Below are 144,179 nucleotides of genomic sequence, written 5' to 3' on the forward strand. Positions count from 1 at the left end.
AGCCTTTTTACTTCGGATTAAGAGGTTGACGTCACTGGTGTTCACGCGATACACCATGGCTCTCGGTCACATGCATCGGTAAGTAATTATAGTTGAGATTGATTCTCTGTTGGGGATTAACGCTAACATAACACTAGGGAAATTAAATGATTATGAATTTGGGAGAGTTAATTTTAATGAAATTATAAATAATCCGGTTGGTAAAGCCCCCAATATGAATTTCTCTGAAAATTTTGAGAATATTATTGATAATGTGTTTGTGAAGGAGCTGAGATTTTGGGACTCCGGAGCTCGGTGGGGTGATGCATTCCCGTTTGTGCATCTAAACGTTCAGGGCCTAAATTCCTCGTTTGATGATATCCAATGATTATGTAGGAATTCGTGCCCTGCAATTATCGGTCTCTATGAAACATTTTTGAGCGAAAAAAATCAGGTACTTTTGGATATTCCCGGTTATATGTCGATATTTCTTAACCCAAGACGGCCATAAAGGTGGACTCGGGTTTACATCGAATAATTTCAGGCTATTAAGACATGATTTATGTACAAATAATGAAAAGGAATTTGAGTCATTTTTTTATGGAAGTCCCAATCAACGCTAAGGAAAGGGTAATAATAGGCGAAGTATATGGTTCTCCAAGTGGGTCTATAACTCAATTTATGGAAACATTAGAAGATGTTCTTGGAAAATTTTTTGCTGAAAAATCGGAAGTTATATTGATGGGTGACTTTAACCTTGACCTTGCGGAACCGTCATCTAGACAGGCTTCTGATCTTTTGTCGTCACTAATTTCGTATGGATTAGCTCCTTGTATAAACATACCGACAAGGATTTCGAACCAGTCAGCAACATTAATTGACAATACTTTTTCATCACTACACTCTATTAAGAAAGAAGTACTACTTTCTGATACTTCCGACCATTTGTTAGTTGCAGCCTTGTTTCCAATCCTCCAAAATCCACAAAGATTAGTACCCAGGATGCACCGAGATTCTGTTGCTCACCAGTGGAGTTGGATAGACTGGAAAAAGATCTGAATACATCCTCATGGGACTTTTCATTACCAGAAAATATTAATTTGGGCAATTATAACGATATATTTTGCGAGTTTTATGACACTGTTAAGGAAAAATTCACGTCTTATTGTCTAAATGCTCCTTCAAGGAATCCTCGATCAAAAAGATAAACACCCATAGCTCCCTGGTTAACATCGGGAGTCCTCAAGTCAATAAATATGAAGCAGAACCTTTGGAAAGAGTGAAAAAACAGACCAAGTGATGCTAAATTAGAAGCATTTAAATTGTACCGTAATATGCTGAAATCAATTTTTCGGAGAGCTAAAACAGTTTATTTTACAAAGAGATTGGTTGATTGCGGTAAAAATATGGTTCTCTTCATATCTCACTGACAGATCTGTCGCCTTGGAAGATACAGACAAGGAAGTTTCAATTGAATACGGAGTACCCCAAGGTTCTATTCTTGGGCCAACCCTCTTCCTGATTTGTGTGAACTACCTCTACCGACTTCTGAACACCCCAATTACCAATGTTTGCTGTGCTATGTGTCACAAATGTTACTCTCAGACTATGTCGACGTCCACATCTGATAGTCGAGAACTGGTAGCATTTGCAGATGACACTACTCTAGGTGCTGGAGCTCCGAATGAGTCATCCCTTATTCTAAAGCTTCAAGCAATGACTGAGAAGATACTCAATTGGTTTGACATAAATCAACTAGCTTTAAATGTAAAAGAGTCGTACCTTCTTATTTCTTCCCGTACAGGTGTGAGCTGTCCCACAATTACTGAGCTTCCTACACCAAGACGATCCATAAGTCGTACCCCGGATCGATATGTTCGATTCCTGGGAGTTCTTTTGGATGAAAATTTATCGTTTAAGTGGCACGTTCAAGTAATAAGCGTAAAAATTTCCCGCGGACTTGGAATCATTCGTAAATTAGAGCGTTTATTTCCTTTTCCTATACTCCGTCTTTTATACTTCTCCCTCATTTTCCCTAATAAATGTTACTGTTTGTCTGTGTGGATATCTACATTTCCTTCTGTACTTGCTCCTGCTCATATTCTTAATGAGAAAGCGGTAAGAGTTCTCCAGTCGACTAAACACACTCTTGTTGATCACCTTAAGATTAAAGATATTTATGTTATATCTCTATCTTTGTTGGCATATCAATTCTTCCACGGAGATCTCCCATGTTGTTTTTCTGGACTACTTAAACTAGTAGGGGAAGTAAATTTGTATACAGTTCGAAACTGGCAGAATGTGATGATTCTGGCTACTCCCTTGGTTCGTTCAGACTTTGGTCTGGTCGTGACTGTGGGACGTGCTTGGAACTTGGTTCCTGCTGAGATTCGTCAGTCACGAACACTTGGCTCCTTTAAAAGGCATATGAAAAGTTTCTTATTAAAGAGAAATATAAAATAATTTTTAGTTGTTTTATGGCTTTTTTGGAGGGGGGGGGGCTGTTTTGCTTTATTGGCGTTGGATCCTCAATGATGTAGAGAATTTTATTTTGATATTTATTGTCGGGTGATAGGAGGGTCGCTGTTTCGTGTGGACTGTCGGTGAGTTGACTTCTTTTCCTTATAGATTGATAAATTAGACATTGTTTAGTATTGTTTATGCCAAGTTTTAATATTAGTCTTTTATTCTATGTCGTTTCCCAAATAACGGGCCATTGAGCCCTTTGGGATATTGTTTTTGTTATTCTTATTTATGGAAATAAATGGAACTTGAACTTGAACCATTATTTGGGAGTAGAATCTTATTAGTCATTTTTTCTGTATTTAAATCTAAGAAATGTTACCTAATAGCCTTGCATATTTAAATAGCCATATTCAGCCACATTCGTCATATCATAAACATGTTATTTTTCATTTATTTATAAAAAATACCGAATAAAAGTAGAAAAGAGGTTTGTAACACTTAAATGACTTTGATTAACTAAGTACTGGATCAGAATAGTGGAACATTCGGTCACTTTCACAGTCATTATGACTGTCTTCAACAGGATTTGCTTGCAAATCTAGATCCTCTCCTTTTGACTTAGATTCTGATGCAGGTGACCGTGCCTGTTCCGAAGCCCCTCCTCACAAAAGAAAGTCCTGGATACGGCCCTGAGGATTATATATAAATTTCTATCTCCGCCCTCCCATCATCTTTCCCTTAGAGCTAATTCTGCATTTATTTGAAGATTCTTTCAAAACAACTTCTGAAACACAAGGGCCATTAAGCTAGAATAAGAATTTTGTTTCGACACTGTAGTCAGTAACAACTCACTCGGTAGCAATTGGTTGAAAAGCAGGCTAAATATTAGAAAAGGGGACTGGAACATTCGATTTCCTATTGAGTGAGTCCCTTCCAAAGCTTATTCAACCACGCCTTCCACATGAAGGGTTGAAATTAAATGAAAAAGTATTAATAAATTGAACCCTTATGGGCCTTTACTATAAATAATGCAATAAATTGCCCCTAACAGGAGAGTAGAAATTTCAATTCTCCTTCTAATGAAAATCCGGAATTATCCAAATGGAAAATAGGAGGAATTTTCCACGGGGGAGGGGGAATATTCCGTGGGTGGTATTTTCCCGGGGGGGGGGGGCTCCAGCTCCAGAAAAAAAGACAGCATGAACAAAAGATTTCTCTGAGAGGGGAAATTTAAAAGAAAAAGGAGGATATTGATTCTGCTTTGGCCCTCCACATTGTTGAAAATCCAGGTCATGCAGTTCTTTTTGATGAGACAACTTTAATATTTGAAGCAAATGGCTTCCCATATTCTTTTAGGAAAGCATTTGAAATTTTTAAAAAATCTACAAATATTATATAAAATATATAAATCTATATAACCTTGCTTTAAATAGAGATACTGGAGATATTCCTATAAACCCAATGTACAACAACTTGAAATTAAAGGATTCAAATAACATTTTTCTTCAGTTTAGATTAAGGTCATCTGACCACAGTTTTAATGAAAATTAGTTCAGTAGACAAGCTAAATCAATCACTAATCAGAGAATTCTTGCCCAATCTAATTTGTGAATGTTTTTGATTTATTCTGGCTTGTTTTTTTTTGGTTTGTTTGATTCAGTTTTTCTTTTGCTCAGTTAGAGTTAATTCAAAAGGTTAGTTTTCCTTCTTTTTTTTTAGCACTGAAGACGGCTGGGCAGAAGTCCCTGATGAAATATCTGCTTCTATCATTTTCGCTTCTTTTTTTTCCGCTGGCTGACATTACCCTCATTTTCCTCGGCTGTTTAATTTTTTTTTCTTGTCATATCTCTATCCTGCTTGTAGCCCTTTCTGTCGTTGACAGTTCACAGAGCTAATGTAATTTTTTGTGTATTGATAATGAATAAAGCTTATTTTATCTTATTTCAGCAAATATTTCACTATTTCAAGATTATAATTACCTGTAATATATTACACTTTATCGTTCTGATAACAAGAGAGCTAAGTAGGACAGATATCCTTTTAAACCGGGGGACATAGCTATACGTGAAACAAAATCATATTCAATCCTTGAATATGAGCGCTTTTTCAGAGCGCTTTTGTGCTCTGAAAATTATAAGGCGTCGTAAAATATGTCAGTAAAATATGTAAGATACCGGTAAGATACGTAAAATACCGGTAAAATATGTAAATTGCGTAAAATAGGTAAAATACCAATTTTACAGTGGTCCGTAAAATTAAAGTAGAATACATAAAATTCCTAATTTTACCGCGACCAATTTTACCAGTTACAACACTATCGAACCTCATTCATAGCTACTCTTAGGCTTGTCTTGTCTTAAGATTGACAACAAACTTAGTTCCGGTATGGCAATTAATATTTATTTGGAATGGACTGACAAAGTATATTGTTAGTCCACATTTACCAGTTACAACACTATCAAACCTCATTCATAGCTACTATTAGGCTTGTCTTGTCTTAAGATTGACAACAAACTTAATTCCAGTATGGCAATTAATATTTATTTGGAATGGACTGACAAAGTATATTATCAGTCCATATTTACCAGTTACAACACTATCGAACCTCAGTCATAGCTACTCTTAGGCTTATCTTGTCTTAAGATTGACAACAAACTTAATTCCAGTATGGCAATTAATATTTATTTGGAATGGACTGACAAAGTATATTGTCAGTCCATATTTACCAGTTACAACACTATTGAACCTCATTCATAGCTACTCTTAGGCTTTTCTTGTCTTAAGATTGACAACAAACTTAATTCCAGTATGGTAATTAATATTTATTTGGAATGGATTGACAAAGTATATTGTCAGTCCATATTTACCTCATTCATAGCTACTCTTAGGCTTGTCTTGTCTTAAGATTGACAACAAACTTAATTCCAGTATGGTAATTAGTATTTATTTGGAATGGACTGACAAAGTATATTGTCAGTCCATATTTACCAGTTACAACACTATTGAACCTCATTCATAGCTACTCTTAGGCTTGTCTTGTCTTAAGATTGACAAAAAACTTAATTCCAGTATGACAATTAATATTTATTTGGAATGGACTTACAAAGTATATTGTCAGTACATATTTACCAGTTACAACACTATCGAACCTCATTCATAGCTACTCTTAGGCTTGTCATCTCAAACAACCCCACATCTCAATTAAACTGTAAATTGCCCCTTGGCATAATTCCAAATAATCTAAGGCCGAGAACGCAAAGGCCTGTGAAAACGATAAGAGTATAAAGAAATCAGCTAAAAGTTTGAGCGAATCACTAATCAGTTCACTCTGGGTTCCCTCCTCTGGGATAATCAAATGAATAATATTCGTTGATGCTAATTGAGGATAAAATTTACCAGTTACAACACTATCGAACCTCAGTCATAGCTACTCTTAGGCTTGTCTTGTCTTAAGATTGACAACAAACTTAATTCCAGTATGGCAATTAATATTTATTTGGAATGGACTGACAAAGTATATTGTCAGTCCATATTTACCAGTTACAACACTATTGAACCTCATTCATAGCTACTCTTAGGCTTGTCTTGTCTTAAGATTGACAAAAAACTTAATTCCAGTATGACAATTAATATTTATTCGGAATGGACTGACAAAGTATATTGTCAGTCCATATTTACCACTACAACACTATCGAACCTCATTCATTGCTAGTCTTAGGCTTGTCTTGTCTTAAGATTTACAACAAACTTAATTCCAGTATGGCAATTAATATTTATTTGGAATGGACTGACAAAGTATATTGTCAGTCCATATTTACCAGTTACAACACTATCTAACCTCATTCATAGCTACTCTTAGGCTTGTCTTATTGACTACAAACTTATTCGGATTTCTTAACATCGAAGCATCCCCCTATCTTCCCTATCTCATGACCATCTTATAGTTAACTGCAAGAACACTTTCTTCAAATGTGGACAGTGCTCTGGACAGCGCAGCAACTGACGAAAGACTTGTATGTAATAATCCTATGAAGTGCACCAACCATGGCAGTGACCACTTTTAGTGGTCAGTTATAGCTTTTAGTTTCCGCTTTCCAAAAAGACTAACCCGTGCTAAGCCCACAGCAGGTAGATCGGGTAAATGAACTTTTGTAAAATCTCTGTTTCTTCTTTCAATATAAATTGAACTAAGGATAAAGTCCTTAGCCTAGATGACTTATTGAAGAATTCCGATGTTTGTCCCTGATTTCTGGAATTACGTCTCTTGGGTACAAATGGTTGTCAGCAGGTGATTTGAATTGTGATATTTCCATACAAAAAAGCCAATCAGAAGCTGTTATAAATTCCCTTCTCCTTACTCACAATATACTAAATGAAAACGTGAACTATTCTTATATATATATTAATGGGACCGGTACGGATTTATAGCATGTGACTTTCTCGCCAACAATTGAAATTTCTGACGTTTGCGAAGAGATAGAAGAACGTGATTATTATCCCTACTGCTTAAATTTCAAATCAGGTCAAATTTTAGTTATTACCCAGTATTTGACTATACTTGGCTTGCTGTTGTCAAATATTTCTGTGCCTTTTTAGCTTCTTGGCACTGGTTATATTGGGAGTGAAACGCTTGAATTGTTATACACTTATTATAAAAAAATATTTTCCAGTACCAAGCTGTACCCATCATTCGACTGATGAAAAACATCCCGAAGTCCTTCAGGATATATCTTCTTAAGCTACAAACATTGAAGGATAAAGCCAAGTTCTGGTTAAGTATATGGGCTGCCTGTGGAAAGCTTCTAAGTTGGCAAGTTTTGACAAAGCAAGAACAAAAATAGAAAACAAGCGTTAATTTAAGTATCAATTCCGTGCTGTTTGGACTTTTGGGGATAAATATTCCTAAGAGTAAAAAACAGTAGCTGGAAATAAATAGTAAGTATTATACCGGTAGGCCACAATGCCACCAGTATTGGTGTTGTAAGGTACGGGTGTAACCACTGATTGTTGCGAAAATGGTGCTACACCACTTACTGGAGGGAAAAGCCCCCGGCAGTGCCAATTATTATAATGGGATCCCCGTGATTACCACAAAGGTTCTGAAAATATCGGGTTTGGTAATACCCAATTTACAGTATACCCTGCCCAAGGGTATGATAACGTGATCGAGCAATCAAATGGCCAAATTCTAAGGCCAAGTGTGTACCCAACCCGGGTCACCACTAAAAATCTCTAACTATCTCCTTGGAGGTAACGAACCCCCCGTCAATATAATTATGACGGTATCTCGTAACTCTGTTCCTACCCTGTCTGGGTTCCTGGAAAATTAGTACACAGTTGTAGAAAAGATCTTACTTGTAATCTTCCAAAGGTCACATATAACAAAAAGATTAGGCTTCCCCAAACGGGGTTTAAATGTAGACTAACTGAAAAATTCGTTCTGTACAGCGACTCTTCATAGGGTTGGACCTTCGCTTGGCCCAGCCAAACCTCTCAAACCCCATTCAAAATTCATTGTACTTTTTCTTAACTTTACTTTTCAATGGCTCAAACCAGGAAGTCCAAAATAGAAGTTAGTTCAAAGCTTACTTATTGCGAAAGAATCTAACTTAGCAACCAGAATTCAACTTAGGATAAAAATTATCTTATAGGCAAATATAATTACAGAAAAGAAAATGGGTCATTTATCTGAAAAGAAAAGAAACAGGGGCGAACCCCAACACCTCCCCCAGTAAGATAAATGACCACCCACGCGCCACGCTGGTCCACCCTTACAAATATACCACTTAATTCCAAAATCATCAAACTTGTTTATCGTCTGTTCTTCCTTCTTTTGTACATATCCACTGCAGCTAACCGTTGGCTTGTGGCTTCGCGACTATACCATCCCCTTAGCTTTTTTCCATTGCCATTCCGTATTTCTGTCCAACCAATCAAAGCTATTGTCTGTACAGCTCTATTCCTCAAGCTTAAGATTTCAAAGAATGAAGAATCCACGGGATTTGTGGAGCTTTATCTTGCGCAGCAAAATAAAAATTTCTTGCTCTCACGAAATTTGCATTTGAAAGGGGCAGAGAATCAGTTTCTGGCACATTTGATGATGCCAGCCATCCTGAAAAACTGGATGTACTAGTCTTTCAATTTCCATTTGTGAAAACAACCCCACATCTCAATTAAACTGTAAATTGCCCCTTGGCATAATTCCAAATAATCTAAGGCCGAGAACGCAAAGGCCTGTGAAAACGATAAGAGTATAGAGAAATCAGCTAAAAGTTTGAGCGAATCACTAATCAGTTCACTCTGGGTTCCCTCCCCTGGGATAATCAAATGAATAATATTCGTTGATGCTAATTGAGGATAAAATTTGAATACATCTCCCACTGAATACAATTTGCTGGAAATAATTGTCAGTTCCCATGAAGAGTAAAAACTATGAATAGGGTTACTAGACAAAGGTTTGGGTGAAATATGAAGTGACTGGGACAGCGTATCCCCCAAGGACTCGAGATCAGAGAGGCAAAACCTCGGTAAAGGAATCACAACTTGTCCGCCAGTTGTGCACTGAGGAAAAGGGCTATCTTTCACGACTTCCCGCAGGGGATCTTCCCCAGGGAATTCCTCCCCCTCATAAAGGATCGACATATCTTTTGAGTTGATAGTACTAATCTCAAGTTCCTTCCCAAGTTTTTCCAATCAGACTCGACATTCAATATCTCCCAACTTTTCCCCAACCCACTGTAGGTCGTTCGTCTCTATTTTGTAATCATCTTGTTTTGTTCCCCCCGGGTCTTGGACCTCTTTGGCCCCCCCCCCCTATTATTCATGTTATCAAGGCACAGCCCATTCAACACTTGTTTATTTTTCGCCACTGCAGGCTGAATCTCCAAATTTTGTCTCTTTTTTGCATTTATTTGTTCTTTTTCACTTTTCTCAATTTTTTCCATGGCGCAAAATAATAAATCATCATTAAATCTGATTTGGACTCCAGTGTCTACCATCTTTGAGTGCATTAATTTGGTGTAGCTCCGTTTAATATCCCTTTTCTCCCTCTTAGTTTTCTTTACTTTTACCACCGAAACAAATAGTTCGTTATCAAATGGGAACTGAATTTCGACATTTGGTTTTTCATATTGTACTAAAATTTCTCGAACTTTACGAGGAAAAGTGTGCACAATAAATTTCGTCTCCTTTTTCTCTGGTAAAATCAGTGTTTTATTTTTGGAAAAATTTTTCGATGTCTCACACTCGTTAAAAGTGTTCTCAAGTTTGCCGTTTTCTGAAAATTTCACCAAACATTAATTCTTGCGAGTCTTATTTTCACTATTATGTTTTCTTTTAACTTCTGCGTCCCGTTTCTGTCGATTATCAATATTTTGAACACGAGTATCAAGCATTTCATTTTTCAGACAGGGGGGTTCAGCCTCCTAATTTATTTTATGGGCCGGTCCACCGCCCCCCGTAGCTAAGGAAGTTGTATATTTTTCTAGGCTTCCAACCCATGCGGTTCTCTTATACGTTTGAAATTTTTTCCCTGCAATTATTTGCATTAATTCTCTTCTATCCTCTCTATCTGCCTCTTCCTTTCGTTCCCTAGCTATTCTATCAGCCTCTTCCTTTTGTCTCTGGCTATTCTAATATTCTCTCTTTCTTCTCTTTTCGTTCTCTATCTATTCTTTCTTCCTCCATGAAATTTAATATATATTGTGTCATTTCTGCATGACTACTTTTACGTGAGCCCCTGCTGGATCTCCATTCAACACTGCTCATTCTACTCGGACTACTTTGATTCTGTCTGTCATTATTTCTTCTTAATTCATTTTCTGAATATGTTCGTTCTCTATCCGTATTTTCGAATACGAAGAACGTGATTATTATCCCTACTGCTTAAACTTCAAATCAGGTCAAATTTTAGTTATTACCCAGTATCTGACTATACTTGGCTTGCTGTTGTCAAATATTTCTGTGCCTTTTTAGCTTCTTGGTACTGGTTATATTGGGAGTGAAACGCTTGAATTGTTATACACTTATTATAAGAAAATATTTTCCAGTACCAAGCTGTACCCATCATTCGACTGATGAAAAACATCCCGAAGTCCTTCAGGATATATATTCTTAAGCTAAAAACATTGAAGGATAAAGCCAAGTTCTGGTTAAGTATATGGGCTGCCTGTGGAAAGCTTCTAAGTTGGCATGTTTTGACAAAGCAAGAACAAAAATAGAAAACAAGCGATAATTTAACTATCAATTACGTGCTGTTTGGACTTTTGGGGATAAATATTCCTAAGACTAAAAAACAGTAGCTGAAAATAAATAGTAAGTATTATACCGGTAGGCCACAATGCCACCAGTATTGGTGTTGTAAGGTACGGGTGTAACCACTGATTGTTGCGAAAATGGTGCTACACCACTTACTGGAGGGAAAAGCCCCCGGCGGTGCCAATTATTATAATGGGATCCCCGTGATTACCACAAAGGTTCTGAAAATATCGGGTTTGGTAATACCCAATTTACAGTATACCCTGCCCAAGGGTATGATAACGTGATCGAGCGATCAAATGGCCAAATACTAAGGCCAAGTGTGTACCCAACCCGGGTCACCACTAAAAATCTCTAACTATCTCCTTGGAGGTAACGAACATATAAACGTTACCTTGGAGGTAACGTCAATATAATTATGACGGTATCTCGTAACTGTGTTCCTACCCTGTCTGGGTTTCTGGAAAATTAGTGCACAGTTGTAGAAAAGTTCTTACTTGTAATCTTCCAAAGGTCACATATAACAAAAAGAATAGGGTTCCCCAAACGGGGTTTAAATGTAAACTAACTGAAAAATTCGTTCTGTACAGCGACTCTTCATACGGTTGGACCTTCGCTTGGCCCAGCCAAACCTCTCAAACCCCATTCAAAATTCATTGTACTTTTTCTTAACTTTACCTTTCAATGGCTCAAACCAGGAAGTCCAAAATAGAATTTAGTTCAAAGCTTACTTATTGCGAAAGAATCTAACTTAGCAACCAGAATTCAACTTAGGATAAAAATTATCTTATAGGCAAATATAATTACAGAAAAGAAAATGGGTCATTTATCTGAAAATAAAAGAAACAGGGGCGGAACCCCAACACCACCCCCCGTAAGATAAATGACCACCCACGCGCCACGCTGGTCCACCCTTACAAATATACCACTTAATTCCAAAATCATCAAACTTGTTTATCGTCTGTTCTTCCTTCTTTTGTACATCTCCACTGCAGCTAACCGTTGGCTTATGGCTTCGCGACTATACCATCCCCTTGGCTTTGTTCCATTGCCATTCCGTATTTCTGTCCAACCAATCAAAGCTATTGTCTATATAGCTCTATTCATCAAGCTTAAGATTTCAAAGAATGAAGAACCAACGGGATTTGTGGAACTTTATCTTGCGCAGCAAAATAAAAAATTTCTTGCTCTCACGAAATTTGCACTTGAGAGGAGCAGAGAATCAGTTTCTGGCACATTCGATGATGCCAGTCATCCTGAAAAATTGGCTGTACTAGTCTTTCAATTTCCATTCGTGAAAACAACCCCACATCTCAATCAAACTGTAAATTGCCCCTTGGCATAATTCCAAATAATCTAAGGCCGAGAACGCAAAGGCCTGTGAAAACGATAAGAGTTTAGAGAAATCAGTTAAAAGTTTGAGCGAATCACTAATCACTTCACTCTGGGTTCCCTCCCCTGGGATAATCAAATGAATAATATTCGTTGATGCTAATTGAGCATAAAATTTGAATACATCTCCCACTGAATACAATTTGCCGGAAATAATTGTCGGTTCCATGAAGAGTAAAAACTATGAATAGGGTTACTAGACAAAGGTTTGGGTGAAATATGAAGTGACTGGGACAGCGTATCCCCCAAGAACTCGAGATCAGAGAGGCAAAACCTCGGTAAAGGGATCACAACTTGTCCGCCGGTTGTGCATTGAGGAAAAGGGCTATCCTTCACGACTTCCCGCGGGGGATCTTTCCCAAGGGATTCCTCCCCCTCATAAAGGATCGACATATCTTTTGAGTTGATAGTACTAATCTCACATTCCTTCCCAAGTTTTTCCAATCAGACTCGACATTCAATATCTCCCAACTTTTCCCCAACCCGCTGTAGGTCGTTCGTCTCTATTTTGTAATCATCTTGTTTTGTTCCCCACGGGTCTTGGACCTGTTTGCCCCCCCCCTATTATTCATGTTATCAAGGCACAGCCCATTCAACATTTTTGTTATTTTTCGCCACTGCAGGCTGAATCTCCAAATTTTGTCTCTTTTTTGCATTTATTTTTTATTTTTCACTTTTCTCAATTTTTTCCATGGCACAAAATAATAAATCATCATTAAATCTGATTTGGACTCCAGTGTCTACCATCTTTGACTGCATTAATTCATTGTAGCTCCATTTAATATCCCTTTTCTCCCTCTTAGTTTTCTTTACTTTTACCACCGAAACAAATAGTTCGTTATCAAATGGGAACTGAATTTCGACATTTGGTTTTTCATATTGTACTAAAATTTCTCGAACTTTACGAGGAAAAGCGTGCACAATGAATTTCGTCTCCTTTTTCTCTGGTACAATCAGCGCTTCATTTTGGCAAACATTTTTCGGTGTCTCACACTCGTTAAAAGTGTTCTGAAGTTTGCCATTTTCTGGAAATTTTACTGAAAAATCATTTACGCGTGTCTTATTTTCAATATTCTGTGGTGTTTTTGCTTCTGCCTTCCATTTTGTTGTTGATCAATCTTTCGAAAACGCGTGTCAAGCAATTCGTTTCTCCGACAGGGCGGCGCAACCTCCCAGTTTGTTTTATGAGCCGGTCCATCTCCTCCCGTAGCTAAGGAAGTTGTATATTTTTCCAGGCTTCCAACCCATGCGGTTCTCTTATACGTTTGAAATTTTTTCGCTGCAATTATTTGCATTAATTCTCTTCTATCCTCTCTATCTGCCTCTTCCTTTCGTTCCCTAGCTATTCTATCAGCCTCTTCCTTTTTTCTCTGGCTATTCTAATATTCTCTCTTTCTTCTCTTTTCGTTCTCTATCTATTCTTTCTTCCTCCATGAAATTTAATATATATTGTGTCATTTCTGCATGACTACTTTTACGTGAGCCCCTGCTGGATCTCCATTCAACACTGCTCATTCTACTCGGACTACTTTGATTCCGTCTGTCATTATTTCTTCTTAATTCATTTTCTGAATATGTTCGTTCTCTATCCGTATTTTCTCTTACCCGTAATTCCCCTTCATTTGGCAGAGCCTCTGAGGGGTGAGTTCTTCTTGTTTTTTTTCACATATTATTTATTCCTTGTTCATTTCGTACCCCTTCATTTTACCGCGTATACTCCTTTCCGATTATATTATCTCTTAATCAATTAGTCAATCTGGGCAAGCATAACAATTGGCACAAGCAAAAATTATGATACGCAATTACTATTGTTTATATCAGCTCCTTGTAATGAGATTCAGAAATTTTTCAAATAACCGGAATATCTAGACTTCATTAGGGAATAACGACTTCTTTCGCAGCAAGAAATTTTACACGAGTGAAATCAACTCCCAAAAACGAATTAGCAGGGGTTGGACGAGAAAGTAAACCGAAAAACCGCGCGAATGTTCAAATAGTGAATTAGCTGGACTAAAACTCAAACAGGAGAACGACCCTGTAAAACAAATCACGTATCCTCCCTATATACTCGTACTCCAAATATAATCTCCTCCTAGGCAGATTACTCAATAGGACAGGTGCCGCCCACCTTCTTTGTCAAATGTGTACATATACTGACAAATCCTCCTAATTTGCCGTCTTCAATACTCTTATAACCTTCGTCACTGAAGATTACATCTAAGTCCGCCAATTCACTCAAATAATAAACCAACTTTCAACGTTTTCTTATCTGTGCTTAAACCCTGTAATACGTTCCAATACGGAGATTCTCCCACTGTACACTCAAACTCAATTAATTTCACGTTATTTTTTTTATATTTGTCTAACAAGGCATAGCCCATTATAGACCTTCATAATTCTATTAATTGATTCTGTATTTTTTTTTCTCTTTATATGTAATCACAAAAGGCTACTCTGTAGGCTATATTAACTTGTCTCTTCGAAAACGCGGAATTCTTTTACTATCAGTGCTGTTGATAGCTCATTTTCTTGCTGCCACCAGTTTTGGTGTGGTAAGGTACGGGTGTCACCACTTATTGGTGCAAAAATGGTGCTACACCGCTTATTCGAGGGAAAAGCCCCCGGCGGCACCAAATATTATAATGGGATGCCCGCGCCTACAACACCGGTTTTTTAAATATCGGGTTCGGTAATACCCAATTTACAGTATATCCTGTCCCCAGGGTATGATAACGTGATCGAGCGGTCAAATGGCCACTTTAAGGCAAAGAGTGTACACAACCCGGGTCACCACTAAAAATCTCTAACGTTCTCCTTGGAGGTAACGACCCCCCTGTCAATATAATAATGACGGTATCTCGTAAATCTGTTCTTATCCTTTCTGGGTTCTTGAAAATTTTGTGCACAGTTGTAGAAAATTTCTTACTTGTAATCTTCCAAAGGTCACATATAACAAAAAGAATAGGCTTCCCCAAACAGGGTCTAAATGTAAACTAACTGAAAAATTCATTCTGTACAGCGACTCTTCATAGGGGTGGACCTTCGCTTGGCCCAGCCAATCCTCTCAAACCCCATTCAAAATCCATTTTATGTTTTCTTAACTTTACCTTTCAATGGCTCAAACCAGGAAGTCCAAAATAGAATTTAGTTCAAACCTTACTTATTCCGAAAGAATCTAACTTAGCAACGAGAATTCAACTTAGGATTAAAAATTATCTTATAGGCAAATATAATTACAGAAAAGAAAATGGGTCATTTATCTGAAAAGAAAAGAAACAGGGGGGAACCCCAACAGTAAGATTTTGAAAATGTCTAAACTTAAACGATCGTCATCTGTTTATATCGTTTCCCGTTCGTCTTGGATAGACTGATTATTCCCAGATTTCCGTGCTGTTTGGAATTCCGTGCTGTTTGGACTTTTGAGGGTAAATATTCCTAAGAGTCAAAACAGCAGCTGGAAACAAACAGTAAGATTTTGAAAATGTCTAAACTTAAACGATCGTCAACTGTTTATATCGTTTCCCGTTCGTCTTGGATAGACTGTTATTCCCAGATTTATTTTTAGAAATTATTTACGTGGCTCATAGTCGTTTTCCAGTTTTAGCTACAAGTAGAAAGGGGGGTACCAGCCCCATCCCTCACCCCTGCTGCCATCTACAATTTAGTTTAATGCTGACAGGACATAATTTATTCAATGATTATCGATCGAGTCTAATGGGGGGGTAAAGGTCAATTTATTTGCTGTTGTTTGGCCAGGTGTAATGACAGGAGGGGTGATTTACATAATCGATGGGGGACTTATTGGTTCACGAAGGGGGGAATTAAGAAACAAACATGGCTTCATTGTTGTTTGGCTAGCCTAACCTGAAAACTTGATTTACATAATTGCTAAGGGAAATTATTGATTCATGAAGGGGAAATTAAGAAACACTATGGCTTCTTTAATCTTAGGTCTGAGGGATAAACGTTCTTTAGGTCAGAGAGAAAAATTAATATTCTATTTTTAAATAGGGCTTCATTGATCTTTAGTGTCAGGAATTATAAATGACATCACTTGTTATCTTGGAATTATGTGGGAGTCTAAAGAGATAGAAATTCTATTTTTAAATACGGCCTCACTGAGCTTTAAGTCGGAGAGATAAATTGATATTCTAACGAAACCTTAATAGTTTAGCTAGGAAAATTTATGAGATGAAGAGATTAACGTAGGAAAGGGTTTCCTAGAAATTTGAAATGTGAAAGCACAGAGATACCAAACAAAAGGAGCACGCTGAAATTACTTTTAGGGATTATTTAGGCGAAACGGTTTTAGACAGCTTATGGAATTATTTCGGCGAAACAGTTAGAGACATTTTAAAAGATGATTTAAAAGATGGTTTTAGAAGAGGTTTTGAGTGTGGTCGTTATAATACACAAGTTCCATTTGAACAGTGTTGTGAGGTCCTCTACCCCAACCCCAAAGGGTTCCGATCGCCATACCCCAATCTCAAAGGGTTCCAATCCCTCTACCCAAATCCAGAAGGAACCCCCCGGTCCCCAAAGACCCCCGAGCCCCCAAAGACCCCCCCAAACCCCCAAAGGCCATCCCCGGGCCCCCAAAGGCCCATCGAGCTCCCAAAAGACCACCGGGGTCCCAAAGGCCTTCACCCGGTCTCCAAATGTCCCCCAGGCTCCCAACTGGCCCTCCAGGACCCCCCAAGGCCCTCCACCGGTCCCCAAAGGTCCCCCAGGCTCCCAAAGGGACCCCCTCCCCTCCCTCTCCATCCCTCTCCTCCCCCTCCTCACCGTCCCCTCCCCCTCCTCCCAATCCCCCTCCCCTCCCCTCCTCCCCTCCCCATTTTTTTAATATTTTTTATGCATTGAGACACAGAAGGGCACCCTCCCCCCGGTCCCCAAAGATTCACAGGGCTCCCACCCGGCCCCCCCCCCCAGACCCCCAAAGGCCCTCCCTGGGCCCCGTCTTTCGTTGATGTATGTTGTCTGAAACCTATAGTTTGGGATGAGTAGTTTGCTATTTTTGACTTTTCTGAGCTAGGTTTCTTAGCCTTTCATAGGTATGGGTTGTCTGAAACCTATGATTTAGGATAGGTGGTTTGCTATTTTTGACTTTTCTGAGCTGAATTTCTTAGCCTTTCATAGGTCAGTGTTGTCAGAAAATTGTGATTTGGGATGTGTAGTTTGCTATTTGGACTTTTCAGAGCTGGATTTCTTAGCCTTTCGTAAGTGTTTGTTGTCTGAAACTTGTAGTTTGGGATGAGTAGTTTGCTATTTCAGGCTTTTATGAGCTAGGCTTTCCTAGTATATTGTAGGTGAATGTTGTCAGAAAATTATGATTTGGGATACGTAAATTACTATTTCGGGCTTGTCTGAGCTAGTTTTCTTAGTCCATCATAGGTGTTTGGTGTCTGAAAAATATAGTTTGGGATGAGTAGTTTGCTATTTTTGACTTTTCTGAGCTAGGTTTTTTAGCCTTTCATAGGTGTGTGTTGTCAGAAAATTATGATTTGGGATATGTAAATTACTATTTTTGACTTTTCTGAGCTTGATTTCTTAGCCTTTCATAGGTGTTTGTTGTCTGAAACCTATAGTTTGGGATGAGTAGTTTGCTTTTGGACTTTTCAGAGCTGGATTTATTAGCCTTTCGTGGGTGTGTGTTGACTGAAACTTATGATTTGGGATATGTAAATTACTATTTCGGGCTTTTCTAAGCTAGATTTCTTAGTCATTTGTTTGTGTGTGTTGTCTGAAACCTATGATTTGGGATTTGTAGTTTTGCTTTTTTGAATTTTCAGAGCTAGGATTCTTAGTCCCTCATAGGTCTTTGTTTTCTGGAACCTTTAGTTTGGGATGAGTAGTTTGCCATTTCAGGCTTTTATGAGCTAAGGCTTCTTATATTTTCATAGGTGTGTGTTTTCTGAAACTTATGACTTGAGATGTCAAATTGGCTATTTCAGGCCTTTCTGAGCTAAGGTTTCATAGTATTTCGTAGGTGAATGGTGTCTGAAACTTATGATTTGGGATATGTAAATTACTATTTCGGGTTTTTCTAAGTTAAATTTCTTAGTTTTTCGTTGGTGTGTGTTGACTGAAACCTATGATTTGGGATATAAGGTTCTTAGTCTTTCGTTGGTGTGTGTTGTCTGAAACCTATGATTTGTGATTTGTAGTTTGCTTTTTGGACTTTTCAGAGCTAGGATTAATAGTCCCTCATAGGTTTTTGTTGTCTGAAACCTATGGTTTGGGATGAGTAGTTGGCTATTTCAGGCTTTTCTGAGCTAAGGTTTCCTAATATTACGTAGGTGTGCGTTGTCTGAAACTTATGATTTGAGGTGTGTAATTTGCTATTTCAGGCTTTTTTTAGCTAAGGATTCATAGTATTTCTTAGGTGAATGTTGTCTGAATCTTATGATTTGGGAGATGTAAATTACTATTTTGGGCTTTTCTAAGCTAGATTCCTTAGTCTTTCGTTGATGTGTGTTGTCTGAAACCAATGATTTGGGATGGGTGGGTTGTTATTTTAAACTTTTCTGAGATGGATGTCTTAGCCTTTCATACGTATTTGTTGTCTGAAACCTTTGATCTGGGATGGTTAATTTGCTACTTTGAGTTTTCTGAGCTAGGTTTCTTAGCCTTCCATAGGTGTGTGCTGTCAGAAAACTATGATTTGGGATTTGTAGTTTGCTTTTTAGACTTTTCAGAGCTAGGATTCTTAGTCCCTCATAGATGTTGGTTGTCTGAAACCTATAGTTTGGAATGAATATTTTGCTATTTAAAGATTTTATGAACTAAGGTTTCTTAGTTTTTCTTAGGTGTGTGTTGTCTGAAACTTGTGATTTGGGATATGCAATTTGCTATATCCGACTTTTCATAACCAGAGTTCTCATTCTTTCATAAGCGTGTGGGGTCTGAAACCTCTGATATGGGGTGGTGTGTGTCGCTATTTTTCTACGTTTCAGAGCTGGATTTTTTAGCCTTTCTTGGCTGTGTGTTGACTGATACCTATGATTTGGGAATGAAGGGCTTACTATTTTGACTTTTTTGAGCTAGATTTCTTAGCATTTCATAGGTGTGTGCTTTCAGAAAAATAGGATTTGGAGGGTGTAGTTTTCCACTTAAGTTCTTTATTTCACAAAGACATAAAGAAATTTAAAGTTCAATTCTAAATTTTTCGGTGGAAGATAGAAAAAGTAATGCCATACTTGTGAATATTTTCTTGAAGAGATGAAAAATTTAAAATACTGTTCCAAATTTTTCACAGAAGATACAAAAGTTCAATTTCTCTTCGGAATTTTACCAAAGAACATAATTCAATTCTAATTTCTCCAGAGAAAACAAAAATCTTCCACTTCAGTTCTTTATTTCACACAGACATAAAGAAATTTAGAGTTCAATTCTAAATTTTTCGCTGGAAGATAGAAAAAGTAATACCATACTTGTGAATATTTTCCCGGAAGATAAAAAGTTCTAGTTCAATTTAAAATTTTCTCAACGAAGTGAAGAAAAGTTCAAGTTCTCTTCTGAATTTTCTCTATGAAAAAGAAATTAGTCATTGATCATTTCTGTTTTTCCAAATAATATAAAAATTTTCCACTTTAGTTCAGATCTGTCTCGAAGAGATGAAAAATTTAAAATACTGTTCGAAATTTTTCAAAGAAGATAAAAAATTTCAAGTTCTCTTCGGAGTTTTACCAAAGAACATAATTCAATTCTAATTTCTTCAGAGAAAACAAAAATCTTCCACTTAAGTTCTTTATTTCAAAAAGACATAAATAAATTTAAAGTCCATTTCTAAATTTTTCGGAGGAGGATAGAAAAAGTAATGCCATAATTGTGAGTATTTTCCCGGAAGATAAAAAGTTTTAGTTCAATTTTAAATTTCCTCAACGAACTGAAGAAAAGTTCAAGTTCTCTACTTAATTTTATCAAAGAACACATTTCAATTCTAATTTGTCCAGAGAAAAAAAAAATCATCCATTTAAGTTCTTCTTTTCACAAAGAAATAAAAAAATTCAAATTTCAATTCTAAATTCTTCAGTGGAGGATAGAAAAAGTAATACCATACTTGTGGATATTTAAACGGACGAAAAAAAGTTCTGGTTCAATTTAAAATTTGCTCAACGAAGTGAAGAAGAATTCAAGTTCTCTTCTGAATTTTACCAAAGAACACAATTCATTTCTAATTTCACCAGAGAAAATAAAAATCATCCACTGAAGTTCTTTATTTCACAAAGACATAATGAGATTTAAAGTTCAATTATAAAGTTTTCGGTGGAAGATTGAAAAAGTAATACCATACTTGTGAATATTTTCTCGAAGAGATGAAAAATTTAAAATACTGTTCCAAATTTTTCACAGAAGATAAAAAGTTCAAGTTCTCTCGGAATTTACCAAGAACATAATTAATTCTAATTTCTCCAGTGAAAACAAAATCTTCCACTTCAGTTCTTTATTTCACAAAGACATAAAGAAATTTAGAGTTCAATTCTAAATTTTTCGGGAAGATGAAAGTAATACCATACTTGTGAATATTTTCCCAGGAAAAGTTCTAGTTCAATTTAAAATTTTCAACGAAGTGAAGAAAATTCAAGTCTCTTCTGAATTTTACCAAAGAACAATTCAATTCTAATTTCACCGAGAAAATCAAAATCTTCCACTTAAGTTCTTTATTTCACAAAGACATAAAGAAATTTAAAGTTCAATTCTAAATTTTTCGGTGGAAACAAGAAAAAGTAATACCATACGTGTGAATATTTTCCCGGAAGATAAAAAGTTCTAGTTCAATTTAAAATTTTCTCAACGAAGTGAAGAAAAACTCAAGTTCTCTTCTGAATTTTACGAAGGAGCACAATTCAATTCTAATTTCACAAGAAACAATAAAAATCTCCCGCTTCATTTCTATATGTCAGAAAGACACAAAGAAATTTAAAGCTCAATTCTAAATTTTTCGGCGGAAGATATAAAAAGTAATACCATACCTGTGAATATTTTCTTGAAGAGATGAAAAATTTCAAATATTGTTCCACATTTTTCACAGACGATAAAAAAATTCAATTTCTCTTCGGAATTTTACCAAAGAGCAAAATTCAATTCTAATTTATCCAGAGAAAATAAAAATCTTCCACTTCAGTTCTTTATTTCACAAATACATAAATAAACTTAAAGTTCAATTATAAATTTTTCTTTTGAATATAGAAAAAGTAATACAATAATTTTGAATATTTTCCATTAAGATAAAATTTTATATTTAAATTTAAAATTTCATCAACGAAGTTAATAAAAATTCAATTTCTCTTATTAATTTTACTAAAGAGTACAATTCAATTCTAATTTCACCAGAGAAAAGAAAAATCTTCCACTTCAGTTCTTTATTACATAAGGACATACTGAAATTTAAAGTTCACTTCTAAATTTTTCGGTGGAGGATAGAAAAAGTAATACCATACTTGTGAGTATTTTCAAGGAAGATAAAATGTTGTAGTTCAATTAAAAATTTACTCAACGAAGTAAAGAAAAGTTCAAGTTCGTTTATTAACTTTACCGAAGCACACACTTCAATTACAATTTCTCCAGGGAAAAAGAAAATCTTCGTCTTCAGTTTTGAGTTCCATAATAAAGTAAACAAATTTAAAGTTCCATTATAAATTTTTAGATGGAATAAAAAAAAAGTAATGCTATGAGTGTGATTATTATACCTGAAGATCAGAATTTTTACTTTATTTATAATTTTTCTTAAATTCAGTTCTGTTTTTTCTCAAACAAATGAAAAATTTAGGGTTCTGTTCCAAATTTTTCATAGAAGATAGAAAAAGTTATACATTAAGTGCGAATATTCAACCTGAAGATAAGAAACTCCACTTTACTTCAGAGCTTTCTCGAATAAGTGATAAATGTTCTATTTCTCTTTTGAATTTTCTAAAAGAAGAGAAAATAGTCTGCTTAATTCTGAATTTTACCAAAGAAAATGAAAAAACGTCCCAGTACAGTTAATAATTTCTCAAAAACAAGAAATTTAAATTTCAGTTCTAGATTTTTATGTAAAAGATAGCAAAAGCTATACTATGTTTGTGATTATTTTCCAGTGAAGATAAAAAGTTTCACTTGAATTCTAGTTTTCTTAAATTCATTTCCAATTTCTTGGAAAGAGATGAAAAATTTAAAGTTCTGTTCCAAATTTTTCATATATGATAGAAAAAGTTATATATTGATTTTGAATATTTGACAAGAAGATGAGATGCATCAATTTAAGTCCGAGCTTTCTCGAAGAAGTGCAAAATTTTCATGTTCTCTTCTAAATTTTTTGAAAGAAGTTAAAAAAATTAACTCAATTCTGATTTTGTCCAATGAAAATGAAAAAAGCTTCCACTTCAGTTCTTACTTTCTCAAAGACATAAAAAATTCAAAGTTCTCTTCTAATTTTTCCAAGAAAATAAAAAGGTTCCACATCAGCTCTGGTTTTTTCTCAAAGAGATGAAAAATCTAAAGTTCTTTTCTAATTTTAAATTAAATTTTAGCTCCTTTGTCTTATGGATTTACCCCTCAAATTTTTAAATTAAAAAAATGAGTGACTCGTTCTATTATTAAAGACAATCGTTCAAACTCGTTCATCTAACCTCCAAAACAATATGTTAGTTTATTTAAAAATAAATATAAATAAATAAAGATAAAAATCTATTCTCGTTTAATTTAGGTTAGGTTAAAAGATCCGTCGCGCTAAGGTTTGTATAAACTAACCGATATCGTCGGGTAGAGTTAGGTTAGGCTTGTCTCGTTTAAGTTAGGTTAGATTAGGTTAGGTTAAGTTAGGTTAGGTTAGCCTACGTACGCTTCACTTAGGTTAGCTTAGGTTAGGTGAGAGAGCTTAGGATGGTATTACTTTTTCTATCTTCCACCGAAAAATTTAGAATTGAACTTTAAATTTCTTTATGTCTTTGTGAACTAAAGTTAACTTACGTGGAAGCATTCTTATTTTCTACTAGGAGAAATTAGATCATTGAATTGTGTTCTGAATTGGTAAACTACTCATCCGACGAGAACTTGAACTTTTAGATCTTCTGTGAAACATTTGCGAACAGTGCTATGAAATTTTCCATCTCTTCGAGAAAGTATTCACATAGTATAGCTATCACATTCCAAACTATAGGTTTCAGACAACATACATCTATGAAAGGCTAAGAGGCCCGGGAGGGCCTCTGGGGAGTCTGGGGGGCGGTCGGGTGGGAGCCCTGTGAATCTTTGGGGGCCGGGGGGAGGGTGCCCTTCTGTGTCTCAATGCATAAAAAATATTAAAAAAATGGGGAGGGGAGGGGGAGGGGAGGGGAGGAGGTGAGGAGGGGAGGGGGAGAGGGGATTGGGAGGGAGGGGGAGGGGACGGTGAGGAGGGGGGAGGAGAGGGATGGAGAGGGAGGGTAGGGGGTCCCTTTGGGAGCCTGGGGGACCTTTGGGGACCGGTGGAGGGCCTTTGGGGGTCCTGGAGGGCCAGTTGGGAGCCTGGGGGACATTTGGAGACCGAGTGAAGGCCTTTGGGACCCCGGTGGTCTTTTGGGAGCTCGATGGGCCTTTGGGGGCCCGGGGATGGCCTTTGGGGGTTTGGTGGGGTCTTTGGGGGCTCTGGGGGTCTTTGGGGACCGGGGGTTCCTTCTGGATTGGGGTATGAGGGATTGGAACCCTTTGGTATTGGGGTATGGCGATCGGAACCCTTTGGGGTTGGGGTAGAGGACCTCACAACACTGTTCAAATGGAACTTGTGTATTATAACGACCACACTCAAAACCTCTTCTAAAACCATCTTTTAAATCATCTTTTAAAATGTCTCTAACTGTTTCGCCGAAATAATTCCATAAGCTGTATAAAACCGTTTCTCCCAAATAATCCCTAAAAGTAATTTCAGCGTGTTCCTTTTGTTTGGCATCTCTGTGCTTTCACATTTCAAATTTCTAGGAAACCCTTTCCTACGTTAATCTCTTCATCTCATAAATTTTCCTAGCTAAACTATTAAGGTTTCGTTAGAATATCAATTTATCTCTCTGACTTAAAGCTCGGTGAGGCCGTATTTAAAAATATAATTTCTATCTCTTTAGACTCCCGCATTATTCCAAGATAACAAGTGATGTCATTTATAATTCCTGACACTAAAGATCAATGAAGCCCTATTTCAAAATAGAATATTAATTTTTCTCTCTGACCTAAAGAACGTTTATCCCTCAGACCTAAGATTAAAGAAGCCATGTTTGTTTCTTAATTTCCCCTTCTTGAATCAATAATTTCCCCTAGCGATTATGTAAATCAAGTTCTCAGGTTAGACTAGCCAAACAACAATGAAGCCATGTTTGTTTCATAATTCCCCCCTTCGTGAACCAATAATTCCCCCATCGATTATGTAAATCACCCCTCATGTCATTACACGTGGCCAAACAACAGCAAATAAATCGACCTTTACCCCCATTAGACTCGATCGATAATCCTTGAATAAATTATGTCCCGTCAGCATTAAACTAAATTGTAGATGGCAGCAGGGGTGAGGGATGGGGCTGGTACCCCCCTTTCTACTGCTACAAACGTTTTGCCGTCAAAAATAAGTCAATAACATGTTACACCAGTTGATAGACATAACATTATTTAGTGTATTTATCGTCTTCAATCAAAATCAGTTGTTCTTAACGGTACTAGTTTGAAACACCTTAATATAAGTTCTCCCAAACTAATTCCCCCCCCCCTGCAGTTATTGTTTCGAATGACCATTGCTAAGCCTCTTGTCCCCGAATCTTTTAAGAGGTAGTGAGTAGTGAGGAATGTGTAGTTTTCTTCATCTATTTTAAAGAAAAGGAAACATCCGAATTCTTGCAATTCTTGCTGGCCTATTACTATTACTTTCTGGCCTATTACTATTAATTACGCTTAGTAGCCTTTTTGAGTATGCATTGCTTCCACACATTCCTGTGTTGATAAATTTGATAGTAATTAACTTGGTTTCTCAGAGAAACATAGGTGCCATATGCTCATTGGGTTTCTGTTCGTATTTTCAAGAAAACTAGTTAAAATCGTTATAGTCTCCATTTTTTTTACTTTAGATATTTCCAAAGCATTCAAAAGAGTTTACCATTCACCAGTTTGGTTTGCTTTACATCAACTTCTGTGATTCTCGCTTTGATGTTTCGCCATGTGGCTTAAGTCAGGCTGTGGAGAATTTTTTGGGCATATTACTTTAGGTCATAGGGTTAAGCAATAAGGTGTACTTCCGCCTCATATTTTTAGGGTCAGTATTGCCATTGTGCTGACCAGGAATCAAAGTAAATGTTAAACAAATTTTTCTGACTTATCGTAACTAGCCTATGCAGATGACTTACTCTTCGTTACTCGTTCTCAACCTGGCTGTCACGTTCAGTCAGATAGTGGCATCTTCTTTTTGATATATGGGGTTATTTCTCAATATAGATAAATGCGAATCTTGTATTTAATGATGCTACAGGATCTGATCCCTTGGATTGCAATCTTTTTTTTTTGTTCCACGAGTTGGTTCTTTTTGTTGGATAGGTCTAATTGTATGTAGGTCACTTAGCTCTTTCCTATGTCAATGGAGGACCCGGGGAGGGGGGGCTAGGGGGCCCTCCCCCTAAAGAAGTCTAAAGTAGTGTAGTTTACTTAATTAACGCAAGATTGCGTTAATTAAACTTGCTCCTAACGCAAGTTTATCGGATCAACCCATTTTGCCCCCCCCCATAAAAAATCCTGGATTCGTTTTCAAGAAAAAATGTATGCACGAATACATCCACAATTGCTCCTTCAAAGAGATAAGATGAACATGTGTTGAGGAAAACCACAAATATAATATACTGGAAAGGACAGAAATCTACTAACGTCATTTGTACTAGAAACATTTCCTGCTTGAAGATTAGCTCAGTTTCAAAGAAAGGGGGCAATTTGTGAGAAAAATTTATTAAATCCTTCCTAACTAGTCTATTTACTAACATTTTTTTTTAAATACCCTTAATTTCCGTTCTTAGTATTATTTGGTTTTCAGATTTGAATCAATAATGGCTGAAATTTTACAGTTTTACAGTTGACACATCTATACAGTTTGGCCAATAAAAATCCTGCAGGAACGTCTGCAGGAGCTTTTTCGGAGAGGGGGGTTTAATCCCGGAAATTTTCAAAGCCTGACATATGAGGGAAGATATTTAAAGAAAATTTTCGTTGTCTTTCCCTACTAATAACTTTTAATGTTTATCAGAAATTCACACAGAAAAAGATAAACAGAACTAAACATAAAATTAGATTTTACTTTAGTTAACTGTGTAATTTAGGGAGTCAATTATTCTGAAAAAAAAATATTCAATTCACGCTTGTATTTATATTATTAACTGACTATACGTATTTACCCATACGTTTGCAACTTAAAAGAAACCCCGATGTGCGATGTGTCTGATCATTCTGTTGGAAGTCTGGAACACCGTTTCTTTCCCAAGTTATTTTCTTGATAAAAATACGGCTAAATATATAATTCAAGCTCTTGTTTATAGTCTAGGGATATATCTCGCCTGATAAGTGGTAGAGTCTGGGATTCGATTACAAAATCAGTGATTATTAAATCTAGAGAGGACATAAAAAACTTGAAGAAACGCACCAAAGAATTGTTTGTATGCATTTTGTTACGTTTTTACGAGTCGGACAAAATTGTGGTGGGGTTCAAAGGGAGGTTTCGGAGGGGGGGGGTGTATTGATAAAGTAAATCCAAATTCAGCATATCAATGCTCAAGGTATCAGGTAAAACACGAGCATGCACATAAAATTTACCCACCAAAACCTGAACAACCAATAGTATATAGTACATTTTATAATACATATTATATATCTAGGCTAGGATAAATAGCATATTTATTTATTTCTTTCTATCTTATTTCTGTCCTAGGCTATACAGTATAAATGTACCCAAGAATTTACCTTTGTTGCCTGAAATGACTGAAAATTTGGCATATTTTCAGCAAGGCATATAGTGGGTTTTTTTTATTTACTTTATTTTAAACTTTTTTTGCTTTTATTAAATTTTGTCATTTAAAAGCAGTCTGTAGATTGGCTCATTTCCCATCAATTCTGTTTAAAAAAAAAACTAATTTACAATTGTCTTAGTTGCGCCTCAACGTCGAAACAAGGCATGCTTATATCTCAGTTCTACTAACCAAAAAAAAAATAATGAAAAAGGTATCACTTTTAGGGTTCTTTTAAGCTTCAAAATGCAATTTACACTTTACGCTTCAAAATACATTTTACAAAGGTATTGCATAGTATATTTAACTGGGGTAAAGTACCGGAAGGATTTACAGTTAATGTCGACGGTGTGTCGGTCGCTCTCAAGTCCGAAATGAGGTATTTTGGTCTCCCTAAAAACAATAAGAAGTCTACTAATCCGCCATTTCAACCGTCAAACAGCCAGTGCTTACGGTAGCATGGTAACCCGTAAATTGCGACTTAACCATCGACTGCTAAGCAAACTTTACAACGCATGCGCACTCCCAAATTCCCTGTATCTTACACCGTTCTGGCAAGCATTCACAGCTACAGATCGAAAGTAGTAGTTACGGAGTATTTATTTTCGATATTTAAAGTATCTGCTTGACTTGCCCCCCCCCCCCTGGGCAAGCAACTCATGGATTACTTGAAGGTATGGGATTATAGAGCCAACTGTCTCGATGAACTGAAGCGCACTGAAGCTTAAGTGTACTGAAGCTTATAACAGCAGAGTCAACCGACACCCCTGGAGTCCCATCCTAAAACAGTAGATCGGACTGTGAAAACGTTATGTAGGATAGCAGTTGATATTTTGTATATGTTTCATCTTGTCACGTAACAAGTGTCTCAGTTTTTACGTATTTTATGAATATTTGTCATTCTTTTTCTTTTTGCTACTTTTTTTCTCTTAACTCCGTTTATCAAGTGCATTACAACGGGTTATAAATAAATTCAATTCAATTCAATATTTGAATAAACGAACTTGGTTGAAATAAGGTTATTTCGGAAGCCCTTTTTTTTCTAAGTGTCAGTATTTGTTCGGGAATTAGGTTTAACATAAACTAGAGATTTTTTGTCTTTGTAAATTAGAGATTTTTTTACGGGATATAAAGGTATCCCGTTTTTTTTTATTTATCTATACTAACTAACGCATTAATTATTGCAATAACTTGTGTTATTTTTCGTGTTCATCGGCAATTACAATTCTTGAATCGCGGTTAATACCACGCTTACTGAAACCTACTAATTAATTATTAGCCTATTTTGCGTTGGAATTCATTAAGCTGCAAATAGTTCTTTTCCAGATAGAAAAGAGTTGGTATATTTATCTATCAGGATAAATTAAAAATCCTTCTGTTACAACCTTTTTTAAAACAAAAGAGAGCTGCACGATTTTAACTCAAATGGATTATTTTAAAGTTCCACTAAAATTCTTGGTATAATGGGGAAAACATAGGCGTACAGAGACTGAAGTTAGACCACCAAAATCAGACTATTTCTTCCAACTTTCAAATTATTCGCGTAGTGCTAATTTTGCTGTCAAAAAGGCACTGTATTCAATAGATACAGCATAAATACTACACTCAAGAACGTATACAGGGGAGGATAAGGTTTGTGCCCCCCTGGAAATTCTGCGCGACTCGTAAAAACGTAACAAGAATGCATATAAACAGATTTTGACGCGTTTTTTAATTTATACCACCACCACCACCCCACCCCCCCAGTACGCCCTTTATTAGGATTGTTCAAAATGAAACGGAGTTAATTACAATAAGTTATTTTGAACGTAAGAGATAGCCAGAACAAATTGGCATAGAAAAAATAGTCAAATTGGCTTAAAAAACTTTAATTCGATGACCCTCAAGAGTTTCCAAAGAATTTCTAAAAAAAAACTTTTTGTAATGAACATTTACAGTGAAGTCATATAATATATACATCTATTTAAAAGAAACTATTATTCGATGACTTTTACACGCTTCTAAGAAATTTATAAGAAAAAATCAACATTTATAGGGAAGTCATATAATATATGCAACTATTTAAAAAAAACTGTGATTTGATGACTCTCACAATCTTCTAAGAAATTTCTAAAAGAACACTTTTTGTAATGAAAATTTATAGCGAAGTCACATAATTTATACAACTACTAAAAAAAATTGTTATTCGATGACCCTCATAAGCTTCTAAGAAATTTCTAAAAAAGTCGCCTTTTGTAATGAACATTTATAAAGAAGTCATATAATATATGCAACTATTAAGAAATTGTTATTCGATGACCCTCATAAGCTACTAAGAAATTTCCAAAACAGTCGCCTTTTGTAATGAACATTTATAAAGAAGTCATACAATATATGCAACTATTAAAAATACCTGTTATTCACTGACCCTTATAAGTTTCTAAGAAATTTCTAAAAAACGCTTTTTGTTATGAACATTCATAGTGAAATCATAAAATATATGCAATTATTTACATTTGTTGCATTCACTTGAGCCGTCTTGTAAACACGCTGCCTAAGCAAAGAACGATGTTGGCACAATGTATTATTTTTTTTTTCTTTCCATACCAGGGCACTTCGTATCAAAAGAGTTGTCGTAGAAACTTGGAAAAGAGTTCATTCGATTGGAAATTGGAACGGCTAGTGCACTTTTTAATAATTGAAAGTGATTGGAAGAAAACTAATACCCTTCCACGTTCACTATTTCCCCAAACACGTGCAATCAAAATTTTGAGGTAGTCATTTTGTTCAGCGCAGTGGATTTCCAGATATAAATTATGTTTTTGAGGAGGACACTCCCCCACAGCCCTCAGGACAAGGGTTTTAAGTTATGCCCTGGGGGCATATAAGAACGATGTTGGCACAATGTATTATTTATTATTTTTTTCCTTTAGACCAGGGCACTTTGTATCGCAGAATTTGTCGCAGAACCTTCGAAAAGAGCTCATTCAATTGGAAATTGGAGTGGCTTGTGCCCTTTTTAATAGTCGAAAGTGATTGGAAGGTAACTAACACCCCTTTCAAGCCCACCATTTCCCGAAACAGATCCAATCAAAATTTCGACATAGCCATTTAGTTCAACATAGTTGAAAGTTCTGGAAATTAGGTCTTTGAGGATGACAACCCCCCCCCCACCACAGCCTTCAGGGCAAGGGTTGTAAGTTATGCCCTGGGGGCATGTAAGGTTTTTACACAAAGCTTTGTCATAGAAACTTCAAAAAGGGGTCATTTGATTGGAAATTGAAATGGGTAGTGCTCTTTTTAATAGTCGAAAGCCATTGGAAGGCAACTACCACACCTTCCACGCCCACCATTTCCCCAAACACAACCAATCAAAATTTTGAGATAGCCATTTTATTCAACGCAGTTGAAAGTTCTGGAAATTATACCTTTCAGCAGAACATTCCCTCACAGTCTTCAGGGCAAGGGTTATAAGTTATGCCCTGGGGGCATATAAAGTTTTTATTGAAATCTTCGTCGTAGAAACTTAAAAAAAGGCTCATTCGATTGGAAATTAAAAGGGTTAGTGCTTTTTTTAATAGTCGAAAGTGATTTAAGGGCAACTAACCCCCCTCTCACGCCCACCTTTTCCCAAAACACATCCAATCAAAACTTTTAGAAAGCCATTTTATTCAACGTAGTTAAAAGTTTTGGAAATTAGGTCTTTAAGGATGACAACCCCCCCCCAGCCCTCAGGGTAAGGATTGTAATCTATGCCCTGGGGGCATATAAGGTGTTTATAGAAAGCGTTGTCGTAGAAACTCAAAAAGGGCTCATTCGATTGGAAACTGAAAGGCCTAGTGTAATAGTAGTGTAAAAGGCCCTTTCTAATAGTCGAAAGTGATTGGAAGGCTTGATATTTTAATATTAAAGACCGATGTGGGTACAATGCATTTTTTTTTTTTTTTTTTTTTTTTTTAGACCAGGGCACATCGTGTCGAAGGAGCTATCGTAGGAACTTCTAAAAGAGCTCATTCGATTGAAAATATAAAGGGCTGATGCCCTTTTTGATAGTCAAAAGTGCTTGGAGGTAAACAAGTCCTTCTCCCATACCCATCCTTCCAATTGTCCATTATGTTTTGAAAATAATTGTTGCCTTTAAATTAGATCAAAGTGCATTTTCCTGATGCTAATTTTCAATAGAGGATCTCAGCAGTATCTCAAAAACAACTGAGGGCATTATGTTCAAATTTTCGGGGCTACTTCTGCTCTTAAAATTTAACCAAATCCAAATAGCGTAAGTGTATCCAAGCTATCAAAGAAAGTAAACAAATTTTTTTTTTGCGAATGGTATCAAGTTTTCCATTTCAGGGCAACTAGAGGAGGTATGAAACTAAATTAAACACTACTATTTGTGTCCAGATTTTTAAAAGGGTGTATGTTGTTAAAAATTGCTGAAAATTTTTCTCCAGTATACAAATAGCAGGCCAAACTATAAAGTCTTAAAAAAAAGAAAAGATTTTAAGTATTATTTTCTTTTTCCCTGAAAAGACTAAAATTTTCCTGTAAAAAGACTCTCTTTTTCCTGCAAAAATACAAATGAATGTGCATTGTCAGTTTAATACACATATACCGATTTTTAGTAATAAAAATGTTAATATTATTTGATTTATTAAAGTTATAAAAGTAAAAACATTTATATTTTTTCAGTAAAGTGCAAATTATGTTCCGGAATTGGAAAGGCAGAGGGGTTTTGAGCCCAACTCATGTTAATTTTTGCTCGTTTTGAGTTTGCCTACGGTTATTTGTTGTAATTTCTGTTCGTTTTGGTTTCATTTATTTATCGATGCTGAGTTGTGGTAGTTTCACGCTTGGTAGATTATTTTATTTAATGTTTGCTCCTTTTTGGTTTAATGGAGTTTTTTACTTTCCTTTGAAAAACTTATTTTGTGTAAATTTTTTTTTTAATTAATTAACACACAAAAAGAAGGGAGACAAACACTTTATTAACAATAAAACATATATAAAAAAACTTTCAGCTAATTGTGCAAGTATATCAGAACATCAATAAAAAAAACGCCTTCAAAGCTTTTTAATAATCATTTACAATGCTAATACAATTTGTGAAAAAAAAAAGAAACACAGTGCCATTGAAATGAAGAAATTCTCTTTTATTCTTTTCATATATCCATCTTTATTTAGACATTAAATGAGCGACAAACATACGAAATAAGTGCAAATAAACATATCTTACGTTATAGAGCGTTTTGAAACCTTTAGCACAATAAGACAGATATGATCATGTTCTTAAACTCTGACAATAAATAAAGCCGCCAAATCTTTTTGTCTTTTGAGCCTATAAACCGTCTCAAGCTCCAAAGACGTATCCAAAGAGTTTGGGTAACTTGTAAGAGTGGGAACTGGCGCTAGTATCGACGAAATAAATATCAACGGCATCTAGCGTTCAGCAACACTTGGTATTTTTTTTAGTATAACAATAAGAATAATTGATTTAATGATTGTAAATGGTAAAATTAGGGTAGTAAAAAGTATCTTATCTTAGTTCCTGACAGAAAAATGATTGTAGAGCTTGGAAAAATGCCAAGTGTCGCCAGTTTTTTTTTTCGACACTTGCACCAGTTCCCATTCTTATAAGTTACCCATACTCTCTGTGCGTATCTACACAAACACCAAGGCCGTATCCAGCGGGGATTAGGGGGTTTGAACCGCTCCCCCTCCCTCGCGAAATGTCTGTCCGACTCGTAAAAACGTAACAAATATGAATAAAGAAAAATGCGTTTTTGAGGTTGTTATGTAAACCCTCAACCCCCCCCCCCAAAAAAAAAAATTCCTTTTGTAAAATCCCTCCCTTAAAAAAAAATCCTTGATACGGCCCTGACAAACACAGACAAAAGAAAATTAATGGAAGTCTGAAGTCATTTATTGCATCTATTATTTTATATTTGTTAAAATTATTTGAGCCTTCTTGTTAATGAAACCCTGAATGTGACTGAAAAACGCTTTTTGTAATGAACGTTGACAATGACGCCATTTAATGCATCCATTTAACTTATGTTTGTTATATTTATTTGAACCAGTGAATGAAGCTACCAGCTGTAGTCAACTTGAAAAAGATGGATAATGTACCAGCAAACAGCTGTAAAAAGATGATTCTGGCTTTAAATGAAAGTATATCGACTTACAGTCTACTCAAAGAAAGAAATACATACAAAAAGTAAAGTGAGGACACTAGAGATTTAAAAAAGCTTACAGCTTCCATACAAACAATACCGTCTTTTTAATTGCTCCTTATCAGCCGGATAGATATCAACACTCCCAAAAACTGCAGAACTTTGGCAGTTAACTATGAAAAAAAGAAAATAAGAGTGTTTATATAAATGTGGCATGTTGGTAACATGTACTTTACCTTACGCAAATATAGGCTTAGTGGGACACTACGTACATGTACTACTGAAGTATTGAATAGTAGTAATAACACTGATATATAGTATTGAATTCACTTCAATACTATCATTAAACCTACACAGGAGGGAAGGGGGTCCCACTTGAGTTCAATCAAGAGATGCAGCTGCCATATAAATTTGACACCTAAAACGAGTCTTCGTCCGTCTCTCCTCTCTCATTTGGAAAAATCCGCCAATTTCCCCGTCCCCAAATTTTGGCTAGAGATAATTAGACTTTTAGACCCTCCGATTTTTTAAGGATGGCGGATTAAAATCCGAGGGATGTCGAATGGCGACCAGCGTTGCCAAAGCTTTGAGATAAATTGTACCAGTTTTCAGACTAAACTGTACCCAAGATTCTTTGTAGCATAATTATAGCCTTCTACGTCAGTTTCCATTCCACAGACAGAAATGCTAGAATAAACTGAAAGTCAAGCAAATTTTTATCTTCATCGTCTTATGGAAACCAAATTTGAGCGCTATTTCTTGGGTGGTGATTACTTTGAAATTTGTGGTGATTATATTGTGGAGATTATTTTTTGTGCCATGTCGAAGAGAATCTCTTTTGCTTTGAAATTTTCGAAGCGGTGACTCGATGGATTTTCAAAATTAAAGGACTGTCCCCGCAAATACAGCCCAAATGTGTTAAGAAGTACCAAGAGTTTTGCCATGAAATATTCGAATGTACTGCATTACACCAGGACCTCAAAATTCTACCCAAAACGGTATATTTGTACCGCGTTGGCAACGCTGGTGGTGACCAGGAAAACTAGATAGGCATACGACTATCTAAGCGCAAGAATCTAGAGGTAGTTCTGATATAAGAGAACCAATTGTTCTTAGAGATACAATTTTACAAACAGACATAGGAGCCGCTCATTAGGAAATTCATTCATCAATACCTAAATTCACTCAAGGGTGGTGATTGGCTACTTAATTTGAAAGGATATAAAAATAACTTCCCCAAAACGAATAATTGCATCATTAAGGAATTTGTGATTTTTTGTGATTTTGTGCTAAATTTTTTGCGGGATCAACAATTCAGAATATGATGAAAGGTAGTCATAAAAACAGTCCAAGCAGTAAAATACAAACATGTTTAAAAATTAACATACAAAGAGAAAACAAAAACTATATGTTTACTACAGATCATCTCGAAAGGAACTCAGATCAGGAATGGGATTATTCTGGCGATCCATTTTGATGCACTTCTGAATTGGTTTTCCATATCTGCAAAATAACCGAGATAATTAAAAATAATATGGAAATATACTCTGCTTGACAGTCATTATGTTGACTACGTTTTTCGGAGACTAGCCTATTTGATTCATAGGTATAAACACTTTCTCGAAGAATGTATGCTTATTTTTTAATTTTTGATGCATTTACCGTCCTTAACCAAGGCACTGCCTGACCCAAAGGAAATTAATAGAAGTGAATAAAGACCTGGAATTTTATTCTCATGCCAGGAAACCCACTTCCCCCGTATAAAATTTCCCAGGAAATTTTCCTCCCAGTGGAAAATCCCCCGGGCCAAAGATTCCCCCAAACAAGTTTCACATGTTCCTCAATAACAAATACTATATGTGAATAATGGGGAAATTACGTAACTAACAGTCCTTTCCCCAGGGACTATGGAGGGTCATGTCACCACCGAAAAAATAATTATTGAACTTTTCAACTATGTTGAATCAAATGACCATCTTAAGAATTTGATCGGATACCTTTGGTAAAAATTGGACGGGGGTGGGAGCTAGTTGCCCTCCAATTTTTTCATCACTTAAAGTGCATTATAACTTTTATTTCCGTCCGAATGAGCTCTCTTTCAACCTTCTAGAACCATTGGTTCTATACGATCAACTCTGGGGATAACAAATACGCACGCATCCATTCTGGCAGAATACAAAATTCAACATTTTTGCAGATAGGAGCTTGAAACCCCTGCAGTAGGGTTCTGCAATATGCTCAATCTGATAATAGTAGCCTTTTAGCCAAGACAATTCCCAAGAAACCCCTTAGAAACATTGGAGAATTTCAGAGAAAGATAATACAGCCCTAGAGCAAGCGCTAAGCGACGCGGACCTGGTCAAGGGTCAAAGGTACTTGGACTGACAAGTAGGCATGGAATGTTCGAAGCTGTAAGCTAGAATCCCCACATTGAAGAAGAATAAAATTAACGTTTATTGGCTGTCAGAAATGGAAATAAATGATCTTATGTCCCAAAAGTTTTTGATTGATGGCTCCGGTGAACAAGGAGACAGACTTCTGCTTGACGACCCTACTACATGTTGTGTCATATGGTGGGAGCCAGTTCCAGCACGAATTGCGACGACTACACTCAGAAGCCGTATAAGCTAGATAGCAATAATTGCAGGACATGCTCCAACGAGGAACGGCAGTGACACAGTCACAGATATCTTTTAACAGGGTCCAAGGTATTCCTGCCGACAACTCCCCCTGAAAAACTGTCCCGAAATGCAAAACTGAGTAGCCAAAGGGAAACTAAGACAAATAAAAAGAACAAAGAAAAGCGTGCAATTGAACATCGGCTATTATAAAGAAGGGGCGGCAGGTCATTGTATAGGCGATGCCTAAAAAAGCGCATAAGAGCCCAACTAGTCTAAATCTCCATATGCCTTCAAATAAATATAGGAAATGATATTGTGGGTATTGGAATTAATCTTTAATCTCCCTTCATTTAGACTAAACCTGAATAAGGGTACTGCACGGTGATACCTCCCCTCTTATTGCAGAAGTGTTAAGAGGTGGGGGGCACATGCCTCAAAGAGTACATTTTAACGCCAAAACATCATATCTCTCATTGATCCTTCAGATAAATACAGAATAAGTTGTAGGGAAGGGTAAGGTAGAAATTGATATGTAATGGCTCTTGATTTCCGGGAATATATCTAGTCTTGCCTTTATTACTGGTGACGGGGGGGGGATAATAGTGCTAGTGTTTTGTTTTTAATTTACCCTATAAGATTTATTTCTAAATTTTATTTCTTTTTATTCTTCTTTTCATTTCTTTTTATGCAAGCATTGCCACACCATAGCAAGCAATGGTCATAACAAACATTGATTATTTGGTAAAAAGATTTCTCTCAATTTTAAACTTGCTCAGTTTTGGCTTAAAGTTTGACTCCATGTTAATAAATTTAGTTAAACATAACCGTTAAATTACAATACTTTGTTTTATAAAAAAAAACTCGTGCAAAGTGCTGCAGAAACTATGACTCACAGACAAGACCGCATCCAGGGGAATGGGGGATAGGGGGTTTAAAATTCCCCCCGAAATGTTTAAAAAAGTAACGAAAATTATTATTAACGAAAAGTATAAAATTATATAACAAATTTTTGATGCATGTTTTGAAGTTTTTTGTACCCCCTCCTCCCAGGAAAAAAAAAATCTTGGATACGACCCTGTATACAGAAAACAGTTGCGAACCGGAGCAAATGACGGTAATTATCGGACTGGGCTCGAACTCTTAACAGAAGCCTTAGATGCTAATTCCTAATAAAATTATACCCCTCCCCTCCGTGGAAAATACATCCCCACTGAAAGAAAATTATTCACAAAAATTTTCTCTCAACTGAATATTCCCCCAGACACCCCCCCCCTACAGAAAACTACCCAGCGAAAAATGTCCGAATGTTTCCTAATAAAAAATACTATTTGTAAGCAATGGAAAAATTACAAAACTCAAAAAGGCACTAAAAGTTCTACAATGGTGCTCTCTGATTGCTTTGTAGTTAGGGAGGGGGGAGATACCTCAAAGGATCCATTTTAATGCCGAAAAATTCCCGCGCTCATTGAAGAAGCAGATAAATACAGAATTAGTTTTAACGGAGAAACGAGGGGGGAGTGGAGGTAGAAATGGATGTATAATGCCCAGGGCCGTAACAAGATTTTTGTAAGGGGAGGAGGGGATACATAAAAAACTTTAAAAAACGCATCAAAAATGTGAAATTGATATCTACACCCTTATGATTTCTGGGAATATTTCTAGTCTACCCTAAAATTATAAAAATGAAGAGAACTTAAACCCAAAAAACGAGCAGAATTTATTCAATATAGGAGGGGGACTGCTCCTTCCTTATCTATACCTCAAACTCATGGTCGCAGAAAAATCGTAGGGTGCTCGTTAGATCAGAAATTGAGAGGTCTAGTCCTTTTTTATGAGTCGAAAGTGAGTGGTGACCAACCAGCTGCGAGGGTGGGGGTGTTTTCCAGGGGGTATTTTCTGGGGAGGGGGTAGACGCCGTTCACCGAATGAAGAATGAAAGCCCGCCTAGTAAATAAACAGATAAAAAGAAATTTATATATCTTTACTCTCCCACACACCGTAGAGGCTGGATAAAAAGATTACCATAAAGAGCCTAACACTTACTTCCCACCAAGCTCGGTTCGGATCCAACGTTCCTTTATAGTAAAAAAGATTATGACAATAATTTATAGATTTCTCTTCCTCCTTTGCCGTACATGCCGAATCGATCCCAAGTTCTGAAAAGCTTGATGCCATGATCCTATAAACTATTCTAATAGATAGGCTATTGTGATGACAGGCATTCAAGCCCCTCTCCCTGAGCAGGCTAGATGGGGTACAAAGTCTCTAATGGAGCCAGGACACTTACTTCCCAACGAGCTTAGGATGCAATGACTCGTCCTGGTAGATGTCGCAATGACAGAAACTCAGGGAATCCCTTCCCAAAATGGGTAGGGACCTTTAAAAGATATAAATGGGACAATAACTCTCACTTCCGACAAAGATTAGTTGAAATTTGATAGCCCCTTCATTTAAATAAATGATACGAACTTAAGAGCCCTCATTCTCCACATAGGGACTCTGCAAAACCATAGCCACACCTACTCTTAACCCCCCCCCCCCAAAGCCGTACCCAGGTTTTTTTTCGAGGGTGGGTTTTATTAAAAAAATTGTACACAAAATCCCCTGAAAAAACGCATACAAAATTTTTTTATATCCATTTTTGTTACGTTTTTACGAGTCAGACAAACATTGGGGGGGGGGGGGGGCAACCCCCCTCCTCTGGGTACGGCCTTGCCCCCCCTCCCATCAAGTGTGGCTTAGAACCAACAAACAGTTCTGGTGGATGTCATGATGATCATGATTTCCAGAACCTGTCCCCCAAAGAGATACATAATATGAGGCACATGTTGAAAATGGGTGCAAAAAGCTCAATTGTGCCTCTCATGGCAACCCTGGATTAATTTTCAGTTTAGCCAATGTAATCTAATTACAATCTAGTGGATTTTATAAAATTCATACATAAGTTTCAAGGTTCTTGATTCCTGATCTTCATGTTTTAAGCTCTAGGGAGCACAACTAACCAAATACATCCTGATATAGTAAACTGTCGGAATAATTTTGAAATTGCATACAAAACTTCCCCTTCTGCTAGCAAAATATATGCCAAAATTTTTGCGTTATTGAATGTGCATATGACGGCTAATAGCTTTTCAATAAAATAGTTATTTTGATACTTCTGACTTGGTGACTAAAATTAGGGATATTTGGAAAAGAGGGGGATGCTTGCTTAGGGAAAGGATTTAGGAGTCAGAAAACCCTACATGATTGGAAAATTTGAGTTTCATTACATCTTCACACTGCAACTCAATCAAGAACAAAGCAATTAATGCAGTCACATGCGCACACGCAACATGCCAAAAAACACTGAAAAAATAACCCAACACTGGGAATCAAGAACAAGACAACAAGAGAGCCACGTAGAATGAGGGCCGTTTCCCCTAACAAGTATCACAACTTTTCCAACAATTCATAAAATACGCCAATTTTCTGGAGGTGTAGCTAGGGTTTTCAACACTCATGGATGTTATTTTTGCCCCGCCCCCACCATCACTAGCGCAATATAGCCTAAGTAAAAAAAAACTCGATTTCTTGCCCCCTCGGAGGCTGCGCCTGGAGACAGCCGTCACCCTTGCCCCCTAACTAGGCGAGTGCTGTTTTTTAGATTTTCTTTCAATTTTTGTCATATCATTAAAATATATTAATGTGTCCGTGGCAATAAACGACAAGACAATAAATATTGAATTATCCCCTGGAAAATATCCCCCCCGAGAAATCCCTCCAACGCGCCAAATTAAGCAGCCAAAGATAAAGTACAAAATATGTACCTCAAAATGTCGACCAGATGTCATAAAGGGTAAAAAAAAGGACCAGATATCAAAAAACAGTTTTAGGACAGGGGCTTGTTGATATCCAAACACTTTCGACTTATAAAAAAACTAGAACTCTCAATTTCTGATCGAACGAGCATCCTCCGAAGTTATTAATATTGCTAGTTTCAACTTGATAAAGCACATTTGCTCTATTAAAGAAATAATTCATCTTTCAAATATACCAATATTTAACCCATGTAAGAATATTGATCTCGGGTCCAACCCTTATCACTATGATTTTCAAATCCCTATTTACCTTCGATTTAATTTAATTTTTTACAATCACAAGTGGCTTGAATTCACGAAAATATAGGAGGTGGGAGCAAATTGTAGTTTTTTCAATGAAAGCATCAAAAAAGTCAATTTTCAATGAAAATGCCCCAGAAATGGTATTTTTCGGAATCTTAAGAGGAGAACGCAAGAATCCAGGAGGGAACAGCCACATCCAGGGTCGGATCCAAGATTTTTTTTTATGGGTGGGGGGGGGCTCAAAATAGGTCGATCCGATAAACTTCCGTTAGGAGCAAGTTTAATTAAGGCAATCTTGCGTTTATTAAGTAAACTACACTACTTTAGACTATGTTAGGGGGGGGGGGGGAGGCGCCCCCTCTCCACCCCCCTGGATCCGCCACTGGCAACATCCCCCAGTTAAGGCCCGAAACAGCCACATTGTCTTAACGTATCTGTGTATGTGTTTCAAAGCCATATACAAAATAAACAAAAGCAAATTATACATTTGAAGGGAAAAAACTTTCCACGGACCTCAAAAACTTTCAAGTAAAATCGTCTAATACTAGAAATATTCTTACCCACCCAGCCACTACAAGCTCCTACTTCACTTCACTCTGGTCAGAATTTCACCCTTTAATGCCCTCCATGAACTCCCTACTTCCTTCATTCTAAAGTTTATTCAGAGGATTTAAATCATCTCTATAGCCTGAGTCTAATAAAGCTAAGGTCTCCCAAATAATGCTACCTAAACAGATATCCATTGGCCCAGCCTTGAAATTCAAGCCCTAATAGATTTTTAATAAGGACTTTAGAGTCCCTAAAGTCTCAGAAAGTCCCTAATATATTTCTACTTGTCTTCTTGTCTATTTTGTTACTACAACTGTATGCAAAATTCATACGAGTCACTATTGCCTAAAATTATAGCATAAACATCTATCATAATCCATACCTACAAAAGCCTTACCCAAATTAATAATTTCTATATCTTCTAATGCCATGCTGCCTAACCCGGATAATAAATTTCCGATAGACCGGAGACGTCCAGTTCAGAACGTTTGAGTTCGTCAGTCTAAATATTCGGACGATAGTCTCTGTCAATGGTAAAACATTTCCGTGTCACAATATCATATTACAATAGTTAGTAAAACATTAGAACCTCAAGAAAAGCAAAAAGTTTCCCACCAGTACAGACCTGGGACCAGTGATTCTTTCTCTAGTCTACTACGCTCCGTCCTTAATCTGACTTACGACTGGACAGAAAGAGGGCCCAGGGGCTTCTAATAAAACGTGGGTTTTGTGTAAATCTGTTTCTTTTTCAATACATTCCCCTTTTTTTCTCGTCTCTGCCACTCCATTTCCTGCAAGACGTAGATACTAGACTGTGCGCTCCTAGTGGTTCTAGGCGTTTGAGCTCCCCCCTCCCAGAAAACTCCAGTGGAAAATACATCCCCAATGAAAGGAAATGATTCCCAAACATTTTCTCCCCACTGAAAATTCCTCCAGATCATCCCTCCCCCTGAAGAAAACTCCCCCGCGAAAAAATATCCGTATGTTTCCCAATAGCAAATACTATCTGTAAACAATGGACAAATTGCAAAACTTAAAAAGGCACTTGAACTTCTGCAATGGGTTTGTAGTTAGGGAGGGAGGGAAATACCCCAAAGGATGAATTTTAATGCCAAAACATCCCAGTTATCATTGAACCATCAGATAAATACAGATATTAGTTCTAAAAGAGAGACGAGGGGAGGGTGGAGGTAGAAATTGATCTATAATCTCTAGGGCCGTAACCAGGATTTTTTTTTGGGGTGGGGGGCGGCACAAGAGAAACTTTAAAAAACTCATCAAAAACGAGAAATTGATATATACTCTCTTATGATTTCTCGGAATACTTCTGGTTTACGCTGTTATTATGAAAGAAAGGTATCACATCAAACCGCAAAATGAGCAGAATCTACTCCATATAGGAGGGGGACTGCCTCTTCCTTATCCACGACTTCACCTCATGGTTGCAGAAAATTCCGAGGGTGCTCATTAGATCAGAAATTCAGAATTCAAGTTTTTTTTTACAATCCGAAAGTGACTGGAGACCAACCAGCCTCCGGTGGGGGGGGGGTTAAACGCCGGCCACCAATCCTAGTATGTCTGTATTAGGTTTTGGTTGTAGAAAACCGGCGCAATCTTATTGTCAACCCCGTAAATACTAGTCACATCAGAAAATGGGATATAGGCGTTTAACTCATCCCCCCGGGAATTCCCCCCACGGGACATACTCCACCGGAAAATTCCCTCATCCCTATGTAAAATTCACCCACACACAAAATTGAGCAGCCACAGAGAAAGTACAAAACAGGTACCTCAAAATGTCGATCAGATGTCCTAAGGGGTAACAAAAGGACCAGATATCAAAAATGTTTTAGAAAAGGGGCTGCTTGGTTTCCAATTACTTTCAACTTGTAAGAAAAGGACTAGAACTCTCAATTTCTGATCGAATGGGCACAGTTTGAAGTTTCTACGACCATGAGGTGGAGGCGGGAATGAGGAAGGGGCAGAATTAGTTCTAAAAGAGAGACGAAGGGGAGGGGTGGAGGTAGAAATTGATATAAAATTCCCGGGCCACATCCAGGATTTTTGTATCGGAAGTTATTTTTTTCGATGGGTGGGGAGAGGGGGTACAAAATTAAAAAAAAAACATCAAAAATGTGTTTTTATGATTTGTTTTACGTTTTTACAAGTTCGAAAAACATTTCCATCCGTCACTGAGCTTTCAGGTAAATACAGAATTAGTTCAAAGGAAGAAGAGGGGGAGTGGGAGGTAGTAATTTATATTTAGTCTCTCTTGATTTATGGAAATATTTCTGGTCTACGAAAGTAAAGAGTAACATTAAACTCTAAAATGAGCAGAATTTATTCCCTATAGCGTACAGGAAGGGGACAATGTTATAAGATTGCCTCTGGCTTAAACAGGTGAGTCGAAGTGTCAATTTTCCTTCTAATGAACATATGAAATTATCCAGGGAGAATAGGTGGGGAGAATTTTCCGTGGAGGTAGGGGGTATTTTCCGTGGGGGAGGAGGTAATTTTGAGATAGCCATTCTGTTCAAAAAAGTTTGAAGGTCAAATATCTATGCCATCGAGGTTGGACCCCATCCCCCTAGCCTCTAGGGCATGAGCTAAAAGTTATGCAAATTACCCATTATTAACATATAAGGATTTTTATTGGAAAAGAGGACATGTTTGATCCTGGGTCTCCAAAAAGGTTTAAGATATTAAGGTGAAACTTTAAGGAAATGTCGAAAGGGATGCCGATCATAACCAAAACACACTATGTGCTTGCTGGTTGCTTAAAGGAATATCAGCAATATCTAAAGAACAACTAGGGATATTAAGTTGAAACTATACCTAAAAAATCTAATCCAGATGCTAAGTTAGTTTCGTTTTTTGTTTCCTGTTGATACTACTTAGTAGGCCAGAAACAGTTCTATTTTATTCTGAAAATTAGGAAACTTCAGGAGATTTTCGTTTCTCTGTTTAACGATCCCCAGCCAAAAACAAGTATTTTATTTTTATTTGCATTTTCAAAGCCTCAATTTTATTTTCCAAATAAAGTGCCAGGTGAAAAAAAGAAAGGGTCGGGGCAATCCCCCATGAAGTTACCTTTTCACATAGTTTTTACTTGCATTTATACGAATTCGTCAAGCAAAAGTTCTCAAAATTCTAGGCAATACCCCCCCCCACTTCCTAAAGTCCTGAAACTATCATTTCATTTTGATTCGAGGTGATATTGGATTCGAGGCTACAAGAATCTTTTCGTTTCATTTTGACAACCCTGGTTATGCTTCATAAAAATAAAAAGCTTTATAGGTCAAATTTAAGATAAAATTGCATTTCGCTGAATACACAACCCTTATTGAATGCCAAGATAAAACAGATAAAATTCAGAAAAGATAAAAATCAGACAGTTTGGAGTACAAAATCTAACCTAAATACATAAAGTTAGCCTATATTTTAAGTTTCATATAGTTCAACACTCAAGTAACCTTTCAGTTCATTTGCTTCGTTTCGACAGATGTGTTTACATGGATTGTAAGTGCAATTTTTCAACTTTATCTAATACTTTGTCTTTAATTCTTTATTTTACAAGTTCTTTCCTCCAGCATTCGTTGCTTATCTTGGTCGCAGCATGTACAGCTTGAATTTCCTTGAAACTATCATTGGCTTCAATATACTATGAGCATTTATAAATAATTTCATTGACTCACAAAATACGTCACAAAACAATATAATTAAGCTTTATGTTTCCGGTGCAACTTTTTGGTAACTTATCCCCGTAGTTTTGATGGCTCAGCCTAGTACAACAATGTTTGTGGGATTCTATAGCTGAGGTTCAGCTTTGTCCACCAACTACATTATATTGTAAAATTCTACTTTTTTTTGGTATCTTGGAAATGGGTTGGGTTAGGAGAATGAAACTTACAGAGACGGGTCTACAGGCTAAAGTATGTCCTGGGAAGGTATTTTTAAGTACCTGCCTCCACTCCTTCTCTCTCTAGAGGGTCCTAAAATTTTCCTACATGACAGGTCTACACCTATTGCAATTTTGACAAAACAACATTGAGCAAAGTTGTGAAGGCGAAAACAATTTTGTTGTGCTTCATTTAAGCAGAAGATCTATTTTGCAAGGTTTCACTATTATAACACACATATTTTTAAAGATCTTCAAAGATCAGGACCATCTAGAGGGAGAAGGAGTAGAGGTAGGTCCTTCAAAATAACTTCCTGGGACATACTTTAGCCTTTAGACCCATCCCTGAAAGTTTCATTTTCCTAGCCTAACCCCTTTCCAAGATAGCCAAAAGTAGCTAAAGTAGAATTTTACCAAAAAATTAAATCTTCCCATGTTTTAAAGAAGTTTAGGTTTTTCTTTAAAATAATGATAGTTCAGAGAAGGGAAAGAGACCTCGCTTTACTCAGTTGTTTAGGTTGTGAAGTGAATCGAATTAACTTATGAATATCATGGCAAGGCAATTTACCTGATAGAAGACCCAATCTTCCATAAACGAAGGTACAAATGCGTTAGATCGACTGAAAGCCACCTGCAGTTTTGCCAGTTGCGCTTCAAACATCTGTAAAGCCGGCTCTGATGATACACCATTTCCCTACGACACAAATAGTAGAGCATGAGTTAAGAGGAAGAGTCAATATTGAAAGCTCGCATTACTACTACCAACAACTCACTACGGCACTAAGCCGCCTCAGGTCAACAGAGCTACACACGTCCTCATCAATCTCATTCTATTTAAAGTCTCCCTCTTTGCAACCTCCTAAGAAGTTCCCGAGTTCCTTAAATCTTTCCTTGCGACCTCCTCACACCCCATTCAGGGACGACCTGCTTTTCGTTTGGCCCTACTCGGTTGGCCGACAAGAACAATCTTTGACAATGTCATCCTTCATTCACAGAACGTGTCCTAGCCATCCTCAACCTTTCTCTCATTATAGTGGGATTAAACCTCATTTTCCGTATAGCTTAATGTTTGAGATATGATCAATCAGATGGGTACCCAAAAAATTCTGTAGCCAATATCTCTGGAAAACATTTAGCAAACCCTCGGTCTTTCGGAGCACCCACCCTATCGAAAATTTTCTGAAAAGTCATACACAAAAAAATTATTAGCAAAACCAAAAACTATTGCTAAACAAGAGGATTTTCACTCATTTTCCTGTAGCATTTAGAATACATTTCTGCAAAAGAAGATATAGGTGGGGAAACGAAGGACATATGTCTTCGCCAGGACATACGTAAAGGGCATACGTCTTAGCCAGAGACATACGTCTCTGACTGTAGCAATACTTTTTTGAGATATTGCAGGACAATAAAACAACAATGAATTTAGCTCGAAATTAAAACTGCGAAGAGAAACCAGAAGAATATGTGATTTTTTTAATAAGCTTGCAAGCGGCACAATCACGCTACATTGAAAATTTACCTAAAGTGCCGCCACTCCTTGAGGAGAAGGCCTTGCGGCAAGAAAATTTGGACAATGCTCCGTAGGGTTTAAAAAAATAATAATTACAGTGCTAAACAAGCAAAAAGCTAGATTAAATGACAAATATAGGCCCCCACCCTCTTGCAAAATTTCAGTATACTTATCCTAGAATGCATTCTTTCAATTTTTTAATTCTTGTCTGATAAAAAAAACATAATGTTGTTTCTGAACACCTCAAAAATTTTGCCATCTTTACATGACTCTGACCACAAAGCAAAAGTGACTTACATGCATCAAAAACTTGCCATCTTTTTTTAAAACCTGTAGACTCAGTGCCAGAACAGATTTCATGAAATCCCAAATTTGTCCGATCGGTGCATCACTTACAGGGATATCAGTTAGGTCACCAAAAACATAGTCAAATTCCTTTCTGTCGTCAATATAAGATTTTAATATTTTCATACAGTCATCAACAATTATCTAAAAAAAAAGAGAAAAATAATTAGTATCAAACATATGGGAGAACAAATTACCTGAATCCACCTATATAACTGGTAATGTTGATAACCTCTAGAGAAAAACTGGTTTAAAGGAAACCCAATAATTTTCATGTATACGTAAATAAACGAAAGGTGAAAACCAATTGACCAAGCTTGACTAGGTCAGTGAGTAGGGCATTAGAACCCTAATTGCAGCGTTACAAGTTCATGTTCAGTATTCAGGAAAAGTAATATTTAGATGTATATTCCTTTTTGATAAGAAATTACTTTTAAAGAGAAAAAAAATCGACATTAGACTCGGACTATTGTATGCATGCAAAAAAAAACCAACAAGGATTCGATTAAAAGGGAGGGAGGTCTTGATAAGTCTATCCTATTTTGTATTACGACTGGGAGATCAAAGAAAACTTTCAAAGGCAGATTTATTGGAGGGGGGGAGTTAACTTCGAACTTTATGCTGGGGCTATTCTTTGTAAATGAGTGTTTCCAAAATTATCGTTTTTGCAAGTCCATCCTATTCTGTCTCGTGACTGGGCGATTGAGGTGAAACTTTCAGGGACAGATTTATTGAGGGGAGGGGCAAGGCAATTTCAAATTTCTTTGCTTGGGAGCAGATGATTCTTATCAGATCCGCACATGTTTACAATTCCAAAATTTGACACGTTAAAAAGCCCCAAATCTGAAATAGGAATTATATTTTGTATTCCCTTTTAACATCACATATATTTGAATCTAGGGGGGAGGGGGCAGTTGTGCATTATCTCTCCAGTTGGCACCCTGATTAACTACAGTTTATCTATTGTTATTGGTTAAAATATAACTATTAACATTAGTGTCATTAATCTGAGATTATTCATGTAAGGGCTAAGCTTTTGTATCTTTAAAGGGGATTATTTATTACCACACTGTTTATTATAATCAAATGAAAGGGAGATGGGGTGGGGGTGATCTTAAAGATAATAGGCAATTACGGAGAAACTTAGGAGTAGGACCAAGACCGTATCCAGGGGGGTATTGAGTTTGACCCCATCCCCTGAAAAAAAATTTCCGGCTCTTGAAAAAGTAACAAATACATATAAAATATTTTTTTATGTTTTGTAACAACAAAAAAAATGCAAACATCCCCCCCCCCCCAAACAAAACCCCGGATACGACCTTGATTAAGACATTTTCTATCTATATTAAACTTTATGCTGTACATTCTAAAACAGTTTTTTTTTTTTCAATATCTGCATTAATGAGACTTAAAGAGTTTCGCAAGATACAAATGCTATTGCACTTTGATTTCCGGCTATATCAGTTCAACGTCTTAAATATTCATTTCAACAAAGTTTCACAGCAGTTCGAAATCTTGCAATAAATAATTAATTATTACAAGGTTAATGTCATGATCCAGTGACGCATGACCTGACCAAAAATATTCAAAAAGAATTTTTCCATAAATGAAAAATAGGGCAAACAAGGTAGCAAACCAGATAATAATAATTTGTATATAGAACTTTATATGAAAGCTACGTCCAGAAAAAATAGAAATATACCAATATTAAGTAGATTCTTTTTGTCACCAGTCACTATGACACAAGCCTTACTATTGTTACTATGTAGCACTGTATATATAATTAGTTTTATATATACAGTGCTATGTAATGAGAAGATCTAACTGTCATTGTACCATGAAGTCCCCTATCTTCTCCGTCAACAGAAATTGAACTTCGCAAACAAGAAAGCTCCCTACATTGGAGGAAAAATAGTCCAACCTCTGATCCTTCTCCCCGCATTTTGGCAGGTAGCCCTAGCTTCCATGCCTCCCCTCATTCTCACAGCATCTTAGCCATAAGCAAGCTTATTTTTGTAGCATTTTATGGTATATTGAAGCATTTATTTCTTATTTGCTTCTATTTTCATCACAATTTTTCTGGTTCTAAGCGTATACCCCCACCGTGGACCCCCCCCCCGAAAATGCTTCCCCGTGGAAAATGAGGCTTTCCAAATTTGAGAATTTTATTGAGAGTTTTATTTTTTTTATTTCTGTAGGGGGAAGGAATTTTGGTACTTGTGTATTATGCGCCACTCACTCAAGTTTACGGAAAATACTGTCCCGTGGAAAATGCCCCCCCCCCCCCCGTGGAAAATAAGGTTTTCCAAATTTGAGAATTTTTTTTTTATTTCCGTAGGGGGAAGGAATTTTGGTAATTGTGTATTATGCACCGCTCACTCAAGTTTACGGCTGTGTAAAATTCGAGAACACAACAGTTTTTTCGTTAGTTTATTCGTTACTATAGAAATAAATTCGGGCTATAGATTTGCATATTAGGGGGGAGGATAAAGTATAGCGGGTCTGCATGCAAAATATGTTTGGTACAAATATTCTGCATATTAGACAGGTAGATATTGAAGTTTATTTTAAAGCCAACCATGGACATAGTAAAATAACATAAATGAAAGGCACAAATGACATAAACTTTAATCAGCGATCATCATAAAACACTTACTTTATACTGGGATTTTTTTTTTTTTTTTTTTTAGTTAATAAAATTTCCAGATACCTTGCTATTCTTCTGTTATTTTGTAAAGGCTATACCTAGAAAGAATTGTTTTCTGACTTCAAACAGTCCAAATACTTTACCCCCCCCCCCCCGTAGGTGCTAAGTACTCAAATTCCTTCCTCCAACGGAAAAAAAAAATAAAACTCAAATAAAATTCTCAAATTTGGATAACCTTATTTTCCAGGGGGGGGGGGGGGGTATTACCGGGAAGTAATCGCCGGGGGCGTAAACGCCGGCCACCGATTTTTTTATATCACCTGGTATCTATTCCTAAATTAGATCTGTGCTTCTGCTAAACCTGGCTTATAAGCGGACTTTCGTAATTATAAGCGGAATCGTTAGAAAATATCATTTTCTCATTAACTAATTTTCAATTTACATTCATGTTTTAACGACTTGAAATATTTAGCGCAAATACGAGTTTTTTAACAAGAAATCTAATTTTTCCTGAGCAGTAGAACAGAAATATGATGTGACAGATAGCTTTTCATGACAGAAATTCACGAAAGAAAAATATTAGCAGCAAATATATCCACCATTACTAACACACTAAAAGGCAACATCAAAGAATCGGTGGGACAAACTTTCACCCAAGTGCAATTTTAATTTGATGAACAAACAAAAACGAAAAAAATAAGACAAAAAAAGTATAAATAAAATAATATACCGAAGAAATATTAATTAAACTGTAATAGTAATACATATAAAACTAATAAATAAAAAGAAGTAATATAAATAAAGAGATGAAAAGAAGACAGATACAAAAGACAACTGTCGCCTTGGTTGCAAACTACACATAATTCCGGGGTCTTTTGTAATTGTTAACTTACGCAATACCAATTTTTTTAAGTTTCGTCTCATTCTTCATTGAAAAGAATACTGTGACCACGAATGAACACAGATATTTACTCTGGAAGGAGGAGGGTAAAACACAAATCAGGAAAATTAAGCAAAAGGTATAGGAAATTATGTAAGATATTAAGAACACTTAGACACCTCGAAAAGATTCAGGCCCCAAACTCCATTACCCCTCCCTCCCCTCACATTTCATACGCAGGGAGAAGCAAATAGCAGGGAGAAGGCCCGAGTACTCACTCATTATGTCCACGCGTCAAATATAACCTAAAACGAAAGAGCAATATAAAATCAAGCAACATTAAACTTTTTAATTGACTTACTTTGTAGTTGGGTCCATCGTAGGTATCTAATGCAGTACCACATGCACTCCCCATATGCTTTTTGCATAACTGCATTACAACGTCATCGATCTAAGGGGAAAAATTGATTTTAAAATCAAGAGCCCCTTTTCTAAGGTATTGCTTCCCAATCGAGGGAAAAACTAAACCCATACATATGAATTTTATATACTTATTGGGGAGGGGGATAGCGATACTATAAAGCTGTAGAAACACTGTCAAAGTATACCGCTGAATAAGCAATGTATATTATTAAGCCCGAACCATACCAGTATATTTCCAATTGTTTCCAAAAAATTGCTAGAAACCAACAAAGATCGTACCCGAATGGGGAAGTGGCTGTAAAAAAGGATTTAAAGGAAAATGGAACTTCTTGGGAGCGTACGAACAGGGAAGCTTTGAATATACTGGGACGGAGGATTTTGTGCAGCTGTATTGGCCTCAGGAGCCTTGGTGCTGCAGTGAATTGGTAGTAGCTTTCCCCTTAAAAACTCGGACTTTGTCCCAAATATTTGGGGAGGGGGGAAGAGGTGCGTGTACCTGTTTGAGTTCGAATAGTTTTCATTTAATTTGCCAATTATTAGCATTTTTTTGTTAAATTTGCCCGCTCTCTTGAAACAAAGTCATGCATACATATCTGCTTGGGAGATTCCGTCGACTTAGGCTATTTAGAAAGTGGAATTTTGAATAGCCACTACCGGGGGGGGGGGAGTATTTTACGAAAAAAACTCAGGAGTTCCTATCATCATTAAGAGAAATATTAAAACTATACTCAGATTTTGTTTTTCATTCATCTGATACTGTTTTTACAAACCGTTGCACTATTTTATACGAGAAGGTGGAGGTATAGCTCTAGCGTTTTCTAAAAAAGCCACACTGTTAAGAAATGAAACGATATAGGCTTATAACAAAAATTAAGCGTGGAAATCGAAGTAAAATTATTAATAATCATCTAAGAATCCCAACAATTGTAAACTGCATGAAAGGAACCACTCCAAAAGGCCTGCCACTCCGTAGGGATTAGATACTTGGCCTTTCATAACCTCCACAGTACTTACCTCATCACCCAGTCCCACAATAGTAAAATGTTGAATCGAATCAGCCTCTAATATCTTTTTTATGGGGGGGGGCTCACCTCACTTGCAAAACTGAAAAATTATAATGCAAACTTTATGAGCAAATAATCTCTATACTATGGTGTTTTTCTTCGTTGGACAACCCCATAAATTCTTCATATTGTGGGTGTGGAAGTGGGGCTAGTTGCAAAAAAGTAAAGGAGAGACTAATAGAGCAGGAAAGTCAAAGGTGGCAGAAACAGAAATCATCCTCAGCGTCTCTGGGACTGTAGGAACTGGCAAAGAAGGTGTGGAGGAAGAAAGTTTACTTTAAAGAAGGGATGAGTAGTGAGGATTTAAGACGGGTAATTTCGGTTTGTGGTAATTATTTCGGTATTCGTGAAAGTACGAATTATATTTGGAATTATAGGATTAAAAATTGTCCTTAACAGTGTCCTATTGGTGGAGATGAGTAAGATCTTATCGATTTTATGAGTACATGCCAAGAGTTAAGAAATTTGAGGAGGGAAGTGTTTTCAACAGATTTTGGAGGGGTGGATTGGCTTGAAAAAATCTTAAAAAGTAGAAATTTTGATGATTTTAGAAGGTTGGGTAAATTTGTAAGAGTGGGTATGGGACATAGAGAAACTTTTTTGATGAATTGTGAGTAATTTATTGTGTGTTTTTTTTTTGTATTTATTTTTGTTTTGTTATTTTGCCATGGCCCAAAAAGGCTTTTGTTGCAATAAATATCTATCTATCTATCTATTGAAAAGAAGGGGTAAATTTAGTCAAGTGGAGAAAAATAGGAAAATTTTGGAGACTTGTCAGAAAATCCTTATTTCAGGGAGATTGGGCCCTAAGACCATCCCTGTTAAGCCTAAGAGCATGGTCTTCTTGGAGGCCTTCATTTCATATTAGGCCTTCAATTTATATTATCGTGGTTTCGAAAAACACTCAGGATTTTGATTGAAGGAATGCGGAAGTTAGATCGATTGCATTTAAATCCCGGTTTCGTTCTCTTAGTCGAAAGTCCGGAAAGCCAGCTTGTATAAACTAGGCTTGTTGACAAAGGGTTCGTAACCCCCCCCCCTCCTACGCACCGGCTTGATTCAAGTCGTCGAAACTAATGAGGAAAGAGGTTACTTTGGGTAGGTATATTTTTCATAGAGAGAGGGAGGAGTAAATCCATCAAACAGACAAATTAAACACAAAGAACGGGGATTTTTAGGAAAACCTTAAAATTTTTGGAAACTGCAACCTAAGGCCCACCCTCTGGGGACCAGCTTTGGCAAGGCTTTGAAGTAAAAGGTATCAGTTTTCTGACTGAAATTGTACCGCTACAGGATAATTTGTACTATCTGAACAGCAGATTAAAAATTTGCCTTAACAAGGAGAAAATTTTGATTAACTAAAACTTGAACAGATATCCGATCAAAAAAGAAGCAAGTACAAGAAAACATAATGGGGAAAATTGTATTGTACCAAAAATCCCAAATGTACCAGGTCCTCTTAAATTGCACCGCGTTGGCAACGCTGCTGGGGACGTACCTAAGTTAATCGTTGAGATAGATTTTCATATATTTTTAAAATCTAGGAAGTTGAGAACACCATATTTTCAACAGAATATTTTATTGCAAGAAGTTTTAGATACATAATTTGATTATGTCAGTTCATGACACCTGAAAGGAAACTATCTCATTAAAATACAGTATTCTGGGTCAACTAACTTCCGATAACCTAAAATCAAAGGCCAAAGAACCAATAAACGGATGATTAAAAATACTATATAACCTGGATCACTGAATAATGAAAATCAGTTCACCGTCAGCATTCAATAGTGATTGGAGATAAATTTAGATGAAGAATGGTTGAAGTATTCACTGTAAGGATATTGACTCTTCACTGGGTTTACTTCATCCACTTCTTCTCTAAAATAAGCACCTACAAATCCAGTGACCAAGTACGTGTTTGTTGTTTGGATATTATCGAGGAGTAAAACTACGAAGAACTGTTCTTAAGTTAGTACTTCGTTGTATTTACTCCCGGTAATGTTCGCCTACGACTTAGAAGTGAGGGCAAGGTCAGTTGTACCCTAGCATTCGTTTCGATGTAGGTTCAGATATATTCCAACTTCGATCGAATGTTAGCTTGCACTTGGTCTACTACCTCCTTTGTTGGGACATTTGCATCCCCTCTTTGATAAAGGCTGAACATGCTGGCTTTTTCATAGCCTTTTGGATTTTGACTGAAAAATAGTGAAAGACTCTTACTACCCTAGTTCTAAAGGGTTGCGTACTTAAGACTGGCTTTGGACAAGCTTTCTGTTAATGCTGTCTTTCTGCTGAAGTTATTCTTTATTTTTTACAAGAAACTTCGGCTGACTGTTGCAGTGCTAACGGATAGGCTAAATCGACGTCTTAAAAATTGTGACTTTTTATCATGTTTGAATATTATTGTAGTGAAGAACTTTGAAATAAGCATAAACATTTAATGTCTACACTCAAGTGCTTCTTGTACATTTTTGAATGACAGTGCTACTTAAGTCGGTGCCAGTATTTGTTCGAAGCTTCTTTAGTTAATAGAAACTTCGTTCGAACGCTGGGATCGATTTTTAGAAATTATTGCAGTTCTATTTGGCATTCCGTATTGAAGAATACATCGTCCGGATGAATTGGGATAAGAAACTGTCGTTTCTCATCACTGGTATACAGTTCGAACTTTTCTTTCTAACAATAGAAACTTCGTCTGTATGCTGGTCATGAGGAAAAGACAAAATCTACTTACATCAACCATCGTTACAAAACTCGGTTTCTCTTTCAGCAGTTCCCACAACAGTGCCCCGTCTCCTCCACCAAGTATCAGCACATCTTTGTTTGTGTAATCAATTTTCCCTCGGTGCATCAAAGTTTCTGTGTAGACGATATCACTCTCTGCCAAATCTAAAAAGAGACTTGATTACAACAAGCAGCTTTTCCTTGCTTATGCTATATAAATTGCTTAAAGCTTGGCTAAGCTGTTCGCTGTGGTTGACGAAGAGCTTACAGATTTGTTTATACGGACAGCAGTGTTCCGGATGTTCAATGGGGGCGTCTATTTCGAGGCTACATTGTTTGAGTGTAACTTCGCTTTAGGCGCACCAAATGAATCATCTATACCGTCGACTCTCTGCATTATTTCTATGTATTAAAACCTCAACCGCATCTCTACGGATTACTTCATTACCTCTATGGATAGATCTCAATCGGAATGTTCACCTCGGAGCTGCGTTTTATAAAGTAACTTCGTTCTGAACGTTCCAATTGTGAAATATTCAAAATATTTTTCCATTTCTAAAAGTTAAATAGCAGCCATTAGGACAGCTGTCAGTAATCAGTGAGAATCAAAGAAAAGAAATCCCAATTGGGAAGTTCACCTCGGAGCTGCTTATTATTCAGTAACTTCGTTCTGAACGTTCCAATTGTGAAGTATCCCGAAGTATCCGATTCCATTTTATTCAAGTGGATCAAAAATTAGCTGTCAGCCACAATCAGTGCCAGTGAACAGTGAATGCAGGAGAATGAAAATCCCAACTGGAATGCTCATCTCGGAGCTGCATTATTATTGTGTAACTTCGTTATGAACGTTCCAATTGTGAAAGGTCATAAATGCTTCATGATATCAGCGAAGCCATCAATTTTTGAGTGTATTGAAGGTTAACTGCAAGTTAACAATCAGGAAATGATGCTTGATTTTCCTTTCATTGATTAATTTGGTTGGGGTCATTCATTCGGAGGTTGTGAGCTTAAATTTACAACTTCGTCTGAATGCTCCACTTGAAGTATCACACAATTCCGCCGTTTTAAAAGGACTTAGTAAAATATACCCTCTGCTTCAGTCAATCCTCACCTCACCAACAGGGTTGCCACTCGGCGAAGAAAAAAATCACTAGATTCTTGAAAAAAACACTAAATCAGCACATAAATCACTAGATATCACTAGAATTATAATACTCGTTTCTTTTTACTATAGTTGAGCTAGTATAATTGCTGAGGCACCAGCGACAATTTAAAAAATGGACTTTTTATATTTTCATGGAAAAAGGTGTCCCACATTTCACAAATTCCAGTCTTATTGCTTCTTTAATAAAAAAAAGAGGTTCTTGTTAATTATATAGAACATACCCAAAAAGTAAGTTAATGTACCTAATGAAATATGACGAAAATAGTCGTATAATACTTTAGTTTATATTTAATAATATATTTTGGGCTATATATTTGCGCATTAGGGAAGGGTGGGGTTAAAGTAACCTATCCCAAGCTTACCCCCACCCTCCTAATGTGCAAATATATAGCCAAAGTTATACAAGTCACCCGTTATTTGTCTTGGTGGCTATGAAACTGGTTTTCATAGATCGTAAATTATTTTTAATTATCTTTACCAAATTATCCCTAGCATAATTTCACCCTCAGGGGCCGCGTGGGTCATATTAAATCTAAAGGTATGGTTTTGGAACCTTTCACATATGCTAAACAAAATGGCTATCTCAAACTTTTCATCAAACACTTTTTGGAGAAAAAAGTGACGTGGGAGGGGGGCTAGTAGCTGTCCGATCTTTTTACTCAAATAAAAGGAATGCGGAATGGAATCCTTGTGACCATTATGCGACATCTTAAATAATCGCCCTATCTCGTCCATTTAATATTTTGTAATTTGCATGGCCAAACTATTTAGAATTGATTGGGCGGTGTTGCCATAATTTGTTCCACACGTTCTCATTCCTAAGATTTCCAGGAAAGTATCCAGGAATCTCAAGGAATAAGAGTTCCAGGAATCTCCGTGGAGATGGAGCCAGATTTCCAGATTTCAAGTTTTTTCAACTGAAAGTAAGGAGCAACAGATATTATTACGTACATAAAGGGGGTTGCCCCCTCCTCAACACCTCGCTCTTTACGCTAATGTTTGAATTTTGTCCCAATTATTTAATAATTACTCCTGAAACAGAAAGGCCGTTTAATTAGAACAATAAGACGCAATAAGAGGATAGGGCAAAAATTTGAGATAGCCATTTTTTAAAAAATAGTTCAAAGATCATATAACAAAAACTTATGTGTCGACACAACCCCTAAGGGCCCGGTGGAAGGCGTTGTAAGTTATGCCCTGGAAGGGATGCTCGTGAAAACTTCAGAGAGTGCTCATTTGATTGGAAATTGAAAGTTCTCTTTCACTTTTTAAGAGTCAAAAGAGATCGGAGGGCAACTATCCCCCCCCTCTCCACGCTCTATTTTCCTCAAACCCATCCCATAAGAACTTAGAGAGAATCATTTTTCAAAATGGTTCAAAGATCATATAACGAAAACTCCGGGGTTTAAAAGTCTAATCTGAAATTTAAAATGGCCTTTACTTTTCTTTGAAAAAGTTCTTTTTGAAAAAGTTTTTTTTAATGAACACTTTAACGGATCACGCTATCTCGTCCATTATAAACTTTTTCAGTTTCTGAGGTCACTACTATTTAGAATATTTGGGAGGTCTTGCCACAACTTAAAGAGCTTGAATAAGAGATCCTACTAAGCAATGGAAAACTTAAAGAAACAGGAAACTAAAACACTTACTTTCCCGAGAATCTTAGAAAAACCATTTAACTTCTCCCGTTTTGTACTAATATCCAGATTCAATGAAACTTACATCATTAGAAAGTGGGAATTTGTTATTTGGCGGTAATTTGAGTAATTTGGCGGCTTGGGGATTTCCCTGTTGCGCTAAGTGCCTTGATTGAAAACTGTGAGCCGACACTGGGTGCATATTATTTATACTATGATTAGGTGCATTGAATGGACAGCGCTTCGCTTAACAATTAGTAAGAAATTATATATCTTCTTCATTTTAAACTAGCCTCTCGTTAGCTTTTCGAACATCGCCACATCTATTATCCCCCATTAGTTTTTTACCAAATTAAGGCTCTTGAGATAAAAATTGTAATTTGTGTTTATCTTAAAAAAGTTAATTACAAAAGCGAAGAGCAAAAAAACTGATGTTTTTTTATTTACCCAGCATTAGGGGGGTACCAAAACATCGCAGAAAGCTTCTATGAATTCATTTGGAAGCTAATTCTCACATGTATATGCTTAGCATAAATTTTTCTTGGCAACACCAGCGTAAGATAGCATATCATAGGCAGCGCGTTAGCGCTGCCTAAGTACAGAACGATGTGGGCACAATGTGTTTTTTTTTGTTTGTTTGGTTTTTTTTCTCCATACCTGGGCACTTAGTATCGAAGGATTTGTCGTAGAAACTTCGAAAAGGGCTAATTCAAACGGAAATTGGAGTGGATAGCGCCCTTTTTCACGGTCAAAAGTAAATGGAGGGAACCTAGCCACCCCCCACGCCCATCCTACCCCCAAACACATCCAATCAAAAATTTAAGATAGCCATTTTGTTCAGCGTAGTAAAGTAGAAAAAAATAATTTCCAGATAGAAAATATCTTTTTGAGGACACTCCCCCACAACCCTCGGGGCAAGAGTTTTAAGTTATGTCCTGAGGGCATATAAGAACGATGTTGGCACAATGTACTATGTATTATTTTTTTCCTTTAGAAAAGGTCCCTTCATATGGAAGGGGTCGTCGTAGAAACTTCAAACGTGGCTCATTCGATTGGAAATTGAGATTTCTAGTGCCCTTTTTAATAGTCGAAAGTGATTGGAGGGCAACTAGCCCCCCCCCCCACCCCCATCATTCCCCCAAACAAATACAATCAAAACTTTTAGATAGCCATTTTGTTCAACCTAGTTGAAAGTTTTGGAAATTAGGTCTTTAAGGATGCCCCCCCCCACAGACCTAAAGTTTTTTTTTATCATAGGACGATGTTGGCACAACGTAATTTTTTTTTTTTCTTAGACCAGGGCACTTCGTATCGAATGACTTCTCGTAGAAACATCGAAAATTGCTCATTTGATTGGAAATTAAAATGGCTAGTGACCTTTTTAATAGTCGAAAGTGATTGGAGGGCAACTAGCCCCCCCCCCCACGCCCATCATTCCCCCAAACAAATACAATCAAAACTTTTAGATAGCCATTTTGTTCAACCTAGTTGAAAGTTTTGGAAATTAGGTCTTTAAGGATGCCCCCCCCCACAGACCTAAAGTTTTTTTTATCATAGGACGATGTTGGCACAACGTAATATTTATTTTTTTTTCTTAGACCAGGGCACTTCGTATCGAATGACTTCTCGTAGAAACATCGAAAATTGCTCATTTGATTGGAAATTAAAATGGCTAGTGACCTTTTAAACAGTCGAAAGTGATTGGAAGGAAACTAACACCCCTTCCACGCCCACCATTTCCCCAAACACATGCAATCAAAATTTTGAGATCAAATCAAAGGTCTAGTACCCTTTTTAATAGTCGAAAGTGATTTGAGGACAACTAGCCCCCCTCTCTCGCCCACCTTTAATTAAAAAACGATGTTGCCATCGTATTAAACGATGTTGCCACAATGTATTATTTTTTTCCTCCATACCCGGGCACTTCGTATCGAAGGAGTTGTCGTAGAAACTTTGAAAAGGGCTCATTCGATTGGAAATTGGAGTGGCTAGTGCCATTTTAATAGTCGAAAGTGATTGGAGGGCAACTAGCCCCCCCCCCCCCCCAACACTTATCATTCCCCCAAACACATCCAATCAAAATTCTAAGATAGCCATTTTGTTCAGCGTAGTTGATTTCCAGATAGAAAATGTTTTTGAGAAGGACACTCCCCCACAACCCTCAGGGCAAGGGTTTTGAGTAATGCCCTGGGGGCATATCAGGTTTTTATAGAAGGCGTAGTACCCTTTTTAATAGTCGAAAGTGATTGGAAGGCAACAAGCCACACCCACCATTCCCCCAAACACATACAATAAAAATTTTGAGATAGCCATTTTGTTCAGTGTGTTGATTTCCAAATAGAAAATATATTTTTGAGGAGGACACTCCCCCACAACCCTCAGGTCAAGGATGATAAGTTATGCCCTGGAGACACATAAGGTTTTTATTGAAATCTTTGTCATAGAAACTTGAAAAAAGGCTCATTCGATTTGAAATTCGAAGGGATAGTACCCTTTTTAATAGTCGAAAGTGATTGGAGGGCAACTAACCCCCCTCTCACGCCCACCTTTTCCCCAAACACATTCAACAAAAAGTTTGAGATAGCCATTTTGTTCAGCGTAGTTGATTTCTAGATAGAAAATATATTTTTGAGGAGGACACTCCCCCACAAACCTCAGGGCAAGGATTATAAGTTATGCCCTGGAGGCCTATGTTTTTATTGAAATCTTTGTCATAGAAACTTGAAGGAGGGCTCATTCGATTTGAAATTCTAAGGGATAGTACCCTTTTTAATAGTTGAAAGTGATTTGAGGGCAACTAAACCCCCTCTCATGCCCACCTTTATTGGAAATTGATTTTATTTTTGCTAATTTTTTGTTTAATGGAGTTCTTTACTTTTCTTTGAAAAACTTATTTTGTGGAAAAAGTTTTTTAAATTAATGTTAACAAAATGGGATGTTTTCGTGTCATTTACGATTGAAATCTGATTAACGGCAATGTTTTATTTTCTGATAAACGACATTCTTTTTTCCAAAACGTATACGTTTTGGAAAGTTCTTTTGCTGTTAATTTAGATTTTTTTTTCCTTCGAAAAATCCACATTAAAAAAAATATGTTCAATAAATTCCAAACGTACTACTATTGACTGGTAATGTGCAATACCTCATTCTGTTCATTCGTTACCAATTTTAATTTATCACTTTTAATTTTCTTCGCCTTCTACAATCTAAAACGCCCATTATGCCACTGTCGGCTGTAACATTTTATAAAGTTAAGTTTTATTTATTTCATATCCTCAGATTCCTATTTTTGAGAGGAAATCCAAATTTAGATCCATTTATTCCAAAAGTTAGATCCATTTAAGGTAAGGTAAAGAATACGGCATTGGACTTTACAGTCCCTACTGGCGGTGCTGATCTCCGTTTCATGGTTCTCCAGCCAGGAAATGCAATAGGGGGGAGGGGGGCAACCATCCTGTGCTTACGCACAACCTTCCTGTTTACCTTACCCAGATTTCTTTGGGTACCCATTTAGAGCAAGGTCGACTCTGGCTGAGCTTACAGAGTCACACCACTGACTCTCTTCCCAAACCAAATAATTGGGTAGCCTAGGATTCGAACACTCACCCTCTCGGACAAAGCATCCTAAAACCATCGCACCAATCCACTCGGCTGGACGGCTTTTCCATTCCTCGGCTAGATCCATTTAGCCCCCTTGTTTTTAACATAATACATTTTTTTCATAACAAAAATCCGTCAGAATGTCGACAGTCATTACATCGACACGTAATAACATAAAAAAAAAAATTATGACGAAAATCCAGGGCAGTCATGTCCTGGGGGCATGTAATGTTTTTATAGAAAACTTGTCGTAGAAACTTCAAAAAGGCTTATTCGATTGGAAATTCAAAGGGATGGTGCCCTTTTTAATAGTCGAAAGTGATTGGAGTGCAACTAACCCCCCCTCTCACGCCCACCTTTTCCCCGAACCCCTTCCAAGCCCACCATTTTCCAAACACATCCAATCGAAATTTTGAGATAGCCATTTTGTTCAACGCAGTTGAAAGTTCTGGAAATTTTGTCTTTAAGCAGAACATTCCCCTCGCCACAGTCTTCAGGGCAAGGGTTATAAGTTATGCCCTGGGGGCATATAAAGTTTTTATTGAAAGCTTTGTCGTAGAAACTTCAAAAAAGGCTAATTCTCCATATAGGTTAAATGTTTCGCAATATTAGTTTAGATATTCTTTTTCAGAAATAAAATATATATCAGATAAAGAAACGCTTCAAAATAGCGTGGATGAAGTCGTTAAGTAAAACGTTTGTCAGGAACCTCCCTACTGATCTGTCAGGGAAACAGTTTCAGATGAGCTTATTTTAGTGTTCCCACGCGCCAAGAAGAGGCACTACATTTCAGCTAAAGTCGGGTATAGTGCTAGATCAAAACCAAAAATTCTGCCGAATTGTTTCTCCTGTAACAGTATGTCATGCATACTCCTACAAAACACTGTTTGGACAGCTTCCTTCATTATAGTACACACTTAGTAAACGTTGGACATAAATTACCGTCTCATGGACTAAATTTTTCTTGATGAATTCTGGAGAAATCAGAACATGAAGTGTCGAAATTTTTATTAATTGCCTAGAATGAATATAAATAGAAAATTCAAATTTTATTTGAAAATACTGAAATATAAAATAAACATATCAAGCTTAAACAATCGATACACAAAAAAAAGCGATGCTTCTGGGTGTCACCGCATAAATTATACATAATATGACCTGAAAAAGTCACAGAAGTGCGCTAAAGCTATATCATAGCCTTTTTTGATTATAGCGAAAAAATAGACAACTCGAACCGATTTTTGGACAATACTTTTTTAATTCTGACACAAACAGTAAGAAGTTTAATTGTGTTTGTTTGCGTCATGACGGTCTTCTGACAAGATGTGAGACTAGAGGTAATTGTAAACTGACCGTTATTTCTTCAGACAACGAATGAATCATAGATCTTCGAACATGGGAAAAAATAATCACTATTTTGTCCAGTCTACATAGAAAATTACCGTACACATAGATGCACGCAGGTCTGACCCTTCGGAGAAGGGGGGTATTTGTCCGAGTGTTAAATTCAGCGACAAATTATACTTTTAGCCCCCATTTTTCCAGTAGTGAACACATTGCTTTCTTTTCCAAACCCTTTTTCACTGTCTTGAAAACCTCGGAATTTTAAACTTCTCCCCTAAGTATACCTACAGGATGATACATGCTGCATAAATTAGAGATTGTTATGATATACTTTACTTAAAAAAATATAATGTTGGATTGGTTTATGATAGTAATAAAAATGCAGTTTTTTGTCAGAAATTGCAATGTATTTTAAATATTATGCTTTGTTGGATAAAAAGCACATAAACCGCTAGCAGTAGAGTTAAAAAAACATTAGTACTACCCATGCAAAAAAGTAATATTCCTTGTTGTTAAAGCCAGGGGACTGTAGGTTTTCGGCCATGGGGATTCCAAAGGTGTATTTTTTCTTTCAATCCGACACCATTTTCAACGGCATTTAGGCTACTTTTTTTCAATTACATAAATTTTTTTTCGAAATAGCATTTTGCAGCTACGACTAATCGAGATAAGAGTGACCATTCCTGAATCAGCAACAAATGGTATTTTTTCGTTTTTTGTAAAACAAATTTTTGCAATTTTTTTCTTGAAAAACATTTTTTTTATCTATGGGCCGTAGTTCGTTCTTTACTAGGTTGCAGCTACCGCTGTAACCCTAGTCATTTTTATTATTAAAACTGTTAGTATGTATTGGAGAACTATTAGTATCTAATGCAGATCAAAGTGTGCTCTCTTTAATGAGAGTTTGGGGTTAACAAGCCGTCCAGAAGCCAGACTTTTAGGGAATATCTTTACAAAACAAAGACTGTGACGGCAAAACTAAAAAATGTAAAAGTGCAAAGAGTGAGGTTCTGTTTTTGAAATACTAATGCGTCTCCAATTTTTACCTTTTTTTCGCCTAGCATTTTTACCTCCTTATATTTCTTTTTTCAATAGTTGCATCACTTCTGAAAGACATTTGGGAAATCCATTATATTTACAAATATAGAATTTGTCAAGCCCGCGTTATATGCCTTTTAACAAAAATATAACTTCATATATTTTTCATGCATCTGAGCATAAAGAAATAGCAGAAAAACATTTTAGTCATCTAAATATTTATCTGTTTTAAAACCTAGGTTTTACACCTATATTTGATGCGTTATTTTAGCAAAAACACGCTTTATTTTCATTAGTTTCTTTAATTAAGTTGGGCAAGTCAGCAATATCTCAGAAATGGCTTAAAATAAGTATAGCACCATGTGAATAGTGTTCCATCTGATAGTACTCCCAATGATCCTACTATTACTTCTGTAATACAGCTATTGCTAACGCTAAGGGTATTAGTAAAAGTTTCAGGGAATTACGAGGGCGGGTGTTGAACTTACACACTGCACATTGGGGTTATCAAAGGGGTGTATTAGCATTGTACCCCTCCTGTACGCTATACGGAATAAATTCTGCTCATTTTAGAGTTTACTGTTACTCCTTACTTTCGTATACCAGAAATATTTCCAGAAATCAAGAGAGACTAAATATAAATTACTACCTCCCACTCCCCCTCTTCTTCCTTTGAACTAATTCTGTATTTACCTGAAAGCTCAGTGAGGGAAGGAAATGTTTTTCGAACTTGTAAAAACGTAAAAAAGTCATAAAAACACATTTTTGATGTTTTTTTTTTATTTTGTACCTCCTCCCCCAACCATCGAAAAAAACAACCCCATACAAAAATCCTGGATGTGGCCCGGGAATTTTATATCAATTTCTACCTCCACCCTCCCTTCGTCTCTCTTTTAGAACTTCCAAAGCTACCAATATTACTACCACTTTTGCTACTACTACTACTGTTACTATAAATAACTGCTACTAGTGAACTAAATCAAAATACTCTCAGTGCGACCAGATTGTCATAACGGACCAGGTTGTCTAGATATCCAGGCGGGATATCTTAGGCCTGGAATTAGGTATAAAATAGAAACTTTGGAAGGAATTTTGGTACTTGTGTATTATGCGCCACTCACTCAAGTTTACGCTGTGTAAAATTCGAGAAAAAACCAGTTTAAACCAGTTTTTTCTTTACTACTACTACTACTAACAACTCATCGCAGCACAAAGCCGCCTGAGGCAAACACAGCTACGCACGCTCCTCCTCCACCCCAATCTATTCAAAGCCTCCCTTTTTACACCCGCCCACGAAGTTCCTATTTCCTTTAAATCTTTCTTTATGACGTCCTCCCATCCAGGACTGCGACGAACTGCTTTCCGTTTAGCCCTAGATGGTTGTCCGAAATGAACAATCTTCGGCAATCTGTCATCCTTCATCCGCACAACGTGCCCTAACCACCTCAACCTTTCTTTCATTATAGACCTAGAAAGCGGTATTGAACCACATTTTTCGTATAGCCTATTGTTTGAAATACGGTCAGTCAGCCGGGTACCCAGAACAATCCTTAAGCAATTTCTCTGGAAAACATCTAGCAAATCTTCATCCGCTTTTCGGAGCGTCCATGCTTCAGAGCCATATTTGACCACTGTCATCACAGACTTTTTTTCACTTATTCCTAGCCTTAGTGACTTAGTCTTCCTAACATTAATTTTCAAACCAATACTAGAACCCTGAACTCGCAAAATCTCAAAAACTTCATTCATTTTGCTCACACTTTCATCTAGGATGCTTAAATCATCAGCATAATCCAAGTCCAGGAGACTTTTTCCTCCCCATTTGATTCCGTGGTCTCCCATTGCCTTTCCTGTGCTCCTTAAAACTAAGTCCATCAAAATAATCCACATACAGGGGGATAGAACACAACCCTGCTCAACATCTAATTTCATACAAAGCTAGCTGCTATCCTCATTTCCTACCTTAACCGCAGAAGTGTTATTCTAGCACATAACGCTAATTATTTTAATGTATTTGCCTGATACATGATACAATGAAAAAACCTTTGATAAAACCCTTCTATCATTTAAGTCAAACGCTTGCTCATAATCTGTAAAACTGAGAAGCAAAGGTCTTAGAAAACTCAGGCACTTCTCAATTATTAGCCTAAGAGTGAAAATTTGGTCAACACATCCTCTACCTTTTCTAAAACCGCACTGCTCTTCTTTTAAAACTTTTTCTATGGCATCTCTCAGTCTAAAAAGTATCATATTACTAAGTAATCTATTACCTAAAGAGGCCAGACAAATCCTCCAATAATAACAATACTCACTTTTATCACGTTTATTATAAATTGTCTTAATTAAATTTTTCCTAAAATCGTAAGGTACTTCCCCTTTTTCAAAGATCATATTCATAATCTCCAGTACAGTTACTTATTTCTAACCTCTGAGCAACCATATTTAAGAAACTCATTTACCACCCTATCAGCACCTGGAGCCTTATTATTCTATAACCCTTTAAATAATGCTGCTAAGTCATTACCACAACACAAATCTTCCGTCACGTCCAAAGGATCACAAACTTGTTACTTTTCCTCTCAATTTTTTCATGCAACTCTATCACAGTTAACCAAGTTCTCAAAATTTTTGTCCTCGCTTTCTATAGCTTTTTTCTTATCGCTAATTTCAACTCCAATCCTATCTTTAACTGGGACAAGTCCGGATCAGTGTTGCCAGGTTTTTGGCATAACGTATAGCCCAAAGAGGAGCAATCATTAGCCCAAAAATAGCCCAAAGTAGCCCAAAAATAGCGAACGCTATTATAACCCTATTCTAGCGCTGTTATGGGTAAAACGAGGAGAGATACAATTGGCATATCAGATAACCTAAACTTAAGGATAGGTCAAAAGCAAAAAAGAGCTCTGTGAGCGAACAAAAATAACAAATCTTCTACGTATGACGTCGTAAAATTGACAAGTGCTTCCCTGAAAACAAAAAGGCAATGTATTCTTTAGACACTTGGTTTATTTTATACATACCATGATATCATTGAAAAACAATGTTATGTGAGCTTAAAAGAATACCTAGTAACAAACAGAAAATTCACATCTGCACTGTTTTGTTCCAAGTTTTTAGCATATCACTGGCGAATTTACCGGATAAATATGCTCCAGAGGCTCAGAGGCGATAATCGATAATACGTACAGCCCACTAAGTGGCTGTTTTTTTCTAGCAGTGAGAGAACAGCCTTTCTTCCATTTTTTTTTGCTTTCAGTAAAGCGCTAGTAAATCTATGACGGCACAATTAGAGGGGTAATAACTTTGTTCGTTTTAAGTTTCAACTTCACTCTATCAACCCATTTAATCCATGGAGCGTATATACTTAATTATTATGTATTGTTAGGCATTCAATCCTTATCCGATATTTTAAAACCTAGAATAAAAGAAAATCAGACTGAAACCACAATTACAGAAAGTTTTATTGTTAATCTGGGTTAAAACTTACGAAATACAAGGAAATCCAATACATGAGGCTCTATTCTAGCCATGAGGCTCTATTCTTTTGCACTGAAGACAGTTGGTGGAAGTCCAGCCGTAATCATTAACGCGAGTCCGATGATAGCGAAAAATACGCCCTGAGTCTAAATAATTAGAAGCAAAATATTATCCAGCAACAAATGCACCACAGAAAAAATACACAACTGTGGGTTATCACTCCTCAAAAAACTCATCTAACAGTTCAAAAACCGCGATGTCTTCATCTTCAGTTTCAGCATTACTTTTTTCGCACTTATACATAGAGCTGTCGAACCTTTGAAACATTGCTTTCGAAGGGATGAAATTTTGACAACATTTTTCATCCCCATGAAGGCACCCTCTAATCAATAATATCGCCGAAAGCAGCTTCAGGCCCATTCTATTCCTAACTTTTGTCTTAACGCAGTTCATTATACTAAAAACCCGTTCAACAAACGCGTTCGACACTGGTAGTGCCAAAATATTGAGTACAGAGGCGGCGAGTTCTCTAAAACAATATTCTCCCCCTGCATTTGTGTAATTGTACACAGCGACCCAAAATTGTTCAGAATTGAGAGATTCACTTTTCTCAACCACCAGTGTCCAGTCGATAGACAGCAGTCTTCTCCACTGATCTTCTATTAGTTCCACTTTCCGCAAGTTTTTATCTGGCACTGGCACAAGAAGAGACAAAGGTAGGTTATCAAAACTGCAACGAGTCTGACTCAGACAGTGCTCTGGTGATAACAAAACCACAGTTGAAAGTAATTTCATGTGTGAAGGGACTCTTTTCTTCACCTCTTCACACAATTTCTTCAGAAAGTCATAGCATCTTTTTCTAAGTTCACTCTTTTGTTCATCTGGAACTTTCGAGTTTATCAACATTCGACGGAAATTGGTTCCAAGATCAGCAAGTGTAACATCTAAAAAGTTTTCTTCTATCATTTCTATTTCTAGCAACTGAGCGGTAGTCAGTTTTTCGGCCCCTCTCACTACACGACGGAATAATGTAGAAACAAATGATTCAAAATCTTTGAACAACTTGGCTGGGTCGACAGAAGTCTGCTGAAATAAGAGGCTCATTCTGGTGAATTCTTTTGTAATAGGAAGCAGAAATGTCAAAAAGAAATAGTTCACATCATCCTCGTACATCATCGAAAGCGCGTTCGCAGTAAAACATCGCTCAGTCTGCGCTGCCCTTTTGAAGTGAGTCTTCAACTCAAGCCACTGCTCAAGAATCATATCAATGGCAGCCTCTCTGGCGAGCCAACGAGTGCCACTGAGCTGCAAAATCTTCTTTGGCTCTTTTCCCGTACTATTGATCAAGGAGTATATTTGACGATAAGCCTCCCGTCTGAGAGGGCTATTGCTGAACCAGTTATAAGTCTCTCTTAGCAAAAACTCTATGTTTGTTGGCAAAACTTTAGCTGCTGCTGACATGCACAAGTGCAACGAATGGCAAATGCATTTGATCAAAACTAGATCAGGATTATGCTCCCTTAGTTTAGTAAACAAAGAGCAGTTCTGTCCAACCATATTACTGGCACCATCAGTTCCTAGTCCTGTAATATTCTCCAGCTTCAATTTAATTTTGTTTTCAATGAAGTCCTTCAGTCCATTATAAAGGTTCTCAGCTGTAGCACTTTGAATCTCGACAAGTCCTAGGAAACGTGTCACTATTTTCTTCCTTCTATTGCAAAAGAATCTAATACATACAGCCATGTATTTGTGCGTTCCAACATCTGTAGACTCATCCAATATCAAAGAATACTTGTTATTACAATCTTGCACTATTTCTTCTAGTAGACTTGGTGCAATCACATGCACAATCAAAGCACTGCATTTCGTACGATGTAGTCTAAGTCGATCTGTTGGTTTGGCAGCAGAAGTAGCAGTTGAAGATATAATGACATTAATCAGTTCTCCTAGGTGGTCTACCGTTCTAACAGATGAGTGGCAAGCAATGTGACAGGCAATGGCAAGCTCGTGTTTCTTCATTTTGTCACTTAAAACTGTCACATGGCCATCAAGTGTCTTGCAACCTTTTGACGGGACCTGTTGCATTGACTTCAGTCTATGTTTTTGAGAGCTAGCATGCACTGACAGGTCATTATGATGAGCCCTAATTTCTTTTCTGCACGCCGTACAGTATGCTTTTGACTCATCAGTTGGGCATTGCTTGACCCAAGGAAATTCATTCTCCCACCTTTCATTATATGTTTTGGCATACTTCGCCCATTTTCCCATGGCGACAATCTGAAAAAAGGGATGTTTTAACCACCTGCTTGTTCTAACCATCTAAAGCAAACTGCTGGAAAAGCATGAACAACTTTTTTGTGTCTATCTGCTGCAGAAAAGTCTTAAATGAAACAGGAATAGGTTTTACCCTTTCATTTAAAGCTTAGTTTTGGCTAGAAAGTCCTGAAATTATTAATTAGCAAGCACATCAAGCTAACTGGGGATTTGCATCAACTGAATTTTTCTGATTGTCCCATGCACTCAAGAATATTAAGCTTCTGACAGTTATAGTTTTACATGAAGTATAATTTAATTTGGCATATTGTCTGATAATCCAAAACATACCCCATCAACATCATTGTCAATCTAACCAGCTAGCAAGTTGGCAATTATTATTAAAAAATTGGCAATTACACCAAAATAAACAAATTGTCACCCATTTTTAGTATGAGGGTTCTTTATAACCATTAACCATTTCACTCTGATTTTTAGTAAGCCAGAAAGAGGACTTATATAGTTTTTGTATAGCCATTAGGGTAACGGAGCTGGTAGACGGCCAGGTCATAGTAGCCAGACAGTCAAACAGAAATAAATTTAGAACTCATTCGTTTTCTAAGAGATAGGTTGGATTTTTTTTTTCCTTGATGGCCAGCAACACTGCTGATATTCTGGCATAAAAAAAAACAACTCATTATTTGGTTTGAAAATTTTTTATTATATTTTTATTTGTTTGAATTTCCGACTACTCTGACCTGGCCGACTACCAGCTCCTTTACCCTATGCTACTTTCGTGTAACCATAACCATCAAGTATTTCAAGCTACGAGCTGTTCGGCTCATTTAAAGGGAAGGAAATTGAGGAATCCAAACTGAAGCAATCAACAAAAAAACTTTAATTTATCTTTAAAACCTCTTTTCCTATTTTACCAGATGCTGGAGTTAAGCAGAAGTAAGGTAACATAAAAGCAACAAGCAACCATCAAAACACAAGTTTTGCAATGTCCATTTTGCTATTATGAATCTTAAAAAAATTCTGTAGAAACTCAATACTGGTACATTAGTGTCTAGCTGAGCCTTTCCTCTGTTTACTGATTTACTCTGAATATTTTCTGGTTCCTTCTCTAAGCAAATGCTGAAAAACTAAGGTCAGGTAGCCTATATGGTTTTCAGTCGAACGATGCTCTGCTCACAGTCCAGATAAACATGTCCTTCTGTGTGTACAATATAGTATGGTATAGGAAGAAGAGAGATACCGTGAATCTTATCTGCTCCATATCTCCTTCATGCTTGACCAGAAATTAATAATTTTCACACAGCAGGTAAAGCAGACCAGATATTTTCAGCTGTGTAAAAATTTTACACTTCTGGTCCAGCCTTGGGAAGATATAGTGCAAATAAGATTCACGGTATCTGTCCTCGGTTAATTTGGAATATAGGACCATAATGAGATAGCTAAAAAATAAACATACCATTCGACTCAAAATTCAATGCTGTGTCCAAATATAGCAATCATTTCCGGCGTAAACTCATCCCTTAGATTCTACAAATCAAGCTTTTCGGGGATACGATGGGATTCGGGGGCGGGCCATGGGGTTGTAGGTGGGGTGGCCTAGACCTCGAATACCGAGTGAGCCGAAAACTAAACCGAAACTAGGTTTTTCCAATCCCAGAATCTGGAAATTCCAGAATTTTCAAAATTTCTAGAATCAATTTCCGCCGGAATTTATTGTTATATTCGGATAGAGGATTGAATTCTGACTCGAATGGTATGTTTATTTCCTAGCTATCTCATTATGGTCCTATATTCCAAATTTACCCTGTCCTCTTCCTGTACCAACAAAATTTAGTGGCCCCTACTGGTGTCAGACGGGCTGGACAATGGCAGAGGTTACGTTTGAGTACTCTCTTTGGAGAATGGTTGGAATTAACTATGGTTATCTTATCTAAGCTAAGTTACTTCAGAATCTTGGCTAATAACAGACACAGCAACTCGGACAGCAGGTCAGTACAATTTACCTATCAATAAAGGAAAAAAAAAGTTTTTCTACCTCTCCCCTTGTTCCAAGATTTATCACTTTCTTGGCTAGAGAATGAGTCACACACTACTCACTGGTCTTTTCTTTCCGTTCTTCTTTGAAAGTTGTTGGAGCGTTGGAGCTCGGCAGTTCCGCCACAGACAATCTACATGACAACTACAGACATGACATGATGACCGCTGGCTTTGGCATCGTGTCTCGGTCGATTTCGAAATTAAAAAACATGTTTTGTAAATATAGCCCAAAACTAGCAAAATGAAAGGTTTTTTAGCCCAAAAACCCGCGTTGCGGGTTTTTGGGAATCTTACCCGCAAAAATGAAATTTTACTAGCCCAATTGGCGGAAACTAGCCCAATCTGGCAACACTGGTCCGGATTGACTACTACCTCTCAATTTGTTAACGTGCCAGTACAATATTTTACTATTATGCCGTCTAGCTGCATCTTCTAAATCCTCGGCAATTTTATCCATGGCCTCCACTTCACACCTCATTAGTTCATATTTCAATGCTTTCTCCACTTTCCTTACATTTCTTTTGTTTTCATGCGATCTATCACTCAGATAATTCTTGTACAAGTCCTTTCTCCTTTCTATTAAACATAAAGCGTTTTCACTAATATTCTTAGCTGCAGTTCTAGCTTTCTTCCCTAATACACCTTCAGCAACTTCACAAATTATTTTTCTAAAATTATTCCAACCATCTTCCACATTATCAAATTTTAAAGTTTCTTCGTTACTTTATAAATAAATTTGGGCTATAGCTTTGAACATTATGGGGGGGGGGAGGGGCAAAGTCGAGCGGGTCTGCATGCAAAAGTGTTCGGTACAATTATTCTGCATATTAGATAGCTAGATAAATAAGTGTATTTAAAGCCAAATATACGGCCATGAACACAGTAATATAACATAAATGAAAGGAATAAAATAACAAAATTTTATCAGCAATAATCGAAAAACAATTCAATGAAACAATAAATTAAAATAATAATATTATTTAATAATTTTAAAAAATTTTATTGAAAAAAAAAACACTTGGAAAAAAAAATAAAATTAAAAATTAAATTTAATTTATAATAGGATTTTTTTTTTTTTAGTTAAAAAAATTTAAAGACACATATAAATAATTTTTTTATTAATTAAAACTGTACCCAAACTGGACCCCCTCCCGGGTCCAATACCCCCCCCCCCTCCATCAAAAACAATACTTTACCATGATAATTTTTAGACTGTTATTTGAGTTTTATTTTTTTTAATGTCGGAGTGGTCAGGAGGTTAGTCACTTTTGTGTTTTTGGCCCTTCAATCGAGTTTACTCGTTTTAAAATTCGAGAAAAACCTGTTTTTTCTTTAGTTTCTTCGTTACTGTATAAATAAATTTGGGCGCTAGCTTTGAACATGCTGGGGGGGGGTGAGGGGCAAAGTAGAGCGGATCTGCATGACAAAAGTGTTCGGTACAATTATTCTGCATATTAGATAGCTAGATAAATAAGTGTATTTAAAACAAAATATACGGCCATGAACACATTAATATAAAATAAATGAAAGGCATAAAATAACAAACTTTGATCAGCCATCATCGCAAAACACTTCAATTAAACACTACATTTACTTTATACTAGGATTTTTTTTTTTTTAGTTAACAAAATTTCAAGACACATATAAATAATTTTTTTCTGAATTCAAACTGTCCCAATACGTTACCCCCTCAAGGGTAAAATACCCCCCCCCTCCATCGAAAAGAAGACGTTACCATTCCAATTTTGAGACTTTTATTTGAGTTTTATTTTTTTTAATTTCGTCGGGGACAGGAGGTTTGTCTATTTTGTGTTTTGGGCAATTCACTCGAGTTTACGATGTGTAAAAATCGAAAACAAAACCAGTTTCTCCGTTAGTTTTTTTTCAGCTTAGTGCCACACAAGACAAACATATAATATATATAAAATTTGAAATATATAATTTGGGCTATATATTTGCACATAAGGGGGGGTGGATAAAGTATTTGAATAGTTGGAAGTCAGAAAACAATTCTTACTTCATAATATGCAGAATAATTGTACCTACTTTACCCCCCCTCCCATAATCTGCAAATATATAGCCCAAATTTGTTTCTAAAGTAACGAAGAAACCAGTCTGTTCTCAAGTTTTACACATCGTAATCTCGAGTCAGTGGCGTATAACACACAAGTATCGGATTTTTTCATGGAGAGAGCACTTTAATGTAAAGAGGGAGGTCTTGTGGAGGAGGCAACCCCTTTCATATATGTAATAATTTGAGTTCGTTTTAAGGTTTGAAGTTGCTCCTTTGTTTCAGTTGAAAAACTCGTTTTTTTTTAATTACTTACAGATAGTATTTGTTAATGGGAAACATAAGTTTTCTAAAAGAAAAGTAGAGCCTCATTAAACCAAAAATGAGCAGAAATTAAGTCAAATAATCTTCAAAGTAAAAGCTATGGAGTATAATAGAAAAAAATTTAAAAAGATATAAAATATTTTTTATATGAAAAAGACTACTTCAATAAAAAATGAACGCAAATTAACATAAAAACTTTTGCCTCAAACAAGTTTGTCAAAGAATAGCAAACAGCCTCGTTAAGCCAAATGAGTAGAAATAAATTCAAATAATTTTCCAAGCGTAGAAGTACCACATCACCATATATGAATGAATTGAACCCGAAACGAACAGAAATTACAATAAATAACCTATTCAAACTCAAAATAACAACAATTAGCGTGAGTAGGGCTGACAACCCCAACACCTCCTCAAGACCAGAATATAATTTGCACTTTACTGAAAACAAATTACATTTTAAGTGTTTTCACTTCTTTGACTTTAACACATAAAGCAGTATTGAGAATATAAGGAATAGATATCAGAATATGTATATCAAACTGACAATACACGGTTATTTTCAAAGTGGAAATTATTTTTTGGGCTGAAGAAGACATGGGTGTTGTCAGCCATACTTCTTTTACTTTTTGCTCGTTTTGAGTTTGACTAGGCTATGTTTTTTAATTTCTGTTAGTTGTGGGTTTCATTTATTTGTTAACGGTGATTTGTGGTAGTTTTGCACTTGGAAGATAAGAAAAACAAACTCGCAGAATTTGACAACGCTTTCGTCTGTAAAAACTTAACAATTTAGAATTCGTTGATTCCCAAAGCCAAATATCCTTTCAAAGGATAGCCAAACCTTAAACTTCTTGGTGCCATATGTTTAAGCTTAATTTTGATGATTGTTCACCTATATTTTTTCTTCTTCATTTTTTTTTTTTTAATTTGGCGCCCATTACTGCCAAAAATTGCAGAAGTTCATGTGAAAGGCTTTTAAACACAAATTGATTTCTGTTTTTTTCTCAGTTTTTAAGATACTTCTGGTGTAGAAATTCTTCTTTTTCCCGTTCCTTAGTACTTTTCAACGAAACTAAAAAAGAAACTCGAATAAAAGTTTCAAATTTAGAAACCTTATTTTCTACCGAGGGGGAGGGTATTTTACGCGAGATTATTTTCCAACGAGGGGGTATTTTCCGCGGGGGTTACTTTCCGTGTGTGGGGGGGGGGGTCAATCCCCCCCCCCAATCAATATATTCATTTATGTTATTTTACTGTGTTCATGGCCGTACATTTGGCTTTAAAATACAGTTATTTATCTATCTATCTAATATGTAGAATACTTGTACCAAACACATTTTGCATGGAGACCCGCTATACTTTAGCTCCCCCACCAAATGTGCAAATCTATAGCCCAAATTTATTTCTAAAGTAACGAAGAAACTAACAAAAAAACCAGCGTGTTCTCAAATTTTACACAGCGTAAACTTGAGTGAGTGGCGCATAATAAAAAAGTTCCAAAATTCCTTAACTCAAATAAAAATCTCAAATTCGGAAAGCCTTATTTTCACGGGGAGGATTTTCAGGGGGTAGACGCCTAGAACCGGTATGCTAGTTGTCAATAAGACGAATCAGCAACATCTAAAAAATGAGTGAGAGTATTAAGATGAAACTTTAAGGGATGCTATTATTACTACTAATGCTGTTACCTTTTTAACAAAATCAAAAAGGTGTAAGTACATCCAGGTTTTCAGAATAGCACAGATACAATGTCTCTGGAACAGAATGTATTGAGTTTTATTTTTTAGGGAAAGTTGAGGAGGTGCAAAACTAAGTCAATATACTAGTAGTATCCAGATTGTCACAAGGGCGTATATTTTAAAAAATTATTAGAAAATTTTGTCCAACATAGCCAAAATCTGGATTCTTATAGAAAAAAGCGAAAGAGATTTAAATTGTTCGTTTCTTAACCAATGACAATGACTATGTCAACCAAACGAACAGATATTATTTTTTTCATAACAAACAGAAATTGCTATAAGTTAACCAAGTCAAACTCAAAACGAACAGAAACTAAGAGGAGCAGGGTTGACACCCCCTGTACCTTCGAAAGTCCAAAAATAAAATATACTACTTTGCTGAATAAAAGCTAAATTTTAAAATTGTAATTTTTTAACTTTAATGAATCTAAAATTGTTAAGACTTTCAGGAATTAATATCAGTTATGGAACTGTCAATCCATATTCATTTTTTCAGTAATTTTGGTTCTGGTGGTGCTTTTTTTCAATATTATGAGAAGCAACAACACGTAGTTAGAAATAAGGATTGTTTTAGTAAAGAGCAAATTATGTTTTGTTCTTTAGAAGGCACGGGGGCAGGCGTCAGCCCTATTCCCCTTAATTTCCGTTAATTTTGAGTTTTGACCCGATCATTTATTGTAATTTCTCTTCATTTTGAGTTTCATTTATTGATGGTGGTTAGTAGCTTTATGCTTGAAAAATTATTTGAATTTATTTTTGATCATCTTTGGTGCTTTTTTTAGAAACTTCTTTTGTGGAAAAGGTTTTTTTTAATTAAATAAAATTAAAAAGAGTAGACACTTGATTTTAATCATTTAGAGAATGACTAATAATTAGCGAAAGTGCGGTAATAGCTTGCTCGGTTGAATAGAATAGAATACAATATGATTTATTGGCTAAAATGCAGAAAAGCTAGCATAAGCACGTCAGAATTACCATAACAAAACAAATGTTATAGGATAAACGTAAAACAAAAAATTTAATCAATAATAAAACAGATGTTAGGGGATAAACCTAAAACAAAACTCATATCAGCTTTTAAAATGGGAAACAAAATAGGGAACAAAAGAATTTCTACGCCTCATAATCATCATTTGGGGACACAAGTTAAATTGGGTATTCGAAACTCTACAGGCTTTGAATCTTGTATAAGGAAGGATCGGGGGATTTTCTTCAAAGGGAGGAAAAAAACGTCGATAATAATCAGAACTAAGGCACTTCTGACCAATGGTCAGGATAATGATGTGAAGTCGTGATTCAAATGTAATATGTTCAAGTCTAGTCAAACCTTCATCGTATGTAGCATAGGCCGTCCCCAGAATAATTTTTATGGCTGTTTTTTGAATACTTTCAATTTTCGAACATTGGTCTTTGGTCAACCCAGGGTGCCAGGCAGGGCAAGCATATTCCAGACAGGGTTTTATATAAGAACAAAAAATTATTTTAAGGTTCTGGATTGATATGGAGAACCGTTTGAGAAGGGAGAACGATTTAAAGAGAAAACTTACCAGACTTAAATAAGTGGGAAATTTAGGAGTTCCATTTAAGGTCGTCGTCCAGCTGAAAACCAAGCAGTTTAACCGTATTTAAATTTGGTGTGCAAATGAAATTATTGATAATTACAAGCCGAGGGTCGTTGTCCCTCGGCTTTACCCTTCCTCTGATCTTTATAATGATACTGGAATAGCTCCGCTGGATCGCATTGTGAGTAAAAGTAATCTTTATTTAGAACATTCTGCTTTTCTAGGTACTAGGTACTGCAAAGGCAGTTATTTGTCGTGTATTTCCAGTTTATTAATTTCTCTCTCCTTCGTTTATTTTCCCTGTTTTCTCTTTTCCTAGTGTTTCTCCTTTTGTGTTTTTCCCTTATATATCGTTATTATTTTTTTTTTTTTTTTTTTTTTACTGTATGGTAGTGTTTATTGATAAGGGGTATATTTTTTAAAAAGGAGAATAACATGAAACTGCTTTTGGGTATATTTAAGTTGAGTTTAACATTGTCAAGATCATTCTTTAAATTGTCCATGAGTGAATCGAGTGTAACATTCAAACTATTAGATGTTTGACAAAGGTTCAGTAATGTCAAATCATCCGCAAATTTAAAAGAGTTGTCAAAACTTGGTAAAACATTGTTAAAAACTATTAAAAATGCAAAAGGACCTAACTTAGTCCCTAATATCAGGAAAAACCTGATGAATCCCCGTTAGGGAGGACTACACATTGCTCATGGCGAGAAAAAAAGCTAGCTACCATAAGTAAAACAAAATCTCTTGCATTATCTATAACTGTCTGATGATCCAAATTGTCGAAGGCTTTGCTAATATCAGCAAAAACAGCCTCAACGTGTTTGAAAATAGTATCAAGTATATAAATTAAGCAATGCGTGGTGCTATGATTCGGCCTAAAGCCAAACTGATTTGGGTTGATTTTATCATGAATATCGTCAAAAAGGAAATGGTAAATAAAACTTTCAAAGATTTTAGAGAAAATGGGGGTTTTTGATATTAGTCTTAAGTCAGAGGGAACTTTTAGGGTCTTAGTTTTTGATATAGGAGATATAATAGCTCGTCTAAAATACACTGGAAAAATACCATCTACAAAACATTGGTTAAAAATAGCAGTTCGAGGTACACTTAAATACTGGGCACAGTCCCCAATTAATATAGGATGGATATCACCTAGGTAAAGTGACTTATTTGTGTCCAGAGATTCAAGTTTAAGTTGAGTCTGATAAATTCCAATCACAGGAATATCACTCACTACACTATTGGCCGGCATATGCTGAAGTGTTGGGTGAATTTTACAAATTGAAGGAAAATGATCATTTATGACATCCGCACCCACTGGGTCACCATTACTGTCCAGTAAGAAAAACTTTGAACAGACCTTTCCCATGAGATCTTGGACACTTTTGTGGAATTTCGTAGGGTCCGAATACAGTAACTTATTGAGCCCGTGCGCACCGTGCTCCTTTCTTGCTTTACGGATTTCGCTAACAACGATGTTTCTAAGCTTTCGAGATTCTTGGAAAAATCCTTCCTTAAAGAGTTTATCACGCTCATTTATTAGGCACAATTTTTTTTTATTATTCATCCACGGTTTTCAGTTAGATTTGCGAGTAACTTTTCACTGGAAAGGTGTCTCAATATAACTGGAAAATTTCAGCTGAAAACCCAGAAGCTATTTCATTACCGGTGGTAAGACAAAGGATATTCGTTCAAGATTTTGAGCTATGTTTTAATTTGAAATGGGAAGCTTTCTTGTCAGTAATGGGTCTAGATGAGTTACTGATCAATCGCTTAGGTGGAAAGGATGATCAAGTGGTCCAAAAAATGCTTAGATGGTCACTTACTCCCAATGAAGGGGTTAATTTAGGGGCACAGCAGGAATCTTCAATTTTGATCAAAATCAAGTCTAGAGTTCTATCACTACATATATGTAACTTGATCACTTGATAAAGGCCGAGAGCAGAGCTATACTACTTTTAGTCTGGCTCATTAAAACCACACTATGATATAATTGCAGCATAAGAATTCTTGCAGCGAATTCGGTCAGAATAAAGTTGCAGATATGCTGTCAGCTCCTTCTTAAATCCACTACAAGGAGGGTAATAAATAATACAAAAAATCATGCAAGATACTTCTTTTGGGAGGTTTTTGGGTCTGATCTATAGCCATAGAACTTCGGTTTTGGAGTTGTTCACTATTTCAGAAAATTAAAGAATCCGATTAGGAAGGGTAGACCGACGAAAAAAAAGCTACTCCTCCACCATGAGATAGTGGGATACCATCTTTGTCTATCCTGGGTTTAAAATGGGAAACATAATTTGGAATGGAACAAAAGTCTTCAGTTGCAGACCATGTTTCGATAAGGCAAGCAATATCTATCTGGTTTTTGTCAAGACTAATTTGAACTTCAGCCATTTTATTTACCAGTGACCTTACATTCGCTAGAAGGATTCTAGGAAATGTGTAGGAGGAGCAGAAATGTATCAAACCAGGGTTTCTTGATTTGTTATTGTAGACTTGTTGTAAGTTCGTGGGTTCATTTGATGTAAATATCGGGACAGAGGAGATGGACTGATTTGGCAATTTAAATGGGAGGGAGCTGGAACGTAACATGGAGGTCTTCTGAATGGGTTTGTTCGGTGACGTTGATAATTCGGATTCATGTCGCTTTTGAGGGCTGGTTGGAACAGTGGGCTGGTGAGGCGAACTTCGTTTTTTGGCTGCTCAATATTCATAGTGATAATACACGGGAGAGAGTTTGACAGTTGATGATAACTCTTTCTGGTATTATTAAAAAGTTTTTTGAATGCGCCATAGCCATGATTCAAATGAATCCGGTCACAACCAAAACAACGACCCCTTCCAAACTTAAAACAAACTTTCTGGTGTAATAGCTGGCAGTCAGAGACCTTAAACTCACCCCCAGTATTAAAAATCTAGCAAACATTCAAATACTCACATATTTTGCCTTTTTTGAAAAGATCATACCAGTCAAACTTTTTTACTCCCATATCTGCAGTGAATTTACGACCACGTATCTTATCTTTCTTTAACTATAGTTTATATTTATTAGCATTCGACTTCGTGTTCAGGTCAGATGAACTCTTAATTATGTTATCACCAAGGAACTGTTGAAAAATACAAGTTTGTTTCATCACCTCTTTATTCCAGGAAACAATTGAATATTTATCCGGGTGGGATTTATTAAGCATAATTTCCTGATTTTGATTCTATTAGCATCAGATGACTTTGGAGGGGTTTCATTTAGACGCGACATAAGGTCTATGATTACTGATATTTCCTTGCTTATTAATTCTAATTTATCTCTCATTGATATAAGGGAAAGGAGTGATAAGTCCGATTGGGGGTTAGAACAACAAGTGCCACAAGTAGTAGTTTCAGTCTGGCAGGAGGCATTAGATTTGTTGACTTCGAGATGGTCATTATTGCTTGGAAGGTTTGGAGCTAGAATGTCCGCCAGGTCATTGCCCAATAGACGACGAGGGGGAGTAATTGGGAGAGGCTGCGGTTGACTGGAACAAGTATCAGCAAAAGTAATTACCTTTATTGGACTATTCTTGTTTAATCTATCCTTTTTCACAGAATAATTTAGGCATAGCCAACTTTTAGTCCATTGGAAACGTTCAATTCCAGCACCATTGTTCATGAAATATGATCCACAGTCATTGCATATCAAACAGTTTAAAGTTGCCCTGCAGTAACAATCGGGGCATACTCTCCTTGTTATTTTTTGGGCTTAGGATAAAATGAAGTTTAGTCTTTAATTAAGTCCAAATATAATCCTTTTAATTCACATTTGTTCAAAAACTGGGATTTAATCCTTTAAAGGAATAAATATGTCTTAACAGGTCAGAGACTGAATAGAGACCTGAATCAAAATTACTGTTACTACTACTAACAACTCACCAAATCACCAAGCCGCGTGAGGCCTACATAACTACGCATGCTCCTCCTCCATCCCAATCTATTCAAAGCCTCCCTTTTTAAACTCTCCTAGGAACTTCCCATTTTCCTTAAATCTTTCCTTACGACATCCTCTCACCCCAACTGAGGACGACCTGTTTTCCGTTTCACCCTACAAGGTTGGCCGAAAAGGTCAATATTTGGCTATCTGTTATCCTTCATTCGCAGAAAATACCCTGGCCATCTTAACCTTTCTCTCATTATAGTCCTAGAAAGCGCGATTGAAAAACACTTTTCGTACAGCCTACTGTTTGAAATACGGTCAGTCAGCTCGGTACCCAAGACAATCCGTAGGCAACATCTAGCAAATCTTCCTCCGTTTTTTGGAGCGCGCATACTTCCGAGCCATAATTGACCATTGTCATCACTGTAGCTTCCAATATTCTATTCTTGGTTTGTAGACCTATCTTCCTATTCTTCCAAACTTTTTTCAACTGTGAAAAAAACACATTGGGCCTTGGTTCCTCTACTTTTAATATCTTCACTGCACCCACCGTCTTTACTAATAATACTACCTAGGTAAGTGAAGCTAACCCTCTCATACACTTTGTAATGTTCGCTGACTATACTAACATTTTTATAGCTGCTGAGTTCACTTCTGTTACGTACTGAATGCCCATAAAAGTTCGCTCATTCTCTTCCAGAATAATCGCAAGAAAACCCAACGGAACCTTAATTTGATTACCAACAATAAACAACCTCCTCGGAAAGAGATGACGAAATTCCTTGGGGTTTACTTGGACTCTGGCCTCGCGTTCAAACAACACCAATTATCTCACTTCTGTTCTGTCTCGACAAATAGCTGTCTCTACAAAGCTAATAGCTTTCTTCACTATGAGACTTTACCCGCCGAATTTACGAAACTCATTTACCACACTATCAGCAGCTGGGGCCTTATTGACTACTCCCTCTCAATATTTTGACATGCCAGTACAATATTTTACTATTATACCGTCTAGCTGCACAATAGCCCTGAGGGATATCTGTGCATAACGTGCTCGCCTCTGCCAGATGTAAATGTTTATAAACTTATATATGTCTCAAGTATTCAATGGAACTGAACACAGCCCCCCTAAAAATAGTCTAGACGCTACTTACTCTGTAGTCCATCAAGCACAAGTAAATTTCCAAAATTCTTTGTCTTTAATATTTCAACCTTCTGAAAAGGTGATTGTACATCAGCCAGAACTTCTTCAACGTCATATTCAAGTAGTCGATCGTCTAGAATAAACGGTTAAATTTAGCAACTAAATCTAGAGAAACCTTCTCCTATGAGAATAGTCTGCTGACCCCCCCCCCCTCCAAGATAAACAAAGGTTCTGGCAAAGCAATGCATTTCTTTCATGTTTTCGTCCCTTTCCCACAGGAATAAACAGATAACGAGGAATAAATAAACGATCAATAAACCATAGAAGAGAATAGATAATCTAAGAATGGAAAAACAAGTTCTTTCTCAAATAAACAATTTTTTTTATTTCAGAAGTTGCTGGATATAAGAGGAACTATGTGCGAGCTTTTATTTATTCTTTTTTAGGCTCTGAGCTGGAGGAAATTTTTTTTAATGAACTGTCATTTCAGGGGTCAAAGTTTAAGAAAAAGCAATAATCGCTGGTGTATTAAGCTCAATGGCGTCAATTAGAGGGAGGGGTAGAAGTGAGAATGTACCCCAAAGATCATCCCAACCTCAGATCTTGAAAAATACATTTTTGTGGAGGGGGAGGGATATTTCCGTTGAAAATTTTCTTTTTTGGGTGCTTTCGTTGAAAAATTTAATAAACGACGACTGTAACCCTCCCACCTTGATTTTGAAAACACCCCCCACCCCCTAAATTTTCATTACTTGAAGACACGACGTGAGCTACATTTAAAGCTTAAAGAGCAAAGGGACACAATTACTTAAAGGCATGTTTTTCAGTAGCAGCCTACTGAAAAACGATATGTCCCTCCTTTTTTAGGGCTAAATGTTTTTTTTCCTTTTACGTCCTTCATGAATACATAGTCGTAGGTACTTAAAGATCAGCCCATCTTGTCACAGTTTAAATATAATATTTAAGAAGTCAGGGATTGTTTAAGGACTTGGAACAACTATGCACTATATACACTTGGAAAACTATATGTTTCACCGTTCGCCTGCAAGTTCAGGGGACTTGTTGGTCATCTGTCAATCCTATGACAAGGTATTCCACCCTTATGCTACAAGTGGCCAATCCTATTAGGCTTAGATTTCACTTATTCACCACCTGTGAGGCCAAGCAAATTCAGTCCCAGATTTTGAATACAAGTCCAGTGGACATTGTCGATCACGCGTCAACCCAAAATCAATCCAATCTTTTATCCTTTATTTCTATGACTATCTTACGTTAGTTCTGCCCTAGCAATGACATATGTAAAGATTATAGATTTTGTCTCTGAACAGAGCGCCATTTGGTTCTAATTTTTCTATTTTACATTGAAATTATTTTTGCTATGAAGAGAGCTGTCATAAGCTCAGCATCCATACTGCACACTTATCAATTATTTTCCTTCAAATGAAGGAGGATCGAGTATAGATAGATAGATAGATATATATATCCCTCTAAGGTCCATCCTTCCAAGGGATCGTAAGCAAACCAGGGGTACAGGCTCACGGAAATATAAGGACGGGGAAGGAAGTATTTTTCATTTTTTTTTTTTTAAAGTCGCCTACAAGAGAAGTATTGTATTTATTTAATTCTAAATGGGCATTAACATTTTTATATTGTGTAACTTGCATAATGCCCAGGATAAAAAAAAACTTTTGCTAAAGTGAAAACATGCACGGAAGTGTATAAACACAAACGTCAACGCTTTTCGAAACAATCTTTTCAGAAAAATTGGGAAAACAGCCATATTTTGAGCTAACTCAAAAATGCCATAATTATATGATCTTTGGGATACTTATAATTTTAGAAAAGGAATAGTATAAACGATAACCAATGGAATTATCACAAAACTATAAAAAAAAATTCACGAAATACTGGGTATTAGCCTAAAATTGGGGCTATTGAGAAAGAAACAGGTCAAGAAAACAATTCTTACTTCATAATATGCAGAATAATTATAGCAATTTTGAAGATGCTTCTGCTATAATTTACCCCCCAACACCTAATGTACAAATATGCAGCCAAAATTATATGCTTCCCATCCATTTTGCCACACGGAACTCTTGTTTCGACCCATGTACCCGTAAATTGAATCAACGCAGACGAAATCAAGAAACGGAAAAACACATGCGAAATATATAACTTGGGATATATATTTGCACATTAGAGGATGTTGGGGGTAAGTAAAGCGGAAGCGCCTTCAAAATGTGTTAGCTGCAATTTTTCTACGCACTATGAAGTAAGAATTGTTTTCTTGACATGTTTCCTTCTCAATAGTCTCAAATCTAGGCTACTACCAAATAATGTAATCCGGATCTATCGAAAAAAGAGATCATACCCAAATCAATTTTTTAACATTTTCCCTCGCGCAAACTTTAAATGTTCACATTTATTTCTGACATTTCGTAGGCTGTAATTATGAGTTAAACAGGCTAACTACCCGCGGTATTATTGTCTGTGTGTTGTTTTTGAAATAAATTCGTAGAGCATTGATTTTGTAATTTACCATTGTTAATCATGCTCACATTTTCACACAACGTTGTCATGTTCACACATGTTTGTTTACTCTCACTTCTGTTTCAAATGCTGAAATATAAAACCTTAAAATCCCAGGAAATTGGGCAAAGTCCTAGACTTAAAGGCCTTGATGTCGTGGAAAACGTTCAAAATAATCCATATATCCATAATCAGAAGAAACAAATGCGACGGAAAGAACACCCAGCTTAATCATTTGTAATATTTTGTTCAGTTTTCCAGAAATTTTATTTATATATAAAGTTATCAATGTTACTATCAAATTTGCCTTCTTTTTTTCTTCGTCCTAATATAAAGCTTAACTACTAGGTAAAAAGAAAAGAAGTCACTATCAAGTATAGCAAAAATACCTAATATGTGTTTACGCAAAAATATGTTGATCACCTAAATAGATAAATATAAAATAGGTAATTTAGACTGACAAAAAATAAATAAAACAGATTAATGAAATATGATAAAATAAATTGACCCCCAATTTACTTGGTCATTTCCAAATATCTTCTAAAAAATATATAATAAACATAGCTTTAAAGCTTCGGCAAAGAAATCTATTATACATTAAAGGACATAGAATATTTCCTGAATTTCAAATTAAACAAAAAAACTTCCAGGGAGAAAGAAATTCTTAACGAAAAATAAAGAAAAAAATTAATTGGTAACATTTAAATAGTAGCATGATAGTTATCTAGGATGTGGAGTTTTTTGGGATGGAATGGCCAATAAACAAGCTCTGATATGTGCAGTGTACAGAGAGAGTCTATCAAACGGTCCAATAGTACCAAGTAAGCTCTAAAGATAGGTCATTTCTAAATGCCCATCTCTGCCGGGGTATTGATCTGAGCTATATTCAAATTTTATTTATATTTAAAGTTATCAATAAGAGAAGAAGAGAAGAGAAGCGAAAAGAGCGAAAAGAGAAGAAGCCACTACCAAGTATAGCAAACATATCTAATTTGTGTTTCCGCAAAAATAGGTGGATCGCCTAAATAATCACCATAATAGATAAATATAAAATAGTAATTTAGACTGATAAAAAATAAATAATATAGATTGATAAAATAGGATAAAATAAATTGACCACCAATTTACTTGGTCATTTCCAAATATCTTGTAAAAAAAATATATAATGAACATAATTTTTAAGCTTCGGCTTAGAAACCTACTATACATGTGGTGTTATTGCACTAGCACTGGTGTTAACTGATGTTAAGCCTCTAGGAGGGGGATAGTCCAATTCTTATGTGTGGCAAGTTTCGTTCGTTAAAAGTCTGATTTAATTATAGTAATTTATGTTTCTTTAAAGGTAAGCTTATTATATGACTACACTATTATCATAGTTACACTATTAGACTATAATTTCCTCTCAATCATAGACTATAATTAGGCTATAATTTTTCCTTAATTCAGTAGTATGAAATTGATGGCTAAATGAATCTTTTAAAAGGTTGATTAGAAAGATTCGATGCAGTTTTTTTTATTTCTCAGAGAAGTGCAATAGCACCCAAACCTTTAAGGGAGGCGGTTAGTCCATTTCTTATTGGTGGCAATTTTCATTCACTAAAAGTCTGACTCACAGTAATTTCTGTCATTTAAAGTTCAGCCTATTTATATGACTATTTCTGCTCGTATTAACGGAAAATCCAATAGCAGTGGCGTCAATTTGGGGGTGGTGGCACGTGAGGACCTGCGCCTCCTTTGATTTTTGTTACCCATTCCCCCGAGATTTTGAAAAATACATTTTTGGATGTATTATTATTGAAAAATCCCTTTTTGGTATTTTACTGAAAAAAAAAAATAAAAGAGCGAAAAATTTGCCCCCTCAAATTTTCATTAACTGAAGCCACTGGCTGATACAATTCCTTCAAGCTGGAATTATGAGACTATTTAGAAAGATCTTCAGGCAATATAATGTAGCCTGCTCTTGGTGCAACACCAGCTATGCATGCTCCTCCTCCATCCCAATCTATTTAAAGCCCCCTCTTTATACCCTCTCAAGAAGTTCCCATTTCCCTTAAATCTTTTCTTACGAAATTCTCACACTCCATTTGGGAATTTTCGTTTGGCCCTAGACGGTTGGCTGACAAGGGCTATCTTTGCTAATCTGTCCATACTAATCAAAAGCCTTAGGGATTGGAAGTAGGGGAATCGATTTTGGATACTCAATGGTACTCGTAATGGTACTCAATATTTGGGTAAATATTTTTAGGTCTTACTGACAAGGCCGTATCCAGGCGGGGCTTAGGGGTTTGAACCCCTCCCCCCCCCCCAAAAAAAAAATGTTTCTCTGACTCGTAAAAACGTAACAAAAATGAATATAAATAGATTTTTTATGTGTTTTTGAAGTTTCTTTTTTATAAAGGTCGACTTCTAGCTACGAAGCATGGTGAAGAAATCAATCATGCAAACATAAATTGGAAACGTGCTATTCTTATGAAGAGAAACGAACCGACTTCCAAAGAGTAGCATCCTGATTGACAACCTAACAAAAAAGATTCAGTTAGAATGGGTGGTGGTAAACTGGAAGGTTAATATTTGAATATTAAAGAGGGATCGTAAAGCTTTATATTAACAAAATAATTCGAAGCCAGGGACAAACTGTGAGTAGTGACTTGGGTAGGCATGTTAAAGACTAGCAGTAAGCATTGCAGTAACTCGGGCGTGAATTTTTATCAGCACTCTTGCTTATAACGTAAGTACAAACTTTAATCAAAAAAAATTCAAGGCCTGTTTCCAATATCAAGGCTATATAGTTTGATATACGATTTTTAATGACAATTTCCAAAGTATAGTTACGTAAACTATAGGACACTATCATGGTTCCAGCGAAAACTGTAAACTAGTAAAGAAACGAACCACGATCCATAGTAACCAAAAATATTTAAAAGCGTTTTGGAAAAAACTGTCTAGTAAGAAAAAATCACCATTTGGAGCTGATTCAGGAACTACTAACTACTAATACTAACAACTCACGGCAGCACCAAGCCGCCTGAGGCCAACACAGCTACGCATGCTCCTTCTCCATCCCAATTTATTCAAAGCATCCTTCTTTACACCCTCTTAGGAAGTTCCCATTTCCCTTGCATCTTTCTTTACGACATCCTCCCATCCCAACCACGGACGACCTGTTTTCTGTTTAGCCCTAGACAGTTGGCCAATAAAGACCATCTTTGGCATCTGCCATCCTTCATCCGCAGAACGTGCCCTAGCCATCTCAGCCTTACTCTCATTGTAGCCCTAGAAAGTGGGAATGAACCCCACCTATTTGAAATACGATCAGTCAGTCGGGTACCCAAAACAATCCGTAGGTAATTTAGATGAAACACTCAATAAAGCGATGGATTAGATCGTCTGATTATTTTGAATAAGCACAGGTTTGCTTGGACACTACGCATCCATCTAAACTGTTTTTCCTGAGCGAGATATTTCATCATAGTCATATAATGGTCAATCAAAGTCATCAGACGGCTTTATGCACCTTGCACCACCAAATACCACATTAAAATGAATTCTACTTGCATTGTGAATATTATTATCTTGATTCGGTATAGATATATCTAGAACGATTAATCAAAACAGCTTCAGCGCAATCATTTCATAACTAGAAACAAATACTGTTTAATTTGAAATATTTAATGTTGTCAATCACAGAAATAAAGCGGAAAAAGATAAGGCTGGTTGAATACCTGAGGCGTTTAAGTATCTGTACGGGTCTACAGGACCCCCTCGTTTGAGTGGCGGCAGTACTTTACTTCTAGTAGCATTAAAACTTTTCCTCAATTCGGTCTCAATTACTCGGGCAGTCTATAATAAACAAAAGCGCCGATATAGCAATATCAACATTTAGAGCAACAACAGCAATAAACCTAAAACCTAACACTGATAATAACCTGGGAAAGGATGTCACTTTCTAAAAGGAAGTGACTCTTGAAAATTTTCCCAATGAATTTCACCAGCATAAACACTAAAGCCACACAGATACAGCATAAGACACAGATACAGCAACATTTAGAGCAACAACAGCAATAAACCTAAAACCTAACAATGATAATAACCTGGGAAAGGATGTCACTTTCTAAAAGGAAGTGACTCTTGAAAATTTTCCCAATGAATTTCACCAGCATAAACACTAGAGCCACACAGATACAGCATAAGACTTCACTGAAAATATATTTGTTAAGCCCAAATTAATACATATTAAAAAAAAAAGAAAACAGGCGGTGCTCTCAGAACTTTCAGGGAAATTATTAACGAAAATGTTCTTAGTCCCATATTGACTGCAATGTTTTTTTAAGGACCGAAAATTATTGGAGGGTAACCAGCCCACTTGTACCCCCGCTGACCAATATGAAATCGGATCAAAATTATCGGATAGCCAGTTTATTGCGGGGCGGGCGGAGCAAGGGAACTTTAAATTTTGTGCGTGGGGGAGGGGGCTAAAAAAAATTTCTCTGATCCGCCTGAATGTTCTTGCACTAAAATCCCCATGTGACTCACAGTCTATTCATGGTGAAGCAAATAAAAGCCACTATGAGTTGTTAATTTGTAAAACAGAGTATCAGAAATATCTCAGTAACGACGAAGGAGATCAAGTTGAAATTTCAGGGGGTGTTAGAGGGGCAATTGGACCTCACATTTTGACTTGGGACGGCGAGGGCAGAGGGACTGAAATTTTTTTCTACGATCCACCTAATTCGTTTTGTACTATAAGTCGCTATGGGACTAAGAGTATGATCGTGATTATGTAGCAAGCTAAATCAAAAGGCACTATGTGTTCCCATGCTATCAGAACAACATATCTGCAGTATCTCCGAAACTATCTTGGGTGCCAAGTCAAAACTTACAGAAAGTTAGTGGGGCCAAATGAATCTCGTATTTTGACTTGGGGGAGAGGGCAGAATAGTTTTTCCACAATAAACCGCTATGGAGCTAAGAATCTTTTCATGATTATTTAACAAGGTTAATCAAAAGACACCGTGTTTTGCCATGTTATCAGAACAGCGTAACTGTAGTACCTCAGCAACTACTTAGGGATAAGGTTGAAAATTGCACACAGTGAAGGGGGCCAAGTGTATCTCCCATTATGACCTGGCTGAAAAGGCAGAATGAGGGGGGAGGCTACCCACGTTTTTTTTTACTTCCAATCCATCTACCAGTTTTGGCACAATAGTCCATGTGGGACTAGAATCTATTCACTGTGAGGTAGGGGCTATAAACCAAAAGGCAATACATGTACCCAGTTTATATAGCTCATTTGCAGTACCTCGTGAACTGCTTAGGGAAATTGAATTAAAACTTTAAAGGTGAAGTGTGCGGGGGGAGGGGCAAGGGGACTTCAAATTTGTTTTTGGGGAAGGGGATTCGTGGATCAAAAGCTTTTTGTCTAAAAATTCCAATCCTCATAAAATATTGTGTACTATTAACCACCACAGAACTTAGAATTCATCGTTAAATAGTAAGATAAATTGCATGACATATGTGCCTAGCTTATCAAGACAGCAAATGGGCATTTTTTCGGGAACGACTTGGGGGATTAATCTGAAACTTTCAGGGGCCATGTTGACCCTAAATGTTGACTTACAGGGAGCAGTGGCGTGGTTTAGGAGGGGCGTGAGGGGGGCAGTTGCCACCCCTCTTCTCTGATAGAGTTTCGACAGTTAACGTTTGGTTGTCTTCGCCAGTGACTTAACCTTGTTCTGTAGTTTTTTTATGGCCACATTTGATGGAGCCATGGGATTTGAAAGACAGGGAGGAAAAATTTTGAATGTCAGGATTGCTGCATTTAGCGAAATGTATATTTTGGAGATGTTACTTCTTAGGTGGATGGAATTCACTGTGACTTGTTTCGCTTTTTTTCTGGCAATTAGCATAAATTATGTTTTTAGCTTTTTGATTGCTGGAAATGTCTTGAATTCCCCCCGAGAACGGTCACACATATGTGATAGTAAAAAGTGGGTGAGAGGAAACACTACGTCACCTACTCTCTACAACTAAGACATTTGAAAATACAAAACACACATGTCTTTAGAAAATTCGACTTGAAAGAGGTTCATAATGAATTTGTTTCATGTACTTCCTTCCTTTCATGTACTATACTTCTTGTTTCACCACGTTAGCTCAAGTGAAATTTATTTCCCTGATATTTAAGGTTCTTTTACTTCCTAAAATCTATCAGTTCAAGATTAGATTTTCTTGTTTAAAAACATGAATACACCCGCTTCATCTACAAATAAGACAGAAATAGAATCACTGAAGAACAAGAAGGTATAATAAGAAGGACAGAGTGAATATAATTTCCTGAAAAAAAAAGAAATAAAAAAAAACAAAATAAGACTTAGTGCTTTTTATAATAATATTTGCACTATAGCTAGATAGGTTAAATCGGTTGTAGCTTCGTCATGGTAGTTGGTAGGGGGGGGGTCCACTCCAGGAATCATTTAATTGTTTAAATGCTTACTTCCAGTATTTAATTGAAACTCCGATATAGCTCCAGATACCCTTATTTGTAATTGAAAAGCCTAATAAGCGCTGATTAAGTCATATTTCTTATGTTTTGGATTCACATCCCAGCCCATAAATATAGAACTGTATCAACGTATAATAACATGCTGACTACTCGCTATGTTCGCTTTTCTAAATACTTCTCTGAGCCACCTCCAAAAAACAAATTAGTGGTGAAGCTGGCAGTAAAAAGTTGAATATCCAGGTTATCAAAATAGCCCATCTGCAATAATCTTCGCCCACCCAAAGCTTGCTTAACCTATAATACTGTCGTCTGCAACAACTCATTGCTGATAATTTTAGTAAAATTTGAGCACAAGTATCTAATTTTACGTTTGTTTAATGGATGTTTACTGTTTATTATGTATTATTCAATATTCTGAATTTAACTAAGTACCGTATTTGTTAAATAGTAACTTTTCTTCATTACCGCTTGAAGAAAAATGTGATATTGAAGACTTCGGGCAGGCGCATGCCCCTTTACTTTTTTTCATTGGGTGTTCAGTATCCATTAAAACAATTTCCCAAAACAAGTTTTCAGACATCTTGAAAATACATTTAGGCTCGTATTTTCACAAATGTTCTAACACCCCATTCCCCTGAAGGATATCCCATGCCCCTTGATTTCATGGGTGTACCTCCTCTTGCCCCCCCCTCCCCATAAAAAATATGGATCTATGCTCCTGGGGGGGAGGGGATGGAGGTGAATCAAAATAAAACTATACATATCCGGGTTATCAAAATAGCACATCTGCAACAACTTAGAAGCAACTGGGGAATCAATTTGAAACTTTCAAAGCATTACGAGGGGCGAGAGAACTTCAATTTATGTTTAAGGGGATGGGATGAAGTGACCAAGAAATGTCTTGTCTTTGAGTCACCGAGACTTTTGGCACCCCAGGCCCCTTTACAACTGGGAATATGTTTATATTGAAGCACTGAGGTAAATCAGAAGGCTTTATGCGCAGTCAGTTTATCAAGATATCTTCCCTGCAATAGCACGGGAACATCTTGAGGGATCAATTTGAAACTTTCACGGAGTGTTGGGGGGGGGGGAGGGGTAAATTTGACTTTTTTTTCGTTTTAATTTCAAAAAATTAAAAGATTTTTTATGTGTTCCAAGATTTTTTTTTGTCTTTTTTTTTACTCAGCGGTAACCACGTTTCGTAGAACTAAATGAGCCTGAATTTCTATCCTAAAATGAACGTTTTGCCTTTTCCGGTTATTATATCATAGAAATAAACCATTTTATTTTCCTTTTTTTGTTATTCTTTAATCCTTTCCTTTTACTTTCAAGTGTTTTTCTTCACAACCTTATCCCTTTTCCCAGTAATTATATTGCAGAAATGAATAATTTTGTTTTCCACTTATTTTTCTTTATTCCTTTCGTATTAATTTAAAATTTTTATTCATAATATTTTTTATTCAGTTTAAAAATAAGAAAATCTTTGCTAAAATCCATATATATAGCTAATTTTTTTCTTTTTCTATACGCTGTTCAAACATGTTTGACATTGCTAAGAATCAAACTGAAAAACGAAATAGGTTTCGACCAACTGCTGAAGAATATGAATTCCAACATAAACAAGATGATTTATGTTTCCCTAAATTTCAGGCAACAAGATTCTTTGAGAGCACCAGTTGCCGAACTGATTAGCTCTTAAACACAGAAAAAAAAAATCGAGAACTGATAGCAAAGATACATCGCGGTTTTAACTTGTGACGTACCAATAATCTATTCAAGGAACAGTTCCAATTGTTTGAATATTTTTGCCGATATTTTAGGAGTGGTCTTACGAAATAAAAAGGAGAGGATTTTTTGTTGCATATTCTAGTTACGTGATTTGTTGCCGTCGAGTAGCTTTGTATATGTTACATTTGATTGTTTTCTTTTTATTCTTATTTGGTTTTATACTTTCCTCCTATTTTTTATAACAACAATAATTTATTGGTTCCCTCTATGCATACAAGAAAAAAACACTAGAGGAGTAAATTAAAAAAAAAAAGAAGAGAAAAACACACTTTTTACAAGAAGTAAAAACAAACAAAAAAAAAACAATACCCAATTGGAACAAGTTACAACAAACAGAACCTATAAAATCCTATTAATACATATGGAAATCACACTAATTTGAACTGACACAATTCAAAGTGAACTCAAAAATTTTTCTGTCAATTCACAAACTTCAAAAAGTTTCTAGTCCGCATTGGAAAAATAATATAATTTATATCTTACCACAGTGCATAAAAGAAAAACATGTACGCTAGAGTAATACAATAATAATTACGGAATACACTACGGAAAAGGCGAGAAAAAAAAACAACAACACACACTTGCAAAAAAAAGAAGAAGAATGCGATATCAATTAGCATCAATAGACTGTAGGCAATAACAACGGGACGCAGTTCTATTTTAAATTCTTTATTTTAATTTAAACTAAAATTTATTTTAAATTTAGTTTTTTATTTTGTTTAGGTTATATTTATTTCAAGTTTAATTTAAGTTCTTTCTCAGCGCCGAGGACACCTTGTTTGATACAGACAAAACATTCGTGTGATTATTTCTTTTCTTTTACTTCCTAATGGTAACAGACCCGTTGTTTTCTCAGAATTTATTTCTTTATTTTTAATATAACATACAACGGTCAAATTGTTAACATCGATTTTAAGCACTAATTATTATTCTTACCAAATTCTCTGACACATGAACACGAGTGAATTAAGCAATATGAAACTAGAATTTAGAAAATGTACAAACATAGGAGTTGATTCAATTAGTCTCTAAACGACTCATCTGAGGGGGGGGGAACTGCCAATGAGCTTGGGTTTATTAAATCTGCATGCATGCCTTTTGGCCTGTTTTGTCCTTTGGGCGCAACGGTTGCCAAACGGATTAACTTTATAACACAGAAAAAGGAAAGATATGATAAATTAGCTACAAAAGTGTTATACATGCTTTAAATTATAATGTATTAATCATAAAGTCAAGAAAACTGCGCAAATATATTTTAATATTTTGAGTCCGGAGAATTTGCTTTATATACATCAAAGCGTGGAGTTGGTCAATTGGGCCTCAGAAAAATAATATAGCTTCCAACAACCAAATTGTTTGCATTAATTATTATTTTTACTGGATTTTCTGACACATAAACCGAGTCAATAAAATAATTTGGAACTAGAAATGTGAAAATGCACCAAAACTGGAATCAATCCATTTTTCTTTCATTTTATTATTAACACAATTAAGGGTCTTACGTCTAAATTGAAGAAAGACCCTGAAGGTAGTTGAACTGGAACTTCTAAATTGAGAGTGACTATGGAGGGTTTTTGCCATCTCAAAGATATCACAGCCTGAGGCTCACCAATGAAAGATCTTCTACTGAATGTATCACAAGTAACTTCCTCCCCGAGTGGCTTGACAGAACATTGGAGAAACTTAGAGAACCTCTCTCTGGTCTGATCGCAAGCCATGCCGAAATCAAAACTTCCTTCAAACATAAAAAATAAATGTTTACAAAAGACATCAAGTCTGTTACCTCCTTCTCGAGGAGCTTGACAAGGCGCTGAAGACAATCAGATAACCTCCCTCTAGTTACTACACACCCTGCCAAAATCTGAACCTCCTTCAAAAATAAACAAAATATTTAAAATTGGTATTCAACGTTATAATCTCCTTCTCCAGGGCTTAGTAACTTCCTTTTCGAGTGACTTGACAGGGCACAGGAAACAATAAAAGAACCTCACTTTGGTTTGACACCGGGTCATGCCAAAATCAAAACTTCCTGCAAACATGAAAATAAAATATTTAGAAAAAGTATTTGAGACTATTATATTCTTCTCGAGGAACTTGAGAAGGGGTTGGGCACAATGGGAGAACCTCCCCTCTGATGACTGCCATATTTCAAATAGGTCATCTCCTCCACAACATCCTGACATCTTCCTCGTCAAGTGACCCGGTAGGATACTTGAAAAAATCAGAGAGTCTCTCCAAGTCGTCCCAAAACTTCCCTCAACCGCAAAAAAATGAATATCTAGAACAGTTTTTAAAGGCTGTAAGTGAAATCAAGTCCCAGGCTAAAATCACACTGTGCAATGCACCAAAATGTTGGCAAAGACAACATCCTGATACTCAATTAACATAGTTTCAATAGAGTTTTTATATAAATAATATCAACCCTTTTCGGCCATTAGAAGACCAGTATTACCTGGAAACTTAAATACATGCTACTTAAATGCATGATCTTAGTTATTCTTACCAAGGCATAGAGTCTGGGAAAAACATTTTAAATTAGCACACCCTTTCCTTTATTCACTGACTTACAGCCTAAATGTGTAATATTCTGTACAATATAAGTAAGGTTAAACAGTGAAAGAGTTTAAATTTTTCAGTCAGATGCAAATTAGTAACAAAACCTCCAAGACCAAAATCGAACAGCATATTAGCAGGACGATGCATACATTCACTTGCACTTTTAGTTCGTTTGTTTCCCAATGGAAGTTGTAACAGTCAATCGGAGTTCGAAGAAACGATGGAGTTACTTAGAATTGGTAAAAATATCCAACCACGAAAGTCGAAGTTCCAATCTCGAGTTTCCTAATAAATTTTCTATGATACTTCGGCTCTAGTGATGATCCAGAGTCTCACCTAGAATTTCGGAGGGAACCATTGTTTGAAATATCTTTCAAAGTGGGCTTATTTAGATTTTCAGCACAAAAAAAAAATCCTAGACGAAAGATTTTGTATTTTTTTACAGTAGCAAAGGTGCTTCTTCTGTCATAAATGCTATTACTAACAAGTCATCGTAGCCAAAGCCCGCCTAAGGCCAACAAAGCTCAAAATCATGTCAGTTCCTCATCATTATTTACCCCATGGTATCGGGTCTTGGTGATGCAGGTTGGTTGATTTGGAACGGGGGTCAGTGTCGTGACTCTTTAAGCTCAGCCAGAGTCGAACCAGCTCTAAATGGGTACCCAGAGATATCTGGGAATTACAAACAGAAAGGGTGTGCGGAAGCACAGGATGGCTGGCCCCCAGCGCCCCATTGCACTTCCTGACTGAAGGAACATGAAACGGAGATCAGCACCCCCGGTATGGAATACGAAGTCCAGCAAAGTGTTCTTTTTTTTCAAGGTTCCCTTTGTAAATGTCCCTTTGTAAATCTTTGTAATTGAAACTTGAATAGCAACTGCATCCTATCAAAGGGTTTTAAATCGAAGAAAGTACAGTGTGTACAGTGTACCAACCAAGGACTTCTTCTTAGGACAATTGAAAGAAAAAACCTTCCGAATTTCAGCATTTGGACCAAAAATCCATTGTTAGCACGAAAGATGCACACAGGTCCAATTCTTATAGGGCTAGAGGTATAATATTTTTTTCTGGGGAGGTCAGAATACGAAAAAAATACATCTTAGCCCATAATTTTTCTAGCGGGACCTTTGGACTAATCTCAAGGGCTGACTTCCCGTACCCCGTGTGTTGGGGTACGGGATGTCAAGCGCAACATCGCACCCCCAAAAGATCTACTGACTCCGTTCTATATTTTGGCTATTTATTTCTGTAGTCCAAGCGGAACTATCACCATTATCTTTATGTAATTTAACATTTTGCGGGAAACTATACAACAAATAATATTTTCTACTTTTTTCAGCACCTTTCTAAACATTCCAAACCAAGAGGAAAATTACTAAGAAACATTATCCTTTTCTTGGCACAAAATCAAAGTGAAACAGAAACTTAACACTTCTGGTATCTTTTCATTGTGACTTGCTATTAGACACAAATAGGTAATTTTGCCAGAACTAGTTTTCTTTCGAAAATTCTATTCAAATTATTTATATATTCATCAATTAAAAGTTGAAAACACGTATCAAGCAAAGATTTCCTCTGAAAAATTGTGTGAAAAGACGTGAAAAACACGGTAAAATAAACAAAATTCTAGGCACGTAGACATAAGAAACACATTTCTTAGAGCACTAGCCATCTCTGTTCCCTTAGAAAATCTTATGACTTCCCCTCCCTAGAATTTTGGCAGCTGTACTTACATAAATATAAATTTATATATAAATCTTATAGTTTCTTTGGTTGAATATGGTCTGGTAAGCCATACACAAAAACGTGAAATTTTTAAAATCGAAACATTAATTTGAACAGGCTATCAATAAAAAGTTTTTATTCTTACTGATTCTAAACTAAAAACTTCAATCCTTTTTAGTAGGTTTTCTGTTTTTAATTTGGAAGTAAATATCAGTGTGGGTCCGAGGAAGATTGGTAAGGGAGTAAAAAAAAAGTTTCAATTTCTTATTAACTGTAAGACAAACAACTCTTTTTTTCTAAGCACCTTTCTAGATGACCTCAACCAAACGTAAAATTGGCTAGATGCCAAACCCTTATCTCAAAATTATACATAAAGCTTGTCTTCTAATTGTAGAAAATGCAAACTTCTTCTTGAGGTCATGGCGTCCCCATAGGCTCGATACAACCACACTAGGAAAAATACAAATTATTCCTTAAAGTTCTGACCTATCGTTTAGACCGCTTTTGTGGCCAGAAGCGTCAACCTCCCAGTTTTAAGAAAAAAACTATGTAGCCGATTTTCAGGCTGGGCCCTGGCACTCGGCACGCTTGTATAAATTGATTCTCGTTGTCGCTCGTCTTTTAACGGTAAATAATATGAACTTCTTCTTGATGTCATGGCCTCAGGTTAGGCTTGATGAAACCACCCTGAGAAAAATACTAAAAAGGCATATAATTCTAACAAAAAGATGTTTTAAACAAATACACTGTTATTTGTTTAAAGGGAGTACATATATTCGTTATTCTTTTGTTTTAAGTAATGAGGTATCAAATAAGCAACTAAAACTGAGTTAGGAAAGTCTGTCATGAATTCGATTTCTCCTTCCTGTTAATGCATAAAAATATCATTCAATTTATAGGATTTGTTTTCTTCTGGAACTCGTTGTGATTATCACTGTTAATTCTCTTCTAACTGCCCATCTCAAGGCCGTATCCAGGGGGGGGGGTTTACCCAGTTTGAACCCCCCCCCCCCCAAAAAAAAAAATTGTTGACCGACTCGAAAATAAGTCGAAAATTAGTAAAACCCAGGTAAAAATCAGTAAAATTAGTCGAAAACTGAGTAAAAAATTAGTAAAAAAAAAAAAAAAAAGTCAAAAATTAATAAACCCCCCCCTGAACAAAAATCCTGGATATGGCCCTGGCCCATCTCATTTACGATTTAATGTATTCGTTGTGATACTGGTCGTCAAATGCCTTCTAGCAGCAAGTCTCGTTTGCGCTTCATTTTTGTGCATCATTACCTCCTACTTTTTTCCATGCCTTTTGCTTTAGCTGTCAGGATTCATTCAAAATTATGTGTTCCAATGCCTATGCTCTCTGAAATGTCTAAAATTGGTACAATCATTGTTTTATTTTCTAGTCTCAAGTAGTAGGATGGGAAATCAGCAATTTCAGTTGAATCAAGAGGTTGTGTCATGATTTCATTTCCTCCTTCCTGCTTAACATGTTACTTATTCAATTGCAATTTTCTGAAACACCTAAACTCCACAATAGCATAATTGTCGTGCTATTCTTTAGTTTTAAGTGAAATTTTCGTTTGCAATTCAGTGTGATTTGTTGCTGTTTTTTGTTCCATGTCTTTTCCTTTAGCTATTCAGAATCATTTCTCATTTTGTGTAGATTAAACATAAGCATTTGACTAATGTTGTTAACACAATCCTAGGTTCTGCAAAATCCGAAACGTTTTTATATAAATAGCATTCCCCTTTTGGTATATTTTTCTATATACAGGTAATGGCGAGGAAGAAGCATCACCAAAATATTAACTCTAACTATACTAGACGGAATAAAAAACAGTATAGCTATGTTCACGCTAAAATATTTTAACTTTTTATTTAAATTTACTTTAAAAAAAAAACAGTTCAATTACAATACTATTCTTGATAAAAAGACCAACAGACAAAATTACACTAGTTTCCTGTTTTAATAATTCCACCAGCTTTTGTTACATCAGTTAATTGCACTGGTTTTAATAATTACACCAGCTTCCTAACAAATTTAATGTCATTGTGAAACACTCACGTCTTACTCAAGCCATTCTCAGGTAACAAAAATTCCCACATATAGGATCTATACATAGTACATCAATCATACCTTAAAACACATTATTTTATATGCACATTAATAATATGTGCATATATGTATATGTGTGCAGTATTTTGTATTTACAATATAAAAAATATCGACTAACCATTATTTCTACATACCAAAAATTCACAAAGATAGAAAAGTTTAATTTTTTTATCAATCATTCTGTAAAGTACAGTTATATTAAACATACCATTTTCAGGTACCAAAAATTCCCAAAGATATGTATGTATGGATGTAGATGATTGGGGCCAAGTCATCTTGGTCTTTTCATGCGAGATCTGAAAGAACATCAAAAATTATGTTTCAAACTTGCAAATAATTAATCACAGCTCTGTGCTGATATACATAACTGCACAGAATTCAAATTACCCATTAACTTGTCTACACCGCTTAACTGCATTGTCCATTGCCCAAAGGAAGACAAAGCACAGCTTGAAAGCTCAAAGTTGTGCAAGGTTAAAAGCTCAATGTTGCTACAATCTATCAGTGCCAGCAAATGAGTGATATCATTCTTAAAAATATCCAAATCCCTTCCCTGTTACTGATGTTCAGCTCTGATATCCCAACTGCCAAGCAGAAATTTCTATTGAACATCTATTCTGCCTCAATATGACATCTTTTCAATATACCAAGTCAGCTGCTGTCCCTCTTTAGATATTTGAGGGAATATTAAAGTTAGAGGATGGTCCACTCATTTGGATTTGACAAAAAAATGTCAATCTGAAGTTTTGGTTTTACATATGGCTTGACGGTGATAGGCCAAGATCTGGACAGGTCTTGAAAGTGATGAATCATACAAGACATATTTTTGCTGGATCTTTATTTAAGCACAATAGAAATATAAGTGATGAATTCATCCACAAGAAAATTGACTCGATCCTCAAATTCTTTTGGCGAAATTTAGTTATCCAAAAGAGTCAACATCTCAGATCCCCTTTCTAGCAAGAGCAGAGTGGAATACTTACTTTACCAGTAGACTCTAAATTCTCAAATAAGTGCAACAAAATTATTACCAGGGTGAGCTGGATGAAATACTGAAATTACCTAGAGAATCTGGCAGTAAATATAAGTGTAATAAGTGAATGGCTGATAAAGCTTAAGGAGAAATTTTCAAGAGACTTTGATAAAATGTATGGTTAGCATTTACTCTATGACAGTTAATAGGTTCTTGAACTGTTGTAAGCATTATTTTAAATGATAATTACCAGAGATACTTTCCAAGATAGCTTAGTTATTTGTGTAATAGCACCTGTCCTCAAACCATGAAGGCCTCCCTCCTGGTACATTTGTATTAGCCTATTAATGTGTCAATTATATTATGTGAAATATTTGAGCTTCATATTTATAACCATTATAGAAGAAAATGTTTGGTACCCCCACACCAGTTTGGGATCCAACAAGCATATGGGTGTGATCATGTCCTTTACTCACTAGTGTATGAACTTAAGTGAGATGTCACTGCACAGCTCAACAACAAAAACAATATCAAATGGATAATCAAGGCTTATGGATAACAGAAGTGCTAACTCCCTCCTTTTCAAACCCTCCAAGGGCTTGAGAGTCATTGTGTTTTATTGAAATAATGTCTATTTTGAATTATAAGGTTTCCTTTAATTGAACATCAATTAAAAGAAAAACCATCATAATAATCAAGATTGCTGGAAAGAACTATTGAAAGTGGGCTGACATTTTAATATAGAATGATATTAACTTTGACAGTCTCAGCAATTTTTGATTTTTTTTTAATATTATAATTACAAAAAAGAAAATGTTTAAGATAAATTTTTTCAGTAGAGCATAAATGATGCTCTGACCTTTAGGAGGTTCAAAGGTGATTCCTTACTCCAGTGTTCCCAGGACAAGACAGATATGCTGTGTTCATGACCAGGCATCACACAATGTATTTTGATTTTTCTTGCTACTTACCTTGCTAAATAGGTTATAGGTCCCAAAGCATGTACAAATAGGTTGCATAACATAAATGTGCAAAAATGTTTTGGTGGATCACAAAAACAATTTTAGCCAACCAGCCCCACCTCTGCCCCCTCCTTCCAAAAATAAATTAGAAACCAGCTTGGACCCTTTGGATGGATAGAAATCCATCGTTGTCCCCCTTCCTCCAATCACAAGAGCATAGTATTTGATGTGTGGAGGCAATGGGCCTTGAAGAGCTGAGTCTCAATCCAGGGAACTCAATCCACCCGAATATTAATAATAATAATACTTGGCCCCTCTACATACTCTGAAAGTTCTACCTTGATACTAGTGATGCCAACAGTGGTACAATTGTACCATTTTGGTACATTTCACCTCTACTGGTACAATTTGGCACAATTAAGCAAAATTTGTTACATTTTACAAAATTATGGTACAGTGTGGTACAATTCAGTATTTTTGTACTGATGTTTGTAATATTTTATCTATAAATAATTTAATCATTATGATTTTGTTTGCTGCAGTCAAGAAAAGAGACAGACAAGCAGTCAATTTTGTGAAGCTGACTCCCTCTTCTCTTCTAAATGAGGTGACATACTGTTTCAGACCGCATTTGATTACTAAGATTCTGAACCAGGGAAGGTGTTTTATTTCAGGCAAGTTGCAGATTCCTGTAAGTATTGGGCTCTACCCGTATCAGTGATAGTGTAGTTAAGAAAACATTTTTATTTTTTAATTTCAAAAACCAGATCATTAATGATAATTGAGATGATTGATGATAAAAAGACAATGTGAGGTTTTTATTGAAGCCTGTAGGCTACAACCTAAAAAAAATCATGTTTACAAAACAGAGAAAAAAATGCATTGTATTACAGATAGACTCCGGCACAAGGCCTTTCCATTTTTAATCGAATGAGCCCTTTTGGAAACAACAACGCTTTCTATAAATACCATACTGGCCCCTAGGGTATAAATCATAACCCTTACCTTACGGTCTGTTAGGATCGTTGTCATCCTTCAAAACCAAATTTTCAGAACTTCTTACTACGTAAAAGAACATGGCTATCTCAAAACTTTGATTGGATGTGTTCGGGGAATTGATGGGCGTGAGAGGGGCGGTAGTCACTCTCCAATCACTTTCAACTATTAACTATTAAAACTTTTAACTATTCAACTATTAAAAATGGCCCTAGCCCTTTAAATTTCCAATAGAATGAGCCCTTTTGAAGTTTCTACGACAAAACTTTCAATAAAAATCTTATATGCCCCCAGGGCATAACTTACAACCCTTGCCCTGAGTGCTGGGAGGGGGGGGGTGTCATTCTCAAAGACCTAATTTCCAGAACTGTCTACTACGTTGAAGAAAATGGCTATCTGAAAATTTTGATTGGATGTGTTTGGAGGAATGGTGGGCATGAGAGGGGGTTGGTTACCCTCCAATCACTTACGACTATTACAAAGGGCACTAGTCATCTCAATTTCGAACTGAATGAGCCCCTTTTGAAGTTTTATGACAACTCTATCTATAAAAACCTTATATGCCCCCAGGACAGAACTTAAAACATTTGCCCTAGGGGCTCTGGGGGTCTGTCACCCTAAAATATCTACTTTTAAGAACTTTCCACTGCGTTGAACAAAGTGGATATCTCATAGCTTTGATTGAACGTTGTTTGGGAAATGGTGGGCGTAAGAGGGGGCTTAATTACTCTCCACTTACTTTTGACTATTAAAAAGGACAATTCCAATTTCCAATCAAATGATCCCTTTTCTAAATTTCTACAACAATTTTCTATATAAATTTTATATGCCCCCAGGACATAACTTACAACCCTTAAAAACCTGTCATCCTTAAAATCCCAATTTCCAAAATTTTCAACAACGTTGAATATAATGGCTATCTAAAATATTGATTGGATGGGTTTGGAGAAAAGATGGGCATGAGAGGGTGGGTTAGTTGCCTTCAAATCACTTTTGACTATTAAAAAGGGCACTAGCCCTTTGAATTTCCAATCAAATGAGCCCTTTTTCAAGCTTCTACAACAAAGAATTCAATATAAACCTTATATGCCCCCAGGGCATAACTTATAACTCTTGCCGTGAGGACTGTGGGGGGAGTGTCCTGCTCAAAGGTATAATTTCCTGAACTTTGAACTACGTGGAACAAAATGGCTATCTCAAAATCTTTATTGGATGTGTTTGGGGAAATGGTGGATGTGGAAGCCGTCTTAGTTGCTTTCCAATCACTTTTGACTATTAAAAAGGGCACTAGCCATGTCAATTTCCAATCGAATGAGCCCTTTTTGAAGTTTCTACGACAACATGTTATATAAAAACCTCATATGCCCCCTGGGCATAATTTACAACCCTTGCCCTGAGGGCTGTGGGGGAGTTGTCATCCGGAAAGACCTAATTTCCAGAACATAAAACTACGTTGAATTAAATGGCTATCTCAAAGTTTTGATTAGATGTGTTGGGGGAAAAGGTGGGCGTGAGAGGCGGGATAGTTGCCCTCTAATCATTTTTGACTATTGAAAAGGGCACCAGCCCTTTGAATTTCCAATTGAATGAGTCTTTTTTAAAGTTTCTACAACAATGCTTTCTATAAAAAAAAAACAACTTATATGAACCCAGGGAATAACTGATAACTTTTGCCCTTGGGGCTCTGGGGGGTTTGTCATCCTTAAATACATAATTTCAAGAATCTTCAACTACGTTGAACAAAATGGATATCTCAAAATTTTGATTGGATTTGTTTGGAAAATGGTGTGCATGAGAGGGGCGTTAGTTGCCCACCAATCACTTTCAACCATTAAAAATGGCACTAGCCCTTTCAATTTCCAATTGAATGAGCCCTTTTGAAGTTTCTACTCTTTGAATAAAAACCTTATACGCCCCCTGGGCATAATTTACAACCCATTTCCTGAGGGCTGTGGGGGGGGTTCATCCTCAAAGACCTAATTTCCAAAACTTTCAACAACATTGAACATAATGGCTATCTAAAATATTGATTGGATGGGTTTGGAGAAAAGATGGGCGTGAGAGGGGGGTTAGTTGCCTTCAAATCACTTTTGATTATTAAAAAGGCCACTAGCCCTTTGAATTTCCAATCGAATGAGCCCTTTTTCAAGTTTCGACGACAAAGATTTCAATATAAACCTTATATGCCCCCAGGGCATAACTTATAACCCTTGCCCTGAAGACTGTGGGAGGAATGTCCTGCTCCAAGGTATAATTTCCTGAACTTTGAACTGCGTGGAACAAAATGGCTATCTTAAAATCTTTATTGGATGTGTTTGGGGAAATAGTGGGTATGGAAGGGGTGTTAGTTGCTTTCCAATCACTTTCAACTATTAAAAAGGACACTAGCCATTTTAATTTCCAATCGAATGAGCTCTTTTTGAAGTTTCTACGACAACGCGTTATATAAAAACCTTATATGCCCCCTGGGCATAATTTACAACCCTTTCCTTGAGGGCTGCGGGGGGTTTGTCATCCTCAAAGACCTAATTTAAAGAACCTAAAACTAAGTTGAATAAAATGGCTATCTCAAAGTTTTGATTAGATGTGTTTGGGGAAAAGGTGGGCGTGAGAGGCGGGTTAGTTGCCCTCTAATCACTTTTGACTATAAAAAAGGGCACTAGCCCTTTGAATTTCCAATCGAATGAGCCTTTTTTAAAGTTTCTATGACAACACTTTCTATAAAAAAAACAACTTATATGCCCCCAGGGAATAACTTACAATCCTTGCCCTAAGGGATGTGGGGGACTGTCCTCAAAAACATAATTTTTATCTGGAAATCAACTATGCTGAACAAAATGGCTATCTCAAAATTTTGATTGGATGTATTTCAAGAAATGGTGGACGTGGAAGGGGTTTAGTTGCCTTCCAATCACTTTTGACTATTAAAAAGGACACAAGCCACTCCAATTTCCAATTGAATGAGCACTTTTTGAAGTTTCTATGACAACTTCTTTGATATGCAGTGCCCTGCTCTAAGGGAAAAAATTAATAAACAATACATTGTGCCAACATTGTTCTTATATGCCCCCAGGGCATAACTTAAAACCCTTGCCCTGAGGGTTGTGGGGGAGTGTCCTCCTCTTTACTTAGTCCCCATTTCATGTCTCGTTCTCGAGTGTCCCCATTCTTTACTTAGGCAGTGCGATTGTGCTGCCTATGATTTATACAACAACTCTATATAAACATTATATGCCCACAGGGCATAACTTACGACCCTTGCACTGAGGACTGAGGGGGTTATCATCCTAAAAGACCTAATTTCCAGTACGTTCAACTACATTGAACAAAATGGATATCTCAGAATTTTGATTGCATGTGTTTTGGAAAATGGTGGGTGTGAGAGGGGTGTTAGTTACTATCCAATTACTTTCAACTATTAAAAAGGCACTAGCCCTTTCAATTTCCAATTGAATGAGCCCTTTTGAAGTTTCTATGACCTTGCTTTCAATAAAAACTTTATATGCCCCAGGGCATAACTTACAACCCTTGCAATGAGGGCTCTGATGGGGTTATCATCCTAAAAGACCTAATTTCCAGATCTTTCAACTACATTGAACAAAATTGATGTCTCAAAATTTTAATTTGATGTGTTTGGGAAAATGGTGGGTTAGGCACTATCCAATCACTTTCAACTATTAAAAAAGGCACTAGCCCTTTGAATTTCCAATCAAATGAGCCTTTTTTGAAGCTTCTACAACAACGCCTTCTATAAAAACCTTATATGCCCCCAGGGCATAACCCTTGCCCTGAGGGTTTTGGGGGAGTGTCCTCCTCAAAAACATATTTTCTATCTGAAAATCAACTATGCTGAACAAAATGGCTATCTCAAATTTTGATTGGATGTGTTTGGGGGATAGATGGGCGTGGGGGGGGGGGCTTGGTGCCCTCCGATCACTTTCGACTATTAAAAAGGGCAATAGCCATTTGAATGTCCAATCGAGCGAGCCTGCTTTTAAATTTCTACTACTACGCCTTCTATAAAAACATTATATGCCCCCAGGGCATAACTTAAAACCCTTGCCCTAAGGGTTGTGGGAGTGTCCTCCTCAAAAACATATTTTCTATCTGGAAATAAACTATGCTGAAAAAAATGGCTATCTCAAAATTTTGATTGGACATGTTTGGGGGAATGATGAGCGTGGGGGGGGAATAGTTGCCCTCCAATCACTATTGACTGTTAAAAAGAGCCCTAGAACTCTAAATTTCCAATTGAATGAGCCCCTTTTGAAGTTTCTATGACAACCCCTTCCATATGAAGTGCCCTGCTCTAAAGGAAAAAAAAAAAATAAATATGGTAGTACATTGTGCCAACATTGTTCTTATATGCCCTCAGGGTATAACTTAAAACCCTTGCCCTAAGGGTTGTGGGAGAGTGTCCTCCTCAAAACCATATTTTCTATCTGGAAATCAATTATACTGAACAAACGGCTATCTCAAAATTTTGATTGGATGTTTCTGGGAAAATGGTGGGCGTGAGAGGGGTGTTAGTTGCTCTCCAATCACTTTCAACTATTAAAAAGGCACTAGTCCTTTCAATTTCCAATCAAATGAGCAATTTTGAAGGTTCTACAACAACACTTTCAATAAAAAAAACTTAAATGCCCCCGGGGCCTAACTTATGACCCTTGCCCTGAGGGCTGGGGAGCAGGGGTTTTCATCCTCAAAGACCTAATTTCCAGAACTTTCTACAATGTTGAACAAAATGGCTATCTGAAAATTTTGATTGGATGTGTTTGGGGGAATGGTGGGCATGAAAGGGGGGTTACTTAACCTCCAATAACTTTCAACTATTAAAAAGGGCACTAGCCCTTTTTAAAAAGGGCTAGTGCCCTTTGGAGGCATATATAAACTTATATGCCCCCAGGCCATAACTTATAACCCTTGACCTGAAGACTGTGGGGAGAGTGTTCTAATCAAAGGTATAATTTCCTGAACGTTAAACTGCATGGAAAAAAATGGCTATCTTGACTTTTTATTGGATGTTTTTGGGGAAATGGTTGGCATGGAAGGGGTGTTAGTTGCCTTCCAATCACTTTTGACTATTAAAAAGGGCACTAGTAATTTCAATTTCCAATCAAATGAGCCCTTTTTGAAGTTTCTATGACAAAGCATTCTATAAAAATCTTATATGCCCCCCCAGGCATAATTTACAACCCTTGCTCTGAGGGCTGTGGGGGAGTATCCTCCTCAAAAACATAATTTCTATCTGGAAATCAACTATGCTGAACAAAATTGCTATCTAAAAATTTTGATTAGATGTGTTTGGGGAAAATGTGGGTGTGAGAGGGGGGTTAGTTGCCCTCAAATCACTTTTGATTATTAAAAAGGGCACTAGACCTTTGAATTTCCAATCAAAGGAGCCCTTTTTCAAAGTTCTACAACAAAAATTTCTATAAAAACATATATATCCCCAGGGCATAACTTATAACCCTTGTCCTGAAGACTTTGGGGGGAGTGTCCTGCTCAAAGATATAACTTCTGAACTTTAAACTGCATGGAACCAAAAGGCTATCTCAAAATTTTGATTGGATGATTTTGGGGAAATGGTGGGCATGGAAAGGGTGTTAGTTGCCTTCCAATCACTTTTGACTATTAAAAAGGGCACTAGCCATTTCAATTTCCAATTGAATGAGCCCTTTTTGAAGTTTCTACAACAATGCATACTATAAAAACCTTAAATGCACCAAGGGCATAACTTACAACCCTTGCCCTGAGAGCTTTGGAGGGGGTTGTCATCCTCAAAGACCTAATTTCCAGGACTTACAACTAGGCTGAACAAAATGTCTATCTTAAAATTTTGATTGGATGTGAATGGCAAAAAGGTGGGCATGAGAAGGAGGTTAGTTGCCCTCCAATCACTTTCGACTATTTAAAAGGGCACTAGCCCTTTGAATTTCCAATCAAATGAGCCTATTTTTAAGTTTCTACGACAACACTTTCTATAAAAACCTTATATGCCCCCAGGGCGTAACTTACAACCCTTGCCCTGGGGGCTGTAGGGCAGTATCCTCCCCAAAAAACATAATTTCTATCTGGAAATCAACTATGCTGAACAAAATGGCTATCTAAAAATTTTGATTGGGTGTTTTTGGGAAAAGGTGGGCATGAGAGGGGGGTTAGTTGCCCTTAAATCACTTTTGACTATTAAAAAGGGCACTAGACCTTTGAATTTCCAATAGAATGAGCCCTTTTTCAAGTTTCTACGACAAAGATTTCAATAAAAACTTACATGCCTCCAGGGCATAATTTATAACCCTTGCCCTGAAGACTGTGGGGGGAGTATCCTGCTCAAAGGTATAATTTCCTGAACTGCATGGAACAAAAATACTATCACAAAATTTTGATTGGATAAGTTTGGGGAAATGGTGGGTGTGGAAGGGGTGTTAGTTGCCCTCCAATCACTTTCAACTATTTAAAAGGGCACTAGCCCTTTGAATTTCCAACTGAATGAGCCTTTTTTGAAGTTTCTACAACAATGCTTTCTATAAAAAACCTTATATGCCCCTAGGGCATAATTTACAATCCTTGTCCTAAGGGCTGTGGGGGAGTGGCCTCCTCAAAAACATAATTTATATCTAGAAATCAACTATGCTGAACAAAATGGGTATCTTGTACAAAGTGCCCTGGTCTAAAGGGAAAAAATAATAAATAATACATTGTGCCAACATTGTTCTTATATGCCTGGGCATAACTTAAAACCCTTGCCCTGAGGGTTGTGGGGGAGTGGCCTCCTCATAAACATATTTTCTATCTGGAAATCAACTATGCTGAACAAAATGGCCATCTCAAAATTTTGATTGGATTTGTTTTGGGAAATGGTGGGTGTGGAAGGGGTGTTAGTTGCCTTCCAATCACTTTTGACTAATAAAAAGGGCACAAGCCACTCCAATTTCTAATTGAATGAGCCCTTTTCAAAGTTTCTATGACAACTCCTTTGGTATGAAGTGCCCTGCTCTAAAGAAAAAAATAACAATAAATAATACATTGTGCCAACATTGTTCTTATATGCCCCCAGAGTATAACTTAAAACCCTTGCCCTGAGGGTTGTGGAGGAGTGTCCTCCTAAAAACATATTTCCTATCTGGAAATCAACTACACTGAACAAAATGGCTATCTCAAAATTTTGATTGGATGTGTTTGGGGAAATAATGGGGGGGGGGCTAGTTGCCCTCCAATAACTTTTGACTATTAAAGAGGGCACAAGCCACTCCAATTTCCAATCAAATGAGCCCTTTTCAAAGTTTCTATTACAACTCCTTTGACATGAAGTGCCCGGGTATGAAGAAAAAAAAAAAAAATAATACATTGTGCCAACATTGTTCTTTACTTAGGCAGTGTGAGTGTGCTGCCTATGATATGGGGATGCAAGAGACATTACAACCTTAAGCTTAGGGTGCATAAGTCCCTTATATGGAGGACTGATGACTTTAGGGGAACAAGTGGAAAGAGTATGCTTAATCAGTCCTATAGTTGAACTAGCAAATCATAGCATAATAATTGTTTGGACATCCACCACATGGCTAATATGGGAATAAAGTTCATTTGTGATGCAAATGGATGTTATATTTAAGTTGCAGATAGAATTCTAGGTATTAATTTGCACATTAAGGGGTGGGGATATATATATATTCTGTGAATATATAGGTTCTAAGAAATTCATGAATTTCTTAGAAAAACTGGAAAAACAAGGAAAGAAGTGAAGATAAAGGCTCTCCCCCTGCAGAATGTGTTAACTAGGACTATTCTGCATATAACATAGTAAGAATTGTTTTCTTAATATGTTTCATTATGTCCAACTGGACTCCTAGGCTTAAAATACTGGTTGTTTGGTTGGCTAATTCAAAGATTTGTATATATATATATATATATATATATATATATATATAATATACACTGTCAAATTAGCCATCTGGTGGTATCCCTGATTGTTTAGCTTTATATCATAGTCCAAAACCTATAGACTATGTAATAAGCCACTTTATGGAGCCCCATCAAGGGCTCAAAATGGTATTTGTCCCAGAAATAATTACTAAATTTGAAAAAGCAGAAAAAAGACATCAAGTGATGTATAGACATCAAATAGCCTAGCCTAAGTTGTTTTCAGAAGTTTATAGTGTTTCCTTTTGGGTAGGCTGAACTGTATACTAGAACTTTTTTTGCAGTAAAAATGCTTTAAAAAAAGTATTTTTCAACAAAAATACCCAAAGAGGGTTTTTTCAAAATCTAGGGGGCTTGTGCCCTATGGGTAGGCTAATACTACCATCTAGTAGGCCTAATAAAAAGTGCAAGCCAAGAAAGAGCTGTAGCCTATTTTGAAAGAGAACAGACCAACTCAGGGGTGCCAATTTGCAAAAATGTAGAGGGAGGCAAAATTTATTTCCCAAAATCAAAGGGGTGGGGGGGTCAATTTTTGTTTTCATTGAAATACTCAAAAAGATATTTTTCAATGAAAAATGCCATAAATATACTTTAAATCTAGGGGGACTATTGCCCCCCCCACTTCCAGATGGGTTCCACCAGGTGTAGGGTACTGGTGAGCATGACTATTAGCCTAGGCCTTAACAGTTAGGTCATAGGTATGAGGGCCATAATGATAGACAAAGAAATTATAAGTAAAATATTCCAGATCGTAAGCAAAAATCAAACTGTTTATTAAAGATGGCTGATTTTGCAGAAAATATTACCTTCAACAGGGAATAGAATTTTACAAATCAATTTTTCTTGCTTACTTCTAGCGGCCAATATTTTTAACGAGTAAAATTGGCTTAAATAGAAATAAAGCGAAATTTAGTATTCTCGCTCACAGACAAAACGTGTCGAATCCAGGCGTACAACTGAAGTACCATACTGCCTAATATTCCTATGGTACCATAGCCTAAAGGCACCCTGATACCCAACCTTTTTTTTTATAACATATAGGGCTGATAAACACAATCTAAGACGGCACTGGCTATACATGACGTGTGAAACCAAAAGAGAAAGGATATAACAAATGACCAAATAAAATCAAATAGGTGAGAAAACGAAGAATTTTATCAGCCAGTGATAAAAATTGAAAGACGAAGAAAAAGCAAATATTTTGACAAGGACCTCCGCCAAGTTGTCCTCAGTGCTAAAAAAAAATCTAAACTTTCGAATTTGACAAAAAGAGAACATATAGTGAATAAAGACAAGCCAGGAATCAATGAAAGAGAATTCACCAAAATGATTGGGCATAAATTTTTTGCCTTGCAATAGTTTTAGCTTGTGTGCAATATTGATTTTCATTAGATATGCAGATAGGTTCTCTTAAATTAGACTGGGCGAAAATATTGATTGACTCTTTTAATATTAAACTGTTATAAATTGGGCTTAAGTAAATATCTCCTGTGTCTCTATTTATATCCAAATTTCTGTTTATATATATTTTTTTATCACAATTGCCTCCTTAAAAGATTTCATTAGGCCATTTATAGTAGATATTAAAGTTGCCTCTTCAAAAAGAACTAAATGTACAGGATTTTCAAAAATATGCAAGGCTAAAGCTAAATCAAAGTTGTCACTTTTATTTTTATTTTCAGAACTCAGGGACTTATCTATTGAGATTTTGTGTTCATGCAATCGTTCTCCTAGTTATTGATGGGTCCTACCAATGTAAAATTTCCCACATGAACATGAGACTCTGTAGACCCGACTATCCAGTATAGGGTCGGTTTTATCCTTTCCCGAGTGAAAAAAATGTTCAACTATTTGTTCAGTTTTGAAATAAACAGAGAGATTATGTTTTTTTTTTAAACTTTTCCAAGTTTGTCACTGAGTTTCGAGATGTATGGTAAAATGGTGAAAGTGTTGTTCTCAATTGCCTGAGTAGCTGATATAAGTGGGACGAGTCCCCTCTTTTCCTGTTTTAATCGTCTATATATGATATTTTCAATAAGGTTGATTGTATAACCATTGCAGAATAGAATATCTTTAACATAATTTAATTCAGCATTTACATGATTGCGTGAACAAATGTTTAGAACTCTGTTGACTAAAGAAATTATTACCCCTCTTTTCACAGAAGTAGGAGGATTTGACAAGAAATTGAGAAACCGATCACTATTGGGCGGCTTTCTATATATATAGAACATTAAAGGCTAGGAGTATATTTTATATTTAAAACATCCAAGAAAGGAAACTTTCCTGAATCTTCCAGTTCTATTGTGAATTGAAGACTCGAATCAAAAGAGTTCAAGTGTGCCAAAAAATCTGTTAGAGAGACTTACAGTAAATTACGTCTGTGTGGATAACTTACGATTGTAGATACGAGGGTGTATTTATCATCTTAGACTGAGCTATCAGTACAGAGCTGAAGAAAATCAGGATAAGATATTATTCATTCCTTATGGAATAGTCTTTGAATTATAACCCCCAAACGAAAATTATGCAACAACTTGGTTTTATGAGCAATTGTATTTCTACCCAAAAAACTTCTTAAATAGTTTTTTTTCAAACTAACTACGTATTTTTTTAATGAAAATGAAGAGTGATGTAAAAATTTTAAATAAAGATGTTATTGTGTATATGAAAAATTAAAACCCCCATTCCTTATCTCTTTGTACTAGACTAGGAAATTATTCATAAAATTAATCAAGAAAAAATAGTTTGGTAAACAGCTAAATGATTACAAGCTTTGTATCAAACGCATCTTGAAACTTCTTATTTATTTGTATTTGCGTTAATACATAATATTTTGCATCAACGATTTTGTATCAAACGCAGAACGGAACTCCTTATTTATTCGTATTTGCGTTAATACATAATATTTTCAATTCAGTCATCTGGAAAGGTAACTTCTTGATAAAATATTTGTAATTACCCTCTATATATGGGGGTTGTAATCCCTCCCTTTAATGCAAAAGTTTGACATTTTTGGCTTTGCTTAAGAAGAAAAGTTTTTGCTGGATTTTGTTTAAACGCGGCTTTTGACTTTCATTTTAAAAATAACAACATTTTCTTCTTCAAATTTTGCTCGTCTTTTTTACCCCTTATTGCTTCCGATGAAGTTCTACATTTGTATAACCGAGCTCTGATGATGATACTCACAGCTGGAAAAGATATCCACTATCTATTGACGCTTTATTATCGCAAACGGTTTGAAAGATTTTCATCATAAACAATGCATCCAAGCTTTATTCAGGGAGGACTCCTTCCTCTTATTCCATTTTAACGCACGTAAAAATATAAAGGTAATTTCGTATCCCAAGCTCAAAAAAATTTTACAGTGGAAGGGGTGATCTGAATTCATATTGTACACTGTTTGAAAACATACTCTTCTATATGATGAGCGTTTAGGTATATCCATTTCTAAAGTGACCTGAGGACCTCTTCCGAAAACATAGGAAATCTTGTGGTAAAGCTTCTAATTTAGTCAATTCGGAATTTAGTAAAAATATACTAAGACGCAAATACAAAGTTTAGAAATACCACTTTTTATTAAGATAAGGAATATATCCTGCCAAGTTTCTGCTTAACGGGAAATTGAGAAATCACCACTTCCTAGCTATTGCGTCGGTCGGGTAAAGGAAGGTGAGGTTGATAAAAATGTATAAAAGATACATTTTACGGGAAGGGGTAGACTGATACTAACTTTATGCCGGACTGACCTCTGGTCCGTTATTTTTGAAATACCTTGGAATCTTGTCAGATCGTTGTAGGTGCCTAAGTATCCTATTATATATTATTGTATTTTCCGATACTTGTGGTCTACTTGGGACAGCCAGTCCCAGGAGAAAGTATATATCTGGTATTATTATATGTTAATTGAATAAAAGTATTGTATTATAGCCAACCTCTCTACAATCTACCTTTAGTCCCTCGAAAATACCCAGCTGGTACGCCTCATTAGTCCGGTCATACCCTAAGGCACGCTGCCAAAGTTTAATTACCTTAGGGCCATAGTTTATCTCCCCTATAAAGGGAGAATAAAGGCATCTATAACAACATCACTTAACTACCATAAGAAACACGTTACCACAACCGGTGGCATTGCTGTTAAACTGGGTCGAGAGGGCTAGATAAAACAGTAGATTGAAATAAAATTGCTTTACCAGAGGAAAAAATGACTTCCCTCTCAACGGTACTTGAAATTGCAAAAATTATACCCGAATACGCAGGAATTTCAGATGTAGATGAGTTTATCGAAAAACTAAAAATTTTCGACGAAATAACTGAATCGTTTGAGGATAAGGTCAAAGAGCAATGCGTGGCAGCCAGATTAAAGGGAAGCGCCCTTAAACATTTTGAGGCAATTAAGGAAAAAGAGCCCAAGGACATCATTACTCTAATTGAATCTTTTAAAACAAGATTCATAGAAAAAAACATCTCTGAGAGGCTAAGAACAGAGGTAGTGGCATTCAATACCTCAACTAGTATCAGGGAATATGCCGACAAAATTTGTAGATCCGTATGCTTACAATTAGAGGAACGCGGAAATGACGAGACAGTACAGAAAGTACAATTACATACTTTTACCCAAGGGCTACCTAAAAAGCTATTAAGACTAATATTATCACGGAAACCTGAAAATTTAGAGCAGGCTATAATCCTAGTAGAAACAGAGATAAAAATTGACGAGGCCATGAAAAAGTTTGATCAGATGTCAATAAACAATACAGGAGCCCAAGAAAGTATGAAAGAGGACAGAAGTGGGTGAACTTTGAGGAGCCAAATAGTGAAACAAAAAGGCCCGAGGAAGGCCGAAATCTCCCACCATGGACTTACCCCTCCCCATTTGACGACCAATCCCATGGTATTAGATCCTTAATGACTTGGAATACCAAGTATTATGGACACCCACCTCCATATACCTCCAAGACACCATACCAAGTATTATGGAAATTACCAAGCAATATAGGAAAAGATTCAATTGCTATTATTGTGGCAAACCAAATCACTCTGCGGCAGATTGCTGGCATAGAATACCCAAAAAGGCCAGATATACAAGACAAAACACCAGTTCAGAACGCAGGGGTGCAGAAATTTAGGAAGGCAGGGATCAAATAACACCTGCTTGGCAAACACCTAATAATATTCCTGAATTTAGGCCTAGAAGGCAAACGGTTAACAATACCCAGGGTCAAAGTAGCAACGCTGAAGAAAACTGGGATAACCCTAGAAACTTTTGGCCAAACAGTGGGAATTTAAACGGAGAAACCAGCCTGTAAGGGTCGACAGAGCTGTTTCCTTACAAAGACCCCTATATAGTTTAGAATGTTGTGATACAAATACAAATAATAATAATCTATCGATTTTGTGTTGTTTTAAAATTGAGTGTTTTTAAAATTTACCATGTTTACTAGATACGGGTGCATCTAAATCATTAATTCAAGAGAAAGTTCTTAAGAGGTTTCCTCCTAGTGTCAAAAATCGCGTAAGCAGATGCCAGAATACCCTGACATCAGTGACAGGGCACAGGCTGATAATTTTGGGAGAATGTCCATTAAAATCTTGCACAGGTGATAAATAAATAACAGTAACAGTAATAATATGCAAACAGCTACCATTTCCTTGTATTCTAAGAGTAGATGCCATCGGAAAATATGGGATCGTATGGGAAGCCATATCTGATACAATAACCATAAACCAGGCAAATGAAACTAATAGGCAAATTTGCGTAAAGACAGATAACGAAAGTGACGATTCGAATTATAACCTAAAAATAAGCGGAAAACTCACAGTAGAAGGGGGAACGACAACTCAAGTTCTAGCGACATTAAATACAAAAAATGAAAGGTTAAAACAATGGACCCCATGATAGGAGGATACACCATAAAAGAATATCCCATGATTTTCATGGAAAATCAAGTTATTAAAATTGAAAATGGTATAACATACTAAAAACTATCAAATTTAAGTAATAATAAAGTAAAACTGATCCAAATAGAACTTGGATCAGTGGAAAAGATTTCAAATTCAGAAATAAAATCTCTAAACAGGCCAGAATTAAGCGTAAATTTCACTAGCCACGAACAATTATCCTCATTAAAACCCCAACCACAAGAAAAGTATGGATTGTCGAAAACGGATTTTTTGCAAAAACTTGATTTAAAACATTTACCGGAAAACGCAAAAACCCGGGTGGAAAATATTCTTTGGGATTTTAAATGGACTTTTGCACGACACAAAGCGGATTACGGATTAACTCACTTAATCACGGACAAAATATCAACAGAGGGCCCTCCAATCAAAAAGTCACACGTTTAAAACACCTTATCATTTAAAACCATGGCTAGAAAGCCAAATAAAGGAAATATAAGATCAGGGAATAATTAAAGAAAGTGTTAGCGATAGGTGTTTTCCACTAGTAATAGTCAGGAAAAAAGAAAAAACCTGGAGATTATGTATAGATTTTAGAGCGCTAAATGCCGTCACGGTAAAAGACGTGATGAAGTTACCAAGAATTGGTACGATTTTAGATTCGCTAGGAGGTACAAAATACGACGCTAGTTTTGACTTAAGAGCAGGATATTGGCAAATCGCTTTAGATGCAGAAACAAAACATAAAGCTACAGTAATCTTAGACGATGGAAGAACGTTCACATTTAAACGTATGCCTTTCGGCTTATCATTTAGTCCAAATTGTTTTAGTCGACTAATGAATTTGGTCTTAAAAGATAACAAACCAGGAAGGAAAAAAGATACCTTGGCTTATTTAGATGATGTAATTTTGTTTAATGAAAACCTGGAAGACCTCTTGGTCGGACTTCGAAAAATACTGGAAAAGTCTGAAAAAGCAGGCTTAAAATTAACCAGAAAAGTTAAAAATGTAGTGCCAAAACTAGTTTTCTTGGACATCTGATAAACCAAGGTACTATTTCACCAAATCCAGAAAAATTTATAGTCATAAAAAATTTAAAGCCTCCTAAATATAAAAAGCTGCAGGTCAGTGCGTGGTTTATTAAGCTATTTCAGACGATATATTAAAAACTATGCAACAATGGCGCAACCTTTGACAAACCTTTTGAAAAAATCAGGTAAATTCGAATGTCCAGCGGACGCAAAACAAGCGCTGGATGAAATAAAATAGCAATTATTACAGGCACCAATACATAAACTACCAGATTTGTCACAAGACTTCTGTTTACAAACAGATGCTTCGGGGTACGGTATTGGAGCCATATTATTAAACATAATTTCGAAAGGAGTAGAATCAATAGTCCAATACGCCAGCAGGTCACTGTCGGAGGCAGAAAGAAAATATTCGACAGTTGAAAGGGAATGCTTAGCAGTTGTCGTTTTTAAAGAATATTTTCGACAATTTTTACTTGGAAAAAAATTCATTTTACGCGTAGACCAAAAATCATTAATTTGGCTATATGCGATGCAAAATACTTCAGCACGACTGACACTGTGGATACTACGTCTGCAAGCATATTCATATACCCCAATATATATAAAGGGCCGTACAAACATTTTACCAGACTATTTGTCACGAAATCCTGATACGGAAGGAAATTTGATTACAACCGTCCAGAACAAACTGGAAGGGGTAGAAATACTATCTAATGAAAATATTTCGAATCATCAAGATAAAGATGATTTTTGTTTAGCGATGAAATCCTTTTTATCAAAAGGAACGGAATTGCCAGAGCATTTTAAACATTTTTTAAAGGACTTAGATAATTTTGAGCTTGATGAAAGTAAAAATCTTTTGGTAAGATATCACAGACCATCGCAAGAATATAGAAAAATGATTTGAAAATTAGTCCAGTAATTCCAAAATCACTGGAAGGAAAAATTTTACAGACGGCACATGCAACGATTGGCTGTCACATGGGAGAAGCGAAAACTATGGGGAGGCTGAAGGGAAATTTTTATTTTCCAAAAATGTACTCAAAAGTAAAAGCTTTCATACAAAGCTGCCAAGAGTTTGCCAAACAAAAGTCGCCACCAAAGACCCCTAGGACCGAATTAGGTCTCTACCCCACCCCTTCAGGGGTAGGAGAATTAATGTCAATAGACATTTGGGGAACAGGAGGAAGTTTACCAGTTTCCAAGAAAGGAAATAGGTGTGTGCTAACCGTTGTTGACCATTTTGACTCATACTTATACGCTTTTCCAATTAAAGACGAAAAGACAAAAAACATTGCGAAAGTTTTGGTCAATCGCCTATTTTTGAAACACGGAATTTTTCCTAGAGTTTTACTTAGCGACAATGGGCCTTGTTTTAGAGCCAAATGCTTAGACGATATTACGGAATATCTGGGTGAGAAACGATGGTTTACATCGTCTTATATGGCAGCCGCTAATGGAAAGGTTGAACGCAAACATAAGGAATTAGCTTACATGCTGGGGATACATGCAAGAGAAGAAAATGAAAATTGGGATTAACATTTACCATTTGTAGTCTTTGCAATAAATACGGCTTTTTCACGTTCTTTAAAAGAAACGTCATTTTTTTACAACATCTAAGAGATCCCAGAATTTGTTTAGATGAAATACAAAATGATATAATATATTACAACCTAGACCAATATAAGCAAAAAATGGTTATGCGAATGAAAAAAGCTATGGAACAAGTTAAAGAAAATTTTTGAAGATAAGAGAACAGAACAAAAAGAAAAATATGACAGAACAAGCAAAAATAAGACAAATTATTGTTTAGGAGACTTGGCTTACGTACACAAAACCAACCTGGAAGGGACAAAACAGTTAAAACCAAAATGGGATGGGCCCTACAGGATTGTAAAAATTCCACCAAATAACTTAATATATGTTCTAAAGCATCAATATAAGGAAAAGGAAGAAGTAGTACACCATAGTAGAATGAAAAAAGGATTTTTTTCAAAACCATGGAAAACAGAGCATATTCCTTCAGAAAAAGAAATAGAGGAAAGAATTTCACCAGTATATATCAGAAGACCCTATGCATTTTATTACCTTCTTAACAACCGCAATGGTTGGGAGGAGTAGAAGAAGTGTTTAGCCCAGTCGTGGCTACAAACTCTCCACAACAAACAAGAGAAAAAGGAAAATAGTCGATGCTCATCGGATACTAGCGATGAAGAGCCTCAAACACAACATAATGGTTTAAAACGTGATAAACCAAAGGTGAAATCCAAAGAGGAAGAAAAATTGGAAGGAACCAATGAATTACCGGATTTCATACATTAGACTCACCTACAGTCTTAACAAAAAAATGGCTTTGGGAACAAACGCCATCTACCAGACGCGAGCTAACAGAATGTGACACCGATAATTCTTCTACAAAAACCGATATCACTAAACCTGGGCCATCGTTAAGAAAACCCTCCTTAAGAGAGAAATCATGGAGAAAAGTAAAGAAACCAGAAGGACAGCAACAAGTTCCTTCGTCAGCAGCACAAGTACCTAAATCGCTATCGAAAAAGGCCAAACGTCATGAGAAACAAATATTAATGACTTTTGACGAGACAACAAAACCACGATCGAATTTAGGACCTTATGAACCGTACTATAGAGACCACGGAAAAACTTATAAGTATTATAAAGAAGAGAAACAAAAATTTGGTGTCTGCAATTCGGACCAAGAAGCAGATAAAGGCAGAGCAAGCGTAGCTCCGAGCCGATTAACATTTGAATAAAATTAAATGATAACGGAAAAAAATAAACGAGTAAAGAGCCTCTAAAGGAATAACTATATTTTAATAATGTCAAAATTTCCTTCATAATATATAAAATAAATACGGTCGAATAGTAGAAATTAAATAGAGTGAAGCCAATAGTCCCTTATATCCCAATTAGTCGACAAATTGATTGTGCCTAGGAAGTCAACAAAAACCTTATCACGGAAACAATTACACAGTGCGTTAATAGGTGACTCATAACTTTTAATGGGTGTAGTGAAACTAAGTGAATTATACAGATTTAGAATCAGCATTAAAAGACGATTCTTTTGATATGTATATTGAAAAAATTATTCGGGGTCAATTAAAAAAAACGAACGAGGTTAGTCTACTGAAATAGGGTCATTGGAAGCTAGCAAATTTGGCATTGAGCTCAATCACTGCTGGTCTCTCGTTCTTGAGTACATGCAATGCATCTACCACCGGCGGATCTAGAGGAAAATCTTGGGGGGGGCCGCGCCTGACACAGGGCGCCAAAAACTGATTATACAGGACTAATTTGATAGCTCTTTATTTATATGAAAACACTGCCAAATATGCTCATAAAGGTAAAACGTAGCACAAGAAAATAAAAACAGTACCACACTACACAACTAAACTCAATCGGCGAGCTTTTCTGAGAGCGAACATATCGATAGCATCGTCTGTTTTCGGCAGTTCGTCTCTGTAAGTCTGCATGAGTAGTAGAGCCTCCAACCTCTCTTCAGTCATCGTGCTTCGTATTGATGAACATGTCCTGTCAACCTTTGAAAACATTCGTTCTGCTTCACAGGTTGACACAGGAAGCGTCGCGAGAATTGTCAACAATGCAAAGATGTTGGGAAATACATTTTCCTGACAACTGTTCAGCGCTGAAATAGCTGTTTTTGGTTTTTGCACGGTTTCCTTAGACCAATACTTGTTCCAAATCTCGAACTCGGTTTTAACGTCTATCTCCGTACCCACGAGCGGCTCCTTGTACTTTTCGTACCCTGGCTGAACGTCCTCCCAGCGTTTGCCATTAACCACAGCCGGGATCAAAGCTGAAAGTTTTGCAGCATTCGTAAAATGGCAGCTGAACCGCTCCGTAAAATCAAGCAGCATGGCGTCCAGGGCTGGAATAAATGCCGCCATCCTATAATGACTTTCTGGATCCATCTTGGGTACCCCTGCCCGGTATGTAGAACGTGAAGCTATGCGTGGCTGCGTTACCTTGATGGTAGCATCAATCTTTTCGGCCATTTTCAGAAGATCTTCGTAAAGCAGTCTGAATTTGGTTTCGGCATGTGATCGCATATCTTCCAGCATTGCCTTCACGCTGCTAATGAGGGACAAGGCTCTCACGAGGTGACCATCCTTCTGTTGTAGTGACTCGGCCAAAGGTTTCATGATCGACGAAAACGAATTCAAGCAAACCAGTCCTACGAGTGTATCTGATTTTTCAATGCAGGATCGTAATGCATAAGCTCTGCTACTTGCCTCTCGATCGTGCCATCCTTCCATCTCCTGCAGAGCAGAAACGATCGACGGAAGGGAGTCCCAAAACCTGCTGATTGCTTCGTGTCTCTCTACAAATCTCTTGGTACAAAGACTGACGAGTGTCTCTGTTTTAGCTTTGTCCGCGATAAGATGCTTTTTTAGAAGTCTTGTTCTCTTGGCACTTGAGCTGAAGTGAGAAATTGTGTCTCGAACAACGTCTTGGGCATTGCGCAGAATGGAAACTGAAACTATCTTTGAACATGAGAGATTTGTGGCATGGCTCACACAGTGGAAGTAATCTGCCAGTTCACACTGGCGTTTAACTTCAGCAGTAGCACCATTTGTCAAGCTTGCCATGCTAGCAGCTTTGTCGTATCCTTGACCAACGCACTTTGACAAATCCAGATTTGACTTCCTGACCTCACTCAACAGCAGCTTCCCGAGGCTCTTGCCGTCTAGCTTCTCTTCGATGCTTCTACCGTCGTCACTTTCCTCATCTCCAGCGAGTCTTGACAGGGTTTGAAAGGCATCGACAACTGCAAAAGGATCTTCTCGAATCACGTATCCCTGCTCGGTTTTACACACATAACGACAAACAATGACCATCAGCTCCCTGGTCTGCCTGTCTGTTGACTCGTCCGCAAGAAGACACCAAACCGTTGCTTTGTTTGCTTTTCTCACTACTTCGGTTTTTATCATTTCCCCAATTGTTCCAATCAGTTCATTCTGGATCTGTTTACTCGTATATTTGGCGTTGCTCGGTGCATTTTCAAGTAAATTTTTAAGTTGCGAGTCTCCACTCTGAATCCGATACCGAAGTAGGTGGCGGAAATTCACGTCGTTTACTGCTGTAATGACATCAGAGTCTTGGATATCAAGTTTGCCATCATCACGGTGGCCACGAAGGGGGATATTCTGTGCCCCGCAAAGCTTGACAGTTTCAACAATGCTTCTCAAGAGTGCACGGTTCTGCTGTATTTGCTTGACCCTTTCACAGTCCAGAGCATTCCTGATATCTTGATCTTGACTACCGCGCTGAAACGTTGTTAGCAGCGCGGCAGCTTTTTCCTGGCAGTGTTTGTGAAACTATGCTTCAGCATGGTTTGTCAGCGCACCATCTTTCCCGGTAAGTTTCGAATAGTCTTTTAGCGGTTTCAAGACCAACTTTCCCATTTTTTGCCCTCCGCCGCCTCCAGATAAAGCCGACCATCCTCCTCCGCTTTCGTTGGTCCTCATCAAAACACAAACACTGCACCAAAGGCCTTCGTGGTCTGGATGACGACTCACTGCGAGCCAAGGATACCGGGCAAGATGTTCGGTATTCAAGCGACGCTTGACTTCGCCATCTTTTCTCTTTTGTGTCGAGACTGGAAGATCAGATTGGTTCTTCGGCTTCCACCTTTCGTTCATAAAAAAAATAATTTCGCCAGAAGACAACTGATTTCGCTCTTTCAGCGCTTCTGCAATACCAAAGTCATTCGACGGCGTGAAGTCAGTTTCAGGCGAAAAAATAGCGCTTTGATTCTGCTGCGGGTGCGGGGACTGTGAAATCAGTGTTGGGCTATGTACCACCAAGGTTTGAGTACTGCTTCTTGATCCTTCAGTCAGCCGATCAGTGTGTGTTGTTTCGCCGAAGTTTGTTATGAAGGCCGTCTGTGAAGTGGACGGAGTTGTTGGTGACAGTTCGTTCTCCTGGCTGAATGCGTTTTTGTGCATTCCGACCGTCGACTCAGAGTGGGCATCAGAAGTTGCCGTCGTCTCAACATCTAACAAAAAAAGTTTCTCTTTTAAAGTTTGCACAAGACATTTATTGTAAACGTATATACACTTTGTATAATGGCTTGCTTTAGTAGATTTAACTCTCAACATGGTGAAGGCAGAATTGGAACTAAATTTGAAAATAAACTGAATCAGCAACATTAACTTTAAACTCCCCAAAAATCTTGAACTTTCATACCCCAAAACTATTTCTAGGAAACCCGGACTTTAAAATAAAATACCACCCTAAACATCACTAATTTAATTTGCAACCCCAAGAACCGATCCCCGACATATGCTAACAAATATTTTTCAAGAGCTGAAACCCGAAACAATTATCACCGAAGTTTACAAGGCTAAAGAGAGAGCTTTAACTGCAAGAATTTGAAAGATAATTTCAGAGCTGACACAGTGTGTCGGTAAAAATACTGCTTTAAGCCAATATCATAACCGTCAGGCGAGACGAGTGGGCTGTTAAAAATCAGGTCAAACGCTTCGGACAAATTGCATACGAAGAACACTGTACAAGAGGGACCGTATGCAATATATAACAACAAAAGCAGCTGGTACACGATGAAGCTTGACAAATGAGCCTTATCAGGAAAGCTATCCGACAATGGGCTAAAGCTAGAAATTAGAAGTGTTGATACCCACTTTAAACGACACTCCCTCCTTATTGTTCTATCTTTAAAAGCTTACCTTTAATCTGATCTTTCTTGGCAAAATAATCAGAGATGTCCCTCGATCCTTTACGGCTTTCCGCCATCATTCTTTGTTTCTTCTCTGTTCTATATTCATGCCCTGATTTTTTTTTCCGATCAATTTTAAATGTGTTTCCGTCTAACTGGTCTAACACACGGAGCATAAATACTCCGAAGGCAGTGGCAGGGTCGCTCGCGCCTAGCCTCCCGCCGGTTGGATCTAACCACCCACGCAACTCCCCAAAGACATGCGTTTCTCGTAAGCATTCACAAAATGTTTTGCTCGTTTAGCACGTCCCAAAAATAAACCCAATAATCATGATTCGTGCAGTGTCGGATTTGAACTTTAGATAATGTGATAAAAATAAATTAAAAAATGACGGTGTATCCGATTTTTTTTTTTAGCGTCGGCCTTAGTTGAATCATTCACAAAAAAGGGTCGTTTGCACGATGGATGAGAGGGCGCCAGAAAATCTTGGGGGGGGGGCCAGCACCCCCCCGGCCCCCCCTGGATCCGCCGCTGGCATCTACTGACCTTTGACTCTCTGAGGTGGCAACTCCAGTCGAACTTTAAAAAAAATTGTTTTAAAAGATATTTAAAAATAATATTAATAGGAAAACAGCAAGAGTTTATATTAAGTGCACTACATGTATAAGCTAGCTGTAATCTTGTTATAATTAGTTATAGTCTAATATATTAATTTTCTTTATTGGTTACAAAAGATAAAAAGGAAAAACTTAAGGTAAAAAGGAAAAAAATGAATTGGCACAGGAGATCCCTAGTTTAAACAATTGGTTTTCACCTGTGCCAACCCAAACACCGAAATCCCAATCCGTTGAACCCTAACACAAACTAAACGTATCCACTTTTTCTTTGAAAATAAAATATAACATTTCACAACAACAAAAAAACTTGCAGTAATGAACATAAATTCATTCATACAACGTTCCCAGATTTAAACTTATCAATAAACCACAGATAGTGGAAATCGCAATCAAAGCTATGTAGCCTTGCAAAGAGAATTGTTGTCTCTCTTTGGCAAATAAAATAAGATCGTAATTAAAACTAAAATAAAATCTGCACACAGAATATCGTAGAAATTGCATTTTTATGACGAAATGAGAACTAGCAAATGCGGGGCAAAACTTAATTAAAAGTGTTCTAAACATCAGCTAAAAAAAATACAGTACTTTTTCTAACACAAACACTTTTGGACAGAGAAATTTAAATAATGTCAAACAAAATACAGGTTGTGAAATTAGACACCCCCCCCTTAAAAAATAAGGAGATAATGAATTTGACAATAGAAGGGCAATCAGCATAAAACTTGCTAAGGTTATTAAAAAAAAAATGAAACATATAAATATAGGCTAAAAAAAAAGACCTATTTTACTGATAAAGTGGAAAAGACTTGAAAAAACCCCTTAGGCTTCATTGAAGTAAATAATCAAAAAAAAAGAGAAGGGTTCAAGTTGAAAATATAGCTAGACAAAATTAAAGGAGAAGAAACTGAATGGTGTCAGTTAAACTCTGTTATACGCACATATGGAACTGACCAAACGAGACTAGTATGAACATTGTACTAAATAGGTACAAAATAAGTAGCATTAATTCTACGGAGCCACCGTTAAAATGGTTAACTCGGGCCCAGATTAATAGAAATATTGGAGAAATGCTCCAAGTAGACAGAAATAACAAATTTTTGCTCTTTTATGTTGGGGTCGTTTTCGAAAAAAATGACTAGCATGGCATAGAAAATTAAAATTAAGGCACATAATAGCCTTTAGAATCTAAGTTGAAGTCGAAACCTAAGACAAGACCACTAAAAGTTGGGAAGTTAAAGTTAAAATAATCATTGTCACTTTTATGTCTAAAAATAAATTACTGTGACCCATGAAGGCACGGTATTTTTCTGCAGAAGGGTCACTTTGCTGATAAAAGAATAGCTCAAGAGGAAACTGTGGCCACAAATAAAAAAAAGTGTGGCAATACTATAAATAATTAATTATTGTTTGTGCAGGTTCATATTAGTCCTTTTAGCTGTAGCCCATGACAAGAGGACCTGGAAACGTTACAAGGAGCTACCAGAAGGCAGCCCTGATAAGCAAACCTTCAGAGTACAGGCACGGGTAAATTGATAATGACAACTGGTTTAAGGTGAACAGCTAAATTTTTAGATTATCAGATCTAAACTGTAAATGCAGCCTTATCTCAAAAGGACATTAAAGCTGAAAAAAGAGATATTACAGGCAAAAACTTTATAAAAATGTCTTATGTACCTAAAATTCGAAAAGAATTAAAAAGCTCAAAAGTTTGAATAAACAAACAGATATATAGTAAGCTAATGACAGTTAATGACACAAGTGGGTTCGAAATAGAACCAAAGTTGTAAAACGAAGATAAGAAATGTATATAGTCGTATATGGGAAAAGTTATATAGTTGTAATAAATGTAATTGAGAAAATATATACAGTTATAAATGTATCTTGAAAACCTTTTATAAATATGGAATTGTTATCATAAAAAAAATTGTAAATATGTAAATTCTAATAGCGAAATCATGTTATATGAACTATTGCCTAGCCCTTATATAGAGGCTTATCACAGTTCTCAATTATAGTGTATAAATCTATTAGTTAGGGTTGATTTTTCTTTATATTTTAAATTGCATTTAAGACTTATCAGATAAAAGTCTTGACGGACTTATTTAAAAGAACAAATATTGCAGTGATTAAATAAATTATTTGGGTACATAATTATTATTTGTTTTTAACAATTAAGTTATGTATCAAAATAACTTCTGTATACATATATATATATATATATATATATATATATATATATATATATATATATATATATATATATATATATATATATATATATATATATATATATATATATATATATATATATATATATATATATATATATATATATATATATATATATATATATATATATATATATATATATATATATATATATATATATATATATATATATATACATATATATATATATATATATATATATATATATATATATATATATATATATATATATATATATATTTTTTTTTTTTTTTATATATATATATATATATATATATATATATATATATATATATATATATATATATATATATATATATATATATATATATATATATATATATATATATATATATATATATATATATATATATATATATATATATATATATATATATGTATATATATATATATAGATATAGATATATAATATTTTTTAATTTACTTTAAGTTTTAACTAGTGATTTAATGTTATATGTAAATGTTTGACTTCGAGTCAACGTATAAATATTTTTTATTGTAAAATAATCCGTTAAGTATTAAATTTGAAAAGAATAATCCAGCAAGAAACATAAGGTTTCTAATTAAGCGGCATATTATGGCTAGAATAATTAAAAGAGAGAAAAGTAATTAAAAGTAATTAAACTTTACAAAATTGGGTGTTTCTTTCTACTATATATGTAAAACTTTATGCTTTATGTGTATTCTATTTTGAATATTTATTTTAGATACAGCCTTAGCTTTTTTTAGAAATCAAATTTTTCGTAACATCCTTTCGGATCCATTTTTTTCAATCATTTTTTGACGTATTTTTTGAAAGGAAAAAAATTTGAAGCCACTTCAAATGTATCCTGATACCAACATCTCATACCATCAGAAACCAAACCATACCTGATCAACTGAGATTTTGGAAATTGTATGCAGTATTACAGACTTTACTACAAGTTCATCAGAAAGTGAGATCAAATCAGAACTTAATTTAGGCCTAGAGAATGTGCTACGTAGCCTCAAGGCTTTATATTATTGAAATATTTGAAAATGCTTTGTGCTGGAAAAATATTAGAAAATTTAAAAACCAAAATTTTTATGTGTAATTTATCCAAGGCATTTCTAAATCTGAAAAATAACCTGCATATAAACCACATCACACAGATAAATTAAATTATTAATGGAAAAAAAAATTTAAACTCAAATAATTCATACACGTTTCTAATATAACTTGAAATCTAATTTAAGCCGCCTGGGGTCAAGCTAAAACAGAAGATGCATATGAAAAGGGTAAGAAGAGTATTTTTCAGTCCGAAGGACAGAGAAAAAGAGAAACAAAGATGAATTTCAAATTCAAATCCTTCAAAAAAAAGAACATGGCCTACATTGGACCAGAAACATGACCCTAAGGAAACCCATTGAGGGTATATGCGCATAATGATCCAGATGGCAGCATAATAGCTGTAAACAAAATTAAGTTGTTTTAAAAGTAAAATATTGAGAATTGGGACAACACTTCTTTAAATGGGGAGTACCGTGGTAAAGCTTCTAATTTAGTCAATTTTGAATTTAGTAAAAATATATTAAGACGCAAATACAAAGTTTAGAAATACCACTTTTTATTTAGATAAGGAATATATCCTGCCAAGTTTCTGCTTAACGGGAAATTGAGAAATCACCACTTCCTAGCTATTGCGTCGGTTGGGTAAAGGAAGGTGTGGTTGATAAAAATATATAAAAGATACATTTTATGGGAAGGGGTAGACTGATACTAACTTTATGCCGGACTGACGTCTGGTCCGTTGTTTTTAGAAATACCTTGGAATCTTGTCAGATCAATGTAAGTGTTTAAGTATCCTATTATATATTGTTGTAGTTTTCAGAGACTTGTGGTCTACTTAAAACAGCCAGTCCCAGTAGAAAGTATATATCTGGTATCATTATATGTTAATTGAATAAAAATATTGTATTATAGCCAACCTCTCTACAATCTACCTTTAGTCCCTTGAACATACCCAGTTGGCACGCTTATTAGTCCGGTCATAGCCTAAGGCACGATACCAAAGTTTAATTACCTTAGGGCCATAGTTTATCTCCCCTCTAAAGGGAGAATAAAGGCATCTACAACAACATCACTTAAATACCATAAGAACCCCGTTACCACAATTTAAGTCAAACAGTACCCTTTGGTTGTTCTAGTTGGACTACACTATAGCACCACTGTATAAACGGTCTATAAAAACCGTTTATTTTGTAAATTGACTTTATATTTGTTTGGTGACAAAATTACCACCACGCAGTAAGGGATGTTCCTGAAGTTAGGAGGTTACTAAAACCATTTCTAATTGTTTTAATTCGATTTTCTGTATCAGAGGTTTCCTTGTGCAGCATTTTTGTCCACTTTGGGCCCAATTTGTCGTTTTAGATCATACAAAGGTGGAAGTGACTACTTAGTTGTAATGTGATTTTCTTGACATTCTTGTTCCCGAAGCTCGGTAAAAGGATTTCTAGACAAACAATAAAAAATAAGCACATTTCTGTGTTAGACTATTGTTTTAGTTAAAAATAAGGATTTTAGTGTTAATTTTCAGACTGGACCTCAAAATTTCGGTCTTTAGATTCTTGAAAATATTAAATTTATGTCATGCAAGTGTATTTTACACCTTGATAATTAATTACCCACGATCGAAAAATTTGACAGTTAAAACAGTTTTCATGTTGACACATGAAAAATAACTTCTTTAAAAAGTGAAATGACTTTTCCCTGCAATCTTTGGTACAAGGTCTGAAAATTTACCACACAAATTTTCTATTGCTGAAAGTGATGACAAAATGGTGGGGAGGGGGACTTATTGTAACCCCTTGGTGACACTTATTTTGTCTCAGGTGCCTTTGGCTAAAATCCGCCTTGATCCTACGTTTGTCCATGGACATCTTTTGTCAGAAAACGCTTATAAGTGAAATCTTTGTGCTTTCGAACTTTTCACTTAAAATTCAAAATGTCAAAAATGCTTGAAAGGAATCCAGGAATCCATTACGGTAATTTTATTTAAAGGGTCTTTAGGCATGATTTTGTTTACATTGATCCATAACTGCAGTTTGAAACAGATAAGGATACTAAGGTAAAATTTTACTTTAGCTACTTTTGGCTATCTTGGAAAGGGGTTAGACTAGGTTAGGAAAATGAAACTTTCAGGGATGGGTGTACAGGCTACAGTATGTCCTGTGAAGGTATTTTGAAGTACCTACCTTGGTAAAATTCTACATTATCTACTTTTGGATATCTTGGAAAGGGGCTACATTAGGAAAATTAAACTTTCAGGGTGGGTCTACAGTAGTGTTGGGCAACATTTGATATTGGGTAAAAATTTACAATTGCTAGTCTTGATAAGGAAACATGTTAAGAAAACAATTCTTACTGTAAAATATGTATAATGATCCTAGTTAACATAATATCCAAGGGGAGAACATTTGTCCTCAAATCTTTCCTCTCTTTTCCTTCTTTTTCCAACTTAAAAGAAAAGAAATTTGTATTTTTGTATGCTCTCAACGCAATGCGTAAATCTTTTAAAATTGTTGCTATAAATTTGTTTTTTAGATGACATTGGATCCCGATATTAAGTTCCATTTTTTTAAACAAAAATTAAAAATACAGTTCTAAGAAATTGAAGAATATCTTAGAATCTATATACTTACAGAATATATACCCCCACCCCCCTAGTGTGCAAATATATACCCAAAATTACATTTTGAGTCTAAATATGATGTTCATTTGCATCATAGATGAATTGTATCCCCACCCCCAAGATGTGAAAATATATACCCTGATTTGGATATATTTAGAGGTTATGGTAAAGTTCATGGTTATATTTAGATTCAGAAATGTAATTTTGGGTATATATTTGCACACAAGTGGGGTAGGGGTATATATTCTATTAGTGTATAGGTTCTAAGATATTCTTCAATGTCTTTAAAGTGTATTTAAAATTTTGTTTTAAAAAATGGAACTTAATAATGGGATTCAGCATCATCTATAAAAACAAACTTATAGCAACAATTTCAAAGGATATACACATTGCATTGAGAGCATGCAAAAATACAAATTTCTTTTCTTTTCAGTTCAAAAAAGAAGAAAAAAGGGGAAAGACTCAAGGATAAAGGTTCTCCCCTTAGATAATATGTTAACTAGGATCATTATACATATTTTAAAGTAAGAATTGTTTCCTTAACATGTCTCCTTATCAAGAGTAGCAATTGTAAATTGTTACCTGATATTGATATATCAATATATCAGACCAAATATTGAAACATGTTATCAAAACCAATATGTTCTAGGGGTCTCTAATCCCCTATATTCCCTGCAGAAAATCCACCACATGAAAACTCTGCAAATTTTCAGCATACATCTTTGAGATTCTTTGCAGGTTTGAATTCTCTCATCCATAATTGATTTTATTGATCCTTATCTTACATCTTACCCTGGCCTCTTTTTTGCAAGAATTCACTTCTGGCTCCTGAGTCAGATACATGTGAATTATTACAAACTGAGAATGAAACATTCACAACAAATGATGTTATAATGAAAAGTTTTGATTTTTGATTTTATCAAAGCTGAACTAGCTGATCAGACAGGGTGAATTTTCTCAGTCTGAAAAATTACGTCAAGGAAAAGGAGCTATCTGTCACAGATAAATTAAGATAAGTTAATCTAGCTTAATTGTAACTATACATGTATAATATGTATACTGCTGATGATATTAAGGCTCACCAAATGAAAATTGCCACTGAGTGGCAAATCAAGGAAAAGGTTGTTGCTGTAGTAACTAATAATGGAGTAAATGTAGTTCAGGCTGTAATGGGTGCTGCATCCCAAGTAGGTGCAGTACAGGACAGACACATGTTTCATGCTTTGCATATGCTCTAAATTTGTTGTGAGGGTGCTATTAATGATACTGCTGAATTGTTGCCTCTTGTCCAAAAGGCTGGAAATATTGTCAGCTTTTTCAGACATAGTGTTATAGCAGTAGTGGTACATTATGCAGGCCCACCATAATATACTGTATCAAGGAAACCTGTCCAACAGGCTATTTGCAAGAGACCACCTTAGATAAATGATTGCAAAGCCATGGTTTATCAATGAGTTACAATAGTTAAAAGACTGGATGCGTCCTACCAGCATAAAGACCCGATTCGATTCTATGGGGACAGCTCCAAAGAAGATTGCAACGCTAGAAAAGCCTTGTTGGAAGAAATGAAGAAAAGACAGGCAAACGGAGAAACAGACCTAGTAATAAGAAAGGGCAAAATCACAAAAAATGGTCAAACTCGAGCAATCCCGATGGAGAGATGCTCGAGTATGCAAGAATAACCGCTACCTCCAACCGTCTTATCCCCCTTGTAAATAGTTCATGTGTGAGTGATAATAACGTTTTAAATGCAAGTTTGTGTAAATGTATAAACAGTGAATTAACAATTACGTCCCCATGCCATTCTGCCTCGTCCCTCATTAGCAGCTCTGTGTACCTAAGCTGCAATTCACCCACTTCAACCAAAAGCAAGAATATTAGTGAGCAGAATAAAAACTCGCCCAGACACACCCAAAAACTTGTGAACATTATGACTGCAAATGTTGATGTTATTACCAACAAGATGCCGGAACTGGCAACAGTGCTCCAACTAAGTCAGATAGACATTGCAACTCTGACAGAAATTCGCCCCAAGAACTCAAGATTTCAACTGACAGAAGACTCAATCTGCCCCTCTGGATACAACATCTTCAGCAATCTGTCTGATCCAAACTGCAGAAGAGGAGTGGCTCTTCTAGCTTCCAAGGAATTCCAGGTAAAAGAAATTTCTGTCCCAAATTATTACTTACCTTGGGTTGAAGCTACATGGGTCTCCCTGTCCCTACCTAATGAAATGTTTGTCCTAAGCTCAATTTACAGGAGCCCCAGCAGCCCTTGCCAGCTGTCCTCTGAAAGAGCAATTGCCGAAATGATGCAATTCATACTATGCAATTACCCAAAGGCAACTCTGTTCATGACAGGGGACTTCAACCTCCCAAACGTATCTTGGATAGATGGCCGAGGTATGACCAAGTCAAGCCTTGAACTAAAACCCATTAGTACAAGCCCTCTCCGATAACTTTCTGTACGAAACAGTAACTATGCCCACAAGAATGCGCCCAGGACAAAATCCCTCCATACTGGACCTAGTCATAACGAATGACCCAGAAAAGGTGATCAACACACACACTCTCAGTCCAATTGGCTCAAGTGACCACAAGCCAGTTCTCTCATCTATTCAACTCAACTCCAAACCATCAAAATATACCAAGCAATCCTTTACAAATTACAAGATAATGGTGAAAGAGATGTTGGATGCTAACCTGGAAACGCTTATATCAGAAGATGTCGAAGCCTCATGGCTAACTCTAAAAAAGACCTTACTAGAGAGCCAAACACACCAGCATAACATGGAAAAAGAAACCCAAAACTCTACCTTTCCTCACCCCAAAAATCAAGAAACTACGCAACAGGAAGAAAAAACTTTGGGAGAAGTACTTGAAACAAAAGAATACAGCTTTGTACGAGCAGTAAAAAACTGCAAGGAACCTCCTCAGAAAAGAAACTAGAAAACTGACCTCAAACTACGAAGAACGACTGGCCAAAAACGTCAAGGAAAACCCAAAATTATTCTGGAAATACATCTCCCATAAGAAGCCAGGCAGACACACTGTACCAGACCTGGTAAGCAACAACTCTTTATCCTCTTGTCCCTCTGAAAAAGCAAACCTTCTTAATCAGCAGTTTGCCTCAGTGTTCTCCATGTATGACCCCCACTCAACCCCCCCACCAGCAGAACAGGCTCTCACTCTCGTCCCGATGGTACACTCACCAGTCACAATCGAAGAAGTAACCAAACAGTTTAAGGACCTCGATCCCAATAAATCGACGGGAAATGATGGTCTCAGCCCATGACTGATGAAGGAATTAAGCCCTGCAATATCAGCCCCACTGGTAAAACTATTCAATCTGTCGCTTGCACAAGGAAAGCTTCCTGGGGACTGGAAGAAGGGAATAGTCATCCCAATTCACAAGAAGGGTAGCAAAACTTCTGCAGCAAACTACAGACCTATCAGCCTTACATGTGTGGCATGCAAGGTCATGGAGAAAATCATAAACAAGCGTATCATTAACCATCTTGAGGCCAACTCACTTATCAGCAGTAGTCAGCATGGTTTTCGCTCAAAGAGATCGGTGGACACAAATCTTCTTGAGTCATATAGTCTTGTAACTGACCTACTAGAGAGAGGATTACCTGTGGATATAATATTGTTAGACCTAGCCAAAGCATTTGACAAGGTTTGTCACTGATACCTCATTCACAGGCTACTTACTCTATCTGTTAGTCCACAAGTGGTCAGTTGGACAGAGGACTTTCTGAGGGACAGAACACAGCAAGTGAAAGTGATAACTGGACCAAATAGCCATGTCCTTTCTGGCGAAATCAAAGTCACTAGTGGGGTTCCCCAGGGCAGCGTCCTGGGCCCCACCCTGTTTAACATCTACATAAATGAGCTACCCCTCATCACCAGCAACAAAACCACCCTATATGTGGATGATTCGAAACTCATAGGTCCTGCCAACACCTCTTCCTCCATCCAATCCCTCCAAACTGATCTCAACCACATTTGCTCCTGGGTCAAAAGATGGCTGCTGGAATTCAACGCAGAAAAATGCAAGGTCATACACTTCGGACACAAAAACCCCAAACATCAGTACCTCATGACCCAAAATTCTGGAAGTCACCACACAATTGAGCCTTTCCAGGAGGAGAGTGACCTTGGCGTCATTGTTGACTCCCAGTTGAAATTCAGCTCCCACTCACAAAAAATCTCAGCCAATGCTAGTAGAGCCCTAGGCATCATCAAACACAGCATCACCAGTAGGAGTAAACACGTAATTATCAAACTCTAAAAAGGATTCGTAAGACCTAGACTGGAGGTGGGGACGATACTGACCACCCCTCAATACAAAAAGGACAAGGCAGTTCTTGAGCAAATCCAACGAAGGGCCACTAAGATGATTGTCGGCATGGAAAACAAGACATACAGTGAACGGCTGAAGGAACTCAACCTCCCCTCCTTAGTATACAGACGGACACGTGGAGACATGATCCAGGTACACAAACTCCTCTCAACCAATTGCGAAAATGAGAACCTGGAGATCAACACGTCCAAAAACACATAAGGACACCCTTGACGAATCTGCAAACATCACCCTAGAGCTGGAGCAAGATTTAATTTCTGATTAAATTGGATTGAGAACCTCTGGAATGACCTCAAGGAGGACACTGTGGCTGCTGAATCAGCAGATGCTTTCAAACGCCATCTGGATGCTGAGTGGAAAGATACACCATGGAAGTTTGACTGGGAAGCACCAGAATCTTCCACCAGAACTTAACCAACTACAACAGTCATCATAAGGAGTGATTCAACAGGATCGAAAGTCCTTATTTCACTCCAAGCTGTGATTTAAGGTAATTTAAGGTAAGACTTTTTTGGAGTTTAGGGGGAAAAGGTACCTAGGTTAGGTTATGTATTTAATACATGCTTTGCTTTACCCCCCACCCCCCTAATGTGCAAATATGTAGCCCAAATTTGTTCTGAAACTATTATATATTCATCCTATTTTATTTCATTAGTATTAACCAAACTTGACTTCTTTTGCAGTGCTCACATAATGCACCAGTACCATTATAGCTACCAACAAGTTGCACCAGGTTCAAATCTCTATTGACAATGTTTGCACCAAAAAATTAAACCTGATGTGACCATTAGATGGAATTTGCTCCTCACTATGTTGTGTAGTCTACAAGATTTGAAAGAGTTGATAACAAGCTTGCTTCTGCTTCTTGGTAAAGTGAACCTCATACTCACTGATAGTGAGTGGGGCATTAATTTAAACATGATTTCAGTGCTTACACCCTTTGAAGAGGCAACTATTGAGCTTTCTTCTAAAATCTAATCCCCATCTCAAAAGTCCTGCCTTTATCTAAGATTTTGAGATGCCCCCTTGTTCAGGTAGGTTTTGGTGGATTCTCAGATGTGGCTAATGAGCTTAAAAAGGCTTTGCTGAATAAAATGAGTTGCAGGTTTATAAGCCTTGGCCAATTCACACCTGTCACAATTGCCACAAATCTTGACCCACATTTTTTAAGAAAATGTATATTTCCCCTGACAATCTTCTGCAAGTTGAGAGCAAAATTGCAAACAAGATAGATTTGGCCTTGCTGGCTGCTGAATCTTGATCAGAAGATGCAAGTACCATTGCAATCCTTGTGATTCAGTCATATCAGAATCAAGCCAGTTTGTGGGGTTCACATGATGAAGTCCTTATAGTCAATGCAGGACATGCTTCAACAGCAGCCGAATATGTCATATCTCTGCAAACTTCCAATAAGGAGCCAATAGTTTCAAGAGAAACTTGTCCACTCAAGTGGTGGAAGGTTTGTGCTATGGGATCCCAAAAACACCTGTACAAAATTGCAATGAAATTTGTGTCTGTGTTTGCTACCAGTGTCCCTTCTGAAAGAGTGTTTTCCAAGACTGGTCTAACAATCACTGAACAGCAGAAAAGACTCTCTGGGAAAACATTGATATGCTCCTGTTTTTGAATAGCCAGTAGTTTATTTTTCTCTTTTCCTGAGCCCAAATAATTCTAAATCTGGGTTTTTATTATGTTCATGTATGTAATCAAAGTTTATTTTTATTGTTTGATTTTATATTATTTGAATTTTGAAAAAAAAAGTTATACAAAATAACTTTTATTTACTATTTGCATTGCTGAACTTTGGCAAATCCTTGAGATAGCAAAAACTGATCCAAAATATCAATATCGAATATCAAAAGTAAAAATATCAATATATTGATTAATCAAAATATTGCCCAAAACTAGTCTACAGGCTACAGTATGTCCTGGGAGAGTATTTTGAAGTGCCTACCTCCACTCCTTCTCCCTCTAGAGGGCACTGACCTTTGATGATCTTTAAAATCTGTGTGTTATAAAATTGAAACCTTAAAAAATAGATCTTCTGCTTAAATGAAGTGCAATAAAATTGTTTTCAGCTTCACAACTTTGTTCCATCCCAATTTATAAGGTTTTAAAGATATGTAAATAGCTACAGTTCCTAAATTTTGAAAAAAAACATTGATATGGCTTAAAATTCTACTCAAATAACAGGAATTACATTTTCAGAACTAAAGCCAGAGAAAAAGAAACTGATAACTGAAAATTAAGGTAAAATGTTGTTTTTTCAAATTTCAATAGGTATAGACCTGTCATGTAGGCAAATTTCAGGACCCTCTAGAGGGAGAAGGAGTGGAGGTAGGTACTTCAGAATACCTTCCCAGGACATACTGTAGCCTATAGACCTATTCCTGAAAGTTTCATTTTCCTAACCTCACCCTTTTCCAAGATAGCCAAAAGTAGCTAAAGTAGAATTTTACCAATTAAAGTCCAACAAACACCAATATACTAAATTAGATTATTAGAGACATTGCTCTGTTAGTGCAGTGTTGGACTTCAAATAAGATTATCATGCATTTGATTCCTGCTTAGATTTTTTTTCAATCATGGTTTGTTTCTTTTTATGATTACTTTTCAGATAATTCACTACCTTAAACAGCTCTCTTTTGTGACAGTGGGCTTGTAGTTTCTGCTAGTCAGTAGCATGGGCACCCGCAGGGGGGGGGCAGGGGGATCATGCCCCCCCCCCGGGAATTTAGACCAGAGTAGGAAGAAAATAGAAGTGTAAAACCTTATCAAAGAAAAATAATTTCTTATTTTTGTTTTGTCTATAAGAACTGCTATGAAACTTGTTTAAAATCAATTCAGAATTTAATTCAATTCTTAGATCTCAGATTAACTCAATATAGGTCATTATTTATCTATCTAAAGGAGACCAAAACCAGAACCTGATTTAGGGTGTAGAGTAAATACTCTCAAGAACATTCTTGTGCCCTAGCCGTAGTGCAACAAGCTTGATAAAGCTTACTGCATTTTGGAATTGATAAACATTAGAAAGTTTTTATATATATACAGCATCATGCCCTACCAGAAGTCAGTTTGGTCTTGGTTTTTGCTCATATTTTGTCAAGCTAAAAATGTAAGTCTAATTTTTTTATTCTTTTCCTTGATTTTTTAAATATAATCCTAGTTAAGGGGTAAGATTCTAATCTTGCTTAAGTCTATAATGACCATCCTGTGTCTATTCCATTGGTTGTATCTATAAGGTCTTATGCTATTAGGAATTTGCTTGCTTTTCTTTCATAACAATGAAACTTAACTTTTAGCTTAAACCTGAATGGGAATTTAGTCAAGATGCCAGAATTTGTGAATTAAAAATATTGATCTTTTAATAAATCAACAAATAATTAATAACTAATCAACAAATAATTCTAAATAAATTACGAATAAATGGCTTAAATTGAATAGTAGAATTAATAGTAATTAGTAAAAATATTAGTAAAATAGTAACTATTCTTTTTTCTATTGTAAAACTCTTAGTTTTTCTGTACTGGTATAGAATCACATTTTTGTACCACTCACTATTTGAAATATAATCAGTCTAGAGGTGTCATGATCAGTCTGGTGGCTGGCGTTTACAACCCTGCCGCCCAATATCATGATGATAAAATAGGAAAAATTGTCACAATCCAGTCTACAATTTGAAATCCTTCTCAAAATTGCAACCAGATCAGTACAACATATTCTCGAACTTTTGCAAAAGCTTTTACCCAGATCCATAGCTGCCTAATTTAGTGTCGAAGTACAAGTTCACTCCACCTATTTGCTGCTTATTCACAGAAAAGCAATTCTAAAACAACACAAAAATTCCTTGGCCACTTATACACTGTCAGATGTCTCCCAAAAATTGCAGCTGAGAGTTCAGTATCATCTTTTTCTTTCATTACCCTTGGCTTATCAGTTGTAAAATGTTCAGTGCTTCTACTATCCCCAAATTTTCAGGGATTTTCGTAAAATTTTTTAAAAATAGAGCAGCAAACGTTTGGGGCTAAGAGCACCAAAGCTGTAAATCCTTCCCTGGGGGGGGGGGGTTGGCGGGGCATCCCTGGAGGCATAACCGTTAGACTTTGAATAATTTGAACAAAGTGACAATTACAAAGTTTTGACCATTGCCAAGGAGAGGGGCAAGTAGGGGGGATGGTTGCCCTCCAATCTCTCTTCAACTCCCTCAGCATGCATTGAAAGTTTCAACCTAATACCGTCAGCTGTTGCTTAGATATTGATGATATTCCTTTTTCACAACCTGTAAGGACAAAGTAGGTTTTGATTTTGTTTGGCATCCCTCTCAACATTTCCTTCAATTTTTGCCTTAATGCTCTTTTTTTAGAGATCCAGGATCAAACAGGCCCTCTTGTCTTGATAAAAAACCTTATTCGGTATGTTAACAATGAGCAACTTGTGTAACTTACAGCCCGTGCACCAGGGGTTGCAGGTGGGGGGAGGGTAGTCAACCCTGGAAACATAGCTATTTGGCCTTTGGACTATTTTAAATAAAATGGCTATCTCAACATTTTGTTTGGATGCATTTGGGGGAAAAGGGCAAGGGGGAGGGGGTTGCTCTCCAATCACTTTTGAATCTTAAAAAGGGCATTGGAACTTTCAATTTCTAATTATGTGAGCCCCTTCCAAAGTTTATATGACCACCCTTTCCATAAAAACCTTATATCTCAACAATGGGCAACTTCCATAACTTACAGCCCTTGCCCCAAGGGTTGGAAGCAGTGTGTCAATCTTGGAAGCAAGGTTATTTGGTCTTTGGATTATTTTGAACAAAATGGCTTTCTCAAAATTTTGATTGCCCTCCAGTCACTTTTGACTTTAAAAAGGGCACTGTAACTTTTAATTTGTAATTGATTAAGACCCTTTTAAAGTTTATACAACCACCTCTTCCATATGAAGTGCCCCTGGAGAAAATAAATAAACAAATTCAGTCAACTCTTGATAATCCAAACCCCAATAACTAAAAATCCTCAATATCTCAAGTTATTTTCAATCCGCTTGAAAAAAAAGCCTGTCTAAGCTGAAGAAAAATACATGCATAACTCAAAATGAAAGCTTTAACATAATGCTCTAATCCATTCCTAAGGTGTTGCTGATACGTACGCACATAGTTTGTTTTAATTAAGTTCAACTTCAAAACGAACAGAAATTATTCTGTATATGATGGGGTTCCCCCTCCCTTAATACCTTGCTCTTCACGCTAAATTTTTTAGCACTTTTGAAAAAGCTTACTATTCTAATTAAACAGCCCTTGTGTTTCAGGAGACATTCTAAAAAAAAAATTGGAATAAACAGTCAAACTTTTGCGAGAAAAGAGCAAGGTACTGAGGAGGCAGCAACCCCTTCATATACGGAATAATTTCTGGTAATTTTTAGCTTAAATGTTGCTCCTTACTTTCAGTTGAAAAAAACTTGTTTTTTTATTTAATTTCTGATCGTTTTTCAAATAATGCCGGTAAATCTGCGTTGCTCCTTACTTTCAATTGGAAAAAATTCTTCTTTTTATGTAATTTAGTTTGTTTTAATTAAGTTCAACTTCCCGTTCAACATTTCCAGAAATCTGCATCTTAGTATCCTTAGCAGTAGTTGCAGTAGAAGTAGTAATTGCAGCAGTGCTGGTAATGAAAATAGCAGCAGCATGCAAATATTGTCTTTGGGTCAATTGACCATCCACCTCATCATTCCCTGAAAGTTCCAACTTAACACCCTAAGCCATTCCAGCCTTTATGGCCAAGATATGGCCTTTGGACAACCTGCATGCACATAGTGTATTTCATTTAGTTCAATATTCCCGGAAAGTTTCTTCTGATACCCTTTACCTTTTTGGACAACAAGGGTCAAACATGCCCCCCTTTCTCAATAACAAATATTATCAAACAGTTTGTGGTGTAACTGTAAGTAAGGAGCAACTCGACTCAATAGTGACCGAAATTCTAAAAAAAAACTTTATACCAATAGATAAATCAAAAGAATCCTTTTATTATGCTGATTCCAAATACATAAGATTTATCAAGTTTTGTGCTACCCATCAAAAGCTACAAGCCGGAGAAAATTTGCCTGATTTTGAAAGGGGTAGGAAACACCCCTAAAAGTCAAGGAATCCTAATGAAAATCACACCATCAGATTGACCATATCAGAGAACCCTATGGCAGAACTTTCATGCTCCTATATACAAAAATGTGGAATTTTGCGTTTTTTGCCAGAAGAAAGATCACAGATTTATTTTTTTTCCAGGGGTAATTGTATAAAATTGATGGCTCTAGAAGATCGGTCGAGGGTGCATTCGAATGTAAATTAAAAGTTATAGTGCCCTTTTTAAGTGAGCAAAAAGATTGGAGGGTAACAAGCCCCCCTCCCATGCTTCTTTTTTCCCCAAAGTGGTCTCATCAAAATTTTGAGGTAGCCATTTTATTCAGCAAAGTTGAAAGATCCAATAACTTTACCTTTAGGGGTAACATGACCCCCATAGCCCATGGAGAAAGGGCTGTAAGTTATAAAATTTGCCCATTGTTTGCATATAGTATTTGTTATTGGGAAGTACGCACAATTTTCGGGGAGGGGGGCGGAGGATTTTGTGGCTGGGGGGGGTTTCCATGGGAAGAATTTTCCAAGGGTGGAATTTCCGGGGGAAATTTTACTCTGGGAGGATTTGACAGAATTCCTATTCGAAATTATTCTTATTTGTCTTGCTTTCTCTTTGCCAGCTCATTCTTATATGGGCAGAAGTTCAGGGGGAACCGCCCAGGGGAAATTTTCAGGGGGTTTGGACTTCTGAGAAAAAAATTCCACGGAAGGGGGGTTTTCCGGAGTGATTGGGAAAACGATTTGAATTTAAAGTCCTTTTTAAATGAAAGTATGCTAAAGAATATTTTTCAGGCTGAATCGTCCGCAAAAATTTTACGGAGTGGGGGGGGGGGTAGTGAGCATATAATAATCCAGAGGGAATTATACGGAGGGGGGGCGTATTTTACGAGGGAGGAGCTTTCCATGGAGGGGTTTCCCGTGAGGGGAAGGAATTTTTCGTGGAGGGTGACCCAGATTTACCGGCATTATGTGAAAAACGATCAGAAATTAATTTAAAAAAAAACACGTTTTTTTTCAACTGAAAGTAAGGAGCAACATTAAAGCTAAAAATGACCAGAAATCATTCCGTATATGAAGGGGTTGCTGCCTCCTCAGTACCTTGCTCTCTTCTCACAAAAGTTTGACTGTTTATCCCAATTTTTTAATAATGTCTCATGAAACACAAGGGCTGTTTAATTAGAATAATAAGCTTTTTTAAAAGTGCTAAAAATTTTAGCGTGAAGAGCAAGGTATTAAGGGAGGGGAACCCCATCATATACATAATAATTTCTGTTCGTTTTGAATTTTAATGTTGCTCCTTATTTTCAATTGGAAAAAATAACTTCTTTTTTTTTATTTAATATGTAAATAATTGGCAAATTGCGTAACTTACAGCCCTTTCCCAAGGGCCGTGGGTGGGGGCTGTCATCCCAAGAGGCATAGTTATTGGACCTTTCAATTATGTCAAACAAAATACCTATCTCACAATTCTTATCATATGTGTTTGGGGGACCAAGGGGCGGGGGTATAGTTATTGGACCTATCAACTATGCCAAAAAAAATGCCTATCTCAAGATTCTTCTTATCAGATGTGTTTGGGGGAATAAGAGGATGGAGGGGGCTTGCTTGCCCTCTAATCACATTTGACTTTCAGAAAGGGCTGTAGAACTTTTAAATTCTTATCAAATGGTCCGGTCCCCTCTGAAGTATCAACACAACTCTTTCCATACGAAGTGCCTTGGTAACAAAAAAAAAAAAAAATAATCAAACAGTTTGAGGTAACAAGACTGACCCGGCTCATTAGTAACCAAAACTCTAAAAAATGGAATTTTGATACCAGTAGATACATCAAAATAATCGGATTTTTATGCTGATTTCAAATATATAAGTTTCATCAAGTTTAATTTTACTCATCAAAAGTTACGAGCCTGAAAAAATTTGCCTTATTTTCGAAAAAAGAGGGAAACGCCTCCTAAAAGTGATAGAATCTTAATGAAAATCAAACCATCAGATTCAGCCTAACAGAAAACCTACTGTAGATCTTTCAAACTCCTATCTGCAAAAATGTGGAACTTAGTATTTTTTGCCAAAAGAAAGATCACGAATGCGTGTTTTTTTTTCCGGGGGTGATTGTATTGATCCAGTAGTCCTAGAATATCGTGATAGGGCTCATTCAAACGGAAATTAAAAATTCTAGTGCCCTTTTTAAGTGACCAAAAAAATTGGAGGGCAACTTGGCCCCCTCCCACGCTCATTTTTTTCCGAAGTCACCCAGTCAAAATTTTGAGATAGCTATTTTGTTCAGCATAGTCGAAAATCTAATAAATATGTCTTTGAGGATGACTTAATCCTCCACGGTTCCCGGGGAAAGGGCTGCGAGTTACGAATTTTGTCCATTTTTTACATATTAATTAAAAAAACTTTCCGAAAAATAATTTTTTCAAAGAAATGTAATGGCAATTTTAAACTTATGCTCAGCATATAAAATTACCTGTTAAAATTAAAACCCAAAACGACCAGAAATTACTATTAAAGAATAAATGAAACCCAAAACGAGCAGAAATGAAATAAACAATCATAGCAAAAAACATACAACAAGTAATTATATAAATGAATAATTAGATCTTAAAGCGAGTAATGCTTCGATTGAATATGAAAATCAAGCTTAAAACGAAAACAAATATTTTGCTATTAAAGTATAAATGAAACTTAAAACAAACAGAAATTAAATAACAATCAACATACAACATACGAGAATTAGCCTACCCTCCACCCCCTAAATTGACCATGCGGATTCAAAAATACCAATGGCACTTGCTTGCGAGTGGTAGAACACTCCGAAACTTGACATTTTATTATATTTTGAATGTTTCATGCAAGAAAATACATGTTCCACAAAGTTTGAGGTGCAGTTTTCCGCTCAAATAGAAATGCCTAGAAGCCATAGAATATAACAAACCAACACGATTAGTTAGAAAAAATGGCAGAGTTAAAAAAAATGACAAAACTATATGAGTCTTGAACAGTCTTGAAAGTATAAACAAAATCAAATTAAATATTAGATATATAATGATATTAATTGTTTTAAGATCCATCAGTTCAAGATTTTTTTTTTTTTACTGTAATTTTATTTTCATTTTCAATGCTGTAAGAACTGGAAAAGAATAAAATTGTAATATACGAGTAATTCGTTTTCAGTGAAGCACCAATGACGCAGAAGGCTTTAGGTTTTCAAACAGTTCGTGGTAACGAACTGTAAGTAAGGAGCGACCCGGCTCAATGGTAACCAAAACTCTAGAAAACGGTATTTTGATACAAATAGATACACCAAAAGAATCAGATTTTAATGCTGATTTCAAATATATAAGTTTCATCAAGTTTAGTCTTATCCATCAATTTCGAAAAATTTTCGAAAAAAGGGAGAAAGACCCCCTAAAAGTTATAGAACCTTAATGAAAATCACACCATCATATTCCGCGTATCAGAGAACCCTACTGTAGAGGTTTCAAGCTCCTATCTACAAAAATGTGGAATTTTGCATTTTTTGCCAGAAGAAAGATCACGGGTGCGTGTTTATTTGTTTTTTTTTTGTTTTATTTTTTTTTTTTTCCCAGGGGTGATCGTATCGACCCAGTGGTCCTAGAATATCATGGGAGGCCTCATTGGAATGGAAATTAAAAGTTCTAGTGCCCTTTTTAAGTGACCAAAAAAAATGGAGGGCAACTAGGCCCCCTCCCACGCTCATTTTTTTTCCAAAGTCACCCGATCAAAATTTTGAGATAGCCATTTTGTTCAGCATGTTCGAAAATATTATAAGTATGTCTTTTAGGATGACTTAATCCCCCAAAGTTCCCGGAGGGAGGGCTGAAAGTTATGAACTTTACCCAATGTTAACATATAGTATTGGTTATTGGGAAGTATACAGACGTTTTCACGGGAGATTTTTCCTGGTAGTGGGGGGGTGGGTGGGACGGGGGTTATGTAGGAGGATCTTTCCATGAAGAAAGTTTTCATGGGGGAAGGGAAATTGTTATGAAGGGGACGCCGGACTTCCCAGTATTATTTAAAAAAAGATCAGAAATTAAATACAAAAAAACAAGTTTTTCAACTGCAACAGCAGCAACATCAAAACTTTAAACGAACAGAAAATAATACATATATGATTGGGTTCACCCCCTAGTCAATACCTCGCTCTTTAAGCCAAAAATTTTTTAGTACTTTCATAA

General features: G+C 36.4%; 2 protein-coding genes across 4 annotated transcripts in view; one reads left to right on the forward strand and one right to left on the reverse strand.

Annotated features, from left to right (window-relative positions):
* Nucleotides 1-34,576: 34,576 nt before the first annotated feature.
* On the reverse strand, nt 34,577-110,178 carry Sms (spermine synthase). 3 transcript variants are annotated; one of them, XM_089103331.1, is made up of 10 exons: nt 110,117-110,178; nt 98,668-98,755; nt 93,568-93,800; nt 87,498-87,615; nt 81,257-81,379; nt 53,998-54,152; nt 50,138-50,227; nt 46,202-46,393; nt 44,960-45,085; nt 34,577-34,726 (listed from the first exon to the last, which is right to left on the reverse strand). In XM_089103331.1, exons 2-10 carry the CDS (start codon nt 98,732-98,734, stop codon nt 34,679-34,681), a joined length of 1,152 nt encoding a protein of 383 aa, XP_088959457.1. In that variant the 5' UTR covers nt 98,735-98,755; nt 110,117-110,178; the 3' UTR covers nt 34,577-34,678. The 3 variants fall into 3 exon arrangements, with proteins under 3 accessions (XP_088959457.1, XP_088959464.1, XP_088959469.1); XM_089103338.1 differs by lacking the exon at nt 110,117-110,178 and adding an exon at nt 110,079-110,097; XM_089103343.1 differs by lacking the exons at nt 93,568-93,800; nt 110,117-110,178.
* Nucleotides 110,179-132,782: 22,604 nt separating this feature from the next.
* Nucleotides 132,783-144,179, forward strand: part of LOC148955662 (deoxyribose-phosphate aldolase-like) — a 35,848-nt gene continuing 24,451 nt past the window's right edge. Inside the window, exons 1-2 of the mRNA XM_089107875.1 lie at nt 132,783-133,163; nt 134,885-135,026. Coding sequence (XP_088964001.1) covers nt 132,783-133,163; nt 134,885-135,026 — 523 coding nt within the window. The remainder of the gene's footprint in view (nt 133,164-134,884; nt 135,027-144,179) is intronic.

This window comes from Artemia sp. Qi Xiang Cuo, chromosome 2 (genome assembly GCF_049724085.1).
Source record: "Artemia sp. Qi Xiang Cuo chromosome 2, ASM4972408v1, whole genome shotgun sequence".
Lineage (NCBI taxonomy): Eukaryota > Metazoa > Arthropoda > Branchiopoda > Anostraca > Artemiidae > Artemia > Artemia sp. Qi Xiang Cuo.

Excerpts from the sequence above, each read along its gene's own strand:
- Sms (XM_089103331.1), bottom strand. The coding sequence starts at position 98,734 with ATGACTTGGCCCCAATCATCTACATCCATACATACATATCTTTGGGAA. Across the intron at positions 87,616-93,567 it reads GGTCTTTCTTCAATTTAGAC|ACTGCCCGAGTAATTGAGAC; the intron begins GTAAGACCCTTA and ends TGTTTATTATAG. Across the intron at positions 50,228-53,997 it reads GTTTTGTAACGATGGTTGAT|ATCGATGACGTTGTAATGCA; the intron begins GTAAGTAGATTT and ends TTTTCCCCTTAG.